Source organism: Vigna angularis, chromosome 1 (assembly GCF_016808095.1).
Source record: "Vigna angularis cultivar LongXiaoDou No.4 chromosome 1, ASM1680809v1, whole genome shotgun sequence".
Classification (NCBI taxonomy): Eukaryota; Viridiplantae; Streptophyta; class Magnoliopsida; order Fabales; family Fabaceae; genus Vigna; species Vigna angularis.
This window is the reverse complement of record NC_068970.1, coordinates 689170-832147: the sequence shown is the minus strand read 5'-3', so window position 1 is coordinate 832147 and position 142978 is coordinate 689170. Positions and strand designations below refer to the sequence as shown.

Here is a 142978-nt window from a genome sequence, read left to right as displayed (position 1 = left end):
AAGCTGGTGGTTCAATGATGTGGCCACCTTCCGCATTGATCATTTTATAAGAATCATTTTTGCAATAAGGGCAAAAGGAACCAGAGCAGAGATCATCGGTAAGTGTATCATAGAATATGCCAAGAAATGACTGCCAGGAATGGATGTGGAGATAGAAGGGCTAAGAGGATATGGGCATGAAAAGTATAACCTACAGTTCAATATTTTTAGTGGGAAGAAGAAAGAGAGCAGTGGGCACAGCAAGGAGCAAAAGACAATTATTGAAACCCTAATAAGCATTATTCCTCCTCAGCCAGATGCAGTCTCATGTAAGTTCATGTTGCAGTTGCTAAAGATGGCCATGATGTATTCTGTCTCACCAGCTCTCGCAACAGAACTTGAAAAGAGAGTGAGTATGGTGTTGGAAGACGCTGAGGAGAAAAGGTGAGAAATACTTGAAAAAAAAAAGTCGTGTGTCAGTGTACCGTTAGCTACGTCAGCACATTTTTAACGGTGTTAGTTTTCGAGGACTAAAACCAAAGTTTCGAAAAGAATGAGGATCAAATTGTACCTTACTTTGAAAGAGGGACGAAAACCAGAAACGGCCAATAGTTTAGGGACTAAAAACATATTTAACCCTTAATTTTATTTTGATTATTTATTTATTTTAAAAAAATAAACTTAAATAAAATTAATAGATGTATGCTAATCAAATGATATGATTCGTACACTTCTGCCAATAAGCCAGTAATTAAACATCTATATTTATTATTCACAGTGATTTATTATTCATCATAGATTTTACTCGCATATTTTATAGGCATAAATTTATTTTGTCGTGTATGAAATAAAGTTGAAATATATTTAGTATAAACACGTACAAGTCTTCAATTTTAGCTTATAATAATAAATATAAATTATTTTAAAAGATAATCATAAAAAATAGTTAAAATTATTATAAAATTTAAAGAATAAAATGATTAATAAAGTGGTTTATATTGATAAGGATGAAATAAGTAATAAAATATGTAAGAAGAGACTAATAGTTATCCAAATCAATTTTCTTTATTACCAGTTATAATTAAAAGTTATAATAGTTATAAGTAATTAAACTAAGGAGTATACTAATGATGAGACTCTTAAAAGGTTTTAAACGAGATGTCGAACCGATTTGAGGAAGCTAAAACATGGTTAACTATTAATAATAAATGGAATCCGAGTTGAAATATAAAACCCCACCCGCCAAAAATTGCAATTGCAAGTGAGTTAGAGTGTTAAACCCTAGACTGTTAGTTTTTGGTATTGAAAGGCAGAAGATGTCGATTGACCTGCTGTTGAAGCCAACGTGTGGCGGATGTGGTTCAACCACCGATCTTTATGGAAGCAACTGCAAACACATGACTCTGTGCTTGACCTGTGGCAAGAACATGGCGGAGAACAAGGCAAAATGCTTTGATTGTGGCGCCATCGTTACTCGCTTGATTCGAGTTCGATCTGTGTTCCCGTTTTCATTTTTTTCTTGCCCCTGCATTACCTGTTCTTGTTTTCTTTTTCTGAATCAGAATTAAATTTTCTTGGATGACATTTTAATTTTCTTTCAGTTCATCCAGTGTTGTGACTAGGTTGTGAATCCGATTAGAACTAGGGTACACCATTATTGTTTTTGGAAGCGAGGGATTAACGTGATTTTTTGTGACAGGAGTATAGCGTTCGCGCTACCTCTGGTAGTGACAAACATTACTTCATTGGGAGATTTGTATCTGGTTTGCCTGACTTTTCGAAGAAGAAAAGTGCTGAAAACAAGTGGTCCTTGCAGAAGGAGGGATTACAGAGCCGCCAAGTTACCGATGCTTTGCGGGTATTGAACCTATAATCCAATGTGCAATTACTGTTCCACTCTTATATTCTTCATCATGACTGTTTACCATTGAGTATGTCTGAAAGTAGTGCTTGAGCTTCATATTTTATAATGGATAAGATATTCCCATGGAACTGTAGTGAACATTTTAGTCATGTGGACATTGGGTAATGAATTGCTGTTGAATTGTGAGGGATCATTGTGTTTATTTCCTGAATAAACTTCTTCTTCCACTACATAGGAGAAGTACAAGAACAAACCATGGCTCTTGGAGGACGAAACTGGTCAGTCTCAATTCCAGGGTCATCTCGAAGGTGCACAATCAGCTACGTATTACCTGCTCATGATGGAAAGAAAGGAATTTGTTGCCATTCCTGCTGGTTCTTGGTATGTTGGTTCTGTTAAAGTTGAGAACTTTGTTTTTCTGTAATAGGGATGTTCCAATGTTTATTTATGGGCAAAATTCGTTATGTGGTCTTCCCAAGCTAATGAAAATGTTTTATTGGATATTTATTCAAGTACATGGTAGAATAGATTACTAATTTTTAAAAACATTATTTTTTTTGATGCGGTTGAAGAGGTACAAGATTATAATATTTTCACTCTTGCAAAAGGGTTATCAAAACCCAGAAAAGGGCAAGCTTGGTAACTTAGACAAAGGGACAAATTTTGCAAGAGTGACGATATTATAATCTTGTACCTCTTCAACCGCATCAAAAAAAATAATGTTTTTAAAAATTAGTAATCTATTCTACCATGTACTTGAATAAATATCCAATAAAACATTTTCGTTAGCTTGGGAAGACCACATAACAATTTTGCCCATAAATAAACATTGGAACATAAATGTGTTTCCTCAGAAAATATCAATGGCAGTTTTGATTCACTCAATAACAAGGAGTTAACTTTTTACCAAGTAGAAGGTAAAAAGAAGAAAAGAAAGAAACATAAATGTGTGGTGCGGGTACGTATTATTGTACCTCTGCCAACCAGTTTTATGTACTTTTAGGTAGTTGATTTTGAGCAACTTTGGATATGTTTCCTCCTATGATGTTTCCTAGGAAGTTGAGTGAGGCCAAATTACTTGCAAAGGTCTAGTGTTTGTTTGAGGGGGAGTAGGGGTGGCAACCGGTCTGGCCCACCAGTGGGCAGGGAGTTGTTTTCAGCTGGTAGACCTTTCTTAGAATATTAAATTGATTTATTAAAATTAAATGTGTTTTTAACATATCTATATAGATAAAAAAAAAATGGGTGTGCCAACAGGCCAGCCTGCTCTTTGGCAGGTTAGACCAAGGCTCCTAACCTGTCCTAACTATGGTGGGACAGTGCGGCCTGACTTTTTTCTAGAGGGCTAAAGCCAGGGTGTGCCTAAATGGCTTGGTTGGGCCGTTTTGCCAACCCTAACGGGGAGGGGGCAAGCATCAATCCTGAAGGAAGTGGGGTGTTGCAATGGATCACCTGCATTTATGTATGATCTAGATTTATATTCTTAAGCTTTAGGTTTGTTGTTTGTGGCTCACCGATATTTGTTCATGCATCAGATATCCCTCCTTCTCGGCAGGTGAAGGTGTGTTAACATTCCACAGTGGCTAGATGTGACTATATATTCTTGGGCATGCAATGATGTTAATGTTCTACATTGACAAGATATGCTTAGGATTTATCTCAATCCCATAAACCAACTTGAATGGTTAGGATTGTAAAATCTTTTAATGTACTATATTGGTCATATCTCTCTTTTGATCTCAACATTAATCAATAATTAATATTTATAGGAAAGAAAATTGTAATCAGTAAGGGGCCTCTTAGGAAAATATTTAGTAAGTCTTAACATGTTAAATATCATTTATCAAGTAGTGATTACCACTTTTTTAATTCTTTTTAGAAAATAGTTTTGGTAATTAAGAATGTGTTTGAGACCTAAAGTGAGGGATACCTCCATCACCCAAAAGTCTGGGAATATTGCTTGTCAAAGACAGTAGACACATGTGATATTGTATGCTCTTTCTTCTTTATGTTTTTTAAATTTAGGTACAACTTTAACAAAGTTGCACAATATAAACAATTGACATTGGAGGAAGCAGAAGAGAAAATGAAGAACAGAAAGAAAACTGCTGATGGATATGAAAGATGGATGATGAAAGCAGCAAATAATGGCCCAGCTGCATTTGGTGAACGTGGGAGGTTTGATGACAAGGAGATCATTGTGGGCGGAGGAGGGAAAAGCCGTAAGAAAACTGACGAAGATGATGAAAGCCATGTATCAGATAAAGGAGAAGAGGATGAAGATGAGGAGGTAGCAAGGAGGAGTAGACTTGGACTAAACAAAAAAGGTGGTGATGATGATGAAGAAGGTCCGAGGGGAGGAGACCTTGATCTGGATGATGATGATATCGAAAAGGGTAGGCAATTGTCTTGCTTGTACTTTCTATTTTCTGATAAAAATGGCTGTGATGGTTATTATTTTAAGTGCTGGTTTTATGCAGTGATGATCTCTTTGCTGTAAAATTCCATGCCATATATATCTGAATGGGTATATGCCCTTACTCAGGTTGGAGATAGATAAATTAACATATTGGGGATGATAGGATGCAATTCTTTTATATTATATACCATGCCTCTTTTTAAATGAAGTCTAGTACATCGTTCTCAGTTGCTTCCTTGATTTTTTCATTGTTTTGGAGGTTTAAGCCTAGTGTTAAATTGCAAAATCAAACAAATTCTCTAAATGAATCAAACTGAGGAGTTGAGACTTCATATTGTTAGGTTTGGACTTTTGTGTATTTTGCCTTTGATGCGGCTGGATTATGTGGCTAGATCCAACCGGAAAACACTAGCTGATAGGAAACCAAAAGAAAAAAATAATTATTCTATTATTGAAAGGAATATAATTACACTCAGTCCACTACTTAATGCACCTCATCAGAGCCTCAGTTCCTGTAACAGTGTTCTCTCTGCCAGAGAAAAAACCTTACTCCTGCGTCCAAACTCAATTTCATGCCTTCTCGTCGGCTCCTATAAACTGCCACACTGGCTGTGGCAGGCATTTTTCCTTCTTGAATATCTTTTCATATAGCAGGTCAATAGGCCTGAATCAAGCATCAAAACGATTCATCATTCACATGTGTCTATTACACTCAACTTATCAATACCTAGGGTTGTTCTAAACTTCTCCACAAACTAAAATTAACACTTTTATAAGTTAATTTGAAGAAACTCCCTCATGTCAGCTTCTCCAAAAGTTGATTTTTAATTTATGCCAACTAATTATAGTCTATTGAAAGACGTTTTTCTGTTTTTCTTCTCCTTTAAGTGTTTCTGAAGAAGTATATCTAAACAGGTTCCCAATGTGAGTATACTGGTTATGTTTTGCTCTGCCTTATTATTCTGAGTATCGATTTGATTGGTTTTTTTAAGTCTAATTGACAGCCTTTGCTAGAATGTTCCCATTCTATTGAAGTATTTAATCTTAACTGATCAAGAATCAGTGGCATTTCTAGGTTCTTACAGTTTAAACTCGTGAGGAAAGTTTGAAGAATACTTCATAGCTATATGCTTATTCTTTCTATTGATTATTATACTTGTGCATATGTATAGGTGATGATTGGGAGCATGAAGAGATTTTCACTGATGATGATGAAGCTGTTGGAAACGATCCTGCGGAAAGGGAAGATTTGGCTCCTGAAGTTCCTGCTCCTCCAGAAATCAAGCAGGTCAGTTGAAGTTCCACAAATACTTGTGAGTAAGAAGCTAGATGTTCTGCTGACAGTTTATTTTGTTGTTTTATGGCATTGATGTCTCATTGGTTCTAGTTGCTACTTCAATTTTCTCTTTTGGGGGCACACTCTAGAGACTATATTCACACTTGATGGTACGAATCTGCTGTAAAAGAAAGTTGGCACAAAACGAGGAAATAGTTTTTTATCAACTAATTATTCAAACAACCACTTTGAGGAATTTCTTGTAGAAGAGTACCTTCGCTGAGTAACACAGCCTATTTTTAGAATTTTAGGACTTGACTGAAGTAGGTATTTTTTCAAGTTTTTCTCTGTTCCCATTTAATGGATTCCTTTGTTCATTGTTTACATGGATGCATGCTATTTTATCCATTCAGTCATTTTGTGATACCCTTATTTAGCATTTTTGATGTTCTACTCTTTGTACTTTGAATTTAATTATTGACTCATGCAGTTTTAGAAACCAACCCTCATGATTTTCCTTGATGGCATTTAGCTTATTGAACTTACAAATTTATATAAAAAGGAGTGGAATATAAATATTCAAATTTGGTTTTTGCTACATACCTTCTTGAACTACTTTTTTTAATATAACTTTAGAACGACGAGGATGAAGATGAAGAAAATGAAGAAGGGGGAGGCCTGAGTAAATCTGGGAAAGAGCTGAAGAAGCTGCTACGTACTAGTGGTCTTAATGAATCCGACGCTGAAGATGATGATTACGATGATGATGTATGGTAGACGTAGTTACTTTTTTCTTAAAATTCTCCGTTCTAAATTTTTTTGGTAGATATAGTTTAAGTTTTCCTTAGGCTCTAGTGCATGATAAATACAACTTAGTGCTAACTACAACGAGTGCAACCCTTTTTAAGGAGCAGGTTGCTTTTATCTATAACCTCTAAAAGGGGGAATGGCTTATTCAAACCAATAGCCTAAATTTCATTTGAGCATTTTTACCTCCATTAACGGGTCATTTGGGTTGTTTAGGTGGATGATGAGGCTGGCGTTCCTCCTGTGATTGCTTCAAAGCAGAAGGATGCACCCAAGGAAGAACCCACTGACAATAGCCCTTCAAAACCTGTAGTAACAGGAACTGCTCGGGGAACTTTATCCACTTCAAAGCCTTCAAAAGGGAAGAGAAAATTCAATGAGGAAACAAAAGCCACTACTGGTGCACCACCAAAGAAGGTCAAAATAGAAAACGTACGTCATTACTTCTCCAAACTCACTTGATTAAAAATGCCTTGTGTAATAGTGTGGTTTAGTTTTGATCCACAGATTAAGTTTTCTAATTTTTAGAAACCAAAACTAGTTTTTATTTTCAGATTATTTTTATTTTCAATTTTAAAAAATAGTTGCAGCTTTATTCTTTTTATATAAATAATTATCAATAAAGTAGAGGCTTCTCAAAATTTAAAGTCAAACTCAATAATAAAAAGCCTTTTTTTTAATAGAAAGGTTAAATGGTTTTCAAATTCATTTTAAAACCATTTTAACCTCTTTTATGCCAAGTAGGTTTTATATTTAAAATAAACTTAGAAAACCAAAAGCTAACAATTCGATACATTTTGGCTACCGACTGATTCATTCATATCTCAAGATGAATCTTAAATGACTTCATGTCTTATGATATACATGAATGAATCTATTTATATTTTATCACCAATACGATTCAATGATTCATGTTTATACGGCACCGATTCTTGTGAAATAAAATAAAAAGCCATGCGAACTTAAATTTTTAAATGAAAAGGATTTTGAAAGAGCACTTGTGAACTCATGCTATTTATTATTCCACCTTGATTTGTCACTCAATCATTCATTCGTGCACTCTATCTAGCTATGAAGCATTTTCAATTTGATGTTTCCAAACACAATCTATCTTTACCTTATTGTATTGGAGCACCTTCAAAAATATTTTAACTTTCAAAGCTCATCCAAAAGGTTTTCCTTTTAAGTGTTATCCAAATTTCTCATCCCATTTGAAAGCACTAAATTTCCTTTCTCATCCATTGATCAGGAACCAAAATCAATTGTGAAAGATGAAAACGGTTCTGCATCTAAAAATAACACCCCTGCAAAAGGTGTACCACCAGCACCATCATCTAAAGGTGGTTCTTCCCCCATGCCTTCTGGACCTGTGAGTGAGGAAGAAATCAGGGCTGTTTTGATGCAGAAGACTCCATTGACCACACAGGACCTTGTTGCTAAATTCAGAGCAAGGCTAAGATGTCCAGAGGTAAGCTCTACCAAGAATTTTGCTTTTCCTTTATTGAGCTGCAATTTTTTGCTTAGTGATTCTTACAACCCATGTCTATATATGCGGGCTTCTCAACTTGTTTTGTGATCTTAACAGAAGCCTTTTAGCTAAATCTGTGTAAAGAATAAAACTCGATTCCTAGGTTCTTGGAAATTATGCTACATCTCACAATTCTGTAGAGCTAAACATTTAGTACTATTTGGAACGAAATTGACTGGCTAGTGCAAAGTCGAACACGGGAATCTAAAATTGTCAATATTTTATGGTAATTTGTCTTAATGAATCCCTAGTTCTACCATACTGATACATAAACCGTGGTATGTATGTATGGCTTTTAGGGAGTTTGTTTTGCTTTGCACTGCAAAAGGTTGAATTTCGCATCTGTGTTTCTTTGCTATGTACAGGATAAAAGGGCTTTTGCGGATATCCTGAAGAGAATCTCCAAGATACAGAAAACAAATACATCCAGTTATGTTATATTGAGAGATAGGTGACTTTCTTTTTTAATTTTATCGCACTCTCCCGGGTTATATATATCTTGTTAGTTTAGTTGTGAAATAGACTATTTGGAACACCATTCTTATATAATACATTGCAGTATTGTACGCTAGTTTTTTAAATTACCTTTACTTTAGTAGAAATGTGAAAATAAATAAAATGAACAGGAGGGAAAAATTGATAGACACAACAAACATTATAGACTGAATAACTAATAAGATTTCAAATCCTCATAAAAATATTCTCCAACACATGCACGGCACAGTTATGAAATTCTGAAGCATAATCCCATAACAATCTTGTGTGTCTTTTCGTCCACCTTAGAACTCAGCCAAAGCTATTGACCTATAATTCCTATGCAGATTGAAAGTAGTAAACCTTATTTCTGTATCTCCGACAAGTACTGACTTACTCCAAACCCAAGGTTCATGAGCATGCTTATTGTAGACAACTCCATGCAACTTGAACGGAGTAAATTTTAACTCTATATATTTTAAAATTTAATAAAATAATTTATTTTAAACAAACAAAACAAAGCCAATGGGCACATAGTCAGAAAACTTTACTGTAATCATTCATAAGCTTTTCCCAAATTAAGAATCATTCATAAGCTTTTCCCAAATTAAGAATGGCCCTATAAAAGTTCAATGTAAAACCATTTGGGCTATTGCTTTCTGCATCCCATCAATTTCTTTTTGCACCCCTTCATTCTTTTGAAATCCATTTCTGCCCTTGTTTGTGAAATACTGAAGGTAAGTTTCCGAAAATTGAAATCCAGAATAAACTTCAGCAAAATATGATCTGGAATAGGGATGAGAGATGGGAAATTGACTTTCGGATGCATAATATATGATTCGGGAAAATCATATCCATCACAATATTTTTGAGTATCTTTAGGAAAAATAGTTCCAGAATAGATTTGTATGATCTGGAAAGTTAAATCTCGAAATATAAATGTACTTTACGGAAAGATGAAATTGTTAATTCCGGAACTTGGTGTCTGGAAGTGAGGTTCACAATTATGTGTATTAGTTATGAAGTTGTCGTGCACTGTGTACAGAGGGACACCAAACTTGCTCGCTTGGAACGCCATAGAGATAGCTATTTGAGCATTTTTTTTTAGGATCGCGATATTCCAACAACGATTTCTTAACACTTTTTTAACAACGCCACGTGTCGTATGTTCATTGGTTTTGTTTTAAAATGATTTTTTTTAAAAACCGTGGAAGTGGAAGTCCGTAAGCTTTGTTTTAATTGAAAATCCCAAAATATCCCTCTGTTTGTTTCATTGGAAAGGAAGGTTGTGTTTCCTGCCTCTTGAGTTTGCTTTCTCTGTGATTGTTCTGTGTGCGTTGTGTTGTCTCCTTCCAAATATGCCCCTTGTCCTATTTCATTAGAAAGCAATGTTCTCTGCGTTCTTCTTCTCGTTCTCATTCTCTCTCTTTGTTGTCGCTCTCGATCTTCGTTGTCGTTCTTCTTATACGTTTTTGTTGCATCTCTTCGTTTTGCTCAACATCGTCCTCTTTGTTGAGGGTATTGTGCAAAATGGCAAGTTCCGGTAACCATGGTCCTTCGAACAAGGTAAATGCGTTATTCCTCCTTTTTCGTCATTGCGTTTTTGGTTTGGCTTTTGGGTTTTCCCTTTTGTGCTAAATTTTTTGTTGTTTTCGTTTTAGGAATTTGTCCTTTTGCTTATTTTGTTTGTCGTTGATGCAGAGAAAGTTTTATGCGTACTTTAGACGAGCAAGACAATCTAATTACAGAACTTAAACGGAGGGTTGTTGTCCTAGAGGCAGAGTTGGCTGAAGAGAAAGCTAGAAGAACAAATAAAGATAATGGTGGACAGAGTGTGCCTCGTGCAGAACCCTTCATGAACAATGAATTTGTTTCCCCAGGAGGCATGTCCACCAATCCACCTCCTATGAAGACGTATGTAGGGTCGGATCACGAAGGCGTTACAAGAGTAGAGCGCTTAGGACTCCTGGAGATGGATTGTTTAGAATAAAAAATGAGTGATATATTGATTGGTTAAAAGAATGTAATACAACATTGAAATAGATGAACAAATTGTGTAATGTAACCTATTTTGTTCAATGATATAAAATATGCATCTTTGCTTGTGTTATTTATTATTAATGTTAATTGAATTCCTTTTTTATTGTCATTGTGAAATGAGCTTTTATTTGGAATGTGAATGAATAAAGTGGCCATTTTGATTGAGTATTCATGTATGTGATGGATGAATGAAACAATATTTGTGAGTACAGGATGGGAAGTCATGTTTTGGCAAACCCATGATGGAGGAAAGGAACAATGTTTATGAGATGAGCAACTTGGGTGAAGTCCACAAACTTTTGAACCAAAAAATTGACTTGTAATTGTTTACAGGTTCCTGGTAAACGATTACAGGACAAAATCTGGATTTTGTACAGAAACTTGAACTATAGGAACCAGCTGTGGTAACCTAGGTGACCATAGTCAAACTTTTTCATATTTTGGCATAAATCCCATGGTTTTTACTTGATTTTGTTGTTTAAGTGTGAGTATAGGGTGAGAAGTGATGTTTTGGCACCCCATGATGGAGGAAAGAAACAATGTTTATGAGATGAGCAACTTGGGTGAGATAACATCCTGTCAACTTTGACCTTTGCTAGCTATTTTACTGATAACTTTTCCCACCGACCTCCAAATGATGTGATTCTTTTTTATGGGAAACTAGACTCAAAAATCTTTCCAATGACTACTAATTTGTAATTTTTGGACATCTGAGTTGGTACAGTTTATTCTTTCAAGTTAGCGTTTCATATATTCTTGTCAACTCTAACCTTTGCTTGTTCTTTTGCTCATAACTTTCTTCACCGAACTTCAAATGAGTTGATTCTTGTTTTGTTGGAATCTAGACTCAAAGACCTTTCAAATTATGCCTTAGAAATCAAGTTTACACCTTTTTTGACACTGTAATCGATTACAAGGACACTGTAAACGATTACACGAATAAAATCCAAGATTTGTACAGAAACTTGTACTGGAGGAGTCAGCTGTGGTAACCTACGTGACCATAGTCAAAATTTTTAATTTTTTGGCATAAATCCATTGGTTTTCACTTGATTTTAGTGTTTAAGTGTGAGTAGAGGCTGGAAAGTCATGTTTGGGCACCCCATGATTGAGGAAAGGAACAATGTTTATAAGATGAACAACTTAGATGAAGTCTTGAAACTTCTGCACCCAAAAATACACCTGTAATCGCTTACAAATATTGGGTAAACGATTACACGAACAAAATTCAGGATTTGTACAGAAACTTGTACGGGAGGAGTCAGTTGTGGTAACCTAGGTGACCATAGTCAAAATTTTTAATTTTTTGGCATAAATCTCATGGTTTTCACTTGATTTTGTTGTTAAGTGTGAGTATAGGGTGAGAAGTGATGTTTTGGCACCCCATGATGGAGGAAAAAACAATGTTTATGAGATGATCAACTTGGGTGAGATAACATGCTGTCAACTTTGATCTTTGCTGGCTATTTTACTGATAACTTTTCCCACCGACCTCCAAATGATGTGATTCTTTTTTTATTAGAAACTAGACTCAAAAATCTTTCCAATGACTACTAATTTGTAATTTTTAGACATCTGAGTTGGTACAGTTTATTCTTTCAAGTTAGCGTTTCATATATTTTTGCCAACTCTGACCTTTGCTTGTTCTTTTGCTCATAACTTTCTCCACCGAATTCCAAATGAGTTGATTCTTGTTTTGTTGGAATCTATACTCAAAGACCTTTCAAATTATGTCATGGTAATCAAGTTTAGGCCTCTTTTGCTATTGTAATCGATTACAAGGACCCTATAAACGATTACCATAGTGTTTTTTCTGCAGATTAGCTCTACACTTGTCCAACTTGGTCCCTTCAGTAAGAATGGCTTCTTCCCACTTCTTGGGGTCACCTCCCATCACCTACCACCCTCTACCACCAGTCAAACACCAACACCAAGTAAATACAAGTGGATTTGTGCTTTAAATTAACAGTTTTTGCCAATGATCATCCAGGACACCATAACTGACTACTTCAGTTCAACTTTCTGTACAAAACAGTGATTTCTCTCGTGTAATCGTTTACGAGGCCACTGTAAACGATTACGACAATGTTTTTTCTGCAGATTAGCTTTGCACTTGTCCAACTTGGTCCCCTCAGTAAGAATGGCTTCTTCCCCACTTCTTGGGGTCACCAAACATAACCTCCCAACCAGTAATGACCCTTAAATTCACTTGTATGGTTTTTTGGTCAACAAATTCCACAACTTATATTCATTTCTGAAACCATTGCCTACATTTTAAATACTTATTAATATTCTGCGTTCTTTTTTCAATATAACACCTTTATTCATTATAACACACATAACGTAAAAAGAATTAAATTCATGACACCAAAACCGCCACCAAACTTCGAATCAGAAAAAAGATACAAGAATAGGGTTAGAACGACAGAGAAGATAGAGGTTAGATCGAGAGAGAAGATAAAAGGGATGAAAGAAGTGTAGAGGTGAGAGAGAAAAAACGAAAACCGCAAAACCAAAAATGTTAAACTTGTAAATTTTTCTTTCAATTTTGCCCTTAGTCTGATGACTTATCTCTATTTTCTTTTTATTAAATTTGACCAATGCAAAGACACCATCTGGCGTTGTCAAATTGTTGGCAAAAATTCGTTGTCGACATATCATTTTCCTTTTTTTTATGAATGAAGTTCACGAATGTTTTCCTCTCCCGCACATTAGAAGGAACGACACTGTGACATTACGAGGCTTTCTCTTAGAGTGTTAGTGTTTTTCCATCTTTTTATAATTCTGAGATGTTCTAAAAAGTTACAGCGCTGTTTTCGGTTCTTACCATTCCAAAAAAAAATCCCACGAATTCCATTTGTAAGAGTTCACAAAGTCTAAAACAAAATTAATTAGGAATGCATCTCATATTCCAGAAAGTTTTATTTCAGAACCCTTTCAAATCATTTTCCCATTTAAATCATTCCGGAAATACCCCTTCCGGTGATATTTGCGGACTAACTCTGGACTCTTATCCTGTGCCGGAAATGCATCTAGGAAATGTTAGTCTGTTACTGCTAATAGCAATGTGTGTGAGAATACAGAGTTATGGTAGAGGGAATGAGCGTATGAATTTGAAAGTGAAGAAACTGTATTTCATTAAAAAAAACTTAAGTGAGAATGGTACAGTCTGGTATATATACAAAAGGCAAAGTGGAATTGGTCAAATCTACATGACCGTTATTACAGTTGCAATTTAAACTACTCAACACACCCCTCCTAAAGTGAAACTGTTGAAAGATCTAATTCCAAGGTGTTCTCTCAATTTCTGAAATCTGTTTTGGCGAAGTGCTTTGGTAAAAATATCAGCAGCTTGATCCTCAGTTGGGCAATGTAGAAGATCAAGTTTCTTCTTATCAACTTGCTCTCTCAAGTAGTGATACCGTGTTTCTATGTGTTTGCTGCGTCCATGTGCCACAGGATTTCTGGCAAGGCTGATTGAAGATTTGTTGTCTATCATGAGCTTCACTGGTTTGCAATAATTGATCATCAGTTCATCAAGCATCGCTTCAATCCAAGCACACTGACATGCGGTTTCTGAAGCAGCCACATATTCGGCCTCGCATGAAGACAGTGCAACAATGTTTTGCTTCTTCGAGCACCAACTAAATGTAGCCTCCATGAACTTGAGTACATATCCGAAAGTGCTTTTTCTGTCAAGCTGATCTCCAGACCAATCAGAGTCACTCCATGCTTCCAGAACTTCATTCATTTCATTGTGTTTCTTTGGATAAAATAGACCATAATCTGTTGTTCCCTTTAGGTATCTTAATATGTGTTTGGCAGCACTGAGATGTGATTGTCTCGGATCTCCCATATACCTGCTAATCAATCCAACACCGTAAGAAATATCAGGTCTACTGTTGCATACATACCTGAGTGAGCCCACGATCTGCTTATACAAGGTTGCGTCAACTCTTTCATCCTCTGCTTGCAGTGTCAGTTTTGTGTTGGCCATTATGGGTGTACATGTGCTGTTGCAATTCTCCATGCCAAACCGCTTCAAAATATCACTTACATACTTCTTTTGATGCACCAGGATTCCACCATCTACACGTGAGAATTCCAGCCCAAGAAAATAACCTAGACTTCTGAGATCAGTCATCTCAAAGTCTTCTTTCATCCTTGCTTTGAACTCATTGATTTCTTCTTCATTATTACCTGTTATTAATAGATCATCTACATACAAACAGATTAATACAATGCCATTGTTACTAACCTGTTTTGAGTAGACTCCAAACTCAACCCTGCATTTCTTGAATCCATTCTTTATCATCCAGGAATTAATGTGTGTGTTCCAGGCTCGTGGTGCTTGTCTTAGCCCATATAACGCCTTGTTGAGTTTGAACACTTTAGCTTCTTCACCCTTTTTGATAAATCCAGGAGGCTGTGTCACATATACTTCCTCTTCCAACGGGCCATTTAAGAAGGCTGACTTCACGTTCATCTGACTGATTTCCCAGCCTTTTGCATTTGCTATAGCTACCATAAGCCTTACGGTCTCTAACCTTGCTATTGGTGCAAATACGTCTGTAAAATCCACTCCAGGCTTTTGGAGAAAGCCTTTTGCAACTAATCTCGCTTTTAGCTTGGATATGCTTCCATCTGGTTTTAGTTTAGTTTTGAATACCCATTTGACTTCTATCGGATGCTTGTGTCTAGGCAGTTCTGTCATCGTCCATGTGCCGTTCTTCTCAATTGCCTTTAATTCTTCTACCATAGCTTCCTTCCATTTCTCTTCTCTGATAGCTTGTTCCCAAGAAAGTATCTCTGTATCAACAAGAAAGGCATCATGGAAAATCTCACCTGTTTCTGTAATCTCTCTATCAGTATAGACCTCATGATTCATTAGTCTTGTGGAAGGAAATCTGGTACGTTGTGATTTCCTGATGTTGTCAACTTCTTCATTTGTAGCCATCTGATCACCAGCCTCAGGTCTCCTATCTTCTAACCAGCTGGGAACTATTCTGTTAGAACTTGAAGTTGATTCCAATTCCTGCCAATTATAGGTTGCTGATTCATCAACAATAACATCCCTATTGATTACAATCACCTTTTTTCTCGGGTTGTACATCCTGTAGGCACTTGTGTTGTGATATCCAACTAGTATTAAAGCTTCACTCTTGTCTTCTAATTTTCTTCTCTTCTCATCTAGAATGTGCTTATGACAGATTGATCCAAATATTCTCAGATGTTTTATTGATGGCTTGACTCCAGTCCATGCCTCTTCAGGAGTAGAGTCTATCAAAGTCGTGGTTGGGCACCTATTCAACAAGTAGGCTGCTGTAACAACAGCTTCTCCCCAGAGATTGTGTGGTAGATTCTTTCCTTTTAGCAAGCATCTTGTCATCTCAACTAGAGTTATGTTTCTCCTTTCGGCTAAACCATTGTGTTGTGGGGTGTAGGGTGCTGTGACTTCATGATTAATTCCCTTTCCTTCACAAAACCTGTTCATCTCGCCTGAGTTGAATTCTCCACCTCCATCAGTCCGAAGTATCTTGACTTGTAGGGCAGATTGTCGCTCAACAAATGCACAGAATTTAACAAAATATGAGTAAACTTCTTTTTTTTCTTTTAGCAAATATACCCATAATCTTCTTGTCCATTCATCAACAAAAAGGAGAAAATATTTATTACCTCCATATGTAGTTGTCTCGAATGGACCACAAACATCTGCATGCACGATTTCAAGCGGCTGTTTGGCACGTTTTGGAGCAGATTTCCCGAACCTTGACCTGGTTTGTTTGCCCAGAATGCACTCTTCACACAGTTTCTCTGGAACAGTAATCAGAGGAATTCCTTTTACTAAATCTTTGCTGTTTAACAGGCTTAAACTTCGAAAGTTTAAGTACCCTAGTCTGTAGTGCCATTTCCAACTTTCATCTTCAATACTCATAGATGATAAGCATTGTATGGTAGAAGCATTTAGATTGACCTTGAAGGTTCTGTTCTTAGCAATTGGAGCCTTGATTATTAGGCGATCTTTTTTATCAAACACTTCTATTGAATTGTCACGCATGATCATGGAGTAACCTTTCTCAAGAAGCTGTCCAAGGCTCAATAAGTTGCTCTTCATACTGGGAACAAATAGCACTTCATCCATATAGGCAGTCTCTCCATTCTTGCATGTGAGCAAGAATTTTCCCACTCCTTCTGCCATCACCATGCTGTCATCTGCAAACCTTATCTTGCTTTTCTTACTTGAATCTAATTCAACCAGCCAATCTCTTCTTCCAGTCATATGGTTGGAGCATCCCGTGTCAAGATACCAACTCTGATCATTCTCCACATGTTCTTGATTGTAGTTTGTCAACATAACGCGTCTTTCTTTTATTTTTGCATCTGCATGTTGTCTCTCACCTGCATGTGACACAAATTTAATACATTCATTATGTGTACCTGATTGACAACAGCTGTCCTTTATTTCTCCACTGTCTGTCAAACGTGTCGTGTTGTCCATAGGTAACGTGTAATCCACATTCTTCCAGCACATGTCCTTTGACATCGAATCTTTGTCCATTTTTCTAATTTCACTTGCAACACCCATTAATACCACTAATTCTGATTCACAGTCATGGGCATCCTGTGCCAGATTTGCAGTATCATCACTTTTACCCTTCGTGGTTGATTCGTTGTGCCAGCAATCATAAGAATAGTGACCATACTTCTTGCAAATGTAACACTGTATGTTCCGTTTATCTGTGCCTTTCCTACCTCTACCTCTCGGACATCTACCACCTCTGCTACCTCCATCTTCTCCGTTTTCTTCATCATTATGTTCTGAGTATGTTGTATTTCTTCCTCCATTTCGTCCACCTCTACCTCTCGATCTTCCTCGGCCTCTACCTCGGTTCTTGTAGTTTTGCTTCGTTCTTGCTTGAAGAGCTTGCTCCGTTGCTTGTATCGCAGCTGCTTTCTCAGCATTCTTTCTTTCAAGCAGTCTCTGTTCATGTGCGACGAGCGAATTCTGTAATTCTTCTATTTTCAACGAGTCGAGGTCTTTACACTCTTCAATGGTGATTACAATGTGATCATACTGCGGGGTTAGAGTACACAAAACTTTTTCAATTAATTTTCTATCCTTAACAATTTTTCCGCAGGCCCTCATATCATTGATGAGATTCTGGATTCTGCCCATGTATTCTATCACGGTTTCTTCCGTCCCCATGCCCAGAAGTTCATATTGACGTTGTAACGCTTGTAGTCGCACCTTTTTTACTTTTCCCGTATTCCCATAACCTTCTTGGAGAATATCCCAGGCTTCCTTGGCAGTGGACGCTTTAGAGATCTTTTGAAAAATGGTTGGAGAAACGCATTGATGAAGAAGCATTCTGGCTTTGCAATCCAGGCGACGTTCTTCCTTTTGAAGTTTCTTCGCTGCTGCTGTATCGTCTTCTTTCATTTCTTTAACTCCCTGTTTCACGACTTCATCAACCTCTTGATACCCTAGAATCGCCGCCATCTTAACGCACCAGTCATCATAGTCTTTTCCATCGAAGACTGGAAGATTGCTGTGAACCATGTTTGCCATCGCACCACTCTTTGATCGTCACCAAAGATTCTGCGAATGTCCCGAATCGAAACGAAAGCTCTGAATACCACTGTTAGTCTGTTACTGCTAATAGCAATGTGTGTGAGAATACAGAGTTATGGTAGAGGGAATGAGCGTATGAATTTGAAAGTGAAGAAACTGTATTTCATTAAAAAAAACTTAAGTGAGAATGGTACAGTCTGGTATATATACAAAAGGCAAAGTGGAATTGGTCAAATCTACATGACCGTTATTACAGTTGCAATTTAAACTACTCAACAGGAAAGGCTTGGAACAAGATGCCACTGAAGCTGCACAGCAAGGGATGAAGGTGCAGGAAGAAAAAGGTGCAGGAAGAAAAATGATAGGATGCAGGAAGCAATAGCCAACCATTTGCGATGGGAGATATTATTGACACTTTTTTAAATGATGATTTCTACCATTTGCGATGGGAGATATTATTGACACTTTTAAACAATTATAGTTTTAGATCCATAACAGATTTTTAATTGAAATGATTTTAAACAATTTTTGTGTCAAATTAATAAGAACTATATTAAATTTTAGTCTTAGTATATTTAAAAATAAAAACATCTAAATACAAATTAATCACTATCGATTCTACTCAACCAATTTTCTAAATCACTAAAACATAATAAGGGGAACTGTACCACACTTAAAAACATGTTCTTAAAATTCATTACACACACCATTACTTGAATAAATGGACAAAATTATTTCACTCTCAACAAAAAAGAAAGAAATTGTGCCATTAATTCATCCCTTGTGAGAAAGTGACTAATGAGTATGTGTATTCCATTTTTTTCCTTGAAGAACTTATTTAAATTTTGGAAGAGACTGAGACAAGAGGAAGAATATCCACTGCGAGTCTGAGAAAGGGTTCTTCAGCAGAAGAGTTGAATGAGTATTCTCTGCAGATTGATGAATAAAACGACCCTTCATCAATTTGACTGCTATAATAAGTCTCTTCTGGCGAACAAGGCTCATCTAGTGAGTAATATATGACAGTATGAGGCAGCTTAAACCTCACTCTTCTCTCTGATTTCACATTTAAGGATGTCGAGCTTAACATTTCTCCACCTTCTTCATCATGCTTCATGGGTCTGTCCAAGCATAAACTGTCTTTGGTTTCAGTTAACAATGATCCTCTGCGTTGACTCACACAAGGATGAACCTTTTTCTGAAAATTCTTAGAAGAAAAAGACCCTTCGCCTGGCTTCAGACCAGGAGAAGCTATTATCCAATCTTCTAGAGTCAGATTTCGAACCTTCTTCTCATCTCTCTCCACCTCCATTCTTTTCAAGATCCTGCAAAACCCTCTTTGCTTTCTCTCATTCTTGAAATCACTGCCATCTCTGGGGCATGCTTTGCTATTTTCGTAACAGATAATACAGAGTTTAGCACCCATTGTAATGGGAAAATCAGCAGAATGAATCTACAAAAAGAGAACCTATGGGGAACGGAACATATTGAGATTAGTGAACTGATTCAGTATTTTGAGAGTTTATAAAGGGTAAATGAGACGGAAAGAGCCAAAGAAAGAAATGGATCTTGACGATCATAGTTGCTTCCTGGTTATTATCAGTGTTCAAATCTTGATTCTTGGAATTCGACTTCATTTTTTTATGGCTCCAATTCCTAAACTGATTCTATGATTGGTATATGGGACAACATAAACGTTAGTTCCTATTGTTTATCTTCAGAAATACAAGACAGTGTCTTGGTTAATCCCCCACTTATGAAGTTAGAAGACTTCTGTCCGGACAAAATTTGGTGGTAAAAATTATAGAAATGGCTGTTTCATTTTAATCCCTTTCACTCTTTTTTTTGGACATATTGCCATTATGCTTTAACTTATTTAGTTCGCATAAATTTCTTGGATCATTCATATTATTTTCTAGATGTATACTTTACTAAACCAAAAACTTAATGTAATATAGGGAATTAAGATCCACACAGTTCTGCAACAAACTACCATCTAATTTAAATTGTTAGGATATTAACATAATTTAGTATACATTATAAGCAAAACCTGCGTTTATATAAATGTATTAACATAAATGAATTGTAAAGATTTTACAAGATATAGTATATAAATCTAACAAATAAATAAATTACTTGCTTGAAAATAAATTAAATTTTGGAGACTGAAATGAAAATGTACCACATTGATTTCTCCCTCTTCTATGAAATTATCAAAAATATATTTAAGATTGGAAAATAAAATGACAACAAATAATTATTAAATGTAACAACTTTCTGTTGGACAAATAATTATAACAACTTTCTGTTCTTAGACAGTAACATTTATAAAATTGAGAAACAGGTAGCATCTTGTCTGGACAAACTGCCAAGTATGGAGAACAGAACGTAAACAATCAGTATGTGTAGATGGAGAAACAAAAAGTTTTGAACCTTCCAATAGCTAGACTGGGCTTTGCTGAAAGAGGAAGAAGCTTCAACTTCTCACCAATCACTTCAGAGTGAAGATGCATCTCCTGTAAAGGTAGAGAGAAAAGTGTAGATACTTGCCTCTCTTGCCTGGTGACCATATTCATATTACCGTTGAAATAGATAAAAATTATCTTTCTATATCACATGGACATTTTACTTCAGCAAATAAGCAAATACCATCGACATAGGTCAGGTATTAATTTGGATTATAGATTAGTTCATTTAAAAAGAGGAATTCAAGTCAGTTATTAAATAACAAATTATTGATTAGACATAACAGCCAACAACTTTCTAAGGTATCTTGTGAGAAGCAACAGCAAACAGTGCATGACATTTAAAAGCGCTCAAAAACAAGTTAGTAATATACTCAAATGAACGTGTAGGGTTACACAAGACATTACATGTAGAATGTGGGGATTGATTCAACTGGGAACCCAACAACCACCAGTGTAGCAAAATTATGTCTTTTGGTTGTCATAACAATTTTAAAGCTAAGGTCTAGGCTCAAGAAAGTACCCGAGGGATAATTATGGTACATGTCCTAGTTCTACATCGAAATATATAAATAATCAATCATCATTTTCAAGCCAATCTAAACCACAAAACTGAAAAAGGAAAAAAAAAAAAGGCTAGAAGGACACAAGGTTTTCTAACAACTTATATTGCCAAAAAGTATCATCAGAAAGAGACTTCCTTCTTCTTCCACAAATTTCTGTCACTGGCTTTTTGGTTTCTCAATCTTCACGTAAGGTAATACACCCATTAAATGAAGAACTTTTGGAGACCACCCACGCTGTTGAGCCCGGCAAAACATCAAGAATGTGTTGGCGAAGTAGGAATTGAAGCCCATAAATACATGCCACAACGCATGACCCTGAGGGTTAATAGGCCAACTGGAAATCTCCTTGCAGAAAATTCGATCACAGAACCCAAACAAACTGCCGAATACAAAAGTAACTAAAAACAGCTTTGCAAGCCGCTTGGCAGAAGCATCTTGAGTGTGAATATAATACTTGTACATTCTTGGAATGCAGAGAAGAATGAGAATGATATAATGCACTTTGAAGCCAATACCAAAATGAAACACTGAATGAGCAGCGGCAAAAAGGGCACCATAGACGAAGAGGAAGATGGGCATTGTACTGCGATAATGCCAATCTGGAGAGTAGAGGATGTACATGTACAGCAGCACCTCCCATACCATAGGAGTTTCATCACTTTGCTGTTGCCTGAATTAAAGCGCAACATCTGAACAATAAATATTCATCCAAAACAGACAGACATGGAATTATTGACAAACAAACTACATAATTAAGCAAACGATTTTTAAAAGACACAAAAATTCAAACCTAGTAGTACTTGTTCAATAGGAGAAAAATGTCACCAAAGATTAATACCTAGGGAACCCTCATGAATATATCAGCAAAAGCGTGGTTTTTAGGTGAATAGATAGGCAACAGGTCCCTGGAATGATTAACCACCTAGAACTTGAATTATTTTAGTGTGTACGTCAGACATCTAAATTCATGAGACACTTATCCTTCTCGTATCTCACTTTAGTCCTTTGGAATGACTGGCTTTGTGAAATTAAAAACTAACTCAAATACATAAATAAATGAAGGACTAAACTGCAACTGAAACATAGTTTCAGGACTAGTTATCTCATTTATACACAGACACATATATAACAGTAAGTCACATTATCATGAGTACACACAACACAATGGGGGCTGCTACCCTTTTGTATATAAATAAAACCATACAACAATCAACGATGGGGATTGATAACCCAGCTTAGACCATGTTATAAACCCTACCCTTATTGTTACTTAACCAAAATGGTTCAACCATGCTTATAGCACAGATACATATTCAGCACTCAAGTACCCCCAGCGGAAATTATTCCCTTCCTCCAACTCCAGGCAACAAAAAAAGAGTGCAAACTTTCATCCACATATCCAAACACACAATAGTTAGTAATAAAAAAATTGACTCAAATAAGTCAATCACATAACACACAATTAGTTATTATCTTTGCATTCTTGAAATTGACGGTCACAAAACCTTCAAGGATGAGACTGGCATGCTAACAATATATGTAGTAACATGCATTTCGTTGAAATTAGTCATTAATAACAAAAAAGGACAGAGTGGGCTCTTGAGTATTCCAGTATTATCAAATAGCTGTAATGGCAACAGCACCCACCATGGAGTGGATGAAATTGTGCAAATCACCATCAGACATCCATACTTGTGGTTCAATAAAATGCCAACCTCATTTTGTATCACGCAAATGACTTGAAACAAAATGAAATCTAACATAAAAAATAAAAAATAAAAAAAATATAAAAAAAAATGATGGAAACACTTACACACGCTGCAGTGTGGCATGGTACAACATGCTTCCAAAGGCGAGTGTCATGTTTGATACATGAAGAACACTAAATCTTTTCTCAAACCGCTGTCTTAAGGCATTTATAAGACCGATCAAAGCCAAAAGTATTGTCGGAATGTTGGATATTGTGTTATAAAATTCAGCAATGTAAGATGAATAAGCATAGTTCATTTCACAACACTCTTTGGTGGATGTGACTGGACCCCAAAAGCTTGATATAGATTCTGCCATTCTCCTCTACAGCCTGATTATTTGTATATCTATATTTCGGAGCTGCAGAATTAACAAAATCCTGGAAAACCATTTAACAATATTAGAAAAACCATTCTCAAATATCACAGATACAGACCGTTGTAATTCATTAAGAACGCTTAATAAACGTATCAAGTCAGTTACATCACACAACGCCAGAATTTGCATAGCAATTGTGGAATTCAGAAAGCCGGCAAACAACTTCATGCAAAGGAAAGCGTAGCATGCAAAATCAGAAGTTGGATGGTTGTTGAAATAGAAGCATGACAAGTAAAATTAGTTTCAAGAACAGATACGAATTATATTCTACAACAATGTATTAAAAAATATCAATAGAAAACCTATAAGGATCTACAGTTAGGTCACTGCATTTACATGATAATCATAACTACATCAATGACAAACCATAGAGAAACCTCAAAACCGCTCACATCGACAACTCTCAAGTTGAAAATACCTATCGAAATATGCACATACTATTTATATTAAAAACATAAAATCAGAGCTCTGAATCTGAAGAGAAATTCAGTTTCCCAGTTTACAGAACTAAGGCGTGCTAGGTTGACAATAAATTGTGCAGTAAATCCCAAGGAAGAAAAAAAAATACCAATGCAATTGATTAAATTGAAACGGAACCGAAAGATAGATAACTACGTTGGAGTAAATAACACTCCTAATTTAACGTCGTATTCCGTACTAGAGATGAAAACGGATTCAGAGTGAAGCATATGAAATACGGAATCAATGGGAATAGATTTGCTTCTCAGGTAACAAGCAGAACGAATCTCCGATCGGAAGGTTCGGAGAGTGAGAAACGAAAGATTGATGCTATTGGAAGTGCGAAAATTGAAAAAAAAAATGATTAGATTTAGGGTTAGGCAAATTGGGCTTGACAGTGAGAAAATAAAACCAGAAATAGAAGCAGGAGTGCTTAATTAAGTCGTGGTGATAGTTTAGAACGTCAATCAAGAGTGAAGGGAAGAGTAAACGAAAGATACCTGAAGCCACGAACAGAGGCAATGGCCGCTAAACACAAAGATTTTGATAATGCAAGTGCCGTCAAATCTCAACGAATCACAAATCCATACAACTCATCGGAAAGGAACGATGCCAACCCTTGCCCTATGCGATGAGATGCCACGGATTTTGATAGTTTAGTTATTTTCCCAGTCATTCCGTATTTAAAATCATATAAGGTATGTATCTATCTATCTATACTGTATCTCGGGTCGCCAATTCAAAGGCCCATTCCCCGGACTTCAAAATTCCAAATTGGGCCTAAATTTCGTCCAACTCAATCTAACACGATCTTGCCGACTACGTGTGCTTTCACGTTTGAAACCGCGTTTTCCTCATAGGACTCCATATACGCAAATCATAACTAGTATTGTTTAATTTTATCTGTACATAAAAAAAATAAAATTCTTATTTTGTCAAGTACAGATAAAAACTAAAAATCATTATTTTCCAATACAGGTAATATATATATTTTATACAGCTAAAATTTGTAATATATATTGTATTTTAAATATATTACTTATACTATGCTATGATTGAAATTTATAATGAGTATTTGAATATATAAAATAAACAAATTTTATTTTATACATGTTTGTTGTTTCTTTGATGCAGGATATAAAACTATATATGGTATGGATGTACTAATGGATTAGACGAACAAATAATTAACAACTCTTAATCAATCGGTTAAGATAGTCGTAGTTACAACTGATTAACAGTTAATAAAAATATTAACTATTTATTAGTAATGGGTCAGCCTTAAGGATAAGTTCATTTTAATATATATAAATATATGTTTGACAGAAAGGTCAGATAACTAATCCTGAGTACTCACTTACTATTAAATATTATCAGGTAAAGTCATTAACTTTTGCAGATATCCTCCCACACGGCTTAAAAAAGGAGAAAAGAGAACTAAAGACAACTTTGAATGCTTTAAGCAAGGATCTCAATTCCTACTAAAAACAAAAACTTTACTTATTATTATATAACAAACCTTTTAGAGAATATTTTTTAATGTATTTTAGTATAATTAAAAACTAAATTATAAATAACTTAACTTATAAATTAAAGTAAGATTTATATTTAATTATTAATATAAAACTTTTAACACACTCTTCAAAAAGATAAATATATTGAAAATAATACCAAAAATCAAGTATAATCCGATATCAGTGTGATAATGAACAAAATAATAAACTCTAAAAGAAACAAACTTTATACTCTAATCCATAATCTGATATCATACTAAAATAAAAGAGATATAGATATGAAATAGATTCTAAATATATTTGAAGACATGGTATTATGCATTTATAAATAAAAAATATACAAAGAAATGTGTCTAAGCTCATACCTATAAAATACATAGTATTTTACTTAAGAATTTCTAATAATATACGATATCCAACAATATTAAAAAATAAAAGTTGAATGAAATGAAAAAATTATTGCTTAAATATTTTATATATGTGTGGACATATTATAATATTTAAAATAACTCTGAAGAAAAAAACGATATTTCAAATTTATATTATATTGTTATAGATTGTATATTGAAGAATAGTTATATCAATGAATAGGAAAATATCAAATACTTAGTTTTGTACACGAACTTAAATATTAATAGTGAGTAATCGTATAAGGCTGATAAGGTAAGGGTAGATTTATTGCTAATTTAAATTAAATTATTTTCTAATTTAAATTAATATTAGTAGAGAGAAATGTATACGACAACAGTATAGGCTAAGCACACCGATCAGTTTAAATTACACTTTTTATATAATATATATATATATATATATATATATTTAAATATTTAGTAGTATATTAAACATATTTACATTAAAATTGAAGATGATTAAGTTTTTATGCATTAAAACTATTGTAGATACCTCCAAAATATATATATATATATATATATATATATATATTATAAAAGATAATTAATATTTTATTGTATATTAACTTATTATCATATTTTAATTATATTATGATATAATAATCAATTTTTTAATATCTTAAAGATATAATATTTGATTATCTTTTTAAAGTAACTGAATTCATTTATTATATCTATTTATGACATAAGAAACCTATATATACAATATGGGCAGGAGTAGAGGCGGAATATTTATACAAATTCTTTCCTTAATACTACTTTTGTATCATATATATCTTTTAAACTTTTAGTAACTTAATCTTTTCATTTTCTCAATAAGACTTGAAACTCTCTCACTAAAAAAGACACAATTTAATTCTTGAAAATGTCATACTTCACCTTAAAAATTAATTAACATAACTATAAAATTAATTATTTTCATTATATAATTACACAATAAAAATTAATTAATATATTTATAAAATTTATTATTTTAATTTAGTGATTTTATATTATTTATTTTATTAATTTAATGTATTGTAAACAAGTTTCTTATTATATATATGGAAGTGTCTCCTCATTTAATTTAATTTTTTTTAAATGAATAATTACCATACATCCTCTTCTATCATATATGTATTTTTTATATTTTATATAAAAAAAATATAATAAAACTAAAGAAAAATTGGCATTATCGATAATCAAAATTGGTCAATTATGTTTAAAGGTATCTAACTAATAATAAAATAGGAAATAATTAAATTTTGTTTGTTACATACCAGATGGTGGATAGGCAATTTCTGATCCAATTAATTGTCATTCTTAGAATATACATTTAATGTCAATATTTTGCTAATTTTTTATCCACCATGAGTTGCTACCATAACAAATTTTAGATGTGTTTGTTTTATAAGATGTGATTGGAAGAGTGAATTTGAGGGAAAAAAAGGTGAATGTGAGATTGTTTGGATTAAGTAAAATATGGTGAGAAAGGAAGATAATTAATTTTAAAATTTATAAAAATTAGTAAATAATGTGATAGTTTGATAGATTAAGCAAAATAAATAAATAAAATTATATGACTATCATTTTATTCTTTATCATAAAAGTAAATTAAAATAAAATATAATTAGTGTAAATTATGTTAAAACTATTATTATCAGAGAAAACACCTTTACTATGTGCATGTGTCTTCATATTTTTTATAATAATAAAAAATATTATTATTATATTATAATTATTATTTTTTATTTTATTGTAAATAATTTTTATTTATTTTGTAAATACTTTTATAATTAAAAAATAATTAAATTTTAAAAATAATTATGAAATAATTATTTTAATTAAAAAACATTTAATTAGAGGATGAAATCAGAAAACAAATATGGATAAGAGAAATTTCCTTTATATATAACTATAGATTATAATTATAAAATTAAATATAAATATTTTTTTATAGTTTTATTGTAAAGAACTCTTATTTATTTTGTAGGTATTTTTAATTAAAAAATGGTTAATTTTAACAAGAAAAGGTCAAATAGAAAAAAGTATTTAATTTAAAGGGTAAAAATTGAAAATAAAGTGGACACCAATAATAAGAATCCACATGTAAAATTTATTATTATTATTATTATTATTATTATTATTGAAAACAATGTACTACACGCATATGTATTTTTTTATAATAACAAAATTATTAAATATAAATAAACTTATATTTTTATTGTAAATGAATTTTATTTATTTTTTAGAAATTTATTTGTTATAAACAGTTATTTTAGTTTATAAAGTGGTTAAATTTAAAATAAATTGTCAAATAAAAAAAAAACAGTTAAATTAAAAAAAAAAGTATTAGTTAAAGAGTACAATAAAACAATTAAACTTAAAAAAAACTATTATATAAAAGGTAAAATAGGAAAAAAAATGTCAGACACCAAAAAAGAAATCCTTTATATAATAGTATAAATTACTACTACTGTTGTTATTATTATTGCAAATGTGCAGTAAAAGAAAACAAGAGTAATAGAAAAGGTAATAAAAACAACTACATTATGCGCAAATCTCTTTAGTGAGGATGCTTTCTCTCACTCTCCCTCGTTTCCATCGGCATAACTCAGTCCAAATTTATAAAAACAAACAAAAGTGATACAAGCATAAATTTTAGCTTAATGCCTCCTCGGGTTCTCTATACAAAGATCCAACTTACCATTATAATTTTAGCAAGACCATTGAAGTATCTTACGATTTATTATACTTGATATATGATGCAATATGTATATTTTTACACCTGCATGATCCAAGGACAAGTCATATGCATGCTCTTAAATGAGCTTTTTCTTGTACAATGCATCCAAACTCTGGATAGTGGTTAATGCCTGATGATTTTTTTTTGTCTAATTTCTTAAATTAATGTTGATTGGGAGAGGATATCTCAACACTAGATAGTCCACTCATTACATTTTTATCAAAAATAATCTTATATTTTATTCTTTAAATGATAACTTACTTTTTCTCAGTTGAGTGTTGAAATCAAGTATTAGGGTAATAAAATGTTGATTTCTAGTCTTGTTGGACTTGTAATTTGTTATTAGAATTTTCTTTATGTATCCGAAAGGTATATTTCAAAAAATACATTGGTGTAGTGTAACAATGTGAGTGTTATATATGTAGTAAAAATACTGACCAAAACTCAAACCGCAATTTTCTGAGACGTGTAGATCACTGTCCTTAAGAACTTATCTGCGGTGTATTGTGCAAGCTTCCAGGATACAATAGGAACTTCTCAGAATTTTTTAGGATCTCAGAACTAGCAAGGATCTCTTAAGTAGAGAATAAATTAAACCCAAGATATTTTAGAAGAAAAGAAAGAAGACAAAAAGATAAGAGCATGAGAGAAAAAGGAAGAGTGTGCAAATGTGTGTTTTGTAGTGGAAGAAGTGGATCAGGCCCATGACCTAAAATATCTCTTAGAAAATTATTATTTTTAATAACGTTCAAAAGTAGATATTTTGCAATATTATATTCAAAATTTATAACAATCCCCCACATATTGCAAAATATATATACAAACGAAAGAAAAAAGAAATTATTATGGGTTTCACAAAATGTAATGCAGAACTGGTATAACAAGCTATATGAATCAGTCTTAGATCAAGAAACTTAACACACAACACACAGTGTAGTTGGTATAGCAAGCTATATGAACCAAAGACACTTGAGTGTGTTAGAGGTTTATCAATCACAATACACCCCCACAATCCTTACTGTTATCGCTGTGATGCGCTTACTAGGCCATGCGCGTGCCCGGTATTCATGAGTGCTCTAAAGATCATGCCAAGATCTCATGCAAGCGACCCCACTTGACACTCATATAGGTGATTTCATCAAGTGTATGCTGCAAATCATACACCACCCATAAGGGATATGAAAATCATTAAAACTTTGTTTATACTAAATTCTTTCACCACATAGAATTTTAATAACAAAGTTTAGCCTCTCAATAATACAGTCTCTAGCACTTTCACACACACCATAGGAAGGGACATAATTGATTAAAATCAATTTAGTGCTATCAGAACTAACAAGTGACTTGTTTTTACCCATATGAACCTTATTCATGGGATCTCCAATCACAAAGGTTGGGTTACCATCACTTGTTTGTTTGCCAGTGGCTTAAGTCCCATTCCCCTCGATGTTTCTAAGATCATATTTCTTCCCAAGGGTTTTGTCAAAGGATCTGCTAGATTCCGTTCTGACTTCACATAGTTAATGGAAATAGTTCTACTCTTTAGCAGCTGCTTCACCAAATTGTGTCTCAATTGGACATGTCTATTCTTTCCATTGTAATTCTTGTTTTTAGCTATAGTTATTGCCGATTGGCAATCACAGTGTATTGACACTAATGGGGTTGGTTTCATTCCTAGTGGAATGTTTGCTGAGAAGTTTTTCAACCACTCAGTTTCACTACCAGCCATCTCAAGAGTGACAAACTCAGATTCCACATTATTGATCTGCAATAATAGTTTGTCTGGCTGATCTCTATGTAATCGCACCACCCCCAAGTGTGAATACATAACCACTAGTGGATTTTGTTTCATTTGAATCAGAGATCCAGTTAGCATCATTGTACCCTTCTAGGACAGCGGGAAATCCACTATATTCAATGGCATAATCTATCGAACCTCTCAAGTATCTCATAAGTCTAGAAAGTGCACCCTAATGTTCTTGATTTGGACATTGAGTGTACCTACCTAGTCTACTTACTGCATAATAAAAGTTATTAAGTGCAGTAATGACATCATAATAGAAACTTAAAAAATATATATATATATATAAAAACTTTGAATGTGGACTTCAGTAGCTATAATTACTGCGTATTTTCAAAGATTGCAAACATTATTGTATACTGTAACTTGTAGAGAAAAGTTGGAGAAACTAGTTATGTTCTAGCGTGGTGGTAGCAATTTCTACTCAAGCTAAGATTCAATGCATCTGGACACTGATTTAGGATTCCTTGAACTTAGTCTCAATTCCATGCAACGAAACTATATTACTATCTGTGACTGTTGGCTTTTATGTAAAGTCCATGCAGCAGCCAATTTTCAGCAACAAATGAGAGAGAAATAAGATAAGTACTTCAATCTGGATATAGATGAGATTTGTCAATTTCGACTTCCTTTTCGACCGGATCATTTTTTATACTGGTAAGTAAGCATGACCAAAAACTCTGTGTTTGACTTGTCTAATATTTTAAAATTTATATGTGATTATTTAATTTATTCAAATTGGGGGCAAACTCTTTTTACTTTGAAAAAAAAGGTTGAATTTTAATTTTTTGTCGTTTATTAATACAAACAGATTTGAAACTTTGAATTAAAAAATTAGGTGTGATTTTCGTAATTTTTTTATAATAGGCTGTGGTTTTACATATAATTACTATATTTCAATAAAATTAGGTCATGTTAACAAAAGTCTGGAAGTTTATTCAGATATGGAAAGTTTTAAAAAAGTTTAAGTTTCAACATCAAAATTCTAACTTAACTACCACCTTACTTCATGTTATAATTGGTTCTTTATTATAACCTGTAATGGCAGTGAGAAAAAGAAGAAAAAAGATATTAGATGCATCTTGTATATCCATCAATATTACATTATTTTTTCATTACTTTTTGTTTCTCGACCTTAAGATGCAAACACTAATTAATATATATATATATATATATATATATATATATATATATATATATATATATATATATATATATATATATATATATATATATATATATATATATATATATATATATATATATATATAGATAGATAGATGATGACGAAGAAGAGTATATCAATGTGTATGAGACATATTAATGACAAAGATATATCTATTTATACATATTTATTTTTCTTTCTTAGCAAATGAAAAAAAAAATCAAATATTATCTATATTTATACTCAGTTAATACGACATTTTTTTATTAAAATAAAAGTGAGTTCGAACAATATAAAAAAAAAAGTTTATTTACCATCCTTACATCTTACCTGTTATTGATTAATACTATTAGAAATTCCATATATAAAATTAAGATATTTAAATATGCTTAAATCACATAATAACATTATTAATACATAATTAAACTCCATTATAATTGGTCACAAATTTATCCAACTACAAAATATCATTAAAAAAATGCAAATGAATTTTAAACGATTATTTAATATAAATCATCAACTACATACATATATAAGATTTTTTTTCATTTTCATGTATACTAGTAAATGAAAACACTTTTAACATCACTAATCCGTTAATATTATCCACACTTTTAATATTATATACTATTATATCTTTTAAAGTAATTGACATAATAACAGTATGAAAAACTTTAAAAAAATATGCTTCAATTTTGTTAAACTCTCATATATATTAATATAATAAAAATTATTATAAAAATCTCTATGATCAAAATTAAAATAATCTAAAATTAAGAATACATAAATATGTCAAAAAAATTTATAACATTTTTTTCTCAGAGTTATAATTATTATAATTACTATTAAAAACACACGCGCTTTTTTTTATAATAACAAAAAATAATAATAAAATTATTATTATAATTATACAAATAAATTTAAATAATTTTTATAATTTTATTGTAAGTAATTTTTATTTTGTAGATAATTTTTTATTATAAATAGTTATTTTAATTTAAAATAATAGTAAATTTTCAAAAAATAATTAAATTTTAAAAGGAAAGTTATTTTAAAATTTTTATAAAGTAATCATTTTGATGTAAAAAATATTTAAAGAATAAAATGAGAGCAAAATGTGCCAAAAGAGGAAATCTCTTTAGATAATATTATAGATATAGATGCATCATGCATAATACAATCTTCCAATTTTTTGTTTAAAAACGTATTTTCTGTAAAAAAAATTAAATGGTTCATGAAATAATTTGGTGGATCTGAACTTACTATGACTTTAATATGGTGAGACATTATGAATAATTATCAATATTTTAAAGAAGAAATCCTCTTTTTAAAACTAGAAATTCATACCGTCTGACTAGTTAAAGAATTACTTGATGTCATGAGATTATGATTTGTTAAAATTCTCTAACAATAAGATATTTAGGCATATAAATCCAAGTTAAATAGTGGATAATAAATTATATTTTTTTTGTCAAAAAATCATAAATATATTAGATGATCATAATTATAATTTTAAATGAAATTAAACAACAACAAAAAAAAAAATGAATAGAAAGAAGAAGAAAAAAATAATTTTAACATAATATTTAGAGCATGCAGATTTGATTGATAAATAGTGATAATACTATTTTCAAAAGTTTTAAAATATAAAAAATGCAAGCTCAGTTCCTAGTATAACAGTTAAAATTAATTAGCAGAGAAAGACAGCAACTGAATAGTAGAGCTTCAATTAACAAACTCAAATTAAATTTTGAATACTGTAAGAAGGTACAAAAGTCTAACAATATGTCATTTTCAAGATTGATGTAAAAAGCAATTTGCATACTACTTTTCAAATATTTTAATGTTACTATACAAAAATATAAGTTCCTAGATAGAAGAATAGTATATATATACTCTTCAAACAGTGTTAGTAAGATTTTTTGTAGGGTTGTGGTTGTGTTAGTTTGTTTCTTTAAATTGTTTAAGTTATTAAATTAATTTGGAAAGTTATATTCTTTTGCATTTCAAAAATTTTATAACCTTTATTTAATAGGATTTCCAGATAAAGTATTTCAACTATCGTCTAGAAAAAATAATACTAAATACATAAATCACAAAATATAAAAAACAATAATAACATGAATTAAAAATTAATTATTGCAAACATTTACATAAAATAATCCCTATGGACTTCAACCAAAAATTTTAGATGATGTCCACTGAAAAATAATTATAGCAATGTTGATTTAAAAAACTCTAACAAACACTAATCGATAAATGTATTTTATATCGACAAATAAATAATGTCAATAAAATAATAATTTATATTAATATAGATTAAAAAAATTTACTTGGTAAAAAATAATCTCACTGATATTAAAAAATATTTTAATTATCAACTGAAAAAATATTATCAACATTGATTGAGAAAAAAAATTGATTAATATTGGATAATGAATAATTTTAATATCAGTAGAAAATCAATTATAACTTGCATTAACTTAAAAATAATATAGTCATGTCAACTTAAAATATAATATTTAACATCAGTTAAAAGCATTTTTGAGAATTTTGATTAATTTTAATTAATAGTAAATGTGAGGACCATTAAAAATTCACTCAGGATTCGCTTTAGTGGGTTTCACGTGTCAAGAGGGGGGCTCGACACTCAGCTAGTGGAAGGCAGGTGTTGGCAGATGAGCGAACGCTCGTTTTGACGTTGAAAGGAAAACTTGATTTTCAGAAATTCACGCCACTCTCTCTGCATGCACCCTTCTTCCCCAGATTCTGAAAAATCTCATTTTCTCCTCCTTCTCACTACATCTCCTTCATCTTCTCTCTAAGAAATTCTCACTTTTGTCTTCTCCGATCACCATTCAGGCACCGTTGCTACTCCTCCGGTGTCAAGAGCTTTAGTTTGAACCGACCGGTTTTTGGTTCTGAACTGGTAAGTTCTTCTTCTCCTTTAGCCGTTCGTTTTCTAGCACATGCGAACCAAGATTCTGGTTGCATGAGTTCATAATCTCATTCTGAGCCATTTTTGGTCTTTTGTTTGGTTTAGTTTGGATTGTCGAGCGTTGAGGGTAGAAGGACTTGTAGTGGTGTGAACTGTATTCTGCCTCTGTGAACGTTCGGTCACGCTCAGAGGTAAGGGAAGCTTATATAATTTGATTTGTATGTTTGTTTGGATTGTATGTACGTTCGTTGAATTGACTGAATTAATATGAAATATGATTGTTGCTATGTTTTGATTGTATGAAGTATGGAAATTTACTATGATATGAATGTATGAAATTATGAAGATAAATGTTGAGAAATGAGTTGAGATAAATAATTCTAAGTATGAAATTCCCTATGATAATGTACGTTCGTTACTGAATGGTCTTTGACCGTTTGGTTTTTCTCGGGAACTTGTTTAGAACTGGATTCTTTCATTTTGAAGGAATTTATGTTGAGGACGAGCGTCTTCGTCTAGTACAATTTGTGTACAGGCGTTCCACCAAGGATATCCTTTCCTTGGTATTTTAATATAAATTTTAAGTATATCTGTGTAGTAGTATGTCCGTTCGTTCTTGAACATTAGTCAAATGATATCTTATATTCACCAAGCGCTCGTACTATTCTGTGTTAGGTCTTTCACCAAGCGCTCGTACAATTTAGAGCTAGGTCTTTCACCAAGCGCTCGTACTATTTAGTGTTGGGTATTACACCAAGCGCTCATTCTCTTTTCTATAATCTATCTTGATGAAAATAGCATTCATCCAAATTCAATAGAGTTCTCTCTCTACCGTGCTCGGTCATTGACTAACATTCGGTTTTCTTGATGTTAAACTCAAATAAGCTAAGTATTTATAAGCGTTCGGTTTCTTCATGTGAATTCTTCTAAGTATTATTCTTTGAATGTCTTGAAGTGTCTGTATCCATTGGTTTAAGCCTAGAGTCTTAGTACTTGACATGGTCTTTTCAGTGTTCGGTTTGAGCTCTCAAGGGTCAGTTCATTTAATTGGCTCACTTTGTAAATAACATTCGTTCCTGTGATATCTAATTGTACTCGCTTTCTTTCTCAACCCGATAGTAACCCTCTCGATCTTAATCTGTTCTGGAATTGGAGACCTCTCGGTCTTGCTCCAAGTGGTCGGTCTCGTTCTGAGTTAGGGTTGAACGTTCGGTATTTGGTATCCTTAGTGATCTTTGTACGAAGGGTTTAATTGAGATGATTAATAATGAAAGATGAACAGAATATGATATGGATGAAATGTTTTGGATTATGGACGAGCGTTCCGGGGAGGAATAGCTCATGAATGGATATTGGAATTTGGTAAAGTATGAATGTAGGCATGCTAAGCTGGCGGTTCATCCTGATGTTTCGTGATTACTCGTCCTCACGTAGAGGAGGGTAAGTCATGTGTGGGAACGACAGGAGGTCCTAGTCCTTATGTTTAATTTGGACAGATAGAACTAACCTCGGGTGACAGTTGTTGAGGGCATCCCAGTTACTACATCACCCGGGTGCACGAACGTCGTAACTACACAGATTTCATACAGTCCGGACAGTCAGTCTAGTATTAGGTTTTGCATGATTGAATGATGAATTATCTTGTTTGGTTGATTGTGTGAAATATATGTTTATACATGAATTAAATTACATAAGCTTACCCTATTTTCCTGTCTTGTCCGTTTTGTACGTTCGGTATGTGTCCTTCTGTTGCAATGATCATCCGTGTGGATGTGAGCAGAAGGAGAAGCGTTGCTGGAAGAAGTGCGGGAAGAAGAAGAAAGTTTGATAGAAGTGGAAGTTAAGGCTGAACAGTAGAACCGTTCGGTCAGTTATTGATTTTCTTGGTATGACCGTTCGGTCATCTTTTGTCCTTTTCTTTTGTAGGACCGTTCGGTATAGGTCTGTTGTAAACTGTTCGGCCTAATTGTATCTAGGGTGCTGTTTTAACTTAGTTATGTTGTAAGGTCGTTCGGTCATAACCATACGTTCTACTTTGATGAAAAGACTGATCTATAATATTATTAAATATGATAATTCTCTTATATGATTTTGATACTATATTTTTGGGATGTTACAATAACATACTGTTATGTATCAATAAGGTAACATTTGTAATAAAGATCGATAATCTTAATTGAATTTAACTTTAAAAAGACTTACTGACATCTCTTAAAAATGAATACTGAATGTAGTTTCCAATCTCGATCAAATCTACAAAATTCTAATTGAAGTTAAACTAATATTTTAATCCACATCAAGCTAAAGAAAAAATATGGAAAAAGCTAAACATTAATTTAATAAAAAGAAGCTATAAATATATTTATTACTTTTAAAAATTGTATTTTATCATTAAATTATAAATATATGTATATATATTTTGATCCTGTACTATATAAACATTATGTAAAACATTATTTTTCAAACATGTGCGAAAAATTATATTGTAATTCATTATACTTTATTTTACATGAGAACAATGTTTGATAAAGTACAATGATATACATATTAAGAACAAAATCTAATTTTTTAAAATACTTTGATAAGAAAACATATTTAACTTCAGAAAAATAGTATGAACATTTTAAAAGTCTTATGTTTTCGTTTTAATGATTTATTTTTACATTTTATTTTAATACTATACATTAAACTTTATATTACCATATTTTTATTTCTTTTTAATTGATCTTTTATTTTTATAGTAAATTTTTTTTTTAGTTTGGCTTATCTTTTTAATTTTCGTCTTTATTTTTAATTTAAATTTCAATATTTTTATAATATTAATTCCTAAATTAATTTCACAATACACGTCTTTCAGTGTTGTAGGTTAAGGTAGTACAATTATTTTACCCTAAAAAAAACATAATTTCCATAATGGCACACAGACGGGAAAATGAACTTGGACGGTTTCGCAGTTTGGTTCAGGAAATAATGTTGTCATTTGGACCACATTCGTGTGGCAATTAAACTAAATCTCTACGGTTGCTACAAGCAAATGTCCGTTTCAAATTCCAATGTGTATAAATACATTGGTGGAAGTAGTTTCTCGTTTCTCATTCTGACTCCATCTACCTTCCCTTGGGTCTTTTTATGTACACATCATTTCCACATCTTATCATTTACACCATACACATATATACATTCATCCCATATTTTCATAACAAAGAAATGGGGAGGGTTCCGGTGAGCTTTGAGAGGGTGGCTGCGGCCTTCGAGGCTGACGTGGCACGAGTAAGGCCATGCCAGAGCGGCGAAACTGAGTACTCGTCGGAGGATCTCACTGATTTATCGGACCTTGTGAAATCCTTCATAGAAAAGGAGGGAGAGGAAGAAGATGCGGTTGGTGTTGGTTGGGATGACGCGGATGAAGATTTGGAGTGGTTTGATTCTGAGAAACGGGAGATCCTTCAAACGATATTCAGTGATGATGGGGATGATGATTTCAAATGTATAATTAGAAGAGAAATTGATCTTGCGTTGAACCTTGTTGTGGAAAACGAGAAATCGGCACCCCAATTCAAACCACAACTGATGTCTCGTCTGCGCGAGAGAGGTTTTGATGCTGGTGAGTATTTTAGTCTGTTCTTGACACAAAAGGATAAAGTCTAAGTTTATTTTTGTCCATTGATTTATGGGTTATGAAATGAATTTTGATTATTTTTTGTTTTTCTTTTATGTACAGGGCTTTGCAAATGCAAGTGGAAAAGAAATAGAAGATTTCCAGGAGGTGACTACGAGTATATTGATGTAAATTTTGCAGGAAATCGATACATTGTTGAAATCTCCCTTGTGGCAGAATTTGAAATAGCTCATCCCATAAACCATTATTCTTCTTTACTTGAGATTTTTCCTCAAATATTTGTTGGAAAATTGGAAGAACTGAAACAGGTTGTGAGATTAATGTGCAATGCTATTAAAAGGTCTATGAAAAGCATAGAGATGTACATACCTCCATGGAGAAGAATTGAGTACATGCAAGCAAAGTGGTTTAGTTCGTATAGAAGAATAACTGATGAGGTTGCAACTAAAAGAACATCATCTTCTTTATCCAGTAGCAGGTCTATTGGATTTGATGCAATGAAATCGTACAAATGCAGAGATGATTACGTGAGTAAACCTGCATTTGGAGTTTACCATTTGACGAATGCATTTTATGCTGATGGCCCTGGGATGTTACTGTAGTCAAATTATGCTCTGCGAGCCTCTGAGAGCTTTTTGGGTGACTGTTGACAAATGACCGAGTGACATGTGATAGTTCTTTTTTCAGTATTTTGACGACATTCTTTTAATAATATCTTTTAATAATATTTTAACACTGTATAGCTGTCATTGTGTTATGTGATTGGTATATATTGGTATTTATAATTATTGTTATTGATACGTGTCATAATATAATATGATATTGTTGATGTTTATGATTATTATTATTGATTATAAAGTGATTTTAGATAATCACAAATAATAATATTAAAATATTGTCAATAATCATTATTCATCTTTTTAAATCCGGGAATAACAATTTGTTTAACCATTGTAGATTGTTTATAAAATATGTTCAATTTCAAATAAAATTTAACAGTTAAAAGTAAAGGAGTGTTTGGTAGTTCTCTAAAGAAAAAAATATAGAGGTATTAGACATGGATTTTGGATCCCCAGGTAAATCTCCAAGTTTTGTTTCAGAAATTGGTGTATAAAACAGAATTTTAATTTTAGTGTCATCACTTTCAGTTACACAAAATTTCTATTACTTTTTAGTACTGTCTTTTGCTAGACATTAAAAATATACTGAAATTGTTACTTCAATTTTTTTAATATATTTTAAAATAATGCCCATCAATATTTTGAAGACATGGCAAAAGAAACTTAACACAGAATTCAAATTCATAATAGAGAATCCAAATTCATAGGAAAAGGGTAATATCTTCTATTCAAACAGTAATAAATTATAAAACTAGGTTGTATTAACTCCTTTGGCAGTATTGTTTTTAAAAAATCTTATAAATGCTACTTTCTTTTTCGTATTTGTTATAAATAACTTGTAAATTAATTGATTAAAGTACTTTTTATTAATTGATTAGTCATAATTTATGAATTTTAAATTAATAAACTAGTAGTTTATTAAATTATAAATATTTAAATATTACTTACTGATAAACTAATTAATAAAAGTAAACAAACTGAACTATTAACATAATTATAGTAAAGATGTTAATTTTTTTTAAATCTTATAAAATTCATTACTGGTATAAAAATTTCAATTTTACTAATTTTATTTAAGCTTCGATAATGATTGAGGTAAATGAATATTAGCTTTACATTTATGTCAACTCTATTTACATGTATTTTAAATCTATAGTTTTAACTATATATCTAATGGGATGTTTTAAATCATCCTAACTCTATTGTATTTTAAATTCAAAACATTATTAATTCTCTTTCCAATAAATAGACATAACAGTTACTAAATATTATTATAAGTTTGAGATTATAAATAGAAAAACTAATTATTTGAGTTCATTTTATAAAAGACTACAATTTATCTATAAATTATTTTATTTCCTTTTTCTATATTCTTTATATAATTTTGATATTTTTGTTCATCCTTTTTTAAATATCAAAGTTCATTATAGAAATTTTTACGTAGAACATAATAATTTTTTCAGATTTTAGTTTTTAATAGAGCAAATTTATTTTTTACTAATTTATTGAGTTATTTAGAAATATGTTTGTATAGGGTGATAGGTCTTTGCACACGAGTTTTTTTTTACTAAGATTAATTTTTGACTATTTATGATCATTATGATATATACAAATCATTTGAGTTTTCTTTATTCAAGTAGAGTAGTTAAATTAGATACTCAAGTTTAGGTAAATTTGAAACTAGTTTTTATGAGTTGTAATTATCTATTTGTTGTGTTTTAGTGGATTGTAAAGCGTGAGTAGTGTTGAATATTAATGTTTATTAAGTTTGTTTTGTTGAAATTGTTATTTGTTATATTAGTGTGATTGTATAATCATTGATCATTTAGGATATATCAATTGAGTTTACCTGAGTTCAATTTTGAATTAAATGTAGTGATCTTAGCATAAGAAATGAATACAAAAATACTTAAATAAAATAAGTTGAATATTTGATATATGTGCAATCTTTAAAATTATGTAAACTTGTTAGACAATTTAATAAGTCGTTAAGGCCTTGTTCACTTGAGTGGATTTGAGGGAGAGTAATTGAGGGAATTTAAGAGGATTTGAAAATAATTTTTTTTGTTGTTTATTTGAGTCAATTTGGAGGTAAGTGAGAATGAATTTGGAAGTAAAGTCTGTGAGAATCAGTGTAGGATTTGATTGACGTGACAAATTAAAAAAATTTACTTCGAAATCCAATCTCATTTACCTCCAAATTCACTCAAATAATCAACGAAAAAATTTATTGAGTTCAAAGTCATATTATACTTGCTAGATGAGCTTGTGAAAAATGTTTCCAAGAGTTCAGGTCATTGAGTAAGTAAAACTTGATTAAGTGAAACTCTTTATGCGAACATTTTTCAATGTTTAGAGTCATTGGACAAGTCTTGTTATTACTCAAGGAAACTGTTTTTATAAAATCTTATATGAATGTCAGTGACTCATTAGAATAGTTATAACGATGATAAATGAATGTATGATGTTTTATAAAACAGTAGTTAATAATTTATTTTGGTTAATTTTCAACTTTAATTATTGTGTGACAGTGTAAGCATTTGAAACAATGAAATTGTAAGTGGAAATGCTTAATAAGTTTGAGCAAAAGAAAGAATTATGTATTTGCTCGGGATTCATAACTCCTTTTTAATTTCTTTTTACGAGATAAATTTATATAATAGAATAGTTACATAACTTTTAATTAAAACAAAATACATTAATATATTTATTCTAATGGAAACTAATTACTCTAAAAAGACATCATTATTTTCTTTATATTTAACTTTGTTTCAAATTAAAACATTACTTTATATTTGTAACGATTTATTTCTCGCAAAATACAGTATACAAGTTTATTTTCTAATAAACCCTCCATAATTCACTAGAAAAATAAATCAAGGGACCGTACCTTAAAATCGAAATAGTTATAACGATACCTCTCTTAAGTTGAAGCAGTAAAATGCTTGTAAATAACTAAACTAAAATACCAGTATTGTAATAATCATATAATGCAATGAAGGGCCTAGATGAGGTGAGAGAGATGAAGGTGATAAAGTTTACCGTTACATTATTAATCACCACGATTCTGTTTCTACTGTTCTTCCCCAAAAAGAGCATAAACCCCTCTTTTCCACAGCCACCACAGCGAGATTCCTCTTCCTCCTCCATGTCCAGGGCGCGAAGCTTTGTTCTGTGGCTTCACGGTCTGGGTGACTCCGGCCCAGCCAACGAACCCATCAAAACTTTGTTCACTTCTCCCGAATTCAGAGACACCAAATGGTCCTTCCCTTCTGCCCCTTCCGCCCCCGTTACTTGCAACTGTACGTCTTCTCTTCTCTACCTATTCAAGAGATCGCCGATGTTCTGCTCAAATTTTAACCGTATCATTACGAATATTCATTCACCTAATTGGACACTATCGTGTTACGAATTTTGCTCTTTCCTCACAGTCACAGGCCAATCTCTGTCATATTAATTTAGGTTTTTAGGAGATCTTAGCTTACGTGAGTTCAAGGAAATGATTAGGTGTCGTTAATTACAAATTTAGAATTTCTAAGTGATGCTTCTTCGCTAATGTTGTTCGTATAGGTGCACGCTATATCCATTTGGTACCATTTGTTGTATTTACAATTCAAGTTTATACTGCATATTCGCATTTACTTACATGGGATTTATTGACGTCGTGATAGTCTTGAAATCCTCTGTTCTTTAGTTACAATGCAATGAAGATGCCGCGTGCTTTCCCATTTTAAAAGATGATTAATATATTATTGTTATTTGCTCTTTTTGTAGATGGTTCTGTAATGCCTTCGTGGTTTGACATTCTCGAGATTCCTGTCACAGCTGTAAGTTTAGTTTTCTTGTGTCCTGGATTATTTCTTGTGTAATCTCCTGTTTTTCAAATATAAGTCTGTTTCGGTATCAAAAATCTTGAAGTGAAAATAATAAATGGTATAACAAGCTATATCCTTTCCCTTTTTTCAGAATGCTAGGAGATTTTATGTCTCCTTTTTCCTCATTTTCTGTATTGCGAAGTGCTGCCAGAATGCCATTCGAAGTACAAATATTACGTTTGGCTTGAATTGTATTTTTTTTTTTCGTTTATAAAATGTGAGACGGTGAACATTATTATGCCGAAAGCATTACTTGTATTTTTATCGTGGCTGCGCCAGCTGTTTACCAAGCTTAAAGAGGGTCTCTTTTCCTTTTTTTTTTCGTTTTATGTTCAACTGCTTTGATTCCTAAAAAAGTTAGTGCTCTGGCTGAGCAACTAGAGTTGGGAAGAAGTCACTCTTATCCCGCTCAGGATGATGTTGCCGATCTAATAAATTTTTGCTGAAAAAGTTTTCTGCTTATTGTCAGGAATCTCCAAATGACGAGAGTAGTTTACTTAAAGCTGTTCAAAATGTGCATGCTACTATAGACAGGGAAATAGCTGCTGGTGTAAACCCCAAAAATGTATTTATCTGTGGATTCAGTCAAGGAGGTCTCTCATTTCTTCCCGTTTCTATTTGAGTGTGTCAGTGATCAGTGTATGTGTTTGCTTCTGAAGAGTGGGCCATGCTTGTGTATATAGACTGTTTTCTTATGGTGATATTGTTTTTCAGGTGCCTTAACCTTGGCTAGTGCTCTACTGTACCCTAAAACTTTAGGTGGAGGTGCAATCTTTAGTGGTTGGGTTCCATTCAATTCTTCTATTACAGAACAAATTACGCCCGAGGCAAAGCAGGTACTAATCCTTGTGTGCCAACCTTAATATTTTCTCTTCCGATTCTTTTCTTGTCAAGCTTAGCTATTTTCCATTCATTTTCTTTGAGAGTAACTATCATCATTTCGGATGGGAAAATAAAAGGGTTATCACAACCAGTTTGGCTTAGTACCAACTCTCTCTTGGTCCTAGGATTACGTGGAAATATTGAGTTTTCCTTTATCTTTTTTCGAAGTTTGAAACAATTATCCAAACAAAAGTACACCGATCAACATAGAAGACCACTTCCATGGCTATAAATACACATAACAGCTTATATTTCTATTTCGTTCCAGTATCAAGCTATTAGAGCATTTTCTATAGCTGTAAAGTTGCAATACTTAAATTCACGTTATAAAATTCATGCTATTTTCTATTTGTTATTTTTCGTATTAGGAATTAGGTGATGTGGCATTAAGCTGGTGGGAAAAATTTGTTGCAACTTTTCACGCCAGAGCACTGTAGCAACTTCTTGCTTTTATGCGTTACCTGGGACACAGAAAAAGATACACAAAATATTCATAACGAATATACTCTCTACTCTTGCTGTTTTTTCGATCAAAATCTGCTGTGTAACTGGTTTTATTCATGAATTAGTTCCCCTACTCTTTAGATTAAGGGATTTTCGGAGTCTAACTCCCTAAATCCAAAGTTCCAAAGTCCAACTACCCTATTCATGAATAAATTCAGGCAGTGGCGGACTGCCAGATTGGCCTAAAAGCAGTTTCATAGGTGTACCAGCAGGGACCGGACGCCGTACGGAAGGACATCCACGTCATTGGACCACCAAACGGACCGGCCGCCCACATCACCGTATGGGACCCAGGAAACTATCCTTCTACTTACTGTTGGGAAGGGTTAGGCATGGTAGGACGGACGCCCGTGTGCCCATAATTACTTACTGTTGGGAAAGGTAAACATGGTAGGGCGGACGCCCATGTGCCCATAATCACTTACTGTTGGGAAGGGTAAGCATGGTAGGGCGGACGCCCGTGTGCCTATAATCAAGACTCGCCCGAAGCTGGTCGCCCAGGCCGTGGACCCGTCAGGACCGGCCGGTCATGAGGATAAGACCCGTGAGGACGGCCGGCCGCGTTACTAAACAACTTAGCTTAAGGTAAGTAGGGGTTAAAAGCTATTGGGCTGAATTGGGCCGTGATTAACTTTTCACTAATCCCAAGCCCATAGCGAAAACTATAAATACAGATCCAGGGTGAGTGGTAGATAGGTTGCATTTACTGCACATTTATTACTGTCTGAGAAAAACGCCGTAGTTCTCAACTGACTTTGGCATCGGAGAATCTTTTGCAGGTCTCCCACCATCGGACTGAGAAGATAATCGAGGAGTGAGTACTGAGGATCAGACGTACAAAATACGAGCAGAGAGTGACATGGAGACGTGGGACCAGCACAGCCCCTCACATCCGAAACAATAGGTTTTTGGGTTGGTTGGTTGTTACCCGCGGTTGGTGAAGGACTTAGTAAAATTGCAAAACCGTTGACATATATGTTACAACATTTTCAAATAGTGCCTGCCTTCCAAGGATTGAAAAATGTTCTTATTTTAGCACTGTACTGGCTCTCCCCAATTTTTCTAAGACTGTCATTGGGGTGACAGATGCCTCAGGTTCTGGATTTGGTGCAGTTTGAATGCAAGATAAGCACCCCATTGCTTACATTAGCAAATCCTTGAGTCCTAAGCACTAAGCTATGTCAATATACGAGAGGGAGCTTCTAGCCATAGTATATGTTGTTCAAAAGTCGGGAGCTTTCCAATGATGCTTAATAATTCTCAGATGGAGCTATTGGAGCAAACCTAACAGTTGGTCTGCTGATGATACTATTCAATTACTTATTCAGGAGCTTATGTGGGATCCTAACAAGCATCTGAAATACTCTTGGCATAGATGAGAACTTAGATGCAAAGGCAAATTATTTATTGGTGCCAATTCTGATCTCAAACTTATAATATTGAAATGACTGCATGACTCATGTGCAGGGAACATTCTGATCAAGACTTCACAACTTCCACAATGAAATCTCTGTTTTTCTGGAGAGGTATGCTGGATGATATTAGCATGGATTTCATTGAAGGCTTCCCCCCTTCACATGACAAAGAAGTGCTTTTTCTAGTGATGGATAAATAAATAGGCTCACTTGTCACATCCTTATACTGCATTATATGTTTTGTTTTTGGACAATATCTTCAAATTACATGGTCTCCCTAGCTCTATTTCTAGCAACAGGGATCATATCTTCCTTAGGGACGTCTGGGCTAAAGTTTTCCAGGTCCAAGGAGTTTCTTTGAACAAATCCACTTCATGTCATCCACAAAGTGAATGGTCAGACCAAAGTTGTTAACATGCGGTTAGAGACATCCTCAGTGCACGTGTTCAGACAAAGCCTCTTCATGGTCTAAGTGGGCGTCGCTTGCTAAGTGGTGGTACAACACCAACTATCACTCTGCCCTACACACTACTCCTTATGAAGTGGTTACTAATTGAAGAGCCGTATAGACCCTCACTCTGTTGTCATTCACCCTTTGCTTTTACACTTTCATTACCATTCAGTTAAGGGGATCCAGAGGATAATATTGGACAGAAAAATGGTCTAGCGAGGTAGCATCGCTACTGGTAAACTGTTGGTCAAGTGGAAGAATTTACCTAATGACCAAGATACTTGGAAATTCTACTATGATCTCTTGAAGAAATTTCCCAATTTATGTCCTTGAGGATAATTGAACAGGGGGTATTGTTACAACATTCTATTGTTGTAAAGTTGCTTTACTATATAATTCACATTATAAAACTCGTTTTTCTATCTTTCATTTTCCATATTAGAAATTTGCTTATGTGGCATTTGGCTGGTTGGAAAAGTTTGCTGCAACTTTTCACGCCAGAGTACTATAGCCACTTTTTGCTTTTATGTCTTGCCTGGGGGCTCAAGAAAAGACACGCAAAATATTCTCTCTACTCTGTTTTTTCTATCAAAATCTGTTGTGTAACGAGTTTTATTCATGAATTAATTCCCCTATTCATTACATGAAGGAGTTTTCGGAGTCCAACTCCCTAAATCCAAAAGTTCCATTTCACAAGCATGGGTGCCAGCTATGTTGGTTTTTCTCATCGGGGCTTGATGTTGTCGATATTCAATTTTCCTTGGAAGTTGTAACAATGACACTTCATAGTCTTTAACTGTTTATGTTATTAGAATTTAGAATCACTTTTAGGTGTATCCTGAGCACGACACCAGAATAACTTGGCATCATTCGATTGGGTTTTTAATATCCTACAGTAATATTTGACTCAAGTGAATTTGCGGAATGCAGTTGTCATTTGTTTTATTGTTTTTGACGTATTATATGTAAATATCTACAGACACCCATACTATGGTGCCATGGAATGGTTGATAAAACGGTATTGTTTGAAGCTGGACATGCAGGTCCCCCCTTCCTTGAAAAAAATGGCGTTGGTTGTGAGTTTAAGGTGAATTCTATGTTTTCAACAATTCAGTTATTTATCCAATAAACCACCTTCTGTCCATCGACGTTGACATTTGTTTCGTTGGCACTCCGCAGGCTTATCCTGGTCTTGCCCACTCCATAAACAATGAGGAGCTGCGGTATCTCGAGTCATGGATCAAGGCACGCCTACAGAGTTCTTCCCAATAGTTATTTCAGCCTGGAATAATATAATCTAAATTCATGGTAATGTTTGAAAGGATTTAAATTGTTTTTTATGTGTGTTTTGTAGCACGTTTCATACACTACTTTTAATTTTTTAATATTTTTGCGTGAACTCATAAATTGACGCAGAAGCTGCAACACAGCGCTTTCATCCTCATGCATCTGTCCTGGTAGCTGTTTGCGAAACACACCCTATTGATGTAATTTAGGATAAATACTAATATGTTAAATAGTTTTAAATAGCTGTTACATTAAATGAAGAATTTTATATTGAGTTTATTATAATTTATTTTTTAAACAAACTATACTAGAATCAATCTCAACTTGAAATTTTTGAAACGCTCATCGGAATGCGTGCTATTATCATCTTTTCATCAGTGGGATATAGTGTACGCCTCTTGGATCAATTTACTTTAAAACAGAGATGTTTGCTTTTTCTTACATAATTATTATTGATGAAAACATGGGCAATAATGATCATGGAATTGAGCGTAAATTTTGGAATTTGGAACTTTTCTGAAATAAGACGAGAGGGTGGCGGTGAATAATGCAGAAAAATGAGAAAGTATGTACAAAGTAGGAGTGGTAAAAATAGTGAAAATGTGAGTGATGGGTATTTTCTTTTTGGGTTTTGTGAAGAAGCACAGCCTTGTCCAAAGTCGAAGTGCGGCATTTTACGAGATGGTAGTAGTATGAAGCGTTGGTAGAAGATGATTTTGATTTTGTGGTGAATGTTGGTCCCTGTGAGTGGGGTTTAGTTATGATCGAAAGTACGTAATGGGTATTTATATGGTTTTAAGAGTGTGGGTAGCGAAGAGATGGGATTGGGCAGGGGGGCTCACTCTCTGGAATAAATGATAATGAAGACATTGAAGTACCTGACACATATCAAGCACCCCTTTTTTTAACGTCAGAACTGCATCTTATGCCTATTATTTTCCAAGCATCCAATGCCTTTTCATTTCATCTACCTTCTACATACATCTCCATGCCTTTTTTTTTTTCTTTTTCATCAATAAAACATCATAAAACTCCTTAAATTCTAAATTATTTTTCTCTAGCTAAAAGGGCATGTTCTGGACTAATGTTAATCAACCATGTTTACAACTGTGCTTACTTTTATTCTAAAACTTCCGGTTTAATCATCAATGTAGTGTATTGACATTTAACTAAATGTTTCATCATTCAAATTCATAATTTAACCTCATTCCTTTCATAACTAAATTAAAACAATAATTAACATTTGGAAATGTTGTTTGACCAATAACACCACATAGACAAAACCAACATCTCAATTTCATTTTTATTTAAACGAAAATCATCAAGTGGCGAGACATTTAACCTGTTCACATTCTTGCTTGAGTGAGAAAGATTTTATTTTAGCGAAAATACTAAAAAATAAATTTTATGTAATAACTCATTATTTTCAAAACTCATCAAAAACATATTTCACCAATTATATTTTTTCTGACAAGTTTAAAATATCTAATTTCAACTGTCTACTACGCAAATTTCATATTTAAACAATTTTAATTAGATTTTACAAATCATTCAAAATAATAAATTAGCTTTCACTGTTCTATCAAGTTTCAAATTACAATTCAAAATGATTTTGATTCAACATGCAACATCTCTCTATCAAAAAATAGAAACCACTTTCCGATTTAAAAACCCCATACAAAATTTATCACCAAAATCTAAATTATCATGACCAGCCTAATCATTCCAGTTTTATATTTCATCCAACTTGTAAGCATAAATAAAACTTCAGCACACATAACTTCCTCTATTTGAAAGTGATTTTCACTCCACGAAAAATTAAAAATGGTTGAAAAAACATCCCGATTTTGAAGTAGTAAAATAATATAGTTATTTCACGATGTATGATCAAGATCAACAATCCAACGTTTAGTAAGTTGTTCAAGGGTCCAAAAATTGTCTTCAACTCTAAGTCCTCTTGTAACTGTTCGTCAAAGTTGTTCAGTACCTACACAAGACACTTTGATGTTAAAGTAAACTCAATCTTAACGGTTCAAATATTAATGATATAGTACATGCATATCATCTATCTTTCTACTTTAAACTTATATTTATAGATTTTAAGATAGACTTATAATTAGTATTGACCTAATTATGACATAATTGTGGATAATCACACTTTACCTCTAAGTTAGTCAATATTAAAATCAATTGTCTTGATTGTTAACCATGATCGATCCAATTCTCCAATCGTCTGGTTTTGATGGTAACTTATTCGTGAATCATAATAAAAACTAACCGTTAAATATATTACTAAATGTACGATAGTAGAATAATCAAATATAAAAAATATTTAATTAAGAATCAAACAAACTAAACAAAATATTTTGTTTCAACTAACTTACCAATATGAGTTCAAATATTAATAAAAAAGACAAACTACAGTTATTCTATATTGAAAATTGTTTAAATAAGATTGATGATTTACTTATCAACTACCAAAAGATAGAACGTGATATTGAAACATAACTTTCTAAAGTTTAACTTTTCCAACGTCTTTCCTAAAAAAATAAGTAGACTTTAATAAATGCTTTTTATTCAAAAAATTTTAATTATTTTAAATGAGTAAAAATGGTAAAGAATACAAAACATTGTAACTAGACATCAATTTTAACTTTTATTCAAAGAAAAACTTACATATAATAAAAGCTCAAACTTAAAAAACAAACACAAAATAGCACAGATAGACATGCCAGATTGCCGATTACTATACTAGAGATTAGTTTAACTTCATAAGTACCTCTGCAATCTCTCAAGATTATTGAAGGACTCAAATAAAGAATGATGCAATAAATTGTATTTTATTGCTCTAAAACAGTATATAAAGTAGAAATAAAAATATTTGAAATTAAAATATATTATTTATTTTGGAAATTGGAAAGAACATACCAATTTACCAAATGATTGCGGTGTGAACAGTAGATTTTGTTAAAGGACGACGGTAACGCACAGTCACCAACTGGTCAACGATCCTTCATGCGCATTCCAAAGGTTGATCTTTTAATTCAAATCTACGTATTCTTTGAACTTACGGAGGAAAAAATTATGACAATTCAAACAAAATCAATTTACGCTATTCCTCTTCTAATTTTATCAATAAAAGTAAAGTTTTATTTTTCAAATAGAAATTCACCTTAATTTTAATAAAATATAAACTCAAATCTTTTTAAGTAAAGCTTAAAATTCATATATTGTGGATAAAAATAACTTGATTATAAAAGTAAACCATATTATAACCGGAAAAATATTATTTTTGGATCAAAACTAGTCTTCATCGTGTATGAATTCGATTATTATACAAACATAACGTTGAAAAAAAAGTATAGTTTCATTCGTGCGTGCTGCATGCTGCATGCTGCATGGTCATAGTCAACTACATGTCTTCACAAATATATTGCCACACTTGCGTATGTTTAACAGTTAGCATTTATTAACATTTTTTTTAGTGTTCTTTATTTTCAAAAATCAACTATTCTAAGGAAAAGTTTGCGCGTGGATGTATAAAACAAAATTCAACTCATAAAATTGGATACTATTCTGTTTGCATAACAATCAATGATAATTTCGAAGAACTTTTTCTGGTTAATTTATTTTAGATCAAATTCGTAATTTTAATCGATAATGGAAATTTGAAACATCCTAATAGTGTATTAATTAAAGACACCCTTTGTTTTTAAATAAATTAAAATGTAATTTTTGTACCATAAGGATCGAACGGTCCAAAAAAGGCAACACCAAATCAACCTTAGCGGACGGTAAGTTCTTTGGGTTATTAAGACCATGATTAAGGTAAATAGCGATTAGAGTCATTAGACTGAAATTGAGTCATGATTAACTTTTCACTAATCTCAAGCTCATGACGAAAACTATAACTACCGATCAAAAAAATAAGTGAGAGATAGATTACATTTACTACATATTTATTATTGTTCTATTGAATTGTCGAGTATAGTGACTTTAGAGGATCTTTGACACGTTTTTCCCAAACAACAAAAAACCAAATTGTGAAAGAGTTTGGTGAGTCAGCTCCATAACCGAAACATAATTCATTGTAACTTAATAAACTCTAATTTAAAATTGACTAATACTTTCATTTATCTACGATAAAACGATAAAATGGATGGAAAACTCATCTACGGTTACTTTAGCACATTCTTCTTTTATATTTTTATTTAAATAAAAAATATCACGTTGGATTAGCATACAAACAAATATTGGAGTTCCTAGGAGTCTTGGTCCCGTGAATTTTTATTTTTTAAATATACATATAAACATTTTAAAATATTAAAAGATTCAAGCATATAAAAAATACTATTCTTTTCATTTCAGTAAAAAAAAATCTTTTATTGTTTTTAGTACATCAATAATATTATCTTTTCGAAAATTTTATCGTTAGATTCTAGCGTGTTCCTACTTTCAAGGACAGAATCAAGAATTGGATACTGTCTAAATTTTAGAAATTATATACCATATATATATATATATTTTTAGAAATTAAAGTCTATGTTAAATAAAAACACTCATTTCCTTTTATTTTTCAATTATTAGTAGCAAACTATTGTTCAATTGTGGTTTATTCTTATTTTTTAAAAAGATAATTTAACGAATAAGTTATTTTTTGTTGAAGATATAATAAATAGTTTTTGTGAAAAAGAATGTTTGGATTACATTTTGCATACGAGAATGTTTGGTAGACATTAACTCCATGAATCCCTTCTTGGGTGGTTGTCATAAAATTCAGTGTTATTGATTTTGTAGTGAATAATTAGTATTGGACTAAAGCCTACAGCTGATTATAGTAAATTACTTAGAACAAAAACTGGTTATTATTAAACATTTTATTGAATAAAAAGGAAATTAAAAATAGAAAGTGGGCAAAAACCCTAATGAAAGTATGTACTTTGGGGTAGTTGCAGACCATACCAACTTGGAGAAAGAGAGAAACAGAGTAATTAAGTCCCACAAATGTCGAAGCATCGACAGGGACAAATCACAGCCGTGGGACCCAACCCATCACAAGCGTCCAATTCTATACGGCTGGGTCGCACCAACACCCGCGCCGCACCCGATGCCTTTCTACCTATTTTCCTTTTCATATTCGCATTCTCTCTCTTAATAGTTAATCGAAGAGAATCAGAATAATAATAAAAGTTCATCAACCCTTCAAACCTCAAACTTTTGTTCTCTTCTTTCTCTCTCTCTCTTTCAAACGATGAAGAAGCTCTACCGTAAAGGAACCGTCCACCCCTCCCCCTCTTCCTCTCCGCCGCCGCCAACCATCTCCGACCACCTCTCCTTCCTCCCCTCCGCCATCCTCACCCTCACTCTCTCCCTCTCCCCGGAGGACCGAGAAGTTCTCGCTTACCTCCTCTCTTGCTCCTCCTCCTCCTCCAACAACAACCACTTCTCCTACAACAACCACCACCACCACCGCAGGAACCCTAAGGTGGTCGTGGATGGCGATCATCCTCCTCTCTTTAACTGTTCCTGCTTCCGCTGCTACATGAGCTACTGGGTGCGCTGGAACTCCTCTCCTAACCACCAACTCATCCACGAAATCATCGACGCCTTCGAAGACTCTCTCACCCACACGGCGAAACTCTCCAGAAAGGATAAAAGAAACAAGAGGGGCTCCAAAGCCAAGCCTCCCGAGTTGACTCGCTCCGAGTTTCACTCTTCGCCGGCCGAAGCGCTCCCCGAGGGGAGCGGTAGTGGAGGAGGTGCCGGCGGAGAGGTTGAAGTCTGTGAAGGCGTTGACGGTGGTGAAGGTGAGGAGAAAGGGTCGGTGAGAAGGTTTGTTAGTTTCATCGGAGAAAGGATTTGGGGTGCTTGGGGTCCCTGAGTGAGTTTTCAAGAGAAAAGGTGGGTTTAATCTTTACCCTTTCTTTCTCTCTTTTGTTTTTTTTTTTAATTTATTTCTAAACTTTATTATTATTATTTTTTGCTTTTTGTACATTAATCACTTCTCTTGAATGTATAAAAAGAAATGGCAGTGTTTCTGCTTTCCATTAGTTTTGTTACAGTTTGAATGAAAGCATAGGCATGAAAATATAGGACACACTGTCCTCTTTAGGGGTATTGAGCCAAGGACTATTTCTCTTAAGGGAAAGTGACCTAGTGGATTTTTGCTGAATGGAATGACTTCATTTGATTCTTTCAAAGATGGAGGTTTTTTTGTAGGTTTGCGTAGCTCCTCCATTTCATCTTGACTGCCATATGAAGAAACATAACTAAAGCAACACTCAACGTTTCTGGAAATTTTAAACTGGATTCCAATATGATTAATTTCTCATCAACATTATTATTAGATATTGTATATGGAAGTTATGGAACATTTTGAGATAGGGACATAACTAAAAGCTTAGATTAGAAATAATATTACATGCATATATATATATATATATAAAGAAAGTAAAATAGAGGGGCATAGTAGTGTGGTATTTTTTTACAAGAATTTTCACTCCATTGTATTTTTCTTCTATCAAGTATTTTTTATTTGGTTTTATTTTTAAAAGCAGTAATGATGAGGTGGAGCCCTTGAACCCCTATGATTTATGTGTTGGTGATATTTTATAGTAATTATTTTTTAATATAATGGGTGAATGATGATTAATTGAATATTGATATTATATGGGATGGGAGTAGTATAGGGAAGTGAGTAGGAGACGGTGATTTGTGGTGGGTAGAGATTCAAAATGAAGTTCATTCCCAAAAGTGCCCCGAGGCTGTTAGCATTGTTGGTGGAGGAGACGAGGGCATTTAAGGTTTAAAAAAAGAAAATACGTATATTTAAATTAAGAGTAATAATTAAGATGTTAATTTAAGGTTAATGAATGGGAAGAAAGAGGGTTAGGTGTGACAAAGAACGAGGTCGGCAAAAGAAAAGGGCTTCGATTAAAGCAAACAAAAAGTTGTTTTTTCTCTCTCTCTCTGCTTCCAATCTCTGCTTCCAAGAGCCATTTTATTCACTCTACTGTCTCAAACCCAACGTCAAACTCTCCATCACTATTTTTATTTAAATAATCTTTTTAAGTACTTTTATTTTTAAATATTATCGTCTTTAAAACAATTCCACTTCTTCATCCATATTCTTTTTTGGTTTAGTGCATATTTTGGTATCTTGTACGACTCGTTCAAAGTTAGTGCTCTTTTTTTACAAAAAGTTCAATGACGTTTTATGTTTTGTAAAAATGACGATTCATGTTAATCTTTTTTATTTATGACGTTAAAAAGACTAACGACATATTTGTTTTGTTGGCAACGTTAATCTTTTTTATTTACGGCGTTAAAAAGATTAACGACATATTTGTTCTGCTGACAAAAACTTGATGACGTGTATAATTATGATTGACGTGGCACTGTAAGGTTATTTGAAGCCAATGAGAAGATGGTACGTGACAGATCCCTTTCCACCCAAATTTAGTGTTTTACAATTGTAAAATGGACAAGGGCTTTTTCTGCAACTGAAGGTTCTACCACGAATTGTCGTGGAAGCATGATTCAGGTATTCACAACAGTGGTGCTATTGTTGCTTAAAGGAAAACGCCATGGCACTACAATTCGGTCCTCGCGATGTAAATGAGTTTCTGGTTCTATTTTGCACGAGAACAATGAATTCGCGAGGAAGAAGATGCAATTTAGGGTTTCTATTTTTGGAATTTTGTGTTTAATTTCGCTCACACTTTTTAACAGAGCAAGAAAAGAGGGTTTTGTGTTATTAGATAATGCAATTAGAGTATAAAGTCCTCTAGGTGAAAATTAAACATGTTTATTTTATGTGGGGGCAGTAATTCTTTGTAGGAGCTTGACGCTTGGTTGCTGTAGAAGGATTTCTCCACTATAAATTTGTTCTTTACATAAACAATATCCACCATTTTCTTTATTTCATTTAATGATTTATGTGTTATTATCTATGATGTTTGATTGCATCAAACTTTTCCTGTCTACTAGATTTGTTGAGAGGGAAGTTTGGAGGAAAGGGATCAGAAAATGGATAGATGAATGTCGCATTAAAAAATGGATGCTAAGATTGCCATTATGGAGAATGAAATGACAAACCTCAAGACAACTTTAGCAATAATGTTGTTGATGCTGGAAGAAAATCAAAAGAAATTGGTGTCACTGGAGAGGAAGGAAATGGATACTGCAATTATGAAACCCTAATTTTGGGTGGAAAGGGATCTGCCACGTGACATTTTTTCATTGACATCAAATGACCTCACAGTGTCACGTCAATAATAATTGTACACGTCGTCAAGTTTTTGCCAACGAAACAAGTCTGTCGTTAGCCTTTTTAACACCGTAAGCAAAAAAAAACTAACTTTTGCAAAATATAGGACATTAGTGAACTTTTGAAGAAAATGAGGACAACTTTGAACACATCTTATAAATCGATGGATCAAAATATGTATTAAACTTTTTTTTATCACATATATATAACTACTTTATCTGGAAAAAAATGTTTACTTATTAATATTTTACTTAAATAATTCTCTCTGCTGATGAAATCTTAATAGAGTTTTGGTTTTTAAAATCCAACTTTTAAGCTTCTCAATCCCTGGTAAGAAGAAAGATGCACTGTTCTGATGAAAAATAGTTTATGCAAATTATAATTACAAGAGTCTTGAGAAACGATGGAAAAATTTCTAAATCATGTTTAATAACTAAATACCATTATTTAATTAAAAAATATTTTCCTTAACGTTTTATTTGTTAAGTGTATAATGTGATTTCTTTTATATAAAAGCAAAATGAAAAGTTCAGTCTTGTTTGTGTAGAATGCCTTTCTATTATTATTTTCAAAATTTTAATAAACAACTTTTTTTTCTTGCATAGATACAAACTTTTCGCTGTGTATAATTATTAATATATATATTATTAGAAATTGAAACAAAATTGAAACTAAGAATATTCTGAAAAAGAAAAATAATAATTATTGTACAAGAGATAATTTAGAATGAAGAATATAGTATTGTCAAAACGGTTATTTGATAATTTAATACAGTTTGACTCATTTGTTAACAAATTAAAAAAAATTGAATTTGATCTAATTTATCACAGGTTAATAAAGTACACATATTAACTTAGAGATTCACTTAATTACACGATTTTAGAGTTTGATAAATTAAAAATTTGAGACATTGAAAATTTCAACTTTGGATAGAAGCTTAACGATAAATTAACGAAAGGAAAAATTAACTAAAAGTGAAGATGATGCGTAATGTACATTGTAAAGTTATAAAAATGACACCTTTAATGTTAAAGTTGGTTGAATTAAGCAGTACACTTTCCTTATTTTTCTATTGATTCTTAACTTCGGAAAGTATTTCTTTTAATTATAAAGTAACATACAAACAATATTGTTCGCAGAAAAGTTGTACTTCAAATATTTAAAGTATAACGAAACATCCTAAATATAATTAAGCTGTTATAAACCTAACCAAATCATAAGCTATTTTTTTATATAAATCTCAATATTCTATCTTGTTTCACATTACAAATTTAAATTAATGAATCATAGCTATATATTAATTATAATATTTAAAAGTCAGTACAAAAGTTTTAAATACTCTCTCTTCTTATTCTTGCGATAGTTTTTAAAAATAAAAATAAATAATGTATTAAATACGGTGATCAATTTCATAGAAAAATATTTATAAAAAAATAGTATAGAGGAACGATAATATTTCAAAAAATAAATAACTAAATTTTTAATTTATAAAGTATTATTCGACAATACGGAATTGATGAAAAAATTATTTAAAACTTAATTCAAAGTTTTTTTAGAAATACAGATTTAGACGGGCCAAGAACGTAAACGAATGTAAAATTAAAGCGACAGATACTTTATATATCAATGTATTCGTGTTATTATTTTTTGAAAATTTAACATGTTAACATTTTAATTCTTATAATTAAATCTTCTTCTTTCGTCCTTCTATACATCATATTGCAGCAAATATCGTTAATTACTATATTGTATGAGACATTTTGATGAGGGCTTTCTTCACGCTTTTTGCAACTTGCACTACTTTTATTTGTTACACTAATCATGATGTAATCATACTTTATTATTCATCATGCTATGAAAATAACTCCTGAATATTTATATATGAATATGAAAAATAAAATAAAACAATTAATTACAATCTTTAGATAAATTTTAATGTCTAGAATTATTATATGTTCAATTAAAATTTGGGTGTGATGTGACCTCTAATTTATTTTTTCTGAGTGAAGGAGATGGATGACACTTCTAAAAATGGCTTCACCCTTTCATTTTCATACAATTAATAGAGTGAAAAGTAGGTCCAATTTAATATTTTAATCACTCAAATAAATATAAACATTTTTGAGACGGGACACGTCATTTGTATGTTTGTATTGTGTGGCCTTCAAATTTAAGATATTTTTTAAGATTTTATTTTTTCAATACATATATATTAAACACAAGTTTTTCTGAACAGAATAATTTGTAATATTTTTTAATTAAAAAAATACATGTTGGTAAAATATATAAAAAAATAATTCCATTAATAATAATTCTAAGAATGTGTAAAATATCAGTTGAATGAGATTTCAAACACAGCACCCCCATTACATAGTTTATTTATTTAATAACGAAGCTGTCAATAAAATCCACCGTAGATATATACGTGTATATAAAACTATAAGAAGGTGGTATTAATTTTCGTTAAATATAAAGTTCGAGCTTTTAAAAAGTATTACAATATATTATCACTATTGTTTTATATTAGAAAATAATGAGAGTATTTAAAGTCTAATCGGCTTATATGTGAAAATACTATCTAAGAAATTAATAATTAATTTTGTTATTATAAAGTACCGTGATAGAGTATGAAATTATGAAGGGTAATTAACAAAAACTCCTTTCGTTTTGTGTCATAATTTTTAATTTAATAATCCTTGACTTTGTGCTATCTATTAACTTAAGATCATAGCTTTTGTTAGGAGTAAATTTTCAAACTTGTATTTTCCCTTCTCTCACGGTATAACTTTAGAAAATCTTCTATAGTCTTTGGCTTAACCATTAAGGAAACCAATATAATAAAATTATATCCATACAATCATGTGACTAAAGAGACAAATAACATGTAATTAAAAACTGTGACATATTATAGTAATGTAATTATCCGATTCAATATAGAGTATGATTCAATAAGGTTTTTATTAATTAAGTATATTTATTTTCAAACACTCTAAATTTACATATATTAAAATAATATTCACATATCATAATTTTTTGATATTATAATTATTATAAGATGTCATTATATTATTATTAACTATATTGTTATTATATACTTTATGTAATTATTATTTTAATAAAAATATAAACTTACAACTCATGTTATCCTATAAGCATCAGTAATATTCAATAAAAAACTACTTAATTCATAATTACTTATATTTAATGAATATCCCAAATTTTATATAAAAAAGATAATGATACTTTGACAACACTTTTTTGACAATATTTTAACACCATTTACGTGTCATTCTGTGATTGATCTATTTTGATGTTTATGATTATTATTATTGATTGTGGAGTAATTTTGGACCAATAACAGAATGACACATAGATGATGTTAAAAAGTTGTCAAAGTATCATTTTCCTTAAAAAAAAAAATATCATTCTGTCAAAAAAAACATTTCAGCTATCTCTAAAATCTTATAACTCTAATATTTTTTTTCTTCATTAAAATTGAGAATCAGTTATGTTTCTAAAACTTTAAATATAATAAACACTTTCTATAATTACCATCGCTACCTATAACTTTATCTTTTGATATATAATCAATTACTTTGGATTTTTTTATTGGTTGAATTTTCTATAATGTGTTGACGTAGGTCCATCAAAGAGCACGTGTCAAAGTTGAAAAATATGTTAATTTAATATGAATGTATGAATGTATATATACTAAGAAATATAACAAGAATTTTTTAATAGAAAAATGATTTTAATTAATGTGGATAAAATGAGATAATAGTTAATTTATAAAATAATATTAAAAAAAAAACTCGTCGATCAGCTCTATGCACATTGAATTTTAACTTTCGTAGCCTTCTCTAACCTTGACCTCTGCTCACTCTCCCTCCATTCTATGATATGGACTTGCGTTTACCATGTAGAAAGTGGGTGATAATGATTATTTTTATTAAAAGTTATAAAGTACATGTTTGGTAAAATTAGTTTAAAAACTGGTTTAACAGATTTGAAAAATTTATAGATAAAGTACACAATTTTTAATTTATAGATGATTTCTTTAAGATTTTTTTCTATTCTACATTTGACTGTTAATATTATTTTATATCTTAAAATATTTTCAATTGAATTTAAAATAAAATTAAAATAACATAAATGTAAGCGAGCACTATACTATGATCAGTGTAAAGAATGATTAAAGCATTATATTATTAAAAGAATGGAATAAATAATATACTTAGCGTGTTAATTTTTTCACTTAAAACTACGTGAACTCCAACTCAACCTTTCAACGCAGTCAAATGCTCAAAATTTCAGAAGGAGGTAAGATAGTTGTGTTAATGTTGTTTGTAACATAAACAAGGAATCATGGAATTTATTTCAAATAATATTAAAAATACATTTTTTAGGTAATTTTTAAATTTGTTTGGTTAATGACGATAAATTGATAAGGAGAAAAGTAGACGTAGTGGAGTTAGGTATTGGGTCCGTCATGTCTTGTCACTTTTCAACTATGATTCTCATGCGCCCGCAAATTAAGTTACTTACTAATTACCAAATAACGCAGCAATGATCCAAGTTATTTTTTTAGTTGGTAATTAAATATACAATTAATTTAAATTTTCAACAAATAATTGTGTTTTGTTTAAATTGATAAAGTTATAACATCATTTTTAAAACTCGTACAAGAAATGAATTTTAAGCTTAACTCAATCTATAAAATTAGTTTATAAAATGAAATTGTTGGAAATCTAAACGTGAGTCTAAGTCACACATTGGATAGAAATGAGAGAATAGAAGATTATATAAAGATGAAAGACTCGTTAACCCATTACATTAATTTTTTTGGTAGTAAGTGGTGTCAATCCTTTACATGATTCAGTTCACATCTTATTAAGATATTGTGTTTTTTCGATGAACTCTTCTTTAGTAGACCGAATAGAAATTTATACTTATTTATATACTCTAAATTTATCTACTAGTAGGTGAAATTTGTAACATGTTTGAAAGACCAAAAGAACAACAGAGGAAAATGAGGGAAAGTTGATTGAAGAGTGGCTAACAAGGAGGATGTTTGTGCAGATAATGAAGTGTTTTCCTTTTCATGTTTGCTATTTTTCTAAGGCTACCATTGAAGATACCGCTAGATGCTTTCATACACTGCTGCGCCACACATTTTTTAGACACATGTGTCCCACTACCCAACAAACAACGTTTTTTTCCCTTAATGTATACCAGATCCTCAAAGAAAGTGAACAAAAGAGCAATCAGAAAAGCAAGGCGTGCATCAAGAGTAACAACTCACACATCTGTCACACATACTGCTTCTAATATTAAATACCAATTACATATAACTGGTACACAGCTTACCACGATTCCGTACTCATCTAAAGTTCCCAACATAAGAATATCTGCTGGACTCACCTATATAAACTCTACAATAACACCTGAACTGAAAGTTTAATTATTCATGAGTAACCATCACAGTAGAAATCTAGTGATTATTTTTTAGTTAGCTTGCAGGGTGCTTGATTAAAGTGGAAATTAACTTCCAAGATAAGAAGAGATAAAACATAAAAGAGGGTTAGCTTTAGTTAAGAATAATGTCAGCGTTTGTGGTTGGTGGAATTTAACAGTTGCCAATGTATTAATTAATGCAGTAGTACATGTTTGTGTTAGGAAAACTTAAATCTGCAAACATTGTTATATTAATTGTCTTGTATTTTTAGTAATGATTAAGAAATACAATAGAATTCATTAATCAATCAGTTATAATTAATGAATGTAGTTGAAAGATTATGTGAAAAGAAAAGACCTATAAATAGTTTATGTACTTCTCAATGTAGACAACAAGAAGTCTTAATATAGAGTGTATTTCTGATGAAGACATGTTGTCAAGAGTTTGGTAGAATGGATGGTGTTGCTTTGTTGAGTTTAGTTAGCATATGGTAGTTGGAGGTTGGAGGTTGGAGTGCTTCAGATTACGGTTTCGGTTTCTGGTAGCTAACTATATAATCGCACATTTTTTTGCATGCACAACATAGGATAGAGTTGAAGCAATCAATTCCACTTGTACTAGAGTCTTTAATGAAATAACCGATCCCTTTGACACAACTGAAAAAGGTACAGTTACATAATAATAGAGTTGAAAGAAGATGAAGCATGTATAATATAATATCTATAACTTATATAAGAGCTTCAATATGGATTGATTGATGATGACAACAGCAATATACCTTATATAGGGAATCAAGCCTGTACAGGTATGGAAGAGCTCATAGAGACGCAACCTTTTAAGCGTTCGATGATGATGTTTTTGCTGACAAGGCCTGAATGATGAGTCAGAGGAAGACCCTCCTTCACGCACTCATCGTACTTCTCCAGAGTGCACACAATGTCACTGAAATCTGGCCTCTTTGAAGGGTTCGCTGACCAACAACGTTTTATCAGATGGGCAAGCGCTGGTTGGCAACTAGCAGGAAGTGGAGGCCTTTCGTTCTGCTAAAATAGCTCTAATCAGTGCTCAATAAAACAACCAGCACACAATACCAGATGCTAACGTAGTAAAAACAATATCATGCATTAAAGACACACTGATACTGGTTTTTAATTGTCAGACACATAAAATGATACCATACTATTATGTCACATTAATGTAACATACTGGAACAATTGTTCACTGATATGTTTTCGAATTGATTGGGCCATTTGGAGAGTGGTTGCTGGGAACAAGGTAGGAGGGAACACATTGAAGGCCCATCCATTTGATCCATTAAGGGATCCAAATCAAGACCATGTTGGCCCGTGGGCCCCCTCTAACAAAAAGTCAAGATCTTTGGACTTGCTATTGTACTCTTTGCATCGAATTCATCTCAAGAGTTTATAGAAAATTGGACGGCCTTATCTTTGAAGGAGTTCATAGAAAAATCTATCTAAACAGACTTAAGAAGTATTAAGTATAACATTAAGCATTACTTAGCATAGGTACAAGATTAGCTAGGTAGAAGATTAAAGAGTTGTCTCTTTAAGATTAAGCAGAGAGTTATAAATGGATAGGGATGTTACCTTCTCAGCAACAGCAAAAGCAGCTTGAACAGGGGTCATTCCCTGGAATGGAAGTAGAGCAGTGGTGAGCTCCCAGAGCACAATTCCAAAGCTGTAGACATCAACTTTACGAGTGTACGGTTTTTCCTTAATCATCTCAGGGGCCATCCAACGATATGTTCCCATGTTTCCCTTGGTCTCCCGACATCGTGTTTCGAGACACGATGTTCCAAAGTCTGCCACCTTAACCCTCATCTCATCGTTGAGAAGCAAGTTATTTGACTTTAGGTCTCTGTGGATCACACCTTGCGAATGAAGGTACTCCATGCCCCTTGATATGTCAAGAGCTAACCGTAGTATGGTTTCTGTGGAAAGAGAGTATGGTTCTTTCTTGTTTAGATACATCCTCAGAGTTCCTTGTGACATGTATTCTGTTATGATACAGTACACTGGCGGTTTTTTACAAGCTGCAATAAACTGTAAATTAATACACCTTTATTAGTCACCCCTCCATCTTCAAAATCTCACTCATAAAAAGAAAGAATATAATTACTCTTTTTTTATGCATACAAAGATGAGATTGCATAGAACATGATTATCTATCAGTTCTTTTGAGTATGCGGTAGAACTTTGAAGTCAAAAACAGTTCAACAGTGCTGTCCTTGAATTCGAAATCCGACAGAAACAAAAACTCATAAAGCTAAACAAACAAAAACATGAGGACAAGAAGGTATGTTTATGTTCACAGACTAACAGTTTGAGTGCTGTAGAGTTTTAAGAGCTTAATGACCTGCACTATGTTAGGGTGAAAGAGACGTGAAAGTAAAGCAACTTCTGACTTGAATTGCTGTTCGAGCAAGCCTCTTCTCTCCTCGTCCTGTGTGGGAATCCTCACCATTTTTACAGCCACAGCTCTCTGCTTGTAAATTCCACGGTAAATCCTACTGTGAGCACCGGAAGCAAACTTGTTACCTATGAAAAGTTGGGAAAGATCAGCAGTCCATTCTTCTTGATCCTCCTTTGATGCTTCCCATGTCTCCACATTCTCAGAGTCCAATATCATGGACCATGATTCCAAGCTGTCAAACCTTCTTCTCTCCATGTTCTCCAAGTCAGAATCCAACCGTGCCCTCGAAGAAGAAGAGGGTTCTGGCAGAGGCTTACTCTTGAACCTCCTCAAACGAAGCGCATGGAAACATGAGCCTCCCATTGATGCTCTGCCAAAGTTCATGCCTCTGAAACAAATACGTGCAGTGACTGATGCTTTCTTTCCTTGTCAAAACAAACTGTCAAAAGGAGATTTTCTTCTGAACGTGTGAACCGATTTCAGGAAGTGCATAAACCGATTCCGAAACATAGGCTCCAACACAAAATGAAGAACAATAAGAAGAATACGAGTCAAAATGACTCATTTACGAATTCAGAGAAGACCCTTTTGACTTGCAAGAGAGGAAAATGAAGAAGTGATCATATCAAGCAATTGCCACACTTGGTTTATCAATCGAAAGCTGTGAAGGGTGAAATTTCTGCAACAGAAACGTAGGAATTGGAAGTAATTGCAGGGGACGTTGATGAAGATGGAAATTGTAAGGAGATAGAGATGAGAATAGAAGAGAAGAAGCAGTTTTCACGGTTTGTTTCTGGTAATAGGACGGGTCAGGAGGATTAGGTCGTGTAGCACCATAAAGATGAATTCAAAGGGTGAAGCTTCAAGGGTGTCTCGTGAGTGCTTGGTTCAAAAGTGGAGCCAGAGAGAGAGAAAGAAAGAGAGACTTTTTGCTCGATTTTAATTTAATTGAGCTACCTTGCTTCTGTTCGCGTTTCTTTTCTTGCATGCATCATCACATCATCAATGATAAGTGGCCACAGTGCAAAGCATGGTCGATTTGAGCTTTGCGTTTTGCTCATCCAACAATTTTGTACTTTTCATTCTGCTAATTGTTTGAGATATGTCCCATGTTGCATCCTTTAACTGTAGCACCAAATTGTTAGCACCAAAAAGCTCCTTCAATGCATGTACATGTGGCACCTAATCTTGCCAAAAAGATAAAGATTAAAGTGCACACAAGAGCCAAGTCAAGAACCCTTTGATCCAAATGCCACGCATCATTCAACTCTTAGTTTATCTTTCCTTCTTCCCACACAAAAAATGTACTCAAAGGTACAGAAATACCTTAACTGAGGGATTTTTATTTGGATTTGCATGAACTATATGTGTATTCCATCTGGGATTGTCAATTCAATAGATTAGATTGATGCAACTTGATGACTTCTTTAAGCATTTCAATTGTGGATCATCTTAGCTTGTAATATTCTAAACCAAGCATTGGATTGAATTTTTGCAAAGGAAGGGAAGTGTGGAATCATACCTTTTAAATAAAAAGTGAAAGGTGTGTGAATGAGAAGACATATTTTATAAATATATAAAGATGAAATATTAAGGAACAGAAAATACCAATGCTTCATTCCAATCCCTCTCAATAGTTTGATTCCAAAACAACTACCACCATGGTATCAATCATGAGTTTTTTTTTTACCTTTTCGCTATACCGGTTAGTTAATTTTTCCATTGCACTTAAATAGTCTTACTTAGGAATCAAAACTAGAAACGATTTAAATACAGCTTACTTTCTTATTTTTGTGAAAACAAACAAAATTATAACAATCTTTATACTTCAAAACGTACAAATCAAGAATTAACTTGACTGAAATGTAGATTTTATTGTGAATATTCTTTCAACTTTTCTATAATAATCTTAAATAAAAAATGTTAACTTTTTATATAAATATTTTTTTAACTTAATTTATTTATAATATTTTTAGAGTTATTTTTCTTATTTATGAATTAAAAAAAATAGATTTTTAACTTAATTTACTTCTACAACTTTTCGTATGAATGGGGAGAAGTCCAATTGATATCATTTGGATACCAAAATGATATGTTATGGTGTCAGATGATATTATTCGTATAGGAAAAAATATGACCGTTTTGAATTCAAATTCTCACGAGACATAAATAAAAAATAAATTAAAAAAGAGTGCGTAATAAGATAGAGATGGATGTACCACAATCTAATAGATTGATAAGTCAGTGAAAATTTGTCACAAAGATTGTCATCTTTGATCAAAACCATAATTAGAGATGCCACAATCTAATATATATAGATAAGTGAAGGAATCCTCTCTTAATGAAAAATGAAATTTTATATAATGATCATCCAAGACATATGTATTTGGTGTCCTTATATATGGCACACATGTTTAGATACCTAAAAAACTCTAAAAAAAAATCCAAAAATTTCAAGCCCAAAAATAACTTAAAAATTTAAAAATAGAAATAATTATTCGTCTAGTGAAACACTTATCTCATCCAGCAAACTTACAAAAAAAATTATAAAACTTTTAATTGCCTATGCTATTCCTATAATAATACTATAAGTCATGATCTTTCTTTCATTTAAGTTCTAAGTTTCATAGAGTATCATGAATCTTAAAATGATTTGTTCTTCCAAGTGTTTGTTTTTTATCTTGTCATAAGTTCTTTGAATTGCATGACTCTTCCTCTATAAAATCGACAGATAGTCCTCTACCATGAATATTCTAAAATCTTTTAAGAGTTAAATATATTTTTAGTTTTTAAACTTATACACAAAATTGGAATTGGTCATTCTTCCAAACAATAATACATTTTGATCTAAAACTTTAAGACTGAACGGATACCATACACTATTTTTTAGATGGTATTCCAGAGTAACATTTGAACAATTTACATAATTTTTGAAGTTATTAAAAAAAATTAACTTCATTTAATTAAAAACACTATTTCAATTCATTTTTAAAGTTTAAACACTACAATTTATTAAAATTTGAAATAAAAACAAATTTCACGTTCAAATTTATCAACTAAACATATTTAAGTAGAACATATCTTTATCTTGAGATAAAAGGTTATATATACCAAATGTGGTATTGATTATTATATATATATATATATATATATATATATATATATATATATATATATATAAGATATTTAAAATTAAATCTTATGTATATTAAAGAATTTTTAGTATTTTTAAAGCTCAATAACAATTGAAATTCTTATGAATTTTCACTAATTAATTAACATTAAATAGAAAATATTTATGTATAAAACTGGATAAACTAAAAATATGTTTACTTTTTAAAAAAAAAAATTGTTCTATAAATACATGATGTTGTGATAAAATCTGGAAAAACAATCCTGTTTTTTATTTACCACGAGATAGTTGTTTATTGCTTAAATAATATTTGGCAAATCTTACATTTTATTTCAGATCCAATGTAGTTTTTATTATTTTTATCCGGTGACTAATATTAAATAAATTAGGTACATAAGTCTCACGATAAATTTCATTAAATGATTTTAGACTTGTACGAACTGTATACAATAAGTTTGATTTTTTTTATATAGAAATCTATCATAGCTTTTTGTTGATAGTTGTTAAAAAAAACATTAAGAAAATGTATAAATGATGCAGGTTAACTTATATTGAATATTATTTTTAAAATTTAATATTGTTAAAATATATTTATTCAAAAGGTGTCTTTTTTATAATTTAAAAAGAGTTGCTTTTGTTCACAGACGTGAATGCAAAGTATAGAGGAAGAACAAGGTTCTCCAACAAAAATTGCATGTTCAGCCTTCATTAATCATTCTTTTTTTGTTGTCTTAGCTTTGAGTTTCTTTTTTCTGGTTTCTTTATGCGTGAACTTGTTCTTTTATATATTGAATTAAGCTAGATTTATTTGGTGGATAAAAAAGAAAGAAAGAGCAAGTAGATGCTCCTTATAATGGAGCAGAAGAAGTAAATTAAAGACAATTATATCATATTGAATACATAATAACATATGTACCAAATATTGTTAATCTTTTGAATATATTGTCTTTTCATCAATAAAAATTTATAATAATTCATTAATGGATAATAATAATAATTATTTCTGGTGTGTGAGATCGAAAATATAGTCAAACATTCTCTCACATTTTTTTCATATTAGTTTAGATTATTTTGAACATATTTAATCGAATTGTTTTATATTCTCACAATCTTAGTTTAGGTTGTTTTGAACACATTTAGTACCTCTCCAAGATACTCTGTTATTCAAATCAGTAATTGCCAATTAAAAATAATTAATAACATCATTATAATGTCAAAAACAGTCCATTCCTCAATAACATTATTGAAACATTATATAATACGAGTAATGATAATAATAGTAAATATAAGAAATAATATGAAAATGTAAAATAAAATAAAGTTAGAAGGGTTAACCATTAAAACCAACTTTTAACTTGCTTTTAAATTATTACATTAGAGTATGTCAACGTTTGAATTATTTTAAAAATTATCCTTTTTGGTTTTTTAAATAATTAAAACTAATAAGAATAATACTTTATTATTTCTTTTGAAAACATTATTATTATTTATTAATACCTATATTATCTATAACTAATAAAGGGATTGCTTTTGCTAACTGCTTTATAACTATATTTTGGTGTATACATTTTATTACAGATTTTATCTCAATTAATTTAAATTAGTTTATTCATTATTTTATTTTTCAGATTTTGTAATTTTTTAAGAATATATATTTTATATAAATTTAATCAGATTTCTTTATCTTCATAATAATTAGAATATTTAGTTTTTATTTTTTTAAAAGTGGAAACACAATCCATTAGTTATTCTATAAAGGAGTTCTCTTCTTTGGTGTACACATTTTATTTAAAATTTTAAGTCATGATTTTTCTTAAATTAAAATAATTTTTTTCAATTTTATTTTTTAATTGAATGTCTTTTTAAATTTAATCATTTTTTCTCAATTTATCTGTTTTTTTAAATTTAATCATTTTTTAAACTAAAATAATTATCTATAAAAAAAATTATCTACATAATAAATAAAAAGTATTTACAATAAAATTATAAAAGTTATTTATATTTTCTTTTACATTTATTATTATAACAATAAATATTACTATTTTTTATCATAAAAAAATTTAATGTACCTGCATATACTGTGTGTATTTCTAATAGTCTGGTAATATTTAAATTGAATATAAAATGATTATTACTGGAATGAAAGTTTGAATTGTTATTATTAATAAAAGTTAAAAAAATCATATTATTTATTTTTTTATAAAAATTAGTAGAATTGTATTATGTGATGGTTATTAACCTTTACATCAGTAAATTAGAAGTATATATAGAATTATTTTAATTAATTTTGACATAACTAAATTAGAAGTGTATCTAAACATTTTATATCATATTTTATGTCTGGTCTAGCTCATCATACTTCATCTTTCTAGACTCGTTAGTTAGTCTTCTCACTGTTAAGAAAAAAAATTCATAACTTAACTCTAACTGTTGCCAATTTCTTTTGTTCCCCAGTGGGCCAAAAATGCTAGTGAAAACACCTTGGAGGAAAGAAAACCTCTATCATTTTCTTATACTACCATTTAACAAACATAAATAACTATTATTTTATTTAAAATTGTTAGTTAAATATAATATTTTATCATTTAAAAGAGTTTATTTCAACTTTTTTGATGTTTATTTTTATTAGTTAATATAATACTTCATCATTAAAAAAGTTGTTAAAATGAGTGTCAACAGATAATTCTTCTTTAAAAAAAGTCGTCTTTAAAAAAAGTCGCAACACATAGCACTAAGTTCTCTTCAAAAGTTGCCTAAACTTTTCAAATAATCCGTAGCAGTAAACGAAGAATGATGATACTTTAACAATGTTTTTTAACAACATTTTAATATTATCTACGTATTAGTACGTGATTTCTTCAAAATTATTTTACAATAAATAATAATAATCATAAACATTAACATAGACTAATTACGTAATAACATGACGTTAATATTATTAAAAAAATATTGTTAAAATATATTATCCGTAAACTAATGCCGTTTTACCTCGTGAGTTGACACTTACCTGGAGAGGGTACTTTCGGATGAACACCTATTTGATACCTAAGTAACTTTTCTTTTTCCTTTTTAAACCTAATAACTCATATAATTTTTTTCTTTAATAATCCCGTTAAATGTTTCTTTTCCAAAATATTATATTTATGCTATTCAGCCTATACTTTTTTCTTTTTTATTTCATAAACCCCAAACATAGCTTAGTAATAATATCCTTACGGTACTAACAAGAAATTGAAATAAACACTGTTCAAACCAAGTGAACATATATATCCCATGGGTTCAGACTAGCAGGTAATAATTTATTGCTAAAAAGAACTTCAAATATGTGTTGACTGAGAGAATAATAGCGGAAGCTACAACCTTGAAGGCGTTCCCCCAGCAACTACTATAGTCTCTCCTGTTATATAAGAAGCATCGTCGGATGCCAAAAATGCTGTTGCAGCAGCCATGTCTTCTGTTGTACCGAGCCTTTTAAGAATTGTTTTATCTTCAAGCTCTTTCCTCTGCAGTAACACAGAATGATTAAATGTCGAGGAATGGGATTCAATGGAGGAAGGGTTCAGAAGACACTCACGACAGCTTCATTAGTTGTAATGAATGAAGCAAAATTGGTCGGCACAAAACCAGGAGCAACACAGTTTACACGAGTGTCTGGAGCCATCTCAGCAGCCAGGGCCTATCCATTACAAATCATTAGCAAATTAAAAAAAAAAAAAAAAGATAGTAACGGTGGTTTATAATTCTTTTGAAGGAACAATTGCAAGTCTCGTGTACTAACTTTGGTAAGTCCAAGAAGGGCTGTTTTGGTCACTCCATACATAGCCAAAGAAGGTGGCGGGTTATAACCAGCAATTGAGGAAATGATAACAACAGAAGAACCCTTCTGCAAGTGAGGCGCAGCATCCTGCATAAACCAATCACATCATCAGCACATCATACCAAGATGACATAAAAAGATAATGCTGAAAAATATGTATCAAATTCGTTCTTCTTTGTTTTCCCCATTTCACGGAGTTAATTACCTTCAAAAGAAGTATAGTAGCTTTGACATTTATCTCCCATAGCTTGTCAAGGACAGTGTCTTTTGTTTGCAAGATGGAATCAACAGAAGGATTTGCAGCAGCATTGGACACAACAACATCTATCTTTCCATACTTCTGTACCAAACCAGAGTGTTCAATCACATATTAGAACTAAGTTGGAAGACAGATTTCAATTTTATAGAAACCATGTATTGAAAAACATGAAGGCCAAGTATCAGTCTAACCTCCTGACGAAAACAACAAAGAATAATAAGCCTGAATGAGATTTAGACTGGTACAACATATGATCAAGATTATTCATCTTTATCAAATCAAACACTGTGATATAATTTAAAATGGTTTAATTTTAAGTAAGAATTCAATAGACATGTAAATTTAGTATAAAATGTTTTTATCATCCTTAGTATAACTTCAATAATAAAAAAACAATAAAATTACTGTACAACAAACTTTTACAACTCCGAGTAAGAGTTATTTAAAAGTGATAGTTTAGAGTGTTAAACTATCTTATAATTGATCTGAAGATCTGACCTGCACAGTTTTGAGTATCAACTCCTTCCGTTGTTGAGGATTAGAAACATGGCAAACAACCCCTAACACTTCAATTCCTTTTGCCCTCAGTTTTTCCGCCGCCGCGTCAACGTTTTGCTGCGGTAATTGAACGGGATGAAGATGAAGAACATGAAGGGAAAACCTAAAATTGAGTGGATAGAAGAGAAATCAAGAAAGGGGAATTGAACCTGTTTGCGAGAAGAGATAACAACGGATGCACCTTCGAGGCCAAGCCTCTCGGCTATGGCTAAACCGATTCCTTGCGTGGAAGCCGTCACAATCACCACCTTTCCTTCAAATCTCTTTGACTTCACCATTTCCACTTTCGATGCAATCCAAGTTAACACACACTCACCATAACCACCCAGACTCAACCATCCTTTCTGCCGTTTAACCACTTTTTTATATTAGCTTTGAACATTTACCAATCAACGAATTTATTTAAAAATATTATCATGTCTGAAAATATTAAAGCCAATAATAAAATTACTGTTTAATTTTCATTATGTCAATGCAGATTCTTACATCATCAGTTAATTAAAATATAAGTTTCGAAATAAATATTATATAAAATAATAACTTTACTGTGAGTAACAATTCATGATTTAAAAAAAAATATGTATACTATTTAATCGTAAATCGAGTTTAAAGCTAAACATAATTGATAAATTAGTTTGGCCGAAAGTAATTAATTGACCTAATTTGTTAACTTTTTTATTTATTTTTCGGTTAACCTTTAAGATTAAATTAAAATATTTAATATATTTTAAATATCTTAATTATTGTTTATGACGTGTTTTAAATCTCTTATTTATGACTTATTAAATAAAGCGGGAGAGATTACTTAACTAAGACTAGTAGCATAAATTACAAAAATAAAAATAAATAAACACTATTTTGTATAAAGTGTTTACTTTATAAGATAAATTCAAATAAGAAAAGTTTAAAATATACTTTAATTTCATTTTTTATATTTTGATCTTTAGTTTATTAATTTCTTTTAAATTCTATTCATATTTGTTTCATCAATTCACAAGTCTTATATGAAGTTAGAAATTAGTATAAAACACGTTCTTCAACTTAAATAAATTCTGTGGTTCAAACTTTGTGTTTCGAATTTATTAAATGTCGAATATCTTAAGATTTAATGAATTAATTCGAGGAGGAACCATTGCATCTGAAGATCCAACGTCCATACCTATTTTGTGGTTTCTATCAACATTACTTCTTAATATATTAGTAAAATCATATTTCTCGGTTTTTCTTTTTTACATTAGGAAAATAGAAAAAAAATCATATTAATTATATAATAGAAAAAATATGCATATGTGTGTTGAGTTTAAAACGACAAAGAGTGACTTTCTTATCTTTGAACATAATTTGAAATAAAGAGCAGTATGAAAATGCAAATAGAAACACATAATAACTGATATGCGATTACACTCATGAGATCCCACCTTGAATTATCAGAGATACAACCTTATTTTATCTTGGAATTGTTTGGCACTTGGGGAAATTATTTGATTTATCTGTCATCATAAACAAAAAATGATTGTGCGTCCTTTGTTTGTTGTTTCCCAAATTTGATAATGGGAATAATTTCAATAAGAAATGTTTCGATTATTCTCTGCATTCATCGACCAACTCCTCTGATGAGAGCACGCACGAAACATGAAATAAGCTATCTTTTCATTCTGCAACCTTGGTTCGTGTGAAGGCAAACAAATTTGGAAATTAGAATTTCTAATCCTTGTTAAGTTGGGTGCATAAGTGCATTCTTATTTTATTTTTTTAATGGCTCCTTTTTACTATTTTTTTTTTGTGGTAGAAAGTTTTTTCTTTTCCAATCCATCCACCAATTCCTGGTTGAGACTCCAGTCGCCCATGGCTTCTCTAGATTTAGGAACTCTTTTTCAGCTTGTGTTTCCTTGTTTATATACTTTTACTCTATTGCATTGATGTGCATATGCTTATAAGGTATCAATCTAAATCTTTAAGTCTTTTCTTATATACTTTAGTTGAGATTTTAACCTAACAGTAGAAGAGTACAAGAGGATGTTGCTCTTTGAGAATGTGAAAAACATGTGAATATTTTTAGATAAAATTTACGATAAATATTTAGTGTGTATAACTATTTATTATTAATTAATAGCATAATATCCGTTTATATTTGTATACGTAGATATTCATCATTTACAAAATTTAAAATTAAATTTAATTAAAATTATTATTAATTTATATTTTTATTAGTTTAAATTTAATTGAAATTATATTTTAATTTATATTTAATTTAATTTATATTATATTTTATATACTTTTTATTATTTTATTTTAAAAATTTATAAGATATATTTTTAAAATATATGTGAGTATCCACACTTATTCACATATTTTAAAATACACATATTTTTTAAATGGTTATATAACAAATAAAAGTGTTTTTTTTTTTTTGTGTAGATAGACCATCCTAATCTTGTTGGTGAGAGGGTTTAAGCTTGACGAAACCAGATTGGTCTAAAACCATATATACATATATATACCGTTTCAATTTTTTATTTCCTTCTCTAATTTTTATTTCAACAAACAGTGCTCGATTTCCATTAATTTTTCTTTCTTTTATTTCATATTAAATTTTTGATAATTACAAAGTCAAACATTCAATATTGTAGATTCGATATGGTGTGTGGAAATTGAGGTATGACCGAGGAGAAAAATAAAAATAAATAGAATATAATTAACGGCTTTTACATAGTAAATTTCACTATGGATTGCCCATGGCGTACACTACGATAGACATTGAGACATGAAAAAATTAATCATTTATATAAAAAATCTCAGCCTAAAAACAATCATAAAATGAAAAACTTTGTTAATTCAATCATAAGGATTTCTGAACTTTTTTAATAACTCTGGTATTTCGTATCCAAGCATGTCATCAACCGCTTGAATCATTTTGGGCTTTAGTTTCTCAAATTTGTCAATGCTATAGCTACTCAAAATCTCTCTGAAGTGTTCTACATCGGGAAAATCACCAGCTGGTAGATGAAACTGCCTTTGAACCTGTATCATATATGATAAGAATTAATAAATGAGAGGAAACAAGGGAGACGAAGTGAAAGGAGAGACCTTTTTAAATTCGTCTTCAAGATTCTCTATAAGCCTTTGTTGAGCCTTAGCTTTGCCCATCATTGCTGGCATCTCATTCCTAAGATGACTAATTAGATACGCATGAATTTTAGCAGATCTAGCACGTTTCACAAATTCATTGATCTGCACAGTTCCAACACCTCAGAATTTAGAACCAGAAACAAAAAGTAATATATTACAAGATAAAAAAGTATTAGAAGGATTAATAGAACGACCTGCCATACGCACTTAATTCACATATTTGAAATACCAGGTCAGACAATATTATGAAAATAGGACCATACCCGACTGTCGCATGCCTTTCTTGGAATATCTACCAAGTCTGCAAGAAGATCATTCTGTTCCTTTTCAAAGAGCTCCTGCCCTAACGGGCCAACAAATCCTTCGTTTATAGGCTTATCATTAAATGAGCTGCAAAGAAAAGTAAAATAAACTTACAACTGATGTTTGCGAACAAATTAGAGGAATCAATAGATGTGATATGAAAACAATGTGAAACCTCAACAAATGCTAAGCATTTTAAAAGTAAATTTCAACTACAATGTGTTAAAAAGACAAATCAATTGGTCAACAAAACTGAGATCGAATAATGTTCAACTGCAACAAGACAGTACAATCTTAAATAAATGGTTAAATACTTAAATCGAGTCATTGTAAATAAAGTAGAAATCATTAGCAATATGTAAAAGATGAAACCTACCCAATATATACACGCATAACTTCTGGAGTATTCAGAACTTTCCCCAGAGACCACATCAATGCTCCATAAACTCTCATGAGCTACGTTATTAAAATGAGGATTGGAAATAAGTCAAAAGTAAATCACAAATTTATCTAGAACAGGAGACAGAGTTGACGGCAGTTCATTACTTGTTGAGTATCAATTTGGTCCGCTTTATTCAAAACCACACGAATCTTGTCATCATGACCGTGTAGAGACCCAATTACACGTTTAAATTCATCACTAATGTCAAGTTTGTGAGGATCAAATAGCAGAAGTATCAGATCACATTTTGCAGCAAACCAAGATATAACACCTGTGAAGTCATAACTTCGTTGAGTCCTTTGTTTTTCTCCAGAGAGGACACCAGGAGTGTCCACAAATGTTATTTCATCTAGCAGCTGAAACAAAAAATTGCTTCAAGTCCAAGGACAAATAAATGACACAAGTTGTAAGCATATATAGAAAACTCACTGGATGTGGCAGTTGAGAACACTGGAACTTTGACAAAAATGAACCACCAAAAGTTGTCAGGCCACTAAAAGGCATAGCAGCATCAACAGCTACTGTATTTCCAGGAATACTCCTTTCATCAGAACCAGACTACAAGTAAAAAACACATTCAACTTTGAACCTCCATGAGCGCAAGCAAAGCACAAATGAACATGACAAGGTAACAAATTAACAATTTTCAAAGCCAATGCTAGAAAAGGGGATTATTGTACCATGACAACCACAAATCTGTCCGTTGTAGGCTCTGGTCCAATGTGTGCACCTGTGTGAATAATTAACAGGAGACAGGATCAATAAAGTAATTTATATGCCTTCATATATTACTTGCACGGAGGATTTCAAATAATGCGGCTGCTAGATTATCCACGACTCAACCAACCTGGATAATTGCATCTTAGCATATGTTTTATGAAGGTTGTTTTCCCTGTGGAATATTGACCAAGAAGCATAACCATTGGTTTAGCATCAAAATCACTGTCGGTCTGAAAGACAAATCATAGACATTCTTAAACTGAATATTTCACATTTACCTGAATAATAAGTCATGTTAATTAATTAATATGCATAAATGTACAGTTCACAAAATTTGAGATACTTTATTTGTATATTGGGTGTACAAGTCGCTTACCAATAATGGAGATACAAAATCATTGAATTGATAAGTGACCTCCAACGGCTTTAGCTTTTCCACGTACAATCTCTTCAAACCATCAATTATTGATGTAACTGCATTGAGAGGTAACTAAAATAGACCAAAATTTTATAATTAGAATATACCTGGCAATCGACTAAGGTAACACAAGGCCTGTGTAATTGAGCTTCAAAATTAATGAGTTCACAAGCGCACATTACTAATAATTTTAACTTAGGAATCATGTTGATCCAATATTGCCTTTTACACATCAACGGATTTGTCATGGCAATGAACATATGCAAGAAGAATGCTATCAATTCTGAATGCATAATCTCTTAAAGTAATCCAACCATTCACTAATTTAAAGCTGTCGGTTAATTTTTGCACCATACATTAAGTATCATTAATTCATACAATCTTCTCAAGAACAAACCAAAGTGACTTCATTTTCTAAACTCTTTTAAAAGCAAACCACTTATTGTTGTTCAAATGGGCATTGATTTGGGTGACTCACTTTCTTCACAGATTTTGGAGCAGCCCATGAATTGAGGGGCAAAGGCTGAGGTTGAGCAGTCCCTACATATTATCAGTAAATAATAGAATCAATATTAATTACACGGTACAATGTCGTGAATGTGGAAAAAATATTACACGTCTAACCAAATGCCTCTGGTTGGGAATGTAATGTCAAATTCTTTGTCTGCTGAAAAAGAAAAAGGAAAGGTAAAACATTTAGAAAAATAATCAACAGTATTAAAATTATTTAATTGTTAAATAAAGACAAGGTGAGGTACACAAATTGCTCACATCTATTAAACCATCAAGCCCTTCCATTACTGGAGATTTAATATTTTCCTTGTTAACTGAAATCAAAAGAAATGGAAAAAATAAAATGCATTGGAAAGAGTGAATACTGAATACTACAAAGTATTTGGAACGACAGACTACGAATTTAGACAGAAGAGAAACTTGTATCTCTGAATCTAATAGATAACATATATTCCCTTTGCACCAATATTTTGAACCGTTATTCATTGAGATCAACACCCTTCCAGTTCACAAGGCTCAATAAGTCTGGCAGGTTATCCATTTCTGTAAGTATCAGGACCAGTAGATTTCCCCAAGCCTGTTTCTCCTTCAGTATTGCATGAATTTTTGATTTATAGGACTTGAGAAATAAACCTCAATAGTGAAGTAAATGAACTTTCTTTTACACATACATATTTCAGTTAATTCAGCCTTGCAGTGATACAACGAATGACTCGTATCACGCCAAGTGATTCACAGCCCACGTATAAAATCGGCCATGATATGGGATCTCACTTAAGTATTCTTACCACCACATGCGAAACATGTCATTCCAGAAAAAATGTGGGCAAGTATCTGATAAGGTAAAGATCAACACAAACAAATGGCCAGTATGAATGACATTATATAGGTGAACTTACTTTCCGCTTTAAGGATATCTGAGTTGATATCGTATCCTGCTTGTGCGAGCGCAACCAGCTGTTTATTAAAAAAACATTCAATTTTAAAGTAAGATTCTGATAGCAGATTATCCATATTAAAGAAAGAGTCGGTATTTAAAAATCCGAACCTGCATTGCGATAACAAACTCTTGAAAACCTAGAAATCCTTGTCTTTTAGCATCAGCGATAGCCCAAACCTACGGAGAGCAATTAAGCAAGTATAGATTAAATTTCACTAAAATCGGAAATACAATTAAACTAGTTGAATGGCATAAAAATTTAAGAGTCGTTGTAAATTGAAAAATGAATGATAAGAAAAGGAATATATACCTGCTTGAGTTGGGAGCGAGACAAGTTGGAGAGAGCAAAGAACTTGGTTGCATCATTTCCAGAGATACGGCCATCTCCGTCTACGATCAAATAAGAGAAGAAAAGAGAAAAAGAATGAGTTACATCCGAATGCGAATGGAGTTGAAGAATGAAAGGAAGCGAAGCAGTAAAACCTGAATCGGCTAAGATGAACCATTCTTGATACGTCGTCAATTGCTCTTTGGAACAAGAATCGATCCAATCGGAGACTGCTTTCATCTTCGAAAATGAAGCGTTTGACTCGAACAATCCCTAAGCTGCTACGCAACGCCTCGAGGGTTTGCTTATAGTTCAGTGAAGAGTTCCTTTCCTTGGTTTTCAATTTTGGAAAAGATTAGTAATCTGAGTGGAGTTTTACTTCGGTGATTAGCGGCTAAGATCATGTTCAATTGGTTTGCTTCTAATGGGGCCCTTTATTCAACACGAAAGATCCACGAGGATACCCTGGATTTGCGGATACGTTTCTTTTTCTCATCATTTTGAACTTTTGAATTACAGCGCCATTATCAGGCCCCCATTTTCTCATAAAATTTACTCAAATATATTCTTCTAAACTCATTCTAAAAAAACAAACACAACTAGTAATTTCATATAAAGTCATGGAAAGAAACATTTATTGTTTTAATAAATATATAAGAAGCTAAAATATAACTTAACTAACATTAAAAATAGGATCATACTAACCAAAGCCTTAAAGACACTCGTTAATTAACAAACATTAAGTTTTACAAAAACTCATTGATAATTTTGACGTTAATGAATTATGACTCAATAACTATTAATGCAATTTTATTTTATTCAAAAGATAAAAATATTCATATGTGTTCTATAATTGTAATTGATTATTTATTTTATACACACAAAAAGAAGTTTAAAAAAATTACAAAATAATAAAATAAGTTTCATCTTATTGTACAGTTTTTCTTTCTTTTTAATTGTCTGTCTTTAAAAAAAAGCTTAAGTTAAGCAAGAAAGCAAAAGTGTCCTTGGAGATTACATGATTTATTTTCCTCGATCTAACTGAGCAAAAGCAAAAACAGTATGAAAAATAGCAATGAAAATTGGAAATTTTTTTATCATCATATTTAACACTCACACATATTTAACATATTTAAAATAAACAAGAAAAATTAATTTAAAGAAGTGACAAAAAATAATACAAAGAAAAGACTGTATCTTTCAAACTTTTACAGTTTTCACATTTTAAACTTCAGTATTAAGCCTACAAGAGATGTTTTTGTTTACTTATTGATAAAGATGCTAAAAATTCTAAAGCAATTATTTTGTGTTTAAAAATCATTATACGTGTATAAAAGATAAAAAAACATTTTTATCTTTATCTATATAGATTTATATTATTTTAATTAATAAAGTTAATTATTCGAGATTTTGGAATAAAAAATCATTAATTTTACCTAAATGGACACTGATTAGGATTCCCGTTAAAAATAATACAATAATTAATTACACCTGTAAAATTTTACCTAACTTCAATTGTTCCTTCAAAATGCTCAATACAGTTTAGAAGGAGTGGCCATTTCAGACTTGACCTAACTTCCCTACAATAAAAGTACAAAAATAATATCTGGAGTGAGAAGATATTAAAAAATTGAAAGCAGGCAACGGAATACAGTAGTTTACTTCAAAATACAATCAACAAATACAAGTCCTTTCCTTTCCTATACGCCAATACAGTATCTGGATCGTCGAAATACAAAGGTTTGGTATTTTCGTGGTGGCTTCCGACTTCGGCATACGTCTCCTCCCGCTGCAGTCATCACACACCATACTTGAAAGCATCTTCTCTTACCTTTTTCCCTCTCCTCAGTCGCATCTTCAATTCCTCCCACTCCAACATGTTCGGCTCCGCCCGAATCTTCTCCGACGTCGCTCTCCGCCTCCGCCAAAACTTATCGGTAAATTCTCCTTTGGCTCAATTCGCCTTCGCCTAGGGCTTTGTCGAACATTCTGGAGATTCACGTTGTCCTTTTCTCTCCCGTTTTGCAGCTTCGAGGTGTGCGCGTGCAGAACATCAACATCGGAGGCGGTATGGGAGGCGAGATCCCCGACAATAAGCGTCTGGAGTACGCTCTCCAGCACCTGCACGGAATAGGGCGCTCGAAAGCGCACCACATCGTGTGCGAGCTCGGAGTTGAGAACAAATTCGTGAAGGATCTCAGCAAGAGGGAACTCTATTCCATTCGCGAGTTGCTCGCCAAGTACTTGATCGGAAACGATTTGGTATTTTCTTCCCACCTTTTTTACGCCTCTTTGCATAAATTACTCTATGTTGTTTGCACACAAATACAAAAAACCAAAGAAAGAGTAAATTGCACCTTACTTTCGAGACTTCGCAAAACTCCTATTATTCTCTATCATGTTCGGCGGCGTTGTGCGCAAACCTCCTTTACTGGGTACATGGGCACACCCTGTAATGTATGTTTTCTTAAACAACTAAGGAAGGTTAGTGTAACGAGTAAGTGGTCTATTAGGGGTGTCAGTATAATGTCTTCAGATGATTAAGGACAGTTAGGGATGGAAAAAGGAGGGTGTCAGTATAATTCACTCAAAGCAAAATGAGTCAAACTTTCTCGTTGGTTAAGATCAACGTATGTGTATAGGTTTTCAGAGAAGTCAGATGAAAGAGCTTCTGTAAAATGTGTACTGTATGATTTGATTCTAACTTATAAAATAGGTTTAATTTATTTCTGCCTTCTCATTTTCTACTTGTATGTGTGTTTCAGAAAAAGTGTGTTGAGAGAGATGTGGTAAGGTTGGTGGGCATTCAGTGCTACCGAGGGATCAGGCATGTGGATAACTTACCCTGCCGTGGACAAAGGACTCATACGAATGCACGCACAAGGAGGAGCCGGAAGACTTTCTCTGGATCGAGATAGGTACCGCTTGACAAACAGATGAGTCTGGGATGTTGAAATAAGTGAAATCAATGTTCAGATTTACATGTTCAATCTGCCTTTGTCGGGTTTATCTTTTTCTGCAAGAGCTTTAATGGTCTTATTCTGCATTTTGGTGGGCTTCTCCAACATTACAGCGTCAGTGCTGTTAAATTTTTCACCTATTCTCTCCTCATTTGCTGGTAACCAGAGCTCAATTATTTTGCACTCTTTAGTCGTCAGTGTTTTGTTATGCACTGATTTTGGGTGATTGAATGTGTTAGCCAGCTACTAACATGAGATGAGCGGGGCCTGGTGTTAATTTTATCATATCAAAGCTTATATACTGAAATAAACTTTTAGGTTTTCTACATTTTGATAAACTACAATTGTTTCTAACAGGACAAGAACATTTTCAAACAAGATTTGCTAAATTCAAAGCAATTCAAAACTAGTTTACAACCAATTATGAAATTATGGTATAGAACAACTCCTGCTAAAGCCACTTTAGAACCCGTTTTTGTTAGATGTTCTAGGCAGCAGATAGGAGTTAACAGTGGAATAATAATCAGAGTATGTATACTCTACAGTTATTGCATTCTACCAGGTTTCTTGACCTCCACCCTGAGTTCCCCTGCTGACAAAGAAGCCAGCAGGCACCCCTACCAGCTTCTGCTCTCTCCGCAACTTACCTATTGAATCTAAAAAACGCCTTCATCTGTGCTGTCATGCTTCCTTACATTGTTGAAAATCCAAACAGCAAGCCACCAGCCTCCATCAACTTGTATTTCGTTTGATGTTTTTCGTTTATTGCTTTAGTCCAATTTCAATCGTCCAGTGCTATTGTGTATTGTTCTATTTTCGAGAAAAGCAATTACTGAATTTGGTCTGCTGACTATTACAAGTGAAAAAATAAAATAAAATAAAGTTGTCATTGTGAATGCTTATGTGTGAGAAAGACAATGTTTGTGGGGAAAGTGATGAGGAGAAAAATAATGGAGAGACATAAAGGAAGTGTAGGAGTAGGGAAAGTTAAGACATGCAGCTGATTTGTCACCACATTTTGTTCACTCATACAGCCACATCTCCTCCTATTTTTTCTGAACAAAATTTACTATTATTTTCTTTTGATTTTTTTTTTCAACACGGAAGAAACAAGCACGTGAGTCCATTAATAAAATTTGATGTAAAAATTAATTGAAACTTTAAAAGATTTAAATACATTTAATTTCATGTACTTTTTATGTTTATTGTTTGTATTCGTTAACCTTAAAACTTCTATTTAAATTAAATAAATTCAAGTAACATTTTTTTATAATAATACAAATAAACTCTTTTACCAAGGAGTGAGGAGTGAAAGCTTTACTATAAATGTTATTATTTAAAAGCTTAATTAAGTTTTTAAGTTTTAAATAATTTTAAATTTTTATGGTCAATTTACTATTCAATAAACACATGTGTAACCTTAAAATCGTGAGTGAAGAAACAATTGTCGAAAAAGAACAAGACATTTGATAAAAGAAACAAAGAAGAGTGTTTCATCCTATACATCCAATATATCATCTTGCACTTCTAAAAATTTCATTTTTAATCTTTTGACATCTCAATCTCCACCTCCAACCTTTTCAAAAGATTTATTTTTTAACTTTAATAAAAATATTTTTATTCCTTCTCTTTCTTATTAAAGGCACCTTAATAAATATTTTTTTTTTCTTTTCTTTTTTACCAAAGCCACCATCACCTTAATAATAATTAATTTAATTTAAAATTTAAATATTATTTTATATAATTTTATATTTTAATAATTATCAAAATATGATTTATATTATAATAATAGTTATATTAAAAAATAAAAATAAAATAATTAAAATAATAATAAAAATAAATATAAAAAATGAAATAATAATAACAATAGAAATTTGATTTGATATGTTAAAATATATAAAAATATTAAAATAAATTAAACAATTACTAAATTTTAAATAGAAAAAAGGAATTAAATATGCTAATGGTTTTGTTCTTTTATTTAAAATTTAATAAAAATTTCATTTAAATGAAAATTATAATATTATTTATTATACTTTTATATTTTAATAATTATAAAAATATGATTTATATTTTTATAATAATTTTTTATTAAAAAATAAAAATAAAAATAATCGAAATAATCATAATGAAAATAAAAATAATATTTAAGATCATATTTAATATATTAAATTATATTAAAATATTAAATTAAATTAAATAATTATTAAAATTAAATAAAAAACAAAATTTTAAGAAGATTTTTAATCGGATATCATATCCGTATAATATACTGTCGGATTTTCTTATCCGATTAACGAATTTTAATTTTTTTATTTAAATTTTAATAATTATTTAATTTAATTTAATATTTTAATATAATATAATATATTTAAATATTTTTAAACACTATTTTCATTTTTATTATTATTACTTTTATTTTAGTTATTTTTATTTTTACCTTTTTAATAAAATTATTATAAAAATATAAATCATATTTTAATAATTATTAAATTATAAAATATAATAAATAAAATTATTATTTTTAATTAAATTAAATATTTATTAAATTTTAAATAAAAAACAAAACCGTTAGCATATTTAAAATTTTTGTTTTTATTTAAAATTTAATAATTGTTTAATTTATTTTAATATTTTAATATATTTTAACATATCAAATCAAATTTTATATCATTATTATTATTTCACTTTTTTATTTTTTATTTTTATTGTTATTTTTATTTTAATTATTTTATTTTTATTTTTTTAATATAATTATTATTATAATATAAATCGTATTTTAATAATTATTAAAATATAAAATTATATTAAATAATATTTAAATTTTAAATTAAATTAAATTATTATTAAGATTGTAGAGAGTTATTTAAATAAGGAAAAGAAAAAAAAAAGATATTTATTAAAGTGTTTTTATTAAAAAGAAAAGAAATAAAATTATTTTTATTAAAGTTAAAAAATATATCTTTTCAAAAAAGTGTTGGATGTGCGAGACGTTAGAAAATTAAAAATATAATTTTTGGAGATCCTCACGAAACGTTGGAGGTGTTGCATGAAGATTTAGATCTATCATAAAAACGTAAACAAAGTTAAAGACTGATTACTTTTAAACACTAGACAGTGAGGTCTTACCGGTTACTTTGGTTACACAGTGGTGTAACCTTCAAATCATGAGTGGAGAAGCCATTGCTGAAAAGTAACAAGACATTTTGTAGAAGAAACAATGAAGGCCATTTTTGTGCAGAGAAGGAGAAAATAACCCAAATGAAAAAGAAGCTACTGAATAAAGCAACATGTGAAGAAGCTATTACATTTGACTGAATTGGACTAAACAAGCTGGGCGAAATTTAGTAGTCGCAGGGAGCGAGGGGCAATTACAAAAAACTAAGCACTTGTGTTACTGGATTAAATGCTCTTCACAAAACTCATGTGTCATTGTTTTGTTTTTCTTCCTGCACCATAAAGTTGCTATATACTTTTTTAACTTTTTCTAGATACGTACTAGTATACGGATTTTACTTCAAAATACAAGTCCTCTCCCGGGTGAATACAGTATCTGAATCGTCGAAATACAAAAGGTTTGGTATTTTCGTGGTGGCTTCCGATTAAGGCATATTCCTTCAGTGTACGTAGCATGCTTGAAAGCATCTTATCAAAGATCCTCTAACCTTTTCCTTTTTTTCTTCTTCCCGTTTTCTATATATATTCTACACTATTTCTCACCACCCTGCCTCCAAATCCTTATCTATATTGATTTAATAATCAATAATAGCACGATAGACAGATCCTCAAAACTGGAGATCCCGTGAATCAATCAATTCGCTCCTCCACGTAACAACATCTATCAATCGCCTCCTTCGCACTTCAGTTCTTCATTTTGGCGCCAAAACCATGAAGCTCGACAACTCCAACGGCCAGCCGCCCCTCGCTCCCGCCCTTCCGCCGCCGCAGGAGGACCGCACCGACGCCGAAGCCGATGAGATATTCGTTCCGCCCCTCAACTTCGCCATGGTCGACAACGGCATTTTTCGGTCTGGCTTTCCCAATTCTGCTAATTTCGGTTTCCTGAAATCGCTCCGTCTTCGTTCCGTAATGTCTGTTTCATTTTCTCTTCCTTCTTCTATGTCTCGTCGTCGAGTCCGGCTTCCAGAATTTCACGGTATTTCAGTTGGATCCATATATATTTTGGTGCAGATGTTTGTGTCCTGAACCGTATCCAGAAACGACGTCGGAATTTTTGAAGGACAACGGAATAAGACTTTATCAGTTCGGGATCGATGGCTGTAAGGTTTGTATTATTCCTTTTGTGGTGATCGTCGTTTCTACTTTGCCCTGAGATTCTTCTTTATTATTATAATAAATTATTATTATTATTATTATTAATTGATGAATTTTGCCCTTTGTTGTCTGCCTGTTTACTGGAGTTACTTGATTCGAACGTTCTGCATATTTGCATAAACTTTTTTCCCATTTTACTCTGCTTTCCAATCCAATTTTGTCAGATTGTTTTTTATAGTTTTCTAATTTTAGCTTGGGCTATTATTTTGATCAGTGTTGCTGCGGTGCTTGGACACTATTCAATTAGTTATTTGAAGACGAGGTCGAATATAATAAGATCTATATATAAAATTTACTTTACTATGATTGCATAAATTTCTTGAGGGCGTCCTTAGTGGTTGGTTATAAATGTTCCGGCGCTGTATAAAATCAAAAGGATTTATAATTATAGGTAACACCGATTGCAAACCTAAGTATGAACATGTATGTGTATGCAACTGCAATATACCATGGACTAGGGATGTGATGCATCGCATATATTAACCTTTTTGTTTTCAGTTGTTTCAAGGACTTGTATTCACTATAATTAAGTGTCACGCTATTAATGTCGACTAAGAGGCTGTTTACCTTCACTAGGAGCTCTTAACGTGGTCCTTTGTTTTTTATTTATATTTTTTTTGCCTCATATTGGTTATTCAACTGCAACAGTTGGTTGTGAGGGCCAGAGAAAATCTCAATTTTCTGTTCTTTTAGCTTAACAATTATTTGGTATGGCTGTGAATTTCAATGCTCACACCAGAAAGTATTGGGTTTCTCTTGCATGTTTGTAGGCATGGTTTCTCTTCAGTTTCAGGCTTAATTTCATTTTCATACTACACCAATTGATAGTAAATTTCAATTGAACCAAAGACGATACTGTAAGGCTGTCAGTACGCTTTGGTATGTTTGTCGATTCATAGGGAAAGCTTATTTAGCTTTTAAAACATGCTTTGGAAAATTTACCTGGTTTTACTTCTAGTCTAAGAATTTAGCTTACTATACCAGTAATTTCATTTCTAACATCCGCTCAATTCTTCTTTCTTGTTTGAATGCATACTAGTTCCCCTCCCTACAAGGTCTTTCTTTTTAAAACCAAAATTTCACTTTTTCTGTTTGCTCCTGCACTGTCAATTGGCTAATGTTACCACATTCTCCTGGAAAGAAACTATTTTTCTACCATACATTACTGCTATAATTAAATGAGTTGTCTGTACATATTTTCTATCTGTTCCCATTATTTTCTTCTTCGAGCAAATCAAAGAAAGATTGCGGCTTCTTTCTCTTTATCCAGTTAACATTTCATATCCCTATTTAATTCATGACAACAGCCAGCCCTTTTGTCCTGAAGCAGTTCTGGAATCAATTATTTCCTTCATTCTCTGTATGAAGCTATTTCTGGACAAAGATTCGGATTATTTATTGCCCTCGGCATACTCTTGCCTCATTTAAGAAGTTTATCACAAATTAACCTTTTTCACCTCCCATTAGCAACAATTATACTAGTTATTATAGTCCGCCTCATACTAAGATCGGTTATAGGTGCTTTAAATCCAGGACTTGCTGGAACAATGACTTTAAGATGCTTCTGTGTGTTCGTGAATTTGTCTAATTAATGTGACAAAAGTTTTGGGGATTAAGAAATGACTTTCACAATAGTGATTCTATTTTCAATATCCCATGCTATCATATACCAGAAGAGTAAGTAGTCTGACGTCCTTTAAGTATTTCGAAATAGTCACCAATATTGTAGCTTACCTGTCTAGTGCAGGCTCTTAATTTCCTTTGAAATCAAACTTTTGCTGGAGTTTTAAGGTGCCTCATATGCTTGTGGGATTATTATTGTTATTATCCTTTGGAATCGGTCTTTATCTCAAAATTAGGTTATCTCAAGATTGAATGATAGCAATCCCCCTTTCCCTTTAACTGCCTTCTCATGCCTGAAACTAATGTGGGCAGGAACCCTTCGTCAACATCCCAAACAATACAATTCGGGAAGCTTTGAAAGTAGCCCTCGGTATTTAAAAAACCTCGAACTTCACTGTTCTATTAAATACAGCTTCAGCATTTTTTCACTGAAATACCGACCTAATTGATGCTCGATTTTCTGTCTCCAGATGTTAAAAACCATCCCCTTTTGATTCACTGTAAACGAGGAAAGGTATGCAGTATGAATTTGTTCTTAAGAGTTTATTTTCGTTACTATTTGGAATTATTATTCTTCAATTGCTCAGTTATTTACCATGATCAGCACCGCACTGGTTGCCTTGTGGGATGCATAAGAAGACTGCAGAGATGGTGTCTATCATCCGTTTTTGACGAGTACCAAAGGTTTGCAGGTGCCAAAGCAAGGGTGTCAGACCAGAGGTTCATCGAATTATTTGATATATCCTGTTTGAAGCACTACCAACTGCCATTTTCATGCTCAAGGAAATAGAAACAAAGGATTGTCTACTCTAGAAAGTTACTGCTTCCTCCCATGGAATATTTCCATGATGAAGTGAAGTTTAATCACCATTAGTTTCTTTCCACACCGTATGTTACAGCAGGATCAGTTCCTGATGTATACTTTCCTATGATGTTGGATACAAATCCACCAAATTATGATGAAATATCCAAAAGCTACTGTTTTCATTTGGTTTCGCATCTCAAGACCCCAATATAAAGGAGCAGTGAGAAAGATAATTTATAATTCTATATATAATATAATCAATCTTTGTCTGCCATCAAGACAACCAGAAAAGGAAGAGTGGTCATGTATAAATTCATCAAGACACATAAAATCTTAAGAGAATACTAAGAGAATAAAAGATAGACCCATAAATTCTTAAGAACATACGAAGAAACAGAGCAAAAGTGATTGAAATACAGTGATTTATGTAAATAACTAACCAATTAAATTATTTTTGGCCAAATGCGTTATCACAGTCAAATCGCACACGTCCTCTGTTTTTCTTAATTTGATCGAACAAGGACTCCTTTCTGAATCATAGCATTCACCAAAATTGCAAAAACAATAAATAGGGCAAAGAAAAACGAAGTGAAAAACTAAAAACAAGAGAAAAATAATGTAGACGAGGAACAATCGATTCGCCAACCATAAAAAGGGCGACCGAAACGATGACTCGCCTATTTTTTATACCTCAATGTTCAAATAATGGCAGAGACACTTTCAACAGTCTCTTCATTCTCATAGAAACCCACTGAGGACTTTCTTTTCCAGGAAATTAAAAACAAAAACCATTGAAATCGAAACACTTATCATTTATCATGACGATACAAACAACTATGGCAATCTTAATCTAACCCGGTTGTCCTTCTCCGCCGTCGAAAATGTATCATGCACATTGAAACAAAGCGATGATCTTAGGCGCAATTTATAGAGTGGTCAATTCGGTACAAACCCTAACCTGTCATAACAACTGGACAAAATTACCCCTCCTCCTTATTTTATTTACGAAAATACCTCTAAACCCTACGAAGTCAACAACAGATTCATCACATCATAGGGTTGAGAATAAGGAAGAAACAATGAATCTCCTTGTGATAAGGAACTAAACTATCTAGGGTTTCAGACGCACGCCGAGTTCTCAAAACCCAACAAATACCATTAAACTAACAAAACTAAGCTTCCACACCTCCCTTTTTTATTCAATGTCACAAGCTATCTTCTTTTTCTTCTTCTTCTAGAGTCTTCTACTGACACAGTTTATCCAATTTTTGGTCCAGTTTTCGTTTCGTGCGGCTTCTCACTGGTAAGTGTGAACTGTTTTTTTTTTTTCAATCTCTCCTGTCTCTCTGTTAATTTGGCCTTTAGATTCATGGCAACGATTATTCTAGTCTGTGTTGATTTGAATTTGAGTGAATAATGACGCGTAGGAAGGACAATAACATGGGGAAATCAGGGGGTAGGAGAAAGAAGGGTGGTTCGAACCCAAACCAGGGTGTGGTTGATAATTCGGGTTCGGGTGTCGGTGTCCCAACGGCTAATGGTGGGTCGGAGTTGTTGGATTCGTCGATATTTTTGAAGAAGGCGAATGAGATGAAAGAGGAAGGGAATAGGAGGTTCCAGAATAAGGACTATGCGGGTGCTCTTGAACAGTACGAGAGTGCTCTTCGTTTAACCCCCAAAACGCACCCTGACAGAGCCGTTTTCCACAGCAACAGGGCGGCGTGTTTGATGCAGATGAAGCCCATAGATTATGAAGCTGTGATTTCTGAGTGCACCATGGCGCTTCAGGTCCAGCCCCGCTTTGTTCGGGCCCTTCTTCGTCGGGCCCGTTCCTTCGAGGCTGTTGGGAAGTATGAAATGGCTGTGCAGGATGTGCAGTTCTTGTTGGGTGCTGATCCTGGTAACCGTGATGCTTTGGAGATCGCCCAGAGATTGAGGACTGCGTTGGGGCCGCGCCAGGAAGCCCAGCAGGACCTCCAAAGTCGACCCTCTCCAGCTGCCCTTGGCGCTTCCGCCGTTCGTGGCGCCCCTATTGCTGGATTGGGGCCATGTTTGCCAGCTCGTCCCGTGGCCAAAAAGGGATCCAATTCAGCAGTTGGATCTGTTGTTTTGCCTAATAATAACAAGCTAGACGGCAAGGCACAACCGGTTTTGCCGACTGAAAATGGTTCTGATAGCAAGTCCCACTTGCCAAAACTGATGTTGAAGCCTTCAAGTGGTTCTCCAAAGCCATCTAACCCTGGAAAGGATGACCACAAGGAACAGTCATCGGGCATTCATGGGCAGCATTCTCAGGCTGCAATTTTGTGGAGACCGTTGAAGCTTGTTTATGATCATGACATTAGGCTCGCACAGATGCCAGTCAATTGCAACTTTAGAGTGCTGAGGGATGTAGTGAGCAAAAGATTTCCTTCGTCAAGTTCTGTTCTGATCAAATATAAGGATTGCGATGGTGATCTGGTTACTATAACCTCTACTGATGAACTCAGACTGGCAGAGTCTAGTGTTGATAACCATCTCCTCAAAGAACTTGGGGAAGTTAAAAGTGATTCTGTTTCAATGCTGAGACTGCATATTGTTGAAGTTAGTCCGGAGCAGGAGCCACCTTTATTGGAAGAAGAGGAAGAAAAACCAGTTGAGAATGAAGGGGTCAAGGGAGATGAGAGCGGATCTCATTCTTCCCTTGCTGAATCTGCCTCTGAAGTTCCTGACAGTGAGGTTGATAAGATAGGGAAGGAGGCTCCAAAGGAAAAGCCAGGAGCCACTGGAGATACTGAAAGCAAAGAGGTGGAGATGGATGATTGGTTGTTTGAGTTTGCTCAGCTTTTCCGCTCACATGTTGGTATTGATCCAGACGCTCATATTGACTTGCATGAGCTTGGCATGGAGCTTTGTTCTGAGGCACTCGAGGAAACAGTAACTAGTGAGGAGGCTCAGGATCTGTTTGACAAGGCTGCTTCAAAGTTTCAGGAGGTTGCTGCTTTAGCTTACTTCAACTGGGGTAATGTTCACATGTGTGCAGCTAGGAAGCGGATCCCTCTGGATGAGTCTGCAGGGAAAGAGGTAGTGGCTGAGCAGCTTCAAGTGGCTTATGAATGGGTCAAGGAAAAGTATTCGTTGGCGAGAGAGAAGTACGAGGAAGCACTCTCGATCAAATCAGACTTTTATGAGGGACTGTTGGCTCTGGGGCAGCAGCAATTTGAAATGGCTAAACTTCATTGGTCTTTTGCACTTGCTAAGAAGATAGATCTATCTGGCTGGGATTCTAAAGAGACACTTCAACTTTTTGACAGCGCAGAGGAGAAGATGAAAGCTGCAACAGATATGTGGGAGAAACTGGAGGAGCAAAGAGCAAAAGAGCTAAAGGACCCAAATGCAACCAAGAAAGATGAATTATTGAGAAGAAGAAAGAAACAAGGAGGTACCACTGAAGGTGAGTCCTCTACTGTTGGAGGTCAGGGTGATATATCTGCAGAAGAAGCTGCTGAGCAAGCAGCTGTCATGAGATCTCAAATTCACCTCTTCTGGGGTAATATGCTTTTTGAAAGATCCCAAGTTGAATGCAAATTAGGAATGAGTGGTTGGAAGGAAAACCTGGATGCTGCAACCGAACGCTTTAAGCTAGCAGGAGCTTCTGAGGCAGATATTTCAATGGTTCTAAAGAATCATTCCTCAAATGGAGATGCTAAAGATGGAGATGATAAAAAGGTTGAGAACACACGGCAGAACAAGACCATTAAACCAGAGATCAATAAAGCTAATCAAGTATGAGATGGTTTGGATTCGAAATCTCTTCTGCGACTTTATTCAGTTGAGCGTTAAAGGAAGACCCTGGACAAAGAATATCCTTGTTGCTTGGAGTTTAGAAGCGATATCTTATTTTTTTTTAAATAGAAATTGAAAATTTAGGTTGTCTTAACTAGTTAGTTCTGCCCTTTTTCTTTTTCCTTTCTCTGAAGTTCTCAGCGATCTAATGAAGGGAGATTATTTTTTAACATTAGTTACGCAATCATTAATCAATCTCACTTGCGAAGGGCCAATCATTTTTGTCCCCTGCTGTGTTAGTAATGCGGATGCAACTTAGTTGAGTATTGCTTACTCACTCAAGTTTCTGACATTTGTATTGGTTGCCCTTATCAATGTGCTGAATGTGTTGCTGAGTTTATAACATTATGTCCTAAGCTTTGGAGAGTGAGTGGAAATTTTGCAATTGGGAGTGGTAATGTGAACTTTATCGGAGGTCCTTAAGTCATTGTTCCCAGTTTGCTAAAAATACACCTTTAGTTTTCAGCTACAGTGAATGAATAAAACAACAGAAGTGAAAAGCAAATATAGCGAAGGACACAAAAGAGATGAATTACCATGAGTTTGAGTGTCTGTACTCAGTTGTTTCATTGAAATTGGCTACTGTGATAAATGTCTTCAAATATGGAAGTGGTAAGATTATATCAAACATTATATACTAATTTGGTGAATAATGTTGAAAAAGGTTTTACAAGCATTTCAAACTCGATCCCTTATCATGTGTGCAAATCCAAGCATGAGCTTGAGTGAAGAATCGTTGCATTGACAAACATTGGTTGTCACAATATGCATTGGTCAAATTTCTTGGTTATGTTGTGTAATTGATGAGTGTGATTGGCAAGCAAGAATATCTTCCACGTTTCAGCTTATAGCCCTTTCATTACGTCCCATCTTGGTATTTCCCAATTTTATTTTAATCATTTCAAATATATTGAAATAGGAAATTAAATTGTATAATCAACTTCCTTGATGGGACGATTTTGTTATTTTGTTATGTTGTTGCTTGTCTTAGATTTCCTTTTGAATTCACTCTGAATGTTTAATATGTTAGATATTTGCATCCTGTGCTTTGAGTTCATTGCTTCACAGAAGTAATCACGTTTTCTAGAGAATTTAATAAATGATAGGTCTGCAAGAAATCAATCTTTCCCAAATGCAAAAATTAAGTTTGCAGGGCATGACAATAGGTCTGCAAGAAATTATAACTACAATTCAAAGTAAGTCTAAGGCTTTGACTACTTTAATCGCTTTCACTAAAAAGACTTTGCCAACTATTAATTCTCTTGTTTTATTTCTAACTTAGGTGTATTTATTAGTCTCTAATAGTACCATTGAATCTTCAAAAAAAATCATCTAACAGTTTTTATTAAAATGATGTTCTTCATTTATATATTATAATTTTTTTTATTTTTAATTAATATGTCATCTCTTTATGGATAAATATATACATATCAAACGCGTAATTAGACATTAATATATTCTAATCATAAATGAGATATTGAACAAATAATAAATCTCTAGTTAATATAAACTTTTAAACATATTTTATTTATTCATATTTTCTTCCAAAAAAAAAGATTTTCATAAAACTATTGGATTTTTAGAATTTAGAAAGCATCATACTTTCACCACACATTCCCAAAATTTTACATATTTCATATTAACATAATAAGTTTGTAAACTTTTTTTATTATATATTACTCAACTTTATCCTTGGTATTCCCAATTCACGATTTTATGATTACATGAAATTGCATCTGCAATATTTATAAAATGAGAGTGAAGATTGAAACCATGGTCCATTGTCAGTTCTCCAATCAGCCAAAATTACCTAATTTTTTACAACTCTTATCGCGACACTGTTGGAAGTGATTCAGGGTCGGTTTGCAAATTCAAAGATGATGCTTTTCTACCTACCTTTCATTCTTAATATTATCAACATTTTCTGGTTTGGTTGCATTCCTATTTAGAGGGAATGCTCATTATTTATGGCATTATTTTATCTGCTTCCTCAGGAGGAAACTTAGAATCCTAGAAACAATCACAAACACACAATTTTCCTTTTTTTTAGTAGAATAACTGCTGTACCTAATTGCCTATGCAATACAACTTTACAATTAAGTGCGATATAAATTAAATTTAATTTAAATTTTATTGTTCCTATCATAATATTTAATAGTTTTATAATATTTAGAAGTCGAGACCTATGATAAATAAGCTCTAAAACAGATCATTTCTTAAATATATGGTAATTGATCCATAAAATATGTTAGATACGATATCTAAATCTATTTAATTAGATCAAACTGATTTTGAATCTAGTAATTTAATTTAAATTAGTTTAAATTCATATATATAGGATAAAGTCCATGTTACTATACATGATAATTTTAAACTCGGTTTTTACTTAAATTATTGTGATTATTATTTTTTTATAAATAATTAGGACGTATCTTAAGATTGGAAAAGTGAGTGACTATATATAGAAAGACTAATAACATTCTGACTTAATGTTCAATTATCCGAGTTGAAATATTTTCTTTATGTATTGTTTTTTTTTAATTATTTTTGTAAATAAAACTCTTTCTTATATTTTGATCGTATGACAATACGAACACCTATTTCTAATTTATGTGTTTGTCTAATTTTTACTTTTTGAAATTTTCTAATTAATGGATACTGAAGTTTAAAATAAATCCAATTTAGAAATTATCAAACTAAGTTATTGAAGAAAGGGCAAAATACAAGATTCTACTATTAATTTAATTTAACAAACCAAAAAACAATACAGTGCAAAAAAAGGTGGCAGTTATAGGCACTCGATAAAATTAAGGTAGGTAATTTAACTTTTTATTCCTTTTTCTGTTGCATGACAACATTATTAGAAAGCATAATAACAAGACAAAGAAAGAAGGGTTTACTTTCTAATAAAATAAGTGAATCAATACACGAAACCAACTTAACCATCACTCACATTACATAAATAAATATTTTATTTTTAAACCATAAATTTGGTTTATGCTACACATGCATAACGAGGCACCTATAGCAAAGAAACATACCAGTAGTCATATATTATTATTATAATTATTATTGTTATTTTCTAATATAATATAATATAATGGCTGAAGAAGAATTTGGGCTTAGACAGTTGCTATTGGGCCAAAATTAACGTTGGATGAGTCGACGGCCTTCATAGCTTCAAATCTGGGCTCTTTGGCCTGGAATTTAAGGCCAGCGTAGAGCTTCATGTAATCATCAAAAACAAACTTAGGATAAACTTTGCTACTCTCGTCTTCCTTCACCAACGCTTCCGCCGGAGCTATCACTGCATCATTCCCTGGATTGTAAAACGACGCTATGGACATTCTGTTCCCATCAGTTTGTGTAATCACACGGTGCATCACACTCTTGTATTTTCCATTCGTAATAACCTGTTTTTACCACAAAAAAACATGGAGCCTAGTTTTTTACAAAAAACGTTGTCGGTGTATGTGATTTAAGAAAAACATATATACCTCAAGTTGGTCGCCAAGGTTGATGACAATGGAGTGGCGCATTGGGGGAACATCAATCCAGTGGCCATCTTTCAAGAGCTGCAATCCACTGACCTTGTGATCTTGGAACAGTAGAATGATGCCACCAGCATCTGTGTGAGCTCTCAGACCCTTTATCAGCTCTGGCTTCGGACAAGGAGGGTAGTTGCTGACTTTGGTGCCAAAGTTAGGACCCTTTGACCCATAAAACACCTTCTTCAGATACCCTTTCTCCAGCCCAAGATTCTCACACACCAACTCCAGAACTAGCTCGGCCAGTTTCTCCAGTTCCACAGCAAAATCCTTCATGACCTTCCTGTGATCTTGGGCGAGATCAGGAATGTCTGAAATGTTAGAGACAGGAAGATGGCGCAAAAAGAAGGTGCTTTCCCAGTCCAAGTCATTGATTTCAGACTCAGCACACTCCAATCCTTTGCTTGCCACCATTTCCTTGAACCTTTCCTCCATACACCTTTTGTAGTGCTCTTTCGTCAGCCTCTCCACTCTGTCCATCAACTCTATCGATATTCCATGATTCACCACCTTCACACAACAAAACAAAATCACACAAAAAACCCTTCTAAAAGTTTCCTTCTTTAAACAAAAATATAGAGTTTGAAATTACGTACCTCGAAGAAACCCCAGTTCTCGCACGCATCTTTTATTTTCTCCATGGTTGCTCCTCTCTCTTCAGTGTTAAGGTTCTTCATGTCAACAACGGGAAAATTCTCCATTTCTCTTTTTTTTTTTCTTTTCTTTTCTCTCTCACTTTACCACCCTCTGCAACTTTATGCTGTGAGAAGAGCCTTTGTCCAGCCTGCAATTTATAGAAATCACAGTGCCTCATCAACAAATTATTTAATTTCAATATATATAACAGATAAAGTTATGCTTTGTCTAGTGCTCTTCATGGCTACCTTCCCATTAAAATTTATAAATTTGTATCAAATATTTAATATATTAAACAAGTACAATTTTTTTTTTTATGTTCATACTTTAATGAAATATTGATTTTATTTCTTGAATTATTTCTTAAAGATAAAGTAAGACATAGATGTACTCCCGCAGACAGTTTTTAATTACGCACTGTTACGTGTTTTTTATTCTCGAAATAATTATTGTGAGAATGAAATATTTTCAATTGCGTGATAGTAATGTAATGTACGTACGATTGAACAGTAACATTTTCCTTTCTTTAACCAAGTGTGCAAGGAATGAATGTTTGTAATAATATTTAAGTTGAAAATTGGTTATTCCCAAGACGTCCTTGGGAGAGAGCTGCCATTAATATTTTATAATATAAAAGAAGAAAAATGTAGATATTATTTTTAAATTAGTTTATTATATTAAATTAAAGTTAAAATTCAAATTTAATATTTAAATATTTTGAATGGATGAGAGAAAATATAATGTGTTGATGGAGCACTACTTCTGCTTCTTCGCAACCCCACTTCTACACATTCTTTTATTAATTAATTTCCCAGAGAAAGTATACAAAAACAGATATGTATTCTATAAATTACCCTTTATCAACAAATTTATGACTAAGTTCTACGAATAATCATTATTCCTAAAACTTTTCTTTTTATTTCATTCTAGAAAATAAAATAATATTATAATTAAGCTTCATATATTAACAACAACGTACATTAAAAAAATGTTAAAAAGTGAAATGAATCAAAGTCTTATATTAAATAAAAATAAAAAAATTAAATGTCATATAAAAGAAAAAAAAATCATAAACCCAATATATATATATATATATATATATATATATATATATATATATATATATAATTTAGCTCTATAAAAAAAACATGTAAATTGATAACATTCTCTCACTTTAAAATTTTTTGGAAAAGAATTTCCCTCTATTTCATTTGGTTGAGAGAAAAATTAGTTGAGTCTAAAATATAATAGATAATTGGAAATATAACCTAAAATTTAAATATAGTTTTTGAAAATAAATTATAAATTTTAAAATTTGTAACTTGGGATTTTATTTTTTAATTTCATGCATACTTATTTTATATAAAAACTTTTTATCAAAAGAAAAGTGATTGTCTCTTAAATCATATGTATAGTGAAAAGCACAAAGATTGTGTATTAAGAAAGTGTCTAATATTAAAAGGTTTAGAAAAATTGTCTAATGAATTTATTGAATGATATTTGGACTTAATTGTTTTGATGATTTTTTGTTATTTCGTTTTCCAAGTTAAAACTTTATGTATGTTGGTGAGTATGTTATATCTTGTGAATAAAGTGGATAGAACATATATTGTGAATAAAATTAACTTCTTCCAATAAAAAGTATTCCTAGATTATTTTTAAAGCAAGATAAATATTTGAAATACGCTGAAATTTAAATACAGTCTTTTAAATAAATTATATTCATAAATTTGAAAATCTATAACTGAGGAATATTTTTTTATGTTTAATTTTATACGTACTTTTTGTGTTATACACCAAGATTCAAATGGTGTATAAAGTGGATTGAAAGGTTCTTTAATGATTTGAAGTTAGGATAGAAAGTTGTGATGATTAGTTCTCAAAATCATGAATTGAGTGAAGAACATAAAATATAATTTCTCAATAAAGTTTCCATAAGTGTTAAATTCAGACAGTGCAACGCATGCATTAAATTATGCTTAGATTTAACTATTTTAATGATTTTTAGTTATTCCAATTTCAAAGTTTTATATATAGAGAATATTATGTGTATGTAAAAGAGCGATTGGATTTAAAAATACGATCAAATCGAAAAAGTAATTGAATTTAATTTTTTTTTATTGTAATAATAAAATTAAAAAATAAATGTAAATACCAAAAAAGAAAATTTTATTTTTATATAAAAATAGATATTATGTAATTCTTATTTTTTTTTAATTTAACAACTTTATAAAATCAACTTGTGCAAAAATTAAAATTATATTTACATTTTAATTTAGTTATACTTCTATTCAACAATAATTTATGATTTTGTAGCGTCCCATAATCTCTGAATCGAAGAATGCGGAAGTAGTGGCTAGATAATCATTCAATTTAGAGAAATATAATGTCTTATCTTTCTTCAGTGCAAAACATGATGGTATAGGAAACAAATCACTTTCTCTCTTTATCTATTTCATTTATAACTTTATCCAAACAATTGAAACTTCATTTTCTAATCAAACTATGATAAACTAACTATACAATTTTAAATTTGTAACTGTTACTTTATAGTATATAAATAAATTTTAATTTTAGTACATGGTCAATGCCAGACATGATACATCAAAGTCTTATCTCAACTATTTTTGAAAGTTAAAAGTCAAAGTTTCAAAAGATATATTAGTTAATATACATGAAATATTGTATTAACAGTTAAATTATAGCATATATAAAATTAAAAAAAATTAAAAATATATATATATATATATATATATATATATATATATATATATATATATATATATATAATTTTATCCCACAAGATTGAATTTGATTTAAATATTTATTATTTTTTTAATAACGTGTCACTCAATATTTAAATTTTTTTATTTTATATTTGATGTTCGAAATAAGAAGTATAATGAAGATTTTATATCGATTTTATATATGACTAAATTATAGTATGGACAAACTTAATTTTATTGAGTTTATTTTATTAAGTTAATTTTCTAGAATTGATTATAATTAAAACTTTCTTAATATTGTATGAAAGTTTGATATTAAAAGTTATTTAAAATTTATCCGAATAGAGATTTTTTGATATAAAAAGTTATATATCATGTAAGTCAACATTATATTAGATATCTATTTTGAAAATATATTGCATAGTAATAGCAATAAGATGTTTTATCAAGAATTTATGTTTATCAAGTTATTAGAATATATCAATCCACAACTAATATAATCAGCAAAATGAATAGCTTTCAAATTAACATTATCTCTCAAATATAATTAGATTTCTCTGACCATGCTTATTTACTTAAGATTTAGTGTATGAACTCAAAGTTGAAATATACAAGGTAGATCTTGATAAATATTCTTAAGGATTACTTAGATCAATTTCTCATTGAGGTTTTATAGGAGAAAAAAATTTGATTTCTCCATGAATTAAAATTAGTTATGTATGAGTTAAACCTAAAACTAAAAAGAAAAGTATATGAAAAAGTTTTCACAGATTACAAATTATCTTATAAATAAGTTGTTATTAGGTTGAATAAAATTTAATATCTACCAAACATTTTTTGTATCCTTGATTTTAAATTATTTTAGAATCACAATGAATTTTGAAAAATGACACGATTTTCAAAACGACCTCAAAATCCATCATGAATATCTAAAAATAATAGATTTAGACTGTAGTCTAATTATTTGAATTTGAAACTATAAAAGTTTAAACTATTTTTTTTATAAAAAAATTAGAACTAAACTTTAGTTTTAATTAAAATCATTATGATTTATTATAGATTAGATTAACGATTGGATCCAATTTTATGGATTTCTTTTTGTCTACCTAGTTTTCAAACTTTATCGGTATTTCTTTCCTAACTAAGTTTGACTAAGTTTTATTGAAATTGGCCCCCACAACATCATTAAAGAGGATAAATTACACCTGCCATTGGATCTAACATAACACCTTCCACCGAATTGGATAGTTCATCTATACGAATACCGGGTGGATATGGGTTTGAGATATCTAATTTATATGATTTTTTGTTTAATGATATTATTCAGAAAATACTATTATTCATTTAATGATATAATTGTAGTACTGATTTTTTAAATTGAAAATCATACAGATACGCATAAAAAGGTTATTATAAAAAATTAAATTAAATTGAAATGAATGATTTAGCAATTTCTGGCGAGGAAATTTTCGTTAAAAATGGAATTATGCGGCAAACATTTTCCGAAATCTCTCAGAGCATGTCTGGTCTTCTATTGTAGTACTTTGCGAAGCCACGTTAATTGATTCCCTTATCAAATCACACTTCATAATTAAAAGTTGCAAAACCCTAAAAAAGAAGAAGCATTGTGTATGGATTACATGTTATATGTAAGTAATTTAAGTAATTTAGAACTTTTTGAAGCTAAATCTATATTATTTCAATAAACCACTCCCACTGACAAATCTTTAGTGAAAGTTTTCTCCAATTTTACATTAATTAAAGATAAAGTTTTGATTTAATATATGTTGAGTAATATTGTTAGATTCTGTTATTGTTTATTGTTCATCACGAATTTATTTTTAAAAAACATTAAAAGTGAAAAAAAAAACTGTACTTTATCTTGATTTATAAAAAATCGATGTAATAGAAATAAATACACATCTTATTTTTGGAAAATTAAATTGGATTTAAATTTTTGAAGTGTTTGTCGTTGGTTTGAAAAGTGGGATCTATCTTTCTACTAACAGAAACAAACAGAAATGTATTATAAAGAAAGGTTGTTGTTAATCCTACTTAATTAGTACAAACCATGGGCTGCAGGGTTGACGGGAATTTGACTCATCAACTTTCGGTCTTCACTCACATGCAATGTTACTTTCTGTAGTGGCAGTGGCAGGTTCTGCCTCATCTTCTGGCTAATTACTTATTAATTAGCTTTCATAATCACGAGCACGCCATTGGCTCCATGGCTGTTAATTAAAATTAACTTATTAAACAGTTATGCAGGAAAGGAAGACGAACCTGCATACCACTCACTTCCCTTGTCTTTTTTCCTTTATCTGATGTCACTTCAACAAATCCAACATCTCATTAGTGCCTCACAAGGTGATTTCTTTAACCTACAATCATTAAAAAACTTCATTAATGATTTACATATGTGTGTGTATGTGGGTCGACACGAAACTCAGAGTAAAAGGTTGAAGCTTTAGATTTATCGGACTATTGGGATAACATTATCAAGAGGATTTTATTCTGTTGTTCAGTCAAATAGTTGAAAAAAACAAACAGTTGATCGTGTTTTCAAGCAGGAACAGCTGGTGAATCCAGAGATAACTTTAAAAATGATTATTCGTATACGCAATATAAGAAGTTGGTATGGTGTATAGTTAGTAAACAGTGATTTCATCAGGAAATCATCATATATATCTGAGGTGAAGTTGCAATGATAATTCATTGCACAGATGCCAATGAGATTAGATAAGTTAAAAGTTGCATGAATGAGAATAATTGAGTGTGTTTGTGGATGGCTGTAATGCCCATAAGTATGTTTTATGTATTTAAATTGATGGAAAGAAAAGGGAACATACAGCACACGTGCAAGCAGGATCTATGGTACTGTCTCATGTTCTAAATTCCATGAATTTGTTCTTGCTTTTGGTATCTGAGTGCATACCAATTTGTGACTCCAATGACTTATAATAGCTGTAGTCGTCAAAGCGAATAATTAGGAACGACAAATATCTTATGATGTTCAAAAGGAATTTTCAGTTATTGCAGATCTTGAGTTCTGAAATTCCCTTTCAACTTGTCCATATTGTAACTTGTGAAGATTTCGCATTCTGCGTCACTTTTTTTATTCATTTATATATGTATTCAAACTTATACTCTTATCATTTTGTGATGAATAATCGCAGTTGCTGTCATATCGACGGGGTTTATCAATTTTCCGAGTGAACGTTCTGTGTGTTAGCTTCAATTTCATGGGAATATAATCGCAAATCACTAACCAAAAAGGTAAAGATTTTTTCTTTGGATTAAAACCGAAAGTGGAAGTAACATGTTTGTGCCTTGTAATCAATAATTATGATTAGGACTCTGAATAAGTACAAAGAATATAATGCCTTTCGGTATAAATCGACGTCTTAATTGATCTTTAAACTGGTTCTTATAATCTAAGTATCTGTCAGTAAATTCTTACTTTTTTTTTCGAATAATTGTTAAAGTTTAGCATCATAAAAACCTAAATTAAAACTTCATTTCAAATATATTTTAAAATTAATTTTTTATAAAATATCCTCTTAAATTAGTAAGAAATAATAATAATAATAGAAATAAATATTTTTTAAGCATTTTGTTTATGTTGTTCAAGGTCGAAGATCCATCGTCTACTCTTCTTCAAAAATCTCTTCCGAACCGATTGATATGTTGGTGGTTGAGATGAAGAAACACTCTCACGCTCAAATCAAATATGTTTCTAAAGAAAGTTTAGAAGAAAAAAATCATATGTTTCTAAAGAAAGTTTAGAAGAAAAAAATCATGAAAAAAAATGTTTTCACCTCGACATCAAATATGTATTTATAGAACTTATTACAATCAAACTTATTAATTGATCATTAATAGCCGTTAATGTACCTGTTAACCGTCTATCAATAATTGTTATTCCATTAATTAACTTTTAATTATTTTCAACGGTTGTCTACACCAATCGGTTTCGATCTATCGATTGAGACCTGTTCGAACACATTACTGATCGGCACACTATGTAGTACACATTTATTTGTTTTAATCAATATATTTAACAATCAAATTTGATAAATCTGAAATGAGATTTAAGTCAGAAATATTCAGCATATATGTCTTATTTGATGATAGTATAAAAAGTTTATTTACCTAGCTTTTAATTACTCATAACATAGCTTTTTATTAAAAAAAGTTTGAGCAGGAAGCATATGTTAAAACAGGAATATCTCCGAGTGTCACACACTGATAAAGATTAAAAGGATATTGCTCTCTATATACTAATTCACAGAACCATTGATGAATACTCGACACAGTACCTTAATTTGGGTGAGGGGGGAATAACCACATGAGTAACATCAACGTCACAACATATGAAATGGAAAAGATTAAAGTTGCACATTTCCACCAAATACGTGGTTTCCACATTTGCTCTCAGAAAATTGAATCAGACTGCTAAAAGGCTTTTCAATCTTTCTCAACCTGAAATTGCATCATGATTATTGACCTCCACCCACTAACTCTAAATATTAATCAAAATCATATATGCCTTATTCCTTCTACTAAACAGGAAAGCACTTTTTTTCTTTGAAAAAAATAAAACTAAAACACATTTTAATTTCGAGCTATAAGTGAACGGTTGAAATAATGTTTATATGTTTGAATTGGGGGCTTTTCCATGCAACTCGAAGCCTTTCTTCCTGCATTTCGAAATTTTGATTCTTGACAAAGGGTAAAAAAAAATTCACTCTTTCTTCTATAAAGGGCACACCACACTCATTTACTCATATTTCAAAATTTAACCTAGCGCTGCACGCGCACCCTGCACCCTTTCCTCTTTACCTTTGCCCAACAACCTTGCATAGTACTGTAGCTGCTACACAGCGAGACAAGATAGGTACACATTTGTTTTTCTTGTCGTTGAGATATGTTGATTTTCATTTAAATTTGACAGTGCATATGGATGGATCTGTGTAGTTTTTGTCAAAATCAGATTATTATTTTCACCAAATTTCAAAAATCATTTAAGGGTTTATTAGATTTACATTCAAATTCAAATCCCACAAAAGCTTAATCGAATTTTTAAAATTTGTTAAGTTTTTAATTGAATTTCGAAATTCAATTAAATAAATTTGGAAAATGTTATTGAGGAGACGACTCGAGGATCTTTTTTAAAAATAAAATGAAGTAGATGAATTTTTAGAAGGTCTATATAATACATTACTCTTGACTAATTGTGTGGATCATGTTGTATATGGATTGTGAGAGAATCACATTAGTACAATACTTGAATTTTGATGGGTGATAATTGTAGTTGATCTCCAATAAAAAAACATTAAACAAATTTGGGATATGTGATTATTGAACATTTTATGTTGAATTATGGTTTGATGTCTTTGATATTTCTTTTATGATTATACTAACAAATGTTTGATATTAACATTAGTAGTACTACACTTAGTTAGAGTGGAACTATGTCTTAATAAAGTTTTGGACTTTAAAGAAACCTGGTCTCTTATCATCAACCTCTTGGGTGTGAATTAACAAGACCTAAAGCAAATACGTAGTCCTCAAATTACGCTTAAATAGTTAAGAAATGTTTACGATAAATTCTATGAGTAGCAAAGTGACTTTCTAAACCTAATTTCGAAATTCAATGACATTTTAAATTAGATTTCAAAATCAATGATATTTTAAATTAGATTTCAAAATTTAGTTAGTGTTGAAATTCGAAAGAATTTTTTTATCAAGATTTCAAAATTTAATGATTTCTAAATCAAATATTAAAACCCAACATTTTTCTAAACCAGTTTTCAAATCCAGTTTGTTTCCTAAAACATTCGAAATCCAGTGCAACAAATAAAATTATATGAAACGAAACAAAAATTTCAAACAAAAAACTTGAGATAAAATAAACAAGACGAAGGAGGATGAAAATGACAAACCAAAATTCACCCCTAGGATCCACAAACACATCGAAGCGAAAGCGACTGAACAAAGACGAACAATGAATGAAACAGCCATGAATAACAAGAGAAGAGAAGAAGGAAGACGTTGAAGTTAGGGTGCAGGCAGCAAATATAGACACGCTGAAATAAAAGCGATTCAGTGATTGTACACTTGGAAGTGCAGGGAGAAGGATGGGAAAACCCCCCTTAAATTGGTCCCTGGGCCTTTTTTTGTTCACAACAACTCTTGAGCCCAACTATCATATTCCAACCTTCCTGTAGCCACGTTAATCCGGCGGTACGATTGTGCTTGTTAGAAATCCAATGCTCCTACCACTTTTTTTAGTCCCATAATGATACTTTAACAACAATTTTTAACATTTTAACACTATTTATATATCATTAGTTGGTTCATGTTAGTGTTTATAATTATTATTATTGATTGTAGAGTAATTTTGAACCAATTACAGAATAACACGTATATGATGTTAAAATGTTGTCTAAGTATCATTATTTTTTTTAGTCTGTGCTTTAATTTAACTCGATCTATTTTAACAGCAGTTACTGACTTTTATATTGAAATTTTTTTTACTGGTTGTTAAATTTAAATTTCCGATACAAATAGTTCTAAGTTTGTGTTTCTTAATCAAATGATGTAATTATCAATTTCTGATAACATCTTTTTAGGTATAAAAGTAAATGGTAGTAAAAATACCCTCTGATATTCTAGGTTAGTACCTGGACCACTTCTCCAGCCTCGCGTATCGGCTTATCACCTATGACCACACTAGACAATTTTCAACGTAAATATGTATATGAAATTTATACAAATAGTTACGAGGGTGAAAAATATATTTAAATAAAATAATTTCATAGGATAATTTTAAATATTAAAACTTGAATTTATATCCCTCATCTACCCAACTTAATTCAATAAATTGTACGTATACGAGGCTGAAATGCAGAAAAATATAATTGTCCTTAGCATGACGTAGAGTGGTTGTCCGAAAAGAGGTACTATAACCAAAACACTATACTAATGCGCAATGCACATGTGAATGTTACTACCATGCCACAAATGTAATAATCAAACACCTCATGTGCTTCGCAAACTTCGGTAATATATTATATTTAATGAAACACAAAATAAAAAATAAAAAAATAATATGGTCCCCCCTACTAGTCTAGAAATTTGATTTTTGAAGCGCCAAATTAATTGCAATATTTATTATTATACACGAATTCGAATTGCTTTTTGTGTCAGCGTTTTGAAGGGTTGTAAAGTACAGGGGAATATGAGGGAGGCGAAGATAAAGACAAAATGCAAAAATAAAAATGAACTTAATTTTTTATTTTATTTTTCTAAAATGTTCCGTTGAATCCAAGAAAATGAAGATGATCATGATGATGAGTAGTTTCAGAAGATGTGGAGAATGTCGAGAACGGAACGGTTACAAAGGGGACAAGTACCTCTGTTCAACCACATTTCTTTAGAACACACTCTACAGAAAGTGTGTCCACACGGGATAAATGCCGCCCCTTTCTTCCTCCCCATGCACACGCAGCACACCGAATCATTATCCACAGCCGCATCCTCACCACCCTCCTTTTCCTCCAACAGCCGCATCAACGACATCCTTCCCTCTTCAGATTCTCGCAGCTGCCTCTCCGCCGCCAGCGCCGCCGCGAGATTCATGCCCGAACCCGACCCTCTTGGACCCACGCATTCGGGCCTGTTCTGGTTCGAATCTTGACCCGGGTTTGTTTGTTGTAGTAGTTGTGGTTGTGGTGGTGGTGGTCCTCCTTCGTCCCTTAGGGTTGGTCGGAAAACCCAGGTGGCCCCGCAGCAGCCCATTCCGGAGAATCTGAGGCGTTCTTTGAGCGTGCGTCTCCTCCGTTGGGCTCCATCGGCGGCGTCCATTTGGTCCGTTAACAGACCCAGGATGGTTCTTGCTTCTCTCTCTGTGCGGAGCGATTCTTGTAAAATGAGACCGAGTTGACTCATATCGACTCGATCAAGAACGGATCAAAGATTAGAGAAGAGAGAGAGAGTGTTGAGTCAGGGAAAAGAAGAAACTGAGAAAAGAAAGACGAAGGGGAAGCAGGACAAAATAGAAGGAAGAGAGGAAGAAAACAAAAACACCAAGGGCTTCTTTATAATTTTTACACAATACTCGATTTATTTTATTTTTGTTTAATTTAATTTGTCCAATTTTCACTCCCAATAAATTATTTTGAAAAATAAATCTCCAAATTCTATATTTATGTCAATATATTTACTAAAATCCACGTGTTTTTTTCAAGGCTGGAATTTCACTTTTACGAAATTAATGTGAGAAACGGCTACTAAACTCTATTTGTCGTATTATCATCATCACTACAATTCTTTAATCTTAAAAATTAAAAATACAAGAACTAAAAAAGTAAAATCTTTAATTAAAATACTAAACGAAATAGTATTTCCAATTTTTAGTACTTAAAATATTTTTAAGCTAACTTAATTTAATTATAAAAAAAAATTCTATTTTAATACTATATTTATCAATCTATTTATAATTTTATTCATAGAAGTAATTTATTATTAATAATATTTTATTAGTATTTTTAATTGTCAATGAAGTTATTAATTCATTAAAAGACAATGAATTTTAATTAATAACATAGTCAATTACAATTTTTTTCAATTAATAATAATTCAATTATTGATGTATTCTTTCTAGCATAACATTATACAACTGTTATTTTTAATATTTATAATTTAAGTTATTAAATTAAAATTTAATATTTTTACATTTATTAAATTTTTAACATAATTTAAATTTAAGTACTACAATAAAATATTTAAATAACATATATTAATTTAGTTTAATACTTTAAATAACATATTAATTTAGTTTAATAATTTACATTTATATTAAAATATTTTAATATGCTTTTATAGAAAAAAAAAACTGGGTTAAAATTGAGCTCTTAAAGACGTCTACTTCTGTAAATAATCCAACAAAGACTTGATTCTGCGATTTTTATTTTTATTTTGTACTGAGCGAGTTTATTTGATTTTTTTTTCCTAATTTTAGTTCTTATACATTTCTGTGTTTAAACTTTGAAATTTCGGAAAAAATATAATTATAAAATTAGTAAGTTTTTATTTTTGGTTTATGCAACAAAAAATGATTTTGTTTTTCCTGAAATGGAAAAATACCATTTTTTATTCATAGTACTCTATAATAGTAATTAATTAAATAACGTGTAGTAGATTCGTAAGATATTGGGGACATATTCAGATAATGTTTAGTATAAAAGAGGTCTTATATGTATAAAAGAGGTCTTATAAAAATTGATCTTAACCGTGTTAAATAATTTATTATTTTATAATGTTTAATACATTTTAATTAATGTAAAAATATATTAGACGAAGTGTGATATTTTATAACATTTTTGTTTATTAGTTCGTGGTTGTTGTGGTGGCCGGCGTTAGGGAAGAAGTCAAAAACTAGTGACCATTGAAGCCGGCGCGTGACCGAGACTTTGCCAAGTGTTTCACGCTCTTCTTCTTTTCAACCTTCTATTTGCTACTACTGTTTATAATTAATAACACTTCTTGGACTTTCTTCATAATCTTATCACTGTGTCGGGAAACTCAAACTTCTCATTCAACAATACTGCAAAACCTGTGAAAGACGCAAATAGATTTTTCCTTGTTTTCTTAAAATAATTGTTCTAAACTTCTAATCATTTCACTATCATTTGACTATCCAACTTATACTTATTTTTCTTCCTCACTCCACATCAACATGCAACATTTTGCTAGCTATTTGTTTATTTTGATTTTATTTTTGTGCTTATCTTTTAATGCGTAAGAGGAAAAGAAATTGTAAACATGTATGAATGATAATACTCTTAAATTTGGAGTTTATTATTAAACAAACAAAAAATTGTCTTTTGAGATGGAAAAAGGTTGTTATAATCAGTTTCATCAATATTTGATTATGTCTTGAGCAAGTACGTATCTATTAGTATCGTGAACCCATATAAATTATTTTTTTCTATCGTATATTATTTATTTTAATCTCTTACAATTAGTATTTAATAAATATTTTATTTAGTTTTTCGTTTGTAAGTTGTATTCATGCTTAGTTAATAAGTGAAATATAATATTATAATGGATTCTTTATGTAACGTTCTTACATAATAATTATATTATACGGAACATCTAAAACGAGAATATAGGTAGGTGCATGTCTCATATCCCAAAAGAAGCCGACATTTACATCTCTCCCATGCCAATTCAACAATTATTCCAATGATGCATCAAAGGGAAGGACTTTTGTTCACCCCCACAAACCTTAATTGTGTGATTGTCTTATTGGAACATCATCAGTAATTGACATAAAACTCCACCATATTTAGGCATGCCATCTTCTATGAATAAAAAGATCACCTTTTCCCAAACCCTTCAGTGAATTTCCTCGGCAATGGTGGGTGGCCATTGCTTTTAATTCATCCACTGCCTGCTATTGTCTCGTTTACTCATCATTTCGTACCCTTAATGTAAAATCCAAAATTACGTACTAGACCTTATATTATATACAAGGGTAGAGGAGAGTGAAAAGGAGAAATGTATAAAATATGGATAATGGAAGAAAGCTCTTCTTCCGATTACGTTGAATGATTGAAGTTGACTAGGTCGAATTTGGATTCCCTCAACTTTTGGTTTAAGTTGGTTTGTTTGGATTTTTGGTTCAAGTTGGTTTGTTTTGACTAATAATTTGGGTTGGTTCATCTTAATCTTTGGTTTTATATAATATTTCTTAATCATCAATTCTAAATGAACCCATCTCTCTTGATTTTTTGTCATGACTCAACCTTTCGTCTAGATCAACCCATCTCGACCTTTGGTTCAAGAGAGTCTGTTTCAATTTTCCATCTAAAGGTTTATAAAGGAGGAGGTTTACTGGAGAGATACAATACTAATGAAATTTGAGTCCAAGTATATAAGAGATTAACACTATTCTCTATCCAAAACTTTAAGACAACGAGTCTTCATCATAGAGATCTGAGTCCAACTACATAAGAGATTGACATCACTCTCTACTTAAGACTTTAAGACAATGAATCTTCATCTTTATATAGTGTTCCACTTTTTCATTTCTATATTCAAAATAAAACTTAAACTCACTTTGATTTCTAACATAACCTAAGCCGAAAGTATAGTTTTTAAGGATTAATTAAAGTCTTGTCATAGGTGAAACCTACCTTAATTCTTACCTTTACTCACTTAAGAATGAACTTTGAAGACTGGTTTTTTTTTCCACTAAATTGGGAATAGTGGGCTAAAACTGGTCCATATCATATATCAAGTTGACATATCTTCAAAAAAAGAGAATCAGAACATATGTGTGAGAAAAAAAAAAGAATGATCCTTTGCCGGTATGTATTCTTAGACCAATTCTTAGCAAGCTGTTTCAACACCAGAGAGGGTGTCTCCAGTTTATCTTGTTCATCATGCACCTTTTGTTAAAGTTTGGTAAGTATGTTAATTCCACTTTCATTAAAAATAAATAAGTTTACTGTAATGTAACTTTTTGCTGGATAATCTTTCTAAAGGCTATCAAAGAATTAAAATTTATTCCAATTGCACTAATAAGAATACTTTTATGTAATATTGCTATAGAATAAATTCTATTAAGGAAAATGATTTCTTAAAAACCACTCAGATTCTGTTTTCTGGTTGCAACTAAAGCTCATTTTACACCCAATCACAGATAGATGAAAAAAATTACTTTCATATATATCAATTCTAACATAGTAACAGTTGTACTAGTAGGAGGTATCTTGACGATATCGTCGATAGTTAAAGACTAAAGAACTGTTAGTACACATTTTGTTGATATGATTACTAACATTTACTAAGGTGTAGTGGTTGTCTTGCATCGATAGGATAAGGAGTTAGTAAAAGTAACTTTCAGATTGCTATGGACAAAGCAGCCAACCACTGATGTACATCTTTACATGACACGTCCTTAGCAAACAATAAATAATTTCCCAATGGAAAACCAAACATGCAGCACTTTCTTTTACTAAATGCTCGTAGGTAAACTGTGGGAAAATGATTCTTTGGGATATTTAATGATGTCCCTTACCTATGAAGTACTTGAACTTCCAACGTACTTGAAGTGTTTTTTGTATGTAAATTAACGACCATATTGTGTTTCACTTGTTTTCTTTGTGATCCACATAATGCATATGGGATCTGTACGTAATATAAAGCAAAACTAAACTATCCCGAGCTTGCTTGGCTCATGACTTAATTTGGCAATGTCACATTCGTTATCAATGGCATTTACATGATAAGAACAAATTAGTACAAACCTCATGAAAAACCTCAAGAATAAGACTACGGTACTGATTAGAGTTCATGGAGATATAATAGTTCAATAGACTACGAAGATCTTTGGCGTCTTGAAGGCGGTTGGCAGCTATCATCTCCATCATGGACTCTCTAAAATCTACTCTTGGATCGTAAGAGCTCTTCTCCATTGCTACCATCACGACAAACTTTGTCCCTTCACTGCTCTGCTGTCTTCTTCTCTCTACATGACTAGCTTCCATCCTTTCTCTAATCATTTGGTCAAGTCTCTCTTGCACCATGGCGTGTGCAAGGCTTGAAACAGAAGGGAACCTATCAGAGGCTGAGCTTTCTGCTTCTTCAGAAGAAGAAACACTGAACCTGCAGCTGCAACACAAGGCCTTGCATCCTCTTTGTTGGAGCTGATTCTGCTTCTGCTGCTGCTGCTGCTTTGAAGCTTTCATTGCAGGACACAAAGACTATGCTTTGAAGGGAGATTTGTGTAAAAATAATCACTTATGCACAATTGACAAGTGGGGGCACAGCAACGAGTAAATGATTATGTTTTGTTTTATGAACATTCAAAACTATAGATTAGGTGTTAGCTTGATGGGCAGATGGGGGACATGCATATAGTTAATTGAGCCAAAGATCATCATGTTTAACTAGACTTATCATGATCTCAATCCTTTTAGGATATGATTAGGTGTCCTAGCTTTTAAATCTGACCAATAAACCTCTTTAATAAGAGCTAGTTGATGACATGCCTAATAGAACTCTACCACACTTTGCTTAGTAATTTAGCACACCATATGCCCCTTGACCCAGTTTTCTCTTTGAAATTGAGAAAAATTATGAAAGCAATGGATGGCCAAATCCTTAAGTATAAAATGTCTACATTCGTTGTGTTACTTAATTGATAGTTTTATTCTTAAAAGACATTTCACAAAAGAAAAAGGGAAAAGAGTTTTTAAAATGGCTTAGCCAATCAAATTCTAAAAAGAATCACATTGTTAAGATTAATCATCTTGTATATAAAGTATTGTATTGTTCGTTTTGGAATCTGTCAAAGACGTCTTTTTAAATTGTTTTTGATTTCTTATTTCTGATTTTTAATAAATGTGAGATTATTGGGTACGATAGAAAGACAATTTAATTATATTCTTTGTAAGCATATGAATCAAACAAGTTCCTACTTCCTAGCATTTGTTTCTGGTTTCTGTTAATAGAAATTTCAGTTCCATCGAATTGCTTTTGTAATGGTTGCTGATCAATTATGGAGGAAAATCCGAAAAAAGATACACACAGCTAATTAAGAATCTCTTTAACAGATTCGTGTATGTAGGCTACAAGTAGAAAGGAAGGAAAACTGTTACGTAAAGCAAAAGGTGACGATGGAGGTGATTAGCATGTGATTATCATTGATGACAAAGCCATGTTGTGAAAAATATATATGATCCTCGTTTTTGTGCATCATGAAGGTAATTAAATGTGATTAATCAGTACAACCAAGTTGTTTATGCATGCCTCGAAGCACATGTTGCTATAATCATTCTTACTCACTAATCATAAAGCTAAAGCCTAAGTCCCCCCGATAAGGAAGATACATAAAATGCCCAAAAACATCAAGACAGACTGTCTCAAGTTTTTGCTTTTCTTTAGAATAAGCAACAGGGTGAAAACAATGAATGAACTCGTATGACTCATGCAAAGCAACATTAGTAATATTCATTTCTTTATATTTTCAAGTACAAGTCATAGCCATCTACCCCTAAGCATGGATAATGGCGTGAGTAATATTAACAAGTCCTTTATTTTTTTTTCTCAAATATTAAAATTGTTTTTGGTGTAAGGTCGAGGATTTCCACAAACACTCAATCACACTTTCTTATGAATCACCTTAACTAATCCTGAACATTCTTAGCCAAAATCCTTTTCCGTTCACAGTTTCAAATTTTATGAGTGTGTCTGTCAAAGGTACTTTAATGCTTAAGATAATGACTAATCCGATTGAGAATCACAGTTTTTACCCGTAATCTTGATTAGGAGTGATGTTTAGGAGTTTATTGCTGAGGTCGTCCGATCTCTCTGTTTTCCATTTTCATGGTCGTGCAGTCAACTAGTATTGAACGGATAGTACTTGTCAGTGTTAACGGCAGCCCATTCAAATTAGTCATCCATTTTTGTGATTGTATCCGGCCGATCGTATAGCTCCATACACTACAAAAATAATTTTATTTCAACGGAATGAAGTTATTGTATCACTTCAAAGGTTAAATTCATCTCGAAATTCAAATATCTAACACTACCATCAATTTAATGCAATTTTGTTTTCTTTCTTACGTTCTTTTACCATTTTTTAGTTTTAAAACTGAACGTGACAAATCAACCTCTAAAATGAATCTTATGAAATAAACAATTTTAAAATACTTTTTTTCTTTATTAGCGTTTTTCAAACATTGAGTGGATATAATCTAAACAAATTCCCCTTACCATTTTTTAATTAAATGTATTGATAAATATGACACTCTTAAAATTAATCAATTTGTCAATTCAAAAATAACTGAGTTATTTTCAGATAAAAATGGTACTTTTAAAAAAAATAGAATTAAAATTACTGACAGGTCTTGAATGAACTAATAAAGTCAGCGAGACACCAAAAAGTTATTTAACCTAAATATTTAATAAGTTTAAATCTGAAAGATATGATTTTAAACGAGTTTATAAAATATTATACATTGTAACTACACAATTTTTTAATTTATCAATCATTAAAAGATATTATTGATATAATGTTTAAAATAGTTACTATAACAGATAATAATTTACAATTAAATTAATATATACTCATTATACCCATTTTATTTTCCTCGTTTTAAAACATTAGGAAAATAACTAGTCGAGAGAATACATTTCTCAATTAATTTGAATAAAAATCACTTTTCCTAGATCAACTAGTGTAATTTATGTTAACACTGCACCGTACTAGTATAATTAATTTATCAGTTTTCTTAACACAACTAACTAGAATCATATAATATTAGGATTAAAAGTGTTTTTTTTTTCTCATTCAGCAAAATGAAAATACATAACTTTTTACAATTATCAAAATCAATTCACATTATCAGATTTTGCTTTTCTATGTCAAAAACTAGATTCTGAAGTGTGAACGCACGTTTAATCGCCGTTACCGTAAATCCGCGGGTTACAAGACAAGCCAAAACTGATGACGGAATACAGAATTACCTATCGATGCTTCTAAAACAATTCGTAACGCATTCACAGCAAAAAAAGCTTCACCAACCAAATGTCGTTAACTAACGATTCTCAACTATTTAATCTCATCTAATCCTCATCTAATCTCTTTAAGTTAGATAACCTCCTTTTAACCAAAACAAATAATTATAGTTTGGTAAGCCTGATTTTTGTTCCTTTTTTTTATTTATATTTATTTTGAGTTAAAGTTGTGTAATGTAAGTTAAGTGTTTCATTTTGCATTTTACACTTCGATCTTTGCACTGGTCACTTTACACAGTTACTCACTTCACACTTTCTCCAACAGATTTCAATGGCGCCCTCTTTCGCAATCAACGGCGACTTTCCCGGCACCAGAGTCACTCCTCCTTCCCATACCGGCCGATTCGCCGACGTCTACAGCGAGGTGCAAAACAGCCGCATCGGCCACGCCCTTCCTCTCCCCTCCGTTCTTCAAACCCCTTTCGTCATCGTCGACGGTCCCCAAAGCACCGCCGCTGGCAATCCTGGTCTCTCTTCTCTCCATTCGCTACTTCAATTTTCCGTCAACACTTCCATTTCTATGTAATTTTGAGATCTTCTCTCTATCTCTTCTTTTGCAGATGAGATCGCGAAACTGTTCCCGAACCTGTTCGGACAACCGTCGGCGAGTTTGGTGCCGAGTGATTCTCCCCCGCTGCATGCGAATCGGAAGCTGAAGCTTGGCGTGGTTCTCTCCGGTGGTCAGGCTCCTGGCGGTCACAATGTGATTTCTGGAATCTTCGGTAAAGGATAATTTGCATTTCAATTAAATTTAATTAATGTGTTGAAGGTGTATATTCTTTAGGTTTATGTGGTTTATTAGGTTTCAATTTGATCGTTTGGTTTTCGTTTTAGATTACCTGCAAGACAAAGCAGAAGGAAGCACATTGTATGGTTTCAGGGGTGGTCCAGCTGGCATCATGAAGTGCAAATACGTCGAACTCACCTCAGACTATATTTATCCTTATAGAAATCAGGTTTATTTTCCTAGTTACAACTTTCTATAAGTGTAGCTGGACAAAATTTAGTATTATTATTATTATTGATTTCATTGTTCGAGTAAAAATTTAGTAGTTGCTATTTGGAGCTTCGCGTATTTCCTTTGTACATTGACTCTTTAACTGGCAATATTGGCCTTTTGTTTTCTTCAAATAAGGTTTCTGGATTAACATCTGTCATTGACTGTGATGATGTTTGTATTTCTTGATTTCTGAATCTGATGCCGTAAACTTAATGCTTTTGACATGCCTTCTGTGGGTGAGTCGTGTCTGTAAATGTTTCCAATTGAGTAGTCCTGCTGTAGTTGCTACTTTTCCCTAGAAATAATAATCAGGAGATTGTGATGGCTGGTGGGAATAATTTCTATTGGCGGGGTGGTTTTGACATGTTGTTGTTGCTATTTCCCTAGAAATAATAATCAGGAGATTGTGTCGGCTAATAGGAATAAGTTCTGCTGGCAGGGTGGTTTTGACATGATTCGTAGTGGGAGGGACAAGATTGAAACTCCAGAGCAGGTTGGCTTACCTGTGTCTGTCACTCTGCTGCTTAAAGTGTTCATTTGAACCTCGTACATCTTCAAGTTTGAATAGTAATTTATTTTACTTGTACAGTTTAAACAAGCTGAAGAAACAGTTCAGAAGCTAGACTTGGACGGCCTTGTTGTTATTGGTGGAGATGACTCAAACACAAATGCATGCCTACTTGCTGAGCATTTCAGGTTTCTATGAATGGAAGTTTACTTTTGGCATGATCTGCTATTTCTAGTGTTGGAGTCTTCAGTACCCGTTGACCTTGTTTTTTTGGGATCTTTACTTGTCAAGGAACAAAAACATGGTTTTTGCTTGTTAATTTGTGATTGATCTACAATGGTCTTTTAGCTGACCATCTGTTGTATAAAATTGTTTAGCATACACACATTATAGAAAAAAAAAATTAACTTTCATATATATGCACTGGTTCTTCTTAACTATTGTTTGTCTGATTTTTCTTATACAGGAGTAAAAGTATGAAAACTCGTGTGATTGGGTGCCCTAAAACCATTGATGGTGATTTGAAATGCAAAGAAGTTCCCACAAGTTTTGGGTTTGATACAGCATGCAAGGTGAGTGAAACCAGTCCTCCCTGTGCATTTATAATTATGTTTTGGTCTAATCTTTTATGAAATTGTAACATGTAAAAAAAGCAATTTTATCTTTGCAACACAAATAATTTGCATGGCACAAACTACGAAGGGGAATATCATAGTATATAAACAGGGAGTTTTTGAGAGAATCGGATGCATAATACTTTTCTCCAGCAATGCGGTCAACATTTTCATAGGATTTTTTTTAACCTTTAATGTGGTCCTTGATTTTGTATATAGTTTGTTGTATGTTCCATGAGGGGTACTTTTCTTTTTTATTTTATCATATGGTGTGCCATCTGGTTGGTTTTTTTGTGATGAATAGTCTTATAATATTTAAAAACCCCATTCCCATAAATTCTCTAAATAATGATTTGTTGTGCATATTCTTTTAAATATACATTTCATGCTTACGTTTACTGACCCAGTTTACTTTTTATGCAGATTTATGCAGAAATGATTGGCAATGTTATGATAGATGCTCGATCAACTGGAAAATATTACCATTGTAAGTATCTGAAAAAAGTTGGAAATATTTTAGAACTATAGCAATTATAGACTGGATGTTTTGCTGTCCTTCACTTAGGACATTCATGTATTGATTGTTTTCACTTGTAGTCTGCTTCCGTTACTTGGATATGTACCAATTGCTAGTACCACTTCTTTTTTATTCTGATGCGAAAATATGAAGTCAGTCTCAATGTTCGTGTTTTGGATTCTAAAATTGCAAAATCCATTATCCTAATGATAAAAGTATGGTATTGTGCTTAAAGGCCATTATTTGCTGTATACGCCTTATTCTTTTGACTCAAATACCATGTTTATATAATATCTTGTTCACCCATCTGAGTTTTATGCTTTGTCTGATATACAAGAGAGAAATAGGTTAGATGAAAAATAAAGTAGAAACAAAAGTTGGAGATACTCAAGTCGCTATTGATGTTGCATCAAACCCAATCTTCCAGGAGCGCACTACACATTGAAATTAATTGTTATTGTGAGAGAAGGTGCCCTCAGAAGAAATCGTCATTGACTTTGTCAACTCTGGGGACCAACTTGCAAACATATCGCTAAATCCTGAAGAACTCTCGTGTTGATCACATTTTTAACAAGTTTAACTCTTATGGCATATATGTGTTCCAACTCGAGGGAAGTGTATAAAGATATGATTTGACCATAGTAATTAGGGAAATATGTACACCTGATAATGAGGATATTCTCCTTTATTAGCCATTATAAGATTTCCCTATATTATACTTTCAATGATTATAAGTGAAGGATTTACTTGTGTGATTAAATGCACAATTCACAACCACAGAGAAACTCTTTAAATTTCATGACCCTTTATGAAGTCATTTTGCTCACTCAGTCTCTCTCACGCACTGTGTGTACCTGTTCATTTTTGCTGTACTGAATTTCAAACATTGGGTAAGAGATGGCACATGTATGCAGTTGTGCGGCTGATGGGACGTGCAGCTTCACACATTACACTGGAATGTGCTTTGCAAACTCATCCAAACATTACTATTATTGGAGAAGAGGTTTCTGATAAATCTTATCATTTTATCTAGTGTTTGATCAGTGACTCGTCAGGGCTCTCTATCAAAAATTTGATTTGACATGCAAATATCTTATTTCAGGTTGCTGCAAAGAAGATGACGCTGAAAGATGTCACTGACTACATTGTGGATATCGTTTCTAAAAGAGCAGGGGATAATTATAACTATGGGGTCATTCTTATCCCTGAAGGTTTAATTGATTTCATTCCAGAGGTAGCCATTATTGCTATTCATTAACATTCGTTTCTCCCCGTGTGATGATGCTTTGGATCTGTTCATCTTCAATCAATACGGAAGCACAGGTTAACGATGTCACTTTTACATTCTTTTTGTTTGCAGGTACAACACCTTATTGCAGAACTCAATGAAATTCTTGCCCATGATACTGTGGATGAGGGAGGGCTGTGGAAGAAGAAACTCATAGATCAGTCATTAAATCTTTTTGAACTTTTACCTAAAGCAATTCAAGAACAATTAATGCTTGAAAGAGATCCTCATGGAAATGTTCAGGTGCTTAATGGTGTTATAATGCTATGCTTGCCGTGTTTGTCTTGTCCTGTAATGCAATTTGCCTGAACGTCAATGCTGGTATTTATTTCCATTTAGGTTGCCAAGATTGAAACAGAGAAAATGCTTATTCAAATGGTTGAAACTGAGTTGGAAAAGAGAAAGCAACAAGGCACATATAAAGGGGGATTTAAGGGGCAGTCCCACTTTTTCGGGTACTCCATCTAGTTTAGATGATTTCTTGGAGTTGCAAGGCTTGATGATATGAATTGTTATGAAAATGAAAAATAAGAAGTTCTGTGTTCGTGCTTTACAATTTGTCTTCATCCTGGGTTAAGAAAACTTTCTTTTAACCATACAATAGCTATTATTATCTTTGATTTCTTTTGTTAGAGGTTATAGTTACCTGCACTCTTAAAATATGCAGCTACGAAGGGAGATGTGGCTTGCCAACTAATTTTGATTCTTCTTACTGCTATGCATTGGGTTATGGTGCTGCTGCCCTCCTGCAATTTGGGAAGACTGGATTAATATCATCAGTTTGTCCCAATGCTCTTTTCATTTATGTTCTAATTTCAAATTAAATATTTCTTCGAGATTGGTTTTAATGGTTGTTTTGGTTTGTTTGGTAATACTTGGGCAATCAACTCAGTATTTGGATTTGCTATGATATTTTGATCAGGTTGCGAATTTGTGTGCTCCAGTAGAAGAGTGGACCGTTGGTGGAACTGCACTCACTTCACTGATGGACGTGGAGAGGAGACACGGTATGCATTGTGATCTATGGGACCTTTTGGTTTGCCCCAACACCTATTTTGTTTTGGATTTTATTCGCCACATTTTTTTCTCCATACTCACGGTCCATTTGGTAGGAAAGAAAGAAGTAAGTGAGAAATACTAAAATAGGATGATGGAAAATAGAGTGTAAATGAAGATGTTTTCTTTAAGAAAAATAGGAAAAGATAAATATGTGAGAAATAGAAAGGAAATACCTGATGAGTCCCACAACTTAAAATTTTTCTCTCCTCTCGTTTCTCTTCAATCAAACACATTATGTTGTGTTTCCCACCTATCTTTCACCTTTCCACTCTATTTCCCTTTTACCAAACAAAGGGTTGGGTCCATGTTTATGCCCAAATGTTTTTATAGTTGGTATTCAGTACTAAATATATTTTTAATTAGAAATATTTTTTAGATGTATTTTATGGACTATCAATCACAAGGAATTGTTTCTTTTGATACTGATGGCAATATTAAAATTCCTGAGAATTTTGTGTACATTTCATTTATTTGAATGCTTTCTCTGATGTTCTCTGTTAATAAATTCTGTGGTTATCCTTTTAGGTAAATTCAAGCCTGTGATCAAGAAGGCAATGGTGGAGCTTGATGGTATGTATATATATGTTCGTGCTTTCTTTGTTCCCCAAACTTACTGAGAACTATATTTTTCACTCGCATGGAAGGATAGCATTGAAAATGAAGGAGAGAAAATTAGTCTTTTTTATGGATGAAATATTCTTTACCTTGTCATATTAATAACCATGACATGGTTGATTGCTCAACCTTCAAATTCGTGTATGCAGAATTTCAGTTCTTTATAAATAAGGAATTTTCTGTGTCAGATATTATGATTGTTTCTATAAATTCTCCAATTTTGTTGGATACTGTTCGATTACATACATTTGTGACGTTGAATCTTCAGGGGCACCCTTCCAAAAGTTTGCCTCCTTGCGGGATGAGTGGGCCCTAAAAAATCGCTACATCAGTCCAGGTATGCATTGACAGTTTATGCACTCATTTTTTTTCTGCACCTGCCATGCTCTTTTCTTTAGTTTATAAATTGTGTTGTCGTTTTTGTTAGCTAGAAACTAGAAAATAACTCGGTAAGTTGAAATTTCTTTGAATGTTGAAGTGGAGAAACGCTCATGATAATCCTTACTGTAGGTCCGATTCAATTCACCGGGCCAGGATCAGATGCTATTAGTCAAACTTTACTCTTGGAGCTCGGTGCACAAGCTTAGACATATTGCGAGTCCTTTTTTGATGGTGGCAATTGATGTTTTTCGGGAAGTACTGCAAATATAAAGACCGGAGATTAGTCAAGCGGTTGTGTTTTTCACTTTGGAACTTTTCTATAGAATAGTTTATGCGTTAGTCGATGTGTATTTATTGTTGTAAACTCCTGTTGCCTCAGCATCATCGACTTATGTGTATGTTTTGGGAATATTTCGATACGTGATATTCTAGTTCAATGTTCATTTGTCTCACCATTTAGGTACCACCGTAATAGTGATGTAAATTTAGTGCGAATTTTAAGATGGATTGTGTTTGCACAAGGAAACCAAATGGTCTGTTTCAACGCTGAGTATTAAAACTCTGCGAGGTTGACCACAGTATCGAGTAGTGATTCTCGCAATTTACAAAAGAAAAATCCTTATAGCTAATTACTTGAATTGGTTTATTTAGACTTAATATAAGTAGATTTTTTAAGAGTTTTTGAAAAATGTAGTTGTTCTTCAGAAATATAATTTTCCAGGCATATTGTTCAACCTAGAACTCTGAATTTGATGGTCTATATTCTTTGGCATAAATTCAATGTAGCCAGTAAAAATAATTTCTAAAGAAATAAGAATGTAAATTTCTTACAGTACCAGCCGAAATGGACAGAAATTCATTGTTTTACGGCGGGTGGAGACTCCCTTGTATTATAGTCAGAAAGAAACCTTTTTGATGCAATATATCAAAATTGCGGTGTCATTCTTAGATCATGCATATATCACGAATGGAAAAAATGATATCTTATACGTAAAAATAAGTACGATTAATGGCAAGCCACCCGTCAAGAATACAATCCGTGTAATTTGGGTGAGAAACTTGTGTGACCTCTGCTGCTCTCTACTAAACTCTAAACTAAAATATAGGGAAGGAAGTGGCGTGGTCTAAGTAGAGACTTTTTAATATAAGATAACGCAGTCTTTATGATAAACTAACAGATATGACACGTGCTTGTCTTCACTGAATACCATTTGTAGCCATGAGTGTCGGCAGATAAGCCATTTTAACGAAGCTAGTGAATCACAGCTAAGCCTAAGTGGGTTTTATATAGTACGTAGAGTATAATATGAAGGGGAAATTTGAGCAGCATGCGAGAATATGCGTGGATGACAAAGATGGTGACAGTAGATGTACATGAAAACGCATCTATTTCTTTTTCTTTATACACAATCTTACATTCAGATACAGCCACCACATGCTGCTCCTCTGCCATCACTCCCTACTCATCTATCAACTCAACCAACTTTAAGGTATATACAACACTCAAATAATAGCATAACAACACACGCACACTACTTTATTTCTCTATATCTTCCATAGCTGTTAACATTCTGAACCAAATCAAACAAGCACAACCATACATTCTTCTTCGGCTTCCACAAAATCAATTACCTTCTTCCCAATGTGCTTTCTCATCAGGATTCACAATGACAGACAGATAATGCCTGTTCAACAGTCATCAATAAACTATCTTCAGTTATCTTTGGCCTACTTATCTTCTTTGTTCAAGAGAAAAAGGAAGTTTTCCTTATTTTTCTCCTTTTTCTATAAAAGAAGGTACAAAAACAGTACAAGGTCTTTCCTCTTATTCGTGCATGGAGCAACCACTGTCCCATTCAGATGGAACTCATTGACACTGACAAAATAATATTGATGTTTGTATATTTTATATTTCATAAATGTCGTCTTTTAAAAAATAATATTGTTCATAATATTATTCAACTTTAAATATATGCACGATCAAAGCAAAATTTACTTTCAATCTCTTTCCTAAACTTTGAATCCTTTATATGGGTCCACCACGTCAATATTTGAACACACATGATCTTATATTTATTACATAAGCAAATCTTTAACGACATTTTATTAAAAAAAATGCATCATTCAATTTAATATGAAAATTAAAAAATTAAAAACGTATTTAACTCATAATTATCTCTTAATTCTCTTAATATATTTTATAGGACAAAAATATCATCTTTATTTATAAAGGGTGAGAATTATTTATCATATTGGTCTTTTTAAAATTAAAAAAAAAAAATCTAAAATAAGTTCTTGAATTTAACTATTAGTTTAAAATTACTTTAGTCCTTAAATATAGGGACACATTTAGTATCATGTTACATTTTTTTTATACCAGCCACCCACATTCACAGAAATATTATAACTATGAATGTTATTTGTAGATATATTTAAAATATGTTTGGCTATATTTTAATATTCTAAGATTGTTTTTAAAATTTTAAATAAAATAACAATTTTTTTAATATAGCAAATTAACTTAATATTTCCACAAGAGTACCCTATTTCAGAACATGAGATTAAGTATTTTTGTAGGTAATTTAATAAAAGTGTAATTTACATAATAATCTACTCAACTATAGCTATCAATACGGGTAACCCGGTTCGATCCGGTCCGACCCACCACGGGTTGGTCATTTAGTAAGCCAACTCAACCCGACTCACTTAGTGAACTGAAAAAAATTTGATCTCGGCTCGACCCATTACAGATTGATGGATTAAACGGATTGACTCACTATCTCACTTAATTATAAGTTTTTTTTAAATAAAAAGAAATTATAATTTTTTTTAATTCATATCTAAATAAATTTCACTCTGATTTAAACTCCAAACCGTTCAAAAAAAAATATCATACAATTCAAGCGTAATCAAAAAACAAGCACAAAAGGCGAACAAATAAGTTTTTAATATTGATAATTTTTTTATCATTTGTCTATTTATAATATTAAAGTCTTTGAATAGATAAATCTATAATATTTTTTTCTCTTGAAACATGTTTATCATCATCTACAATATAATAAAAAAAATTCTAACTAATAATATTGAAATACAAACTAATAAATAATTAAATTAAATTAGGTGGATTGGTGACCCAACCTAACTCACCACGGATTCAACCCGGATAAACCGGATTCTGAGTAAGCCTAGTTAAAAATTAACCTGCATAAAAAAAATTATACTTTTTTCAAACTCAACCCGGCTCAAACATTTCACCGTCTATATTTATATATTATATCTGTACACTTTTACATAATATACAATTTTTAGCAAATATTATAACTTTTAAGTTATAAATTTTTTAGTTAAAGTGATTGACATATAAAATAATTAGGTTTTCATATTTTTAGAAATGTGTGCGCAAATTATACACCTTTCACACATATTATATTTTAACCTAAATCAGGAAACATAGAAATTGAAAACTTAACATGTAATTATTTTATTTGATGAGAAACGTGTTATAGGAAATATCAAAAACACAATGGATGGAGCCTAAGATATTTTGAGTGATGTTTTTGTAATGTTTGTTTTTATTATTGATATCACTTGATTTTATCGGGCTTAATAAATATATTAAAAAACATGATTTGATAAAATTTATTAATTATTTTATTATGAAACAATTTATATTTATATTTATTTTATAATTTGATACTATAATCATTATTTATTATGAATATCATTATCTTATTTGAGTTAAATATTATTATAATGGGAACATAGATTCATAATCTTATTAATTTTATAAATATAATTAATGTTTTTCAAAAAATATAATCTTATAAATATAATTAATGTTTCTAAAGAAATATTAATTTAATAATTACTCACATTGTGTATGTATATTAAAATCCTAAATTCCTGACTTAAGCCTAAAAGAATCTAAGATCAAAATTATGGTGGGATGACCTCTTAATTTTGTGCATCTCTTCCGCAACATTGAGCAACTACACTAACTTGTATCCGTATCTAGACATTGTACGATGAACAAATAATGTGAAATTATGATGCAGATCCTAGTGTTTGTTGTTACTAGAGTAGTTTATTTGTCGTAGTACTAATAAAAAAGCAAAAGAGTTGTTGAGAAATATGATTGGAAAGATGACTGTAGCAAATGAATGATGCATTAGTGAAAGTGAAAGTGTTGAGTTTATTTTTTGAAACATGTAAATCATTAGACTTTTTCCCTTCCTTATCCTCACTTTTCCTTTTGTTTTGGCTTTGCTACAATTATTGGATAATAACAATAATAATTTTCTCAACACAATTTTGTTTAGATATGACAATTTGAAATGATTATATAATATTCCATATTCATCATTTTATAATTGCTTTAAATATTTATAATAATTATAAACCATTAAAATAAAACTTGTTAGTGATTTACAATAGAGAAAATAGTTATCTTCTGTCTTCTTTTTTGAAAAATCAATCAATCAAATACATAAACTAAAACAAACATTAGTTTCAGTTAATATTAATGATGGAATAGTTTAAAACCCTTAATTTTCTCTCCTATTTCATAAAATTGAGAATATTAAAATAAAATAAAAAAATGACATCAAATTAGTACGTTTGAATTATAAAAATGAACAAGTGGGATTTTATAGGTTATAGTTAGTATCTATTCATAAACTCAAACTTATTAAAATACAAATTGATAAATCACTCTCTACTCATATTCATAGAGTAGGGTAAATCTTATCGAAACTGAACAAGGAAGATTTGATTGCATGTGAGTCGGATTTAGTGATATCATTACGAAAACCTAAAACATTGAACCGTAATTATTGAAACACCAAACATGGACATTGCTTGCAAATATTGCAGGAAATTTAGACAAGGATATTCATGGTTTGGCCATGGGTGAATAATAATAATCTTAAACTGAAGTCATTATTGACAAAAGCAGTAGTTAAATTGAGAAAATTGAGGATTAAAATAGTAGTAATTAGAAGAGAACAAGTTCCAAAGAATTGTACTTAAAAGAAGAAATAAAAAATGTGTTTGATGTTCCCGAAATGGTTAATGGGTAGCATGTGAAAATTGGTTGTGAGCTTAATGGCCATTAAGATAGGTTGGTTGGTGACCATCACATCGTAACTAACAACACAAGAAAGAAGAGTGAGAGCATAAAGTCATTCAGAAATGAATATTGAATTGAATTAGAAAGAAAGAGCGTAAACAATGAACATCAAAGTCAATAGGGTAATTATGTATAGAGGCAATCCAAAAAGACCAAACCTTAGTTTTGGGAGCCATGTCCTCCCACGTAGCCTCCCAAACCTTATATACAGATCCTTTGTCCTATGCTGTCCCACGAAATTAGGATCATCCTTTTGAAATTCAAGTTTCACTTTAACTATATAACAGAATAAAAATAAGTGTCAAAAATATATTCTTATTATCATATTTGATATAGTTTAGAAGTCCGTATCATTTGAATATTTCTTCAATCTTTTAAACGTTTTTTAAAAATAAAATTTGACGAAATTCTATATTCTAAAACGAATAATACCTTACTTAAATATATGACGATGACGATTGATTTTAACTATGTAATTCGAAAATAGATTAAAAAACAAGAAGAAAGAGATCAAAATTCATTACAATGCATGCATCTCAATCTAGTACGAAAATCACACTTAACAACAAACAATTTCACATATTACCTCTATCTCTTTCAATGTTACCAACTTTTAATGTTTAATCTAAATTTATGTCTCTTTATGATGTTACGATGTTAAGTTAGGGTTTGCTTCAAAGTGTACAGTCACGTGTATATATAAACATGTGGTTTTGTTCTCCAAGAACACATAAGAATCACTCCTATATTATTTACAAGAATTATGAGTATATATATAGTCGATAGTATAAAAAGATCTTAAATTATCAAATATAAATAAATTATTGTATATATAATAAGTTTGTCAATTGTACACTAATCAAACACTCATGCATGTAAAAATGAAAATATTAAAATTTGGAGACGACTCTCACAAAAAATTCCCATTTGAATATGATTTCTTATTTGTCATTCTATATATACATATCACTTATATGTATAAAAATAACTACTCACAAGTTATTTTATAAATGGTAAAAAACTAATTTGTGTTTCCATAAACTATTTATGCCAAAAAATTCTTATTATTATTATTATAAATTTTATTAATAATTCTACAACACTATTAATAAGCAAACGCAGGGTTTATCCATAGAAAAAAATGTTATTGTTTTTGCCTGAGCATCACATGACTCCACTTTTTGCCACCCAAACAAACAAACGCCATTAACACTACCTTCCACCTACCTTTGGTGGGCCCCAATTCAGTGTCCACTAGTAAGGGGCCCACTTTAGATTTTACGAAACGAATGGGCCTGAGCTGGAGCCCATTTACGATTGGGTTTCTTCTTAGGCACTTCTCTGCCACTACATGACAACCGTAATAACCGTCTCATTTTGATGCATCCACCCCATCCCATGTCGCCATTTCAGAATTTAATGATTCATTTGTTTTATTTGCTCAATTTTATTAAACACATAAATTATACAAATTTCGGAAATTTTGAAATTAAATAAGAAAAATACTCTATAAAAAATAACAGAAATGATAAATTTGATGAAAATTGAAAATGTAGATGAAAAATTTTCAGCAGAGCATGATTGGTGTGTAATAATAGGGATAAAAGTCAACGCTCAGGAATTGGACACTATGGTTTGTCTCATGATATTGTTGATATGACATTATTCTACAACTGAGGAACCATACATGCATTGCTGTGAGTTTCAGATTCAACCTTTTTCTCTATTTTCATACAAAACATTGTATTCCTCTTATCTGCAAACACGTAACCACAAAAAGGATTCCTTTCTATCATATTCTATTATCATAATAAAATACAAAATCCAAAAAGATAAATGTATACTATTAAACTTCTTAACTCTGAATAAAAACAATAAAAAGACCAAATATGTGTTAACAAAATGTAACTTATCAATTATATATATGTAGTATATGTAAATTATATATGATATAAAGATGTTTATAAAATCACTTTTTTTACAAATTAATATACTCATATGATTATAAATTACTGTTTTTTATAATTTCTAAAATATAATAATATCATTCCAAAATAAAAAGTGTTGAAAAGAAAAATAAGTCATGCTTACAATTAATCTATAAATGATAAAAAAAATATAGATAAATAAAGAAAAAAGTAGAGAGAATACAATTAGATACTTGCCCTGTATAAGGGTCCAAAAGTATGAAACAACAAATGCCATCCTTATGTTATACATGTTTTTATTTATAACTTGATAAGTTTATAAAACTGTGAAATTTTTTTTTCTTCAAAAACTGAGTATGAAATTGTATAAAATATTAATATATAGAAATTGTGATCCATAATTGTAGATATTATTGGAAGTGGATTCTCATTTTCGAAAAAGCTTGAGAATTTGCATAACCATGTTATTTGAACTGTTATTGTATTTCATTAATTATTTCTGATTTTGTCTTGTTTGATATAAAAATTAATGTCAGTTTTTAGTTTAAAAATATTCTACACATAATCGTATTAATCATCCATCATTACATTTTCAGGTGTCATTATTTCATTGGTTTGAAAATTCTACATATTAAGAAGGTACAATGCACGATCATTTTGCTATTCTAAAGAATACATAATGGGTAAAAAATCCTTGCTATAATTATATTAATTCCAATCACGCCTTTTAAATCATACAGCCCTGGTTACTTGAGGAGAATCCTTTTTTTAATAGTTAGAATAAAAAACTTAAAATATTGAAATTTATTTGAGAGATTAATTTAATTCATTAAATTATATATATACATTAAATAAAGTTGGATAAAATTAATAGTGAAAGTATTAAGAGAAAAGATAATGTAATGTCACATCTTGGAATAAGCATAGCAGAAGCAGATGAGAGTGGGGTAGAGAGGTGTACTCAAAGCTTTAGCATATGTATGGCTGAGTTGTTTAATTAAATACAGACTAATTATCCTCTTTCCAACCAATAACTATATGCCAAATGGCATACTTCATGTGACACATGCTCTTGCCTGCACCAAAAATATCCCTAACCTTCTATCTCACAAATAAGATAAAACCTCATTTAACTCCTTAAATTTCATTTTTTTTAAATGGATATTGTAATAATTGTGTTAGTTTGTATAAAAGGTACATTATCTCATCAATAAATTTATTTAAAAAATATATTTCTCCTCACTTAATTTTATTTATTTTTAAAATAATAGAATTTAAGTAGTTTGTATAGTAAAAACAATTGAAAAGACTCTCCTTTCTCTCATAGCATTCATTCACATCTCACACACCAGCTCTTCAAAAAGCCCAAATAACGTTACTATCATCTTCACCACCTTCGCATCTCATACTCGGAATCACCATGGACACCAATGGAAGAAGCAGAAGCAGAAGCAGCCCTTGTGCCTCACCAGAATTCGAGTTCTGGATGGTTCGAAACCCCTCTTTCCCACAACCTAACATTCTCTCCGCAGATCAACTCTTCGTCAACGGGGTCCTCCTTCCTCTCCACCTCCTAAACAAGCCCCACCCGCCACACCACCCGCCCGACCCGGAACCGCAACCGCAATCGGAACCTTCCCCGGCTATAACCGACTCCACTTCCGCCGCCACCCCCTCCAAGCGCTGGAAAGATATTTTCAAAAAGAAAAACGCAGAAAGCAGCAACGACGCCAAGAAGAAAGAGAAAAAAAACGGCCTCGCCTCTTCGGCGGAGCTCAACATCAACATATGGCCATTCTCCCGGAGCAGGTCCGCGGGCAACGCGGGCACCCGACCCAAATTATTCGCCCCGGCAGCCCGTAAAGCGAACAGCGCGCCGTGCTCTCGGAGCAATTCGTCGGGAGAATCCAAGTCAAAGAAGTGGCCCACCAGTCCTGGCCGAGCCGGAGTCCATCTAGGAAGGAGCAGCCCAGTCTGGCAGGTCCGCCGTGGGAAGAACCCAGAACCCCCACCTCTCCATCACGACAACAAACCGAAAAGTCGCCGGAGCAAACTCGGCGGCGGGTCGAGCAACCCGAAAACAAAGGTTTTGAATTTGAATGTCCCAATGTGCATGGGTTACAGACATCACTCAACGTGCAGAAGTGAAGAGAACAGTGGCATTGGTGTCAGAGGCGCTTCGGATAACATCCCTGACAGTGACAGTAACAGTGGTAACAGTAACCATGCTCATGCCAATGTTGGGGTTAAGCTTTTTAACCTGCGCAGCCTCTTCAGCAAGAAAAGCGTGGTAGCCTCTCACTAGTTCTCCTCATTGATTTTTCTGGCTTCCACAGTATATACATCATCATATAATATCTGAATTGTTTATTATTTAGTTTCCTACTGCTGTTGTTCTAAGTTTAGCTTATTTGTATGTGAAAAGAAAGCTAGGAGTCTATGTTTTGGTACAGCCTTTGCGCGTAACTGAAAAGGTACCTGTTTGTGGCTACAACTTAGGATTTAAAACTAGATTGGTTAGTGTCTGTAGCAGCCTGATGAAATGCCATGGTTTTGTTCTGTTCCTGCTTTAATTGTATTCTGACTTTTGCCTGCCATGGTTTTGTATTTTGTATTATGGCTGCTTTTATTTTTTTAAAAGAAATTTTTCAATTTGTCTTTTTCGTTCTGGGTTTGTGGTCAGAACTCCGCAGAGGATTTGGTTTTGGGAGACGAGAGAGCAGAGTATATTCCAATGCGTATTTATTTTCAGATAATTTAATTTTAATTATTAAATAAGGGAATGTCCAATTTAATATGGAGAAAACACTACCAATTCAATTTGGTAACGAGTTTTACACACTGAGTTATTGGACACGGACTGAGTGTGTGATTTGTGGTAGATTGAAACTGTATTTATTAAGCAATTCTTATCTGGTAAAATTATCTACTCTGCTGATGGTGATGTTTAAAGTGACTCAACTTTACTTTTGGAAGAGAAAGTATTCTAGATTGTTTTCATTTTGTAACGTGTATGGTTTATTATGCTCAAAAGTAATCCATTGAATAAAATAATTGGAAGATAAGATTTTTTAAAATATAAAGGATAGTTTTAAAATTAGAAAAAAAAAATAGTGGTGCAGTTTATTATTTTCATATTAAGTCCAATTGCGACAAAAGAGATGCTTCTTCCTGCACCTCCATATATTCTCTCTACACCTTCATAGCCCAGGTGAAATGGCATTTTTGTCTTCATCTTCTTCCTCTCATCTCCTTTCTTTCATCACAATCCCATAGCCCTGCAACCCCACCTGACTCATGCTCTTCATTGCTTTACCTAAATTACCTTTCCTACACAAAAATACAATGAAAAAAGGTTACTAAAATTATATATGAACGATTAAGGAACTTGAGAAAAATGGAACATTAACCCTAGAACAGTCAACCCAGTTCAGTTCAGCAGGAGAAGATACAGTGAATAATTAAATTTTCTTCTTTTGTTATACAATTTAAAATAAAATTTTATATTCTGAATTTTATAATTTAAAATATATTTTTTATTTTAAATGCTGGATGAATTATATAAGTATTTTTATTTTATATTTTAGATTATATAATATAAAATACAAAATTTATATTTTGTATTATAATCTAAAATGCAAAAAGAAAATATTCTCCAATCTAAAATATAAAATTTATATTCTAATATAATATAAAATTGAAATATAATATTTAAATTATAGATCTGCGTTCGAACATTATATCACAATACATGTTGGGCCATTTTGCTCTCACTACACCTTACTGCTCCCAGACCCAATTTTTTACAAAACATTGTTTTGGACAAGATACCCTAATCTAGGATACAAGTTCTGGCTGCAAAAGACTGTTTGACTCATTTCTCATTACAAAGTCATATTCAATATCTGATAGGTTTGTGCATGTTTATATGACTAACTGCTTTTGGTAACTGAATTTCCTGTAAAAAAAATATGTATTCTCATTATTGTAAATATATTATATATAATATGAATAATTTTATTTATAAAAATATTAAACTTATTTATAATGTTAATAAGGAGGCTATTACTCCCTACATCCTATCAAATCTCTCACTGCATCCCAACAAAAGCTTTTGAAAAAATATTTCCATAATAGAAATGTGGAAATTATCTTCCAAAAGAAAAATTCAAATTTGTGTTAATTTGTTTCAAAAAATAAAATCCAAAATGATTGGTTACTCAGTAAATTTTATAGGAACAGAAAGCAATAACCTAATAAGTATAATAAGGTGTATGGTAGGTCCGTTCTATTCCATTTTGAGATTGTTGATTTTTTTTTTCTTGTTTACCTTCTCTCTTTTTTTTTTTTTTTTTTAGTATTTTTTACTATTAAAACTTTTTTAAATACATTATTTTAAAAATTAATTATATATTAGCTATAAAAAATGATATTAACGTCACTATTATTATTTTTATGATGATGAAATAATAAAATTATTATTTATTATTATAAAATTAAAATGATTTTTTTATTTTTTATTATAAATAATTTTTATTTATTTTGTAGATAGTTTATATGTATTTATATTTTTACTGTAAGAAATGGTCATTATATTTATAAAACCAAAACACATTATTCTTCTGCTTAATGAGCAACAAAAGGAAGACATGCAGGAGAATCAAATTTGGACAGCAGAAATTATGTTTCAGGGTGTTGCTCACTCCACCACTATAAGTGGTCCTTCTGTACTTCCTCACTATTTTCTTTTATTCCAAAAATATTCTACATCTCTCTATTATTTTTTTTTATTTCAAAAATACCATACACTTCCTCACTATATTCAACAATCTTTCTCTTTCTCTCTCCACATTAACGGAGCATTCACATGGCTCAAATTTAAACTTGTGATATATTCCAAAATTTTATTTACACTTCACCTTAAATAAGTTTGATTCAATCTTATTTTCACTGTTCAATTTTCTTCAAATTACTTAATAAATGGTAAAATTTTGTTCTAAATTTCTAGAAAAATATTTATATATATGTGTGTTTTTTTTACATTTAATATCTATAATTTTTAACATTATATTATGTTTTAACTTACCGACTTGACTCAAATAACTTGAATAAAGTATTTAATTTATTAGATAAATAATATAAAAATATTATTAAATACTTAAAATATAAAAGAAAAGTTATTTGTTAAAGATTTGGAATTTATTTAGTTCTTTTGTCATTATAAAGTTAGTATATAATAATAATAATAATAATAATAATATATTTACTATTAATATTATTATGTTTATTATTTTGTATTTGCATCTAACTTTTAAGTTTATAAAATGAAAGTGGTAGAAGCACTGATATTGAAGTTTCCTCTGAATTTTATATTTTACAATAGATCACAAGTTAAAATTTAAGCCATATAAATGCTCCATTAATGCAGAGAGAGAAAGAGAATGATTGTTGAGGATAGTGGGAAGGTGTAAGGTATTTTTGGAATAAAGAAAATAGTGGGGAGGTGTAAAGTATTTTTGGAATAAAAGAAAATAGTGGGGAAGTGCAGAAGCACTTGGGGTGGTGGAGGGAGCAACACCCATGTTTCTATTATATAAATGAAATTCAGAATGAAGCAAATCACAAACTTTAAACTTCAAATGAATCTTCATAAATAAATATTAAATGATATAAGAAGAAAGTTGACGTTTTATTACTATTAGAATTTTCCTAAGATAAAGACATAGGAAGGATTGAAAACCAATTAGTCACGACCAACACATAAGATATCATGAGTTTAAAGATTGAATATGTTTTCAACAATGGTTTAAAGATTTTGAATAAGTATAAAAGTTATCTGTTACCAAAAAAATGTTGAAGCATTAATCTGTACTTCACTTGGAAGCATGAGTTTTATGATTTAAATGATGATGTTGATGAAAATGGAAGTGTGAAGGACTAAAATTCTTTTAATGACGATGAAGTTGATTGTTAATTTTTTAGTATTATAATGATCGAATGATTGTGCAAACAAAACATATTTAATAGATAAACATGTTTTGATATATTATGAGAAATTAAAATGTATTTAGAGATGTTATATTTAAATAAGTAATAAATTATTGAAATACAGTCTAACTTCAGTTCGATAGTCTGACAACCAACATCAACCCAACAACCCTCCTAGCAGCCTGCCTGATAGTCCAGCTTGAATCCATTCCATTATAGCAGACCAGCCCGCTAGTCCATCCTTCCAACAACTTGACAAACTAAATTATAAAAATCAACCCTTTATTAAGTGGTAGACTAACTCAATCCAACTTATTTTTGGTAGGACAGGAGTAATTTTAAATAGTGTGATTGAAATATTTACATCTTTATTAATATACATATATACATATATATATATATATATATATTATAAGTATTTTATAATACTTATGTTGAATATTTTAAATATTTTTAAAAAATTTATATTCTTATTAATATATTTTTTTATTAATAAATATTAATTTTTAGTATTTCATTATTGAGAAAAGTTAAATCTACAATCTTTCTCAATCTTCCCTCAAATTTTACAAGTCACCTTTATTGACTTTGTATTCTTATTTAAATGTGTTTTTTTCGTTTAAGATAAATATAAACATAGATATGCATGTGAAGGAAAGCGTAACTTAAATTTTGAATAACTGTATTTCAGAGGATATTTTTGAAAAAAAAAAATAACTATCTTTAAACATCCTAAATATTTAAAAATCCACAATGCCATGAATATTTCTAGAGAAAGAAAAGTCGCAAATATTTTAAAAATAGATGATGAATGAATAGTTAAACAGGTTGGAAGCACTAATTCCTCACCATAACACATCAAGAGGTTAATATCCCCAATCATCACTGATTACTTCTATTAAACACATCACACATAGTACTTATCTTTCTTAATTACAACAAAAGATTAGTCATAACAATCATTATCTCATACCACTAATGTTTATGAATAATTCTCCAATCAACTTAACACGTGAGCATAAATTCTGAAGCATTCCAACACACAAAACGATAGTAACTTTTACAATAAAAAATGTACTTGAAATTCTTGTGTATCTAATAGCCTCTGTCTTATCTCAAGACCTAAAAATATGGAAAAGGATGAAGGAGTGGTGGCCTTCCATTAACGAAAAGCTAAATATGCTTATGAGAAAGCAAGATTTTAGTTTTACTTTATGTTGGAAAATTGTGAACCAAGTGAAGAAACATCAATTATGTCTCGCACCAACTTCTGAACTACTAACAAATTAAATTAAGTTTTTTTTTATAAAAAAGTGATGTTGGTGGAGAGTACTAAGGAGTAACATGTGGGGGCTTCCCTTTGTCTTCTCTCGCACTTAGAAAAGGGAAGCTTCCATCCCTCACTAATTATTCACCATCTTTCCATTCTATCAATAAACTCAGATTATGCCATTGACTAATGTTAATAAGTAGGATTTAACAAATTCCTGCACATCAAAATCCATTTCTTTCTCGTAATTTTTTATTTTATTTTGGTTATTATCTTTTCTAAAATAAATTATGTAACATTTGTAGAGAGATTTAACACACATAGATATGTTCACAGTGATAAGATATTGTCCGCTTTGAGCCAAGTTTTGTATTCTCAAAGAGTTGATGAGATATTTTACAAAGAGACTTCAATTTTACGAACTCCTTTAATCTTTCCTTTCTCAGTTAATGTTCTTTCATTCTCTCGATCCTCATCCTCCAAAAGATAGATCAATGTTGTGTTTTTGAAAAATTTTCGAATGGTAAAATCAGTTTTCAAAATAAGAAAACAGTCAAAATGATAATATCAAAAAGTAAGTACAATCTTCATTTATTGGTAGACAACTCTTAACCATCGACAAACAATTCTTACTCTTTGATATATAACTATTAACCTTCAGTATATACTCAACTTTTGATAGACAATACTTAGCTTTTAATAGATATTATTTAATCCTTATTAAATAACATTCAACCGTTAATAAACAACATCTAAAGTGTATCATGCACTAAGTTGTCATAGAAATGACAAAACTATATGACCCTACAGGGTATATTAAATACAGTGTATCACTTCTTTATAAAATATCTACATATATATGAGCTAAATTATATATATTAAAATTTTCTCTCACAAATATACATCTTATGTGTGGATAAAATAATACATATTGTAATAATATTTATTCAATTTCATTTTGGATTGGTTTAAATATATAATTAAAATTAAAATAGATATGGTAAAGTAATAGAGAGTGGATTATTGATAAGAATATCTGAACTGAAATGAGTGCAACCACGTAACATGCTTTGAACAGGAACAGACATGCCATAAACAGAAGGCCAATAATCCCTTTCCTCCTAATACGACGCAACTTTATCATGATTTGAATATAGATATGACTCCCAAATCAAATCATAATAATCGGTCTACAAATCCATAAACATAAAAGTAAAATATTAATCATAACTTTCTGATTTTAATATTAATCAAATAAATGGCCAAATCTTGGAGATTGATGTCAAATTCAACGGTTTGTTTCAATAGCCACACTTATATACATAACACCACCTATAAAACTTCCTTGCCTACTTTAAGCCCCATAAAACATATGAAGGGTCAATCTGTGAAGGGTCACTTTTATATTTTTATTTACTTTAAATCTATTATAAAAAATTCTGAATTCCGACTTCAAAAAAGAAAAAAAAATTATTATAGTAAGAAAATATTAACTCCAATTATATTATTTTGATTTAAATTTCATCTAATTCATAATATGTTATTTTGATGTAGTTATAAAAATGATTTAGTTATAAAAATTATAAAAAAGTGAAAGAGTTGAACTAAATATTTTTCTCTAACATTTGAAAGATATAAAATTAATTTAAAAGTTTGAAAAAAAGATAAAAATATAATTTTGATTTAAACTTTATCAATAATCATGCTTACAGTAACCGTTCATGTATTAGAGCACTTCCACACATTAGTTAAATTGTTTAATATAGGTAAATAGTAGAGTGGAATGTTGATATTTTTTTAATGTAATAAAAAATTACGATATTAGTACATTATATTTAAACATGTAATTTTTATTTTAATTTAAATATTTAAGGTAATTAGGCAGATGTTTTTAATAATTATTATATATTTTTTAAATTATGTTTAATATGTAATTGATCTTGACTTAAATCTCAATTTATTCTTTACTCTGTTGATTTTAAATTTAAAATCTTTTGTGATTTGTTTAACATTAATTGAATTATAACTTTAATTGTTCTCTAATAATATGTGACAAATTATTAAGAACTGAACTCGAGTTCAGTTATTTTAATATAAATTTTAGATAAAATTAACAAAATTAGAGTTAAAGTTATTATATTAATATTGTAATTCTTTTATTATATTAAAAACGAACTATTATATTAAACGAACTATGTTAAATATACCATGTTATTTCTTTATCAGAAATTGATTCATAAGGATCAACAAGGTTATATACATTAGATTTTTATTTCTTACACATCTCTATAATATGTAATTTTGATAACCGTTAATGCAAAATATTTAAATAATTAGATTTGATGTAATTTAATTTTTACTATTTTAAAGTTTCAAATCTCAAACCCAACTAGATAGTTAGGTTATATAAACAAGTTCAAACCAACCAAAAGGTTTTCAATTACAATTCCCGTCCATTGTTTTAAGTCAGTTAACAATTATTTTTTAGGTTTAATTCGTATTTTGTTCCCTCTTTTCGTAGGGTTTGTTCAAATTGGTCCTACTTTTTTTCAAAAGTTCACTAAGATCCCACTTTTCGCAAAAACGGTGCAAGTTAGTCCTTTTTGGTTACGGCGTTAAAAAACTAACGGCACAGCTGCCCAACTGGCAGAAAACTGATGAGCTGTACATTTTTTGTTGACGTGGCACTCTACATGGCAATCACCCATCGCATCTTGCAATTGCAACCTTCAACCTCTGCCCCAACTCTCTTCCTCCCATATGCCCATGGCGTTCCTTCTCATCACCACCTTCTCCTTCTCCTCCTTCTCTTCCTCCTTCTTCCACCCTTTCAATTCCACCTTCCTTTTTTTCCCAATCTCTCTCTGTCTTCTCAATTCTAACCCTAACCTCACCTCTTTCGAAATCTCCAAACTTCAAAAATCGCAAAATATAGTCTGAGAGAACCATCACCCCTGTTCAAACCCATCAATTATTTTCCATTGGGTCATGCTTTCACTCCCAGCTGATGCATCTTTACCCACTCACGGGATTTTTGCGGATACTTCCACACACACAATTTTCTGCAATAAATGCAACATCTTACCCATATTATTATTATTGTTGCCTTTGAACTTTATTGTTGTTTTGTCTTTGACAAGTTAATTTAATTTACAATTTTTTATGTGATGCTGAATTTATCACCTGTAAGAAGAGTTTGCTAACTAGATGTGTGGGCACTCTTAATTTTATTTTCAGGTTATGTTTTGATATCCGAAATCTGGGCAGAGTTGATTGCCATTCAAATTGTAACATATAGACAAATATCGAGAATAGTTTTAGACTCATTTGGGTTTGTGTCCCGATTCCATGAGCATAAGATGGCCAAGACGATTGACACCAACCTATCTCTCTCAGATTATAAGAACCCAGAAAAACCCAATAAAGGCTCTTCACATTTTCAATGAAGCCAAATCCAGGTACCCCAATTACTGCCACAATGGTCCTGTTTATGCCACCATGATCAACATCCTTGGAACATCAGGGAGGCTGACTGAGATGAGAGATGTGATTGAGCAGATGAGAGAGGATTCATGTGAATGCAAGGATTCTGTTTTTGTGTCTGTTATTAAGACATATGCCAATGCTGGCCAGGTAGATGAAGCAATGTCTCTGTACAAAACAATTCCTCAGTTTAACTTTGTTGAGAGCTCTTGTGGTTGGGAAGTGAGGTCTCGGGTTCGAGCATTGAACTTGCTTATGTATGCTCTTTGCCAGAAGAGTCGCTCTGATTTGGCACTACAGTTATTCCAAGAGATGGATTATCAAAGTTGCTACCCTAATAGGGACAGCTATGCAATTTTGATGAAGGGATTGTGCCAAGACAGGAGGTTACATGAGGCCACCCATTTGTTGTATTCAATGTTTTGGAGGATCTCACAGAAAGGTAATGGTGAGGATATTGTAGTCTATAGAACTCTTTTGGATGCTTTATGTGATGCTGGAAAACTTGAAGAAGCTGTGGAGATTCTAGGTAAAATTTTGAGGAAAGGACTGAAGGCTCCGAAGCGATGTTATAACCATCCTGATCTTGGCCGGTTCTTGGATGGCAAACATATAGAAAGTGCTAAACATGTGATTCATGTACCACCAATCTTTTTTTTAATTTAAATGCTTCTTTAATAGCTTCAAAGACACCATATTTAGTGTTGATTCAGTTGCTGACTTGACCCTTCGTAACTTGCTCAGTTACCAAGCTTGCATTCACTTTTTGACCCAAAAAAACTACAAGCAGGGCATAAGATTGCTTGTGGAATCCCTGTCCTGTATGCGTGTCCTAGGTTGGATCTTCTAAGTTGATTTATAGTTTGGCGTTCTTCTCCTACTGATAAGTCCCATATTCTTAAATCAAAGTGTAAATAAAATTGTCTTGTCACTGCCTATATAATCTACTGTCACTGGTTTTAAATACTTGATGGTTTTATGTCATTTTTTTTAGTAAATCGTCTTTTACGATGTTAGAATATTGAATTTGTGGTTTTTCATCCTCGTAAAATTATTATTTATTAAGTTTTGCTAATAATTTTAAAACTCACCTTTTGATTTTGCATTGTATGTGCCAAACTTTCATCCCGTTGAGGTAAAACAAAGCTACAGACAAAAATGTAATCGCAATAAAGGTCAAATAAAATCACATATTACCAATTTATCAGATTGTTGATTTTTTTCTTAAAAAAATTACTTACAGGCGCGTGTGATTGATAATACATTATTTTACTGTGAATTGAAAGAGAAAGAAATTCATCTGGAAACAAATTGTATAATTTGGGACGGAAAATACCATCAGCAATACCTGAGACGGCGAATAAGGCGATAAACAGATACAAAAATCGGAAATTTGGGAGTGAAAGCGTGACCCAGTGGAAAATAATTGATGGGTTTGAACAGGGGTGATGGTTCTCTCAGACTATATTTTGCGGTTTTTGAAGTTTGGAGATTTCGAAAGAGGTGAGGTTAGGGTTAGAATTGAGAAGACAGAGAGAGATTGGGAAAAAGGGGAAGGTGGAATTGAAAGGGTGGAAGAAGGAGGAAGAGAAGGAGGAGAAGGAGAAGGTGGTGATGAGAAGGAACGCCATGGGCATATGGGAGGAAGAGAGTTGGGGCAGAGGTTGAAGGTTGCAATTGTAAGATGCGATGGGTGATTGCCATGTAGAGTGCCACGTCAACAAAAAAATATACAGCTCATCAGTTTTCTGCCAGCTGGGCACCTGTGTCGTTAGTCTTTTTAACGCCGTAACCAAAAAGGACTAACTTGCACCGTTTTTGCGAAAAGTGGGATCTTAGTGAACTTTTGAAAAAAAGTAGGACCAATTTGAACAGACCCTACGAAGAGAGGAACCAAAATACGAATTAAACCTATTTTTTAATAACCACAATAGACTTCAATTGTTTAAAATACAAATTAAAAAGTTTGGTACATGTGCAATGTATATAAATATTATTTATACATTGTCAGTATTCATTATTAAACAATTTACAAGATATAATATGCAAATGACATAATATGCAATAAATGTACTATATATAGTATTATATGTATATATAAATTTATTTGTAATTTCCAAAATTATTTATATACATTTTTATTTAAATTTTATAATAAGAAAACCAATTCAGGTGTTAAAATTAAATCTGAAAGTAATTTAAAAAATATTAGAAAATCATGACAAAATGAGAAAATGGTGACAAATTATATAATATAGTCAAACTAAAACCACATTTTAAAGACCATAAATAAATTTGTGTTGCATTTGTTAGAACAAATGGTATTGCGCAGCGGAAAAGTTTAGCAAGCTTGTATAGGTCAAAGAGCGGAGAGGTGAATTAGTTCTTTTAAAAATTGTGATTTTCTTTTAGAACTTTTAACAAAGAGTTGGTAAACTAAAAGTGTAGGGAGAGATAAAATCACAAAATATTTTATCTGGTTCGAATAAAAAGATTTTATGTTAAGTCGTTAATTACTATGAACATTGGTTAACCTTTTTCACTAAAATAATGTTTGCACGTTACAATCAGATAGAATAAAGATTTAGAATAGAAAACATCTTCCTTTGACAAACAAACAAAAACTTCAGCTCAATTAACTTGAAGAAAACCTCTTTAACCTTAGACACAATAAGCACAATCTTCTCCTATTCACAAGACTTGATTTGAGCACACTAACACTCGAGAATTTCCTCACACTTTTTTCTGTATTCTCAAATGGCTTAGTTCTCTTTTCACTCACAAAGAGTTTTCCTTAGGCACACAACTCTAATACTCTCAAATGAAAAGTTACCTTCTAAGAGTTTGAAGACATTTATTTATAACCCCAGGTTCGTGCAAGGTTATAAACTGAAAAGACATCTCCCAACTGCTAGTGATAATCGATTATTATAAGTGATAATCGATTATTTGTGTTTGTTATAGGGTTTTCAAAAAGTGATAATCGATTATCCTGAGAGATAATCAATTATTTGCACGACCTGAACAATATTAAATCAAACAGTGATAATCGATTATCTTGTGAAATAATCGATTATTTGCGCGACCAATCTCTTTATACTTTGGCTCATGATAATCTATTAATAAACATTCTCTAAACAAGAAAACTTTTAAGTGTTCTTACATAATCAAAGTTATTTTAATACAATTTCTTCTACAAAATGCTTTTAATGTAAATACAACAAAAATCATCAATTCTTTAGTTTTTAACATCTCAAAACTTCATACTAGCTTCAAGATAATAATGCCCTAATTGGTAATTACATCTTAAAATACTAAAAACTATTTTATTTTAAAAAAATGATTGGGTAAAACTTTAAAAAAATTATAAAAACATGCTCAGTAGATCAATATTATATTTATATATTTAAATAATATCATTTTGTCTGTATTCAGCGATTTACCGTTTTGCCAGGATGAAATAGTGAATGAATGATGTGTTTCCATTCGAATAACTCTACAAACATCACCACATACCATATTACCAATTTGGCCCTCTTATTTTAGCCTATATAGTTGTGCATGTCATGCATGCAGACTCACCTGTTTTGTGAAAAACAAGCCACTCAAGAAGGACTTGTTTAATGTAATATAATAATAATAATATACTTATTAGGAAAATTTTGTAATTTTATATTTAATCAGTTAAAATTTATTTATTTATCTCTTAAATTATTTACAAATTTTTATTTTATTAGAAATTGTTTTGTAATCTAAAAGAAGTGGGAAAAAGTGTATATTACTAGGAACAATTATAGAAATGGGCACAAGATTTCTTTTATAATTAAATATTATTTATTGTAAATAGTTATTTATAAACTATCTGACTTTTTTTCTTTATTTTTTGTTTTTACTTGCTTTATCTCTGTATCTCATCATTTTGATAATTAAAAGAAGTTATTTACAGCTCTGTGTATCTTCATCTATGTCACTGACCTACTGTCTTCTCCGTCCGTCGCATCCGTCCATTCATTCTTTTATTATTTTAATTAAAATAAAATAAAATGGTTTTCTTTTTGTCAATCATGAAGCTGTTGATAGATGTGACATAAAATAAAAGGAAATTCATTTAAAAAAAAAAGTGATTAGCATGTTTATGTTATGTTATAGAGGTAGACACCTAGTTGACAGATTCGCGTACTCGCCCACCCTCCCTCCTTTCTTCAACCTAATCTCTAACTTTTTCAGTTCTATCAATCTATTATGCCCTACTCTCATAACTAACAAACCCCTATTCATGTAATTTCCTTTTAAAACAACATTGCTTTTCAAAAACAACTTTTATTCTATATTTTTTTTAAATAAATCAAGGCAAAGTCATTTTTACCAATAATTATACAATAATGTATTATTACATCTCCATATATATAGTAATTCACAATTTTAATGTCATTTATATTTATATCATTCTTTTGTAGTTAGTCTCCTATTAAGTACATGTAATAATTAACTTCATTTACATAAATGTAATGTGCTTTCAAGAAAAACTCTTCTGTTATACATTTACACTATTTAAGAGAGCTGGATAAATCCCAAAATTCAAAACTTACACTAGCAACATTTACCTTTTACAAAAAACAAATCTTCCTTCTAAAAAAAAATTACATTTTTACTATCTTCTTTTTTTCATTTTCTTTAATTATTTTGTACCCACTCTTTTTATTCACCATGCTATTGTAAGAAAATAAACTAAAAATATAAAATAACCTTACATGTATTTAAATCTATGCTTTTAAAAAAATATATTATTTTTTATTTTTATTACAAGAAAATTCATAAATAATTACAAATTTTAGTGACTAAAAATTAGTTGCAGTGACCAATTTATAAATTAAAAATAATTGATAATTAAATTAGTTTATATTATAATTAATTTCTAAAATAATTAAAATAATTTTTATAATAAATTGATATCTAAATTAATCATTAACATTAACTACGAAAAAATTGGTATTTAATTAAAAATTTATCTTTAAACATATTTCTTATCACTAAAATTGATCATAATTTTATCAATTTTATAAAATATATTTATTATAAAGTGACATAATTCATTATGGGTCTTTGTACCCTTTCTAATAACACAAAATAAATAGATATGTATTTAAATTCTAAAGTTGAATTCACATATAAGTTTTTTTAAGAGAACGTATTTCTGGATGTTGTATTACGGTTTTTGTTAATATGAGTTTACAACTTACCCCCAACTCATGTTTTATTGTGAAATGAGAGAATGAATGTAAAATATAAAACTCGATATGAAATTGATTATGCAAAATATCATACAAACACTGTGTTTATACGAGAGATTTCAACCATTCCAAGAAAATAAATACATATATTTAAATTACTTTTTATTTATTTATTAATTAGTTTGTTAGAATTAATTAATTAAAATATGTTATGTGTCAAATTTTTTGTTTAGATAAATAAATTGAATTTATCTTTTAAGACAAAATTATATTCTAAATATATATTTAAACACTCAGACTCTATTTTTTAATATATGCATACAATTACTCTTATTCGAAATTCAATATGATACAATTACTCTTATTTTTTACTCGATTCATCTGGATCTTTTAATTATTATTTTTATTAATTTTTT

General features: G+C 31.6%; 18 protein-coding genes and 1 non-coding gene across 33 annotated transcripts; 10 read left to right on the top strand and 9 right to left on the bottom strand.

Moving 5' to 3' along the window:
• The first annotated feature begins 1175 nt into the window (after positions 1-1175).
• Positions 1176-10461, top strand: LOC108330160 (transcription initiation factor IIF subunit alpha). 6 transcript variants are annotated; one of them, XM_052871677.1, is made up of 10 exons: positions 1186-1466; positions 1679-1837; positions 2079-2224; positions 3869-4239; positions 5435-5550; positions 6175-6306; positions 6562-6777; positions 7595-7813; positions 8239-8324; positions 10049-10461. In XM_052871677.1, exons 1-10 carry the CDS (start codon positions 1296-1298, stop codon positions 10335-10337), a joined length of 1905 nt encoding a protein of 634 aa, XP_052727637.1. In that variant the 5' UTR covers positions 1186-1295; the 3' UTR covers positions 10338-10461. The 6 variants fall into 6 exon arrangements, with proteins under 6 accessions (XP_052727638.1, XP_052727637.1, XP_052727639.1 ...); XM_052871678.1 differs by lacking the exon at positions 6175-6306 and having other exon boundaries at positions 1176-1466; XM_052871679.1 differs by lacking the exon at positions 10049-10461 and having other exon boundaries at positions 1191-1466; positions 8239-8444.
• An 8140-nt stretch (positions 10462-18601) lies between these two features.
• LOC128194987 (uncharacterized) lies at positions 18602-20616 on the bottom strand. Of its 2 annotated transcripts, none has more exons than XM_052871676.1 (2): positions 20394-20616; positions 18602-19428 (listed from the first exon to the last, which is right to left on the bottom strand). In XM_052871676.1, exon 2 carries the CDS (start codon positions 19384-19386, stop codon positions 18799-18801), a length of 588 nt encoding a protein of 195 aa, XP_052727636.1. In that variant the 5' UTR covers positions 19387-19428; positions 20394-20616; the 3' UTR covers positions 18602-18798. The 2 variants fall into 2 exon arrangements, with proteins under 2 accessions (XP_052727636.1, XP_052727635.1); XM_052871675.1 differs by having other exon boundaries at positions 18602-19348.
• Positions 20617-20765: 149 nt separating this feature from the next.
• Positions 20766-24276, bottom strand: LOC108327685 (alkaline ceramidase). The gene is made up of 3 exons (XM_017561403.2): positions 24078-24276; positions 22805-23119; positions 20766-21661 (listed from the first exon to the last, which is right to left on the bottom strand). The coding sequence occupies exons 2-3, from the start codon at positions 23056-23058 to the stop codon at positions 21148-21150; spliced, it is 768 nt and encodes a 255-aa protein (XP_017416892.1). The 5' UTR covers positions 23059-23119; positions 24078-24276; the 3' UTR covers positions 20766-21147.
• Positions 24277-37224: 12948 nt separating this feature from the next.
• LOC108339772 (uncharacterized) lies at positions 37225-38485 on the top strand. Its single transcript, XM_017576981.2, has 2 exons — positions 37225-37734; positions 37852-38485. The coding sequence occupies exons 1-2, from the start codon at positions 37260-37262 to the stop codon at positions 38349-38351; spliced, it is 975 nt and encodes a 324-aa protein (XP_017432470.1). The 5' UTR covers positions 37225-37259; the 3' UTR covers positions 38352-38485.
• A 2864-nt stretch (positions 38486-41349) lies between these two features.
• LOC108320188 (probable carboxylesterase SOBER1-like) lies at positions 41350-47085 on the top strand. 6 transcript variants are annotated; one of them, XR_008246476.1, is made up of 7 exons: positions 41350-41671; positions 42144-42196; positions 42714-42837; positions 42959-43080; positions 46528-46583; positions 46676-46804; positions 46913-47085. XR_008246476.1 is itself a non-coding variant. In XM_017551551.2 (7 exons), exons 1-6 carry the CDS (start codon positions 41365-41367, stop codon positions 46766-46768), a joined length of 807 nt encoding a protein of 268 aa, XP_017407040.1. In that variant the 5' UTR covers positions 41350-41364; the 3' UTR covers positions 46769-46804; positions 46913-47085. The 6 variants fall into 6 exon arrangements, 4 of the variants coding, with proteins under 4 accessions (XP_017407040.1, XP_052727632.1, XP_017407032.1 ...); XM_017551551.2 differs by having other exon boundaries at positions 46476-46583; XR_008246477.1 differs by lacking the exons at positions 46528-46583; positions 46676-46804; positions 46913-47085 and adding exons at positions 43495-44215; positions 44410-46070.
• A 4854-nt stretch (positions 47086-51939) lies between these two features.
• LOC108337245 (uncharacterized) lies at positions 51940-52833 on the top strand. Its single transcript, XM_017573732.2, has one exon. It carries the CDS (start codon positions 52035-52037, stop codon positions 52662-52664), a length of 630 nt encoding a protein of 209 aa, XP_017429221.2. The 5' UTR covers positions 51940-52034; the 3' UTR covers positions 52665-52833.
• An 8003-nt stretch (positions 52834-60836) lies between these two features.
• On the bottom strand, positions 60837-63891 carry LOC108337898 (serine/threonine/tyrosine-protein kinase HT1). Of its 3 annotated transcripts, XM_052871671.1 has the most exons (4): positions 62884-63891; positions 62115-62570; positions 61286-61550; positions 60837-61163 (listed from the first exon to the last, which is right to left on the bottom strand). In XM_052871671.1, the coding sequence occupies exons 1-3, from the start codon at positions 63322-63324 to the stop codon at positions 61299-61301; spliced, it is 1149 nt and encodes a 382-aa protein (XP_052727631.1). In that variant the 5' UTR covers positions 63325-63891; the 3' UTR covers positions 60837-61163; positions 61286-61298. The 3 variants fall into 3 exon arrangements, with proteins under 3 accessions (XP_052727631.1, XP_017429982.1, XP_017429988.1); XM_017574493.2 differs by lacking the exon at positions 60837-61163 and having other exon boundaries at positions 61222-61550; XM_017574499.2 differs by lacking the exon at positions 60837-61163 and having other exon boundaries at positions 61222-61547; positions 62884-63888.
• Positions 63892-69304: 5413 nt separating this feature from the next.
• Positions 69305-71076, bottom strand: LOC108335009 (tropinone reductase-like 3). The gene is made up of 6 exons (XM_017570930.2): positions 70857-71076; positions 70648-70764; positions 70096-70230; positions 69852-69977; positions 69648-69749; positions 69305-69576 (listed from the first exon to the last, which is right to left on the bottom strand). The coding sequence occupies exons 1-6, from the start codon at positions 70983-70985 to the stop codon at positions 69427-69429; spliced, it is 759 nt and encodes a 252-aa protein (XP_017426419.1). The 5' UTR covers positions 70986-71076; the 3' UTR covers positions 69305-69426.
• A 2290-nt stretch (positions 71077-73366) lies between these two features.
• On the bottom strand, positions 73367-77966 carry LOC108332607 (EH domain-containing protein 1). 2 transcript variants are annotated; one of them, XM_017567937.2, is made up of 16 exons: positions 77656-77966; positions 77483-77562; positions 77281-77349; positions 77132-77189; positions 76491-76546; positions 76344-76383; positions 76198-76259; positions 75678-75791; positions 75429-75531; positions 75262-75311; positions 75011-75139; positions 74686-74937; positions 74516-74595; positions 74100-74226; positions 73795-73938; positions 73367-73728 (listed from the first exon to the last, which is right to left on the bottom strand). In XM_017567937.2, exons 1-16 carry the CDS (start codon positions 77738-77740, stop codon positions 73543-73545), a joined length of 1635 nt encoding a protein of 544 aa, XP_017423426.1. In that variant the 5' UTR covers positions 77741-77966; the 3' UTR covers positions 73367-73542. The 2 variants fall into 2 exon arrangements, with proteins under 2 accessions (XP_017423426.1, XP_017423420.1); XM_017567931.2 differs by having other exon boundaries at positions 76344-76386; positions 77656-77965.
• Positions 77967-79116: 1150 nt separating this feature from the next.
• On the top strand, positions 79117-80643 carry LOC108333547 (small ribosomal subunit protein S13, mitochondrial). The gene is made up of 3 exons (XM_017569015.2): positions 79117-79437; positions 79529-79762; positions 80266-80643. The coding sequence occupies exons 1-3, from the start codon at positions 79378-79380 to the stop codon at positions 80416-80418; spliced, it is 447 nt and encodes a 148-aa protein (XP_017424504.1). The 5' UTR covers positions 79117-79377; the 3' UTR covers positions 80419-80643.
• Positions 80644-83978: 3335 nt separating this feature from the next.
• Positions 83979-87405, top strand: LOC108342460 (probable tyrosine-protein phosphatase DSP4). Its single transcript, XM_017580252.2, has 5 exons — positions 83979-84551; positions 84652-84745; positions 86731-86788; positions 86889-86932; positions 87023-87405. The coding sequence occupies exons 1-5, from the start codon at positions 84349-84351 to the stop codon at positions 87206-87208; spliced, it is 585 nt and encodes a 194-aa protein (XP_017435741.1). The 5' UTR covers positions 83979-84348; the 3' UTR covers positions 87209-87405.
• A 198-nt stretch (positions 87406-87603) lies between these two features.
• On the top strand, positions 87604-91431 carry LOC108342436 (protein CLMP1). The gene is made up of 2 exons (XM_017580224.2): positions 87604-88526; positions 88651-91431. Exon 2 carries the CDS (start codon positions 88664-88666, stop codon positions 90992-90994), a length of 2331 nt encoding a protein of 776 aa, XP_017435713.1. The 5' UTR covers positions 87604-88526; positions 88651-88663; the 3' UTR covers positions 90995-91431.
• Positions 87840-87965, bottom strand: LOC128195094 (small nucleolar RNA snoR111). Its single transcript, XR_008246667.1, has one exon. It is a non-coding gene; the product is annotated as a small nucleolar RNA snoR111 (small nucleolar RNA).
• Positions 91432-93931: 2500 nt separating the features above from the next.
• Positions 93932-95373, bottom strand: LOC108342451 (1-aminocyclopropane-1-carboxylate oxidase). The gene is made up of 3 exons (XM_017580236.2): positions 95193-95373; positions 94546-95106; positions 93932-94461 (listed from the first exon to the last, which is right to left on the bottom strand). Exons 1-3 carry the CDS (start codon positions 95295-95297, stop codon positions 94171-94173), a joined length of 957 nt encoding a protein of 318 aa, XP_017435725.1. The 5' UTR covers positions 95298-95373; the 3' UTR covers positions 93932-94170.
• A 9698-nt stretch (positions 95374-105071) lies between these two features.
• On the bottom strand, positions 105072-106077 carry LOC108340304 (uncharacterized). Its single transcript, XM_017577590.2, has one exon. It carries the CDS (start codon positions 105909-105911, stop codon positions 105324-105326), a length of 588 nt encoding a protein of 195 aa, XP_017433079.1. The 5' UTR covers positions 105912-106077; the 3' UTR covers positions 105072-105323.
• A 4162-nt stretch (positions 106078-110239) lies between these two features.
• On the bottom strand, positions 110240-111034 carry LOC108330150 (probable transcription repressor OFP9). The gene has a single exon (XM_017564664.2). It carries the CDS (start codon positions 110717-110719, stop codon positions 110240-110242), a length of 480 nt encoding a protein of 159 aa, XP_017420153.1. The 5' UTR covers positions 110720-111034.
• Positions 111035-113734: 2700 nt separating this feature from the next.
• Positions 113735-119986, top strand: LOC108321367 (pyrophosphate--fructose 6-phosphate 1-phosphotransferase subunit beta). Its single transcript, XM_017553111.2, has 16 exons — positions 113735-114019; positions 114113-114274; positions 114387-114508; positions 114992-115045; positions 115142-115248; positions 115527-115632; positions 116098-116161; positions 117106-117194; positions 117294-117425; positions 117552-117722; positions 117819-117934; positions 118147-118258; positions 118402-118486; positions 119064-119108; positions 119422-119490; positions 119664-119986. The coding sequence occupies exons 1-16, from the start codon at positions 113824-113826 to the stop codon at positions 119738-119740; spliced, it is 1707 nt and encodes a 568-aa protein (XP_017408600.1). The 5' UTR covers positions 113735-113823; the 3' UTR covers positions 119741-119986.
• A 7897-nt stretch (positions 119987-127883) lies between these two features.
• Positions 127884-129207, top strand: LOC108336453 (uncharacterized). The gene has a single exon (XM_017572916.2). It carries the CDS (start codon positions 128011-128013, stop codon positions 128893-128895), a length of 885 nt encoding a protein of 294 aa, XP_017428405.1. The 5' UTR covers positions 127884-128010; the 3' UTR covers positions 128896-129207.
• A 7989-nt stretch (positions 129208-137196) lies between these two features.
• LOC108330143 (pentatricopeptide repeat-containing protein At1g05600) lies at positions 137197-138999 on the top strand. Its single transcript, XM_052880847.1, has 3 exons — positions 137197-137970; positions 138076-138152; positions 138816-138999. Exons 1-3 carry the CDS (start codon positions 137197-137199, stop codon positions 138997-138999), a joined length of 1035 nt encoding a protein of 344 aa, XP_052736807.1.
• The last annotated feature ends 3979 nt before the right edge of the window (positions 139000-142978 follow it).

Coding starts and splice junctions, on each gene's coding strand:
- LOC108330150 (XM_017564664.2), bottom strand. CDS start 110,719: ATGAAAGCTTCAAAGCAGCAGCAGCAGCAGAAGCAGAATCAGCTCCAA.
- LOC108321367 (XM_017553111.2), top strand. CDS start 113,824: ATGGCGCCCTCTTTCGCAATCAACGGCGACTTTCCCGGCACCAGAGTC. Junction 116,162..117,105: donor AACTGGAAAATATTACCATT/GTAAGTATCTGA, acceptor ACATGTATGCAG/TTGTGCGGCTGATGGGACGT. Junction 117,195..117,293: donor TTACTATTATTGGAGAAGAG/GTTTCTGATAAA, acceptor ATCTTATTTCAG/GTTGCTGCAAAGAAGATGAC.
- LOC108336453 (XM_017572916.2), top strand. CDS start 128,011: ATGGACACCAATGGAAGAAGCAGAAGCAGAAGCAGCCCTTGTGCCTCA.
- LOC108327685 (XM_017561403.2), bottom strand. CDS start 23,058: ATGGCAGAATCTATATCAAGCTTTTGGGGTCCAGTCACATCCACCAAA. Junction 21,662..22,804: donor CATGCCACACTGCAGCGTGT/GTAAGTGTTTCC, acceptor GCTTTAATTCAG/GCAACAGCAAAGTGATGAAA.
- LOC128194987 (XM_052871675.1), bottom strand. CDS start 20,536: ATGAATATGGTCACCAGGCAAGAGAGGCAAGTATCTACACTTTTCTCT. Junction 19,349..20,393: donor CCCAGTCTAGCTATTGGAAG/GTTCAAAACTTT, acceptor TTACGAAAATAG/CAAAGCATGCCCCAGAGATG.
- LOC108335009 (XM_017570930.2), bottom strand. CDS start 70,985: ATGGTGAAGTCAAAGAGATTTGAAGGAAAGGTGGTGATTGTGACGGCT. Junction 70,765..70,856: donor TTATCTCTTCTCGCAAACAG/GTTCAATTCCCC, acceptor CAATTACCGCAG/CAAAACGTTGACGCGGCGGC. Junction 70,231..70,647: donor TGATACTCAAAACTGTGCAG/GTCAGATCTTCA, acceptor GGTTTGGTACAG/AAGTATGGAAAGATAGATGT.
- LOC108320188 (XM_017551551.2), top strand. CDS start 41,365: ATGAAGGGCCTAGATGAGGTGAGAGAGATGAAGGTGATAAAGTTTACC. Junction 43,081..46,475: donor TTACGCCCGAGGCAAAGCAG/GTACTAATCCTT, acceptor AAATATCTACAG/ACACCCATACTATGGTGCCA. Junction 46,584..46,675: donor GCGTTGGTTGTGAGTTTAAG/GTGAATTCTATG, acceptor GGCACTCCGCAG/GCTTATCCTGGTCTTGCCCA.
- LOC108333547 (XM_017569015.2), top strand. CDS start 79,378: ATGTTCGGCTCCGCCCGAATCTTCTCCGACGTCGCTCTCCGCCTCCGC. Junction 79,438..79,528: donor GCCTCCGCCAAAACTTATCG/GTAAATTCTCCT, acceptor CCCGTTTTGCAG/CTTCGAGGTGTGCGCGTGCA. Junction 79,763..80,265: donor ACTTGATCGGAAACGATTTG/GTATTTTCTTCC, acceptor TGTGTGTTTCAG/AAAAAGTGTGTTGAGAGAGA.
- LOC108339772 (XM_017576981.2), top strand. CDS start 37,260: ATGTACACATCATTTCCACATCTTATCATTTACACCATACACATATAT. Junction 37,735..37,851: donor CGAGAGAGGTTTTGATGCTG/GTGAGTATTTTA, acceptor TTTTATGTACAG/GGCTTTGCAAATGCAAGTGG.
- LOC108337245 (XM_017573732.2), top strand. CDS start 52,035: ATGAAGAAGCTCTACCGTAAAGGAACCGTCCACCCCTCCCCCTCTTCC.
- LOC108337898 (XM_052871671.1), bottom strand. CDS start 63,324: ATGAACTTTGGCAGAGCATCAATGGGAGGCTCATGTTTCCATGCGCTT. Junction 62,571..62,883: donor TTCACCCTAACATAGTGCAG/GTCATTAAGCTC, acceptor ATTAATTTACAG/TTTATTGCAGCTTGTAAAAA. Junction 61,551..62,114: donor CTTTTGCTGTTGCTGAGAAG/GTAACATCCCTA, acceptor GAGCTATTTTAG/CAGAACGAAAGGCCTCCACT.
- LOC108330143 (XM_052880847.1), top strand. CDS start 137,197: ATGAGCATAAGATGGCCAAGACGATTGACACCAACCTATCTCTCTCAG. Junction 137,971..138,075: donor GTGCTAAACATGTGATTCAT/GTACCACCAATC, acceptor TAACTTGCTCAG/TTACCAAGCTTGCATTCACT. Junction 138,153..138,815: donor GCTTGTGGAATCCCTGTCCT/GTATGCGTGTCC, acceptor CGGTTTTTGAAG/TTTGGAGATTTCGAAAGAGG.
- LOC108342460 (XM_017580252.2), top strand. CDS start 84,349: ATGAAGCTCGACAACTCCAACGGCCAGCCGCCCCTCGCTCCCGCCCTT. Junction 86,789..86,888: donor AGCTTTGAAAGTAGCCCTCG/GTATTTAAAAAA, acceptor TTCTGTCTCCAG/ATGTTAAAAACCATCCCCTT. Junction 86,933..87,022: donor TTCACTGTAAACGAGGAAAG/GTATGCAGTATG, acceptor TACCATGATCAG/CACCGCACTGGTTGCCTTGT.
- LOC108342436 (XM_017580224.2), top strand. CDS start 88,664: ATGGGGAAATCAGGGGGTAGGAGAAAGAAGGGTGGTTCGAACCCAAAC.
- LOC108332607 (XM_017567931.2), bottom strand. CDS start 77,740: ATGAAAGCAGTCTCCGATTGGATCGATTCTTGTTCCAAAGAGCAATTG. Junction 75,312..75,428: donor GCTAAGATGCAATTATCCAG/GTTGGTTGAGTC, acceptor TTATTCACACAG/GTGCACACATTGGACCAGAG. Junction 75,140..75,261: donor ACAGATTTGTGGTTGTCATG/GTACAATAATCC, acceptor TTTTACTTGTAG/TCTGGTTCTGATGAAAGGAG.
- LOC108340304 (XM_017577590.2), bottom strand. CDS start 105,911: ATGAGTCAACTCGGTCTCATTTTACAAGAATCGCTCCGCACAGAGAGA.
- LOC108342451 (XM_017580236.2), bottom strand. CDS start 95,297: ATGGAGAATTTTCCCGTTGTTGACATGAAGAACCTTAACACTGAAGAG. Junction 95,107..95,192: donor AGAACTGGGGTTTCTTCGAG/GTACGTAATTTC, acceptor TGTTGTGTGAAG/GTGGTGAATCATGGAATATC. Junction 94,462..94,545: donor ACCTTGGCGACCAACTTGAG/GTATATATGTTT, acceptor TGGTAAAAACAG/GTTATTACGAATGGAAAATA.
- LOC108330160 (XM_052871677.1), top strand. CDS start 1,296: ATGTCGATTGACCTGCTGTTGAAGCCAACGTGTGGCGGATGTGGTTCA. Junction 2,225..3,868: donor GCCATTCCTGCTGGTTCTTG/GTATGTTGGTTC, acceptor TTTTAAATTTAG/GTACAACTTTAACAAAGTTG. Junction 6,307..6,561: donor ATGATGATTACGATGATGAT/GTATGGTAGACG, acceptor TGGGTTGTTTAG/GTGGATGATGAGGCTGGCGT.